The 136,100-nt window shown below is 38.5% G+C and overlaps 2 protein-coding genes across 2 annotated transcripts; one reads left to right on the top strand and one right to left on the bottom strand.

Moving 5' to 3' along the window:
* Window positions 1-60,607: 60,607 nt before the first annotated feature.
* LOC148185018 (uncharacterized) lies at window positions 60,608-63,302 on the bottom strand. Its single transcript, XM_088063338.1, has 2 exons — window positions 63,228-63,302; window positions 60,608-61,927 (listed from the first exon to the last, which is right to left on the bottom strand). Exons 1-2 carry the CDS (start codon window positions 63,260-63,262, stop codon window positions 61,261-61,263), a joined length of 702 nt encoding a protein of 233 aa, XP_087919464.1. The 5' UTR covers window positions 63,263-63,302; the 3' UTR covers window positions 60,608-61,260.
* Window positions 62,715-99,502, top strand: EMC2 (ER membrane protein complex subunit 2). The gene is made up of 11 exons (XM_005516961.3): window positions 62,715-62,867; window positions 69,195-69,308; window positions 69,960-70,024; window positions 74,366-74,451; window positions 77,255-77,312; window positions 88,151-88,236; window positions 88,401-88,460; window positions 90,909-90,990; window positions 92,139-92,249; window positions 93,130-93,234; window positions 99,035-99,502. The coding sequence occupies exons 1-11, from the start codon at window positions 62,780-62,782 to the stop codon at window positions 99,119-99,121; spliced, it is 942 nt and encodes a 313-aa protein (XP_005517018.2). The 5' UTR covers window positions 62,715-62,779; the 3' UTR covers window positions 99,122-99,502.
* Window positions 99,503-136,100: the final 36,598 nt, after the last annotated feature.

Here is a 136,100-nt window from a genome sequence, read left to right as displayed (position 1 = left end):
TCCACAGCTGCAGTAGCCTACATTCATTGTGATAATTGTGGGACAATACGTAGAATGGATGATTGATACATGAGATAAAGTTGTGTAAGAATATTACTAGACGATCATATGGAGATAATAAATTACACAAAGACTACTCAAAGAAATATGCTAAGGACAATTTTAGTGGGGTACAATGTGGGAGATGGCACAGGAGATCCATATAGGGATAAAAATGAATAAGAGAAATAGCAACTAAAATATTTGCTGGAACAAGTCATATATCAAGACATGAGTTAAAGTATTAAAGATAGGTGAGTAGCTCATGGGCAGAAAAGAAAACAAATTCTCTGTGCTCATGAAGAGCTCTGTACTGCGTATGCATCTTGTCATCTTTTTTCCACATCAGAAGGATGTGTGAGTGTACTTCTTTCTTTTGGTAGGAAATCCAGGTTTATTTATGGGGTCTGGATATTTAGGAGGTTGGGACCAAGAATCACCACAAAGCTTGTAGACCAGTCTGGACATATTCAAAGGGTCAAGAAGGTGCCATAGTAAAGATATTGCTCTCTTACAAAATGTGAGATGAACTCAGTGCTTTTGAAGCAGAGCACATATTGGTGTTCCAATCAGAAGGGTATAAGATACAGAAAGCAAAGACCAGGCAAAGTTTGGTTTGGATTTTATCTTACTGTATTTCAATTCTTTTTTGAGGCACCCTTTGTGAATTTGTTGCCAGCTCCATGTCAAGGTTGAGAGACAGGCTTTCTTACATTTTCCAGCTTTTCTATTCTCACTATCAATTGTACTGTATGACCTTGACAGTTTGAACTCTCAGTGAAATTTAGTTTTAAGAATACCTTGAAAAATTTTATAATGAAAGAGTAGATTAAAAAGGGAAGATGCAATTCTTACTACTAAAGGAGTATCTGAAATAAAGATACTAACTTAAAATTAACATCCCTCTACTAAGTCCACCACTTAAGTTTTTTAGCAGATATGTGATAAACATGGCTGCTTCAGGAAAATGCAGTGGAAGGAGAAATTGTTTAGGGACTTCTGTCAACTGATCACCCTGTGGTTGTGGGCTTCTCTTCCATCTGACAATAGCTACTCCCTAGTGCTGTGATCACCTCTGTGAACTTGCTCAGAATCCCCGCTCTGAATGCAGCCTCAGCCAGGATGGTGAAGGGGAAGCTGACTTTCTCACTGTTGAACTTCTAATACAAAAGTTGATCTCTACAACATGTATTACTGCTTTCAGTCATCAGACTATGATGTCTTAGATAATAATTGCTCCCTTCTTGCCTAAAAGGACTGGTATTTCTAAATGTCTGGTATATCCCATAGACAGGTTGTCTGTGGCATGATATAAGTTATAGGAGTTTATAAGGAGTTGCATCCAAACTTGTTGAAGGCAATGGGATTTGTCTGTTGACTTCAGTGGTTTTAAAGGATCTGAAACAGATACAAGGTTTGGACCAGAACATAAGTGTAACAGCTAATACTGCCATCAGCAGCAGAGCATTTTCACCACTATGTTAAATCACCTTAAGACATTTAAAGAGGTCAAATTTTTCTTCCCCTCCCAAAGTACTGAAAACATTTCCATTTTCTATGTTAATCTTTTGCAATATTCTTATTTCTGAAGTATCATGAGCATCATGAGCTACATACAGGCACAGGATATTGTGAAACTTATATGTTTTAAATTTTGAAGCAAGGTTCATTCATGACGTCATGTGTTAAGTTTCATCCCCCAGGGGTAGTTTGTGTGTGGTTTTGTTTCGCTTTTTTTGGTTGGTTATATTTTTCAAACTGAGTTATTAGGCCCTGAAAAATGGAAGTGCTGATATAATCTGAAACAGTATTTCCTGAAAGGCCCTGTTAGAGCAATATTCTAAAAGTCTAATAAGTCCCATTGTGAGAGTCATTTGTCATTTTATCCCTACAGGCAAATTTTTAAAGGTTAGTGAGGGCTATTTGTCAAAGTTAAATGCTGCTTTAAATTTTGTTTCCAAAAGCCAGGCATTTTGTAAATATTCCTAGTTCTCCTCTTCAGATTATCTCAGTAAAAAAAAAGTTTGGAATAGGATAAATAGGGAAGAAAGTGTCTAAAGCAAATTGTTTGTACACTTACTTAATTCTGAAGAACAAATTTTCTGTATAAAAAGTTTCAACTGAGCTTGCACAGTTTAGGTCCCTGTGTAAAAATTTCCTATGCCAATAGCCAATACTTGGAAAAATGCACGTATATGACATAGGATTGGTTTAAAAGGGGAAACTACTGCATTAGTAGCTAAAAGTGTAGGAATCTTGCTGTTTGTTCTTCTCTAAATGTGAATGATATCTTGAAAATCCAAAATGTTGTCAGGATAGTTTCAAGTGTTTATACTTGATGGAAATTAAGCTTCCAGTCTAGTGAATTTCTGCTACTTAATTCTGATAGGATTTAACAAAGATTTGACATACAAGGTATTTACAATAGTAGGAAAATGGATACAAGAACACTACCTTTACAGTAGCAAAATAATTAGTGGTTATTGCTGTTTAATGTGTTCTTTAAAGCATAATGTTATGAAAATGCTTACAAATGAAAATTCTTTTCCACTTAACTATGACATTGGCATTTTACAGGGAGTTGGGTATGGTTCGTCTTTTAATTAGAACAGTCTAGTGGGGATTTTGTATTTTTCATCAAGTTACTAGTTATTTTTTCTGACAGTGCAAAACTGGAGAGTAACTGAATTCATAGTAAACATGTTGTAGACTTATAGGATCTGATTTAAAGTAGCCTGTAGAGAAGTGATAGCTGTGCAGCTTGGTAACCAGACACCCCAACTGATAAAACAAATACTGAAACAAAAAAAGGGAGTATTATTTTCCTTATTATTTTAATCAGCAAACTCTTCCCTAAAGATGGCTCAAATCCTCTTATTTAATTTATTCAGCATAAGTGAATTAAATTGAAACCTGATTAGCTCACAGTTGGGAGAATCTCTCTGCAATGACTTGAAATATTTGCCAGGGATTAATCCCAAATCCCAATTCTTCTTCACTGCATGTTATAGTAGCATCTTGTTCATGGTAGAATACTTTAGAGTCTTTTTTTTGGAGGTTACTGAAATACTTACAGGCCTTTAACCTGTCATCATATAAGCATTTTTAAATGCTTATAGGTTATGATTAGACTCAATTCATTAGCAAGAATTTTCTGAGAATCAGTCTGTGATTCAATATTTATGAAGTTGAGTGTATTAATTGCAGTGAAGTATTATTATTTAAGTCTAAGCACTAGAAGAATTGCTGTGATTGTAAAGTAGTAATTCCATTAACTTGCTGTCAAAGCTATGGATGCGTCTTTTCTGCCAAAGACAAAAGCCCTTGTGAAAGTGCTTGCTCATTATCCTGAAATAATAGGGTAATACTATGCAGTTCAGTATGAAAAGTTTTATTCTTACATCAACAGTATGTTAATGATAAGCATAACATTAGCCTGTTGACAGACTGATTTCTTCAGAACAATTATTATGTCTACTGTTTTTAGAAATTTTACAAAGAAGTTGCATTTTTAAGGCCAGATCATAGCCAAAAGGTGGCAGTATTCTATTCAATATTCATTTACAAAACTGTATAAAAATGCATGTATTTATTGACACTTTGCTTCTAATATCATATCAAACTGGATGATTGTATCCTAAAAATAGTGTCGGTTTATGAAAAGGACGTTTTAGAATGGAAGTAGAAATTAAATTTCTTGATTACACTTTAAAGTTTGCAAAAAAGAATCTAGTACATAAATGTTAATTATTGGATGTTTAGAGTTTCATGTGATACCTACATTGTCACTAAAAGAGAACTTTGTGGCCTGGGGGTTTTTATGGAGTGCTTAAGAGCATTAGAACTTTTTCTGTAAGTGTTGGCAGTGTTAACTCATTTTACCTTCAAAAAAAGAAAAAAAGAAATTAATCTCAACATGCTTTTAATATGAGCCAAAACTGCTGCATTAAAACAAATTTCTTTTATACACCCTAGAGATTGGTAATATTTTTCATAAAGTAAGTATGGATTTTTTTGTGCTGAGACAACAATAACTTGAAGAATTGTTGAAATATTGCTTTTCCTGCCTGCCAAGTTGTTTAGCAGTACATCAGTGGTTTGTCAGGATAGATTGAGATTAAAGTTTGGCTATTAGTGGGAGAGAATGCTTGCAAGTGCAATTATGTTCAAGCAAATATTTCCATGTAAATTTTGATCCATAGTTACATCAGATGTAAATATAAATTTACTGTAGTTACAGAATAAGTTTAAATCAAATGAGGTAAATAAATATTCTATTTTAATGTATGAAATACTTTTAAAAGTCACTTATTGTGACAGTCTTTTAGAAATACTTAAGAATGAAGACTCTATTCTCCAAATATTTGCCACTCCAGTTTCCTGTTAATATTTTTCATCCTTTTTTTTAGTGTCAAAAAGTTTTGATTAGTGGTATACGTGAAATGGAAGAAAACTTGATTCAGTGGGTAGGACATGGGAAATCCAATTGAAATGGTACTGCTTTTTAATATGCTTTGGTATTCACCTCCAGGAGAGTATAATTCACACCTATCAATCTTTTGCAATGTCAAGCAAAGCACGCCACAGTTCCCATGGGAAGAGGAATTAATAAGTCTTTTGATAGATCACTGATTTCTCTGTTTTGCCACTTAATTTTCTCCAATAGCCCACTCACTGCATCCCTGAGGGCACTTTCTTTTTCCAGAAAAAAAGGATGTGACACAATTTTATTCAAGAATCATTTTGGTGTTCTCACGTGGACAGGAAGGTGATGTGAAATTAATTCTCTATATAATCAAATAAGTCAGAGCATTGTATTGGTAGCACAAACTCTGGAAACATCATGAAGGTAAGAATGAAGGTGTTGGGCAAACATAGTTGGATACCACAGATATGCCTAAGAGACTGCTCAGAAGGCCAAAATGGATGATGTCATTATTTTACCAATAAGTCATTAATTTTAAACAAAAAGTCCTAAGGAAGAACAAGTGTGCAAATGCTGACTTTGCTAATAATTTGTTTCCTGCTGGCCTCCAGTGTTCATGACCTATCTGCTTCTAGAGTTTATTCCCAAAGAGTATTTTAGAAAAGTTTACTTGTACAGAAAGGCCTAGAAATTTCTTGAAATTATTCTGGGAACAAATCCAGATAGTGAAAACTGTGGGATATATTCTTGCATATGGATATTGAGAAGAACCATTGCTTATGGCAGTGTGTTCCCAAGATACTGAATATATATCCCTAGAGGAGTGGAGGGAAATCTTGTCAGTGATGCGTCACAATTTAAGCAAATTTGGTCAGGAAGCAAAGCACAACTACAGCAATAATATTTTTTTACATTACCCTTCACATGATATGAGCACATCTCCATTTAAAAGCAACAGCATATGCTTTCAGTAAAGTGTAATTGTCCTAGCAGTCCTCATGTAGAAGAATATGCTTTATGCATGTGTAGTTACATAGGAGAGCAAATTATGCTCACTGTTTCCTTTTGGCAATTACACTGGCGGGGGGGGGGGGGGGGGGTGTGGTATGCATTAAGGTATTAGTCCTAATGGTAAACTTGTGACTGTATGTAAATAGAGCTCTAGGTTTATGTTTTGTCTGCTAAGAGATGGATGAGCTTCCTGAACAAAACAGAACCAGTAGGGAAAGGGAAAATTTGGACAGTTTTTGTGTTCCTCCATGGGAAGAGGTTTTGCATCCGCTGAATGCAGGTGTGCTCTATACCATCATATTTGCTGCTGTGGATGTACCTTGTTTCTAGGGGCTGCTCGTTCTGCTCTCTAGAGAGGCTATAATTTCCTGTTGAACTTCTACCTTTGCCAACACCCTGTTTTGCATTGATGCCAAATGCAGCAGTAGGTATAATTGGAGAGACTGTGCACATGGATGGTCGTTTCTGAAGTACGTGTGTTGCATTGCGTACTGCTCATTGGGTAAGGCTTATACCTAAGGCCTGCTGATATTTGAGTAAAAATACAACTGACTTGAAAATTTTTGTCCTCTGTGTTCCTCCAAGAAAAACTTGTGAGGTGCAGTAAATTACCAGTTATTACAAAACTCTGTTGGTGTTTCTGTACTAGACTTTTTAGGAGCTAGATTCCCAGCAGTGTTTCCAAGCTTCAGTTCTGATCAAACAGACGTGTTTTACTTTAATAGATAAAATTTAATTGGTGGGAAAAACTTGCCAAAAACTAGTTTATTACAGTTGTATGCCTCTACACAGGATTGCTTTTGGGGAATGAAGGCAAGACAGGACATAGGTTCTAGGAAATTTTGTGCTTCTTAGAAGTTTTGATATTATTTAACTTGGGCAATAAAATGCAAATCAGTCTATAAGGGAAATATAATTCATGTGAAACAGTGCCCAGCTCTCTTGGAAGTTATAGGGAGACTTCTCAGGGTCTGAAATGGATTTGGATACGCTGCACCTCCTCTGAAGATACTGTTAACAATATCATTGACAAAGAGCATACAGACTATGCCACTCACTGATCCTGTGCTGTTTGTGTGCTCTCAAGTTGCTGTGAGATAGTAAAAACTCCAGTTTTTCCTAACATTTTGCTCAGGTCACACATTTTGGAGAAATAAATTTGGTGAATGTCATCATGCACCTAATATATATTTTTCTCTAGAATATTTGGGGCTTTGTTTTAAGGGCTGCTTTTAAGGGCTGCTGTGTGCTTAATTACAGTGTTTTAAATTTTCATTTTTCTACCTAAAATTTAGAATGTTTTCAGGAAACTTTTCTAATTTTGGAGAAATTCCCAGTTTTCCAATTTCATTTGCACTTTACAAAGGATAAACATCTTGTTTGTTTAATTCATTGCATTTTTCCTTCAGGTATGTATAGGAGAGGCTTGAAAGAAGATTATTTATTACTAGAGCTTTAAACTGGCAGCCCATTGTGGAACCTTTTGAGGTGGGCTTTACTGGTTTTAGGGAATTTAAAATAGTGGAAATAGGAAGATACTAAGATAGGATTGTTAAATCTTAGAGCTACCTCTTTTGCCTCCTGTGAGCATGATCTGGTAAAACCTTAGTGAAAATGCCCAGATGGACAGCTTTTCTTGCATGCAGCAGCCTTTATATCATACACAGCAATTTCTGAGATCATGTGTGAGTCAGTTTTTAACCTGGCTCACTAAAGCATCAAGGCTTCTGCTGTCATGCCACAGGAGTCACTGTTCATCCCTTTGTAATCTGCAGGTCAAATCAGTTTAAAAGTGGGGTAGAGATACCAGAAGGGAAAATCTTCTACAGTAATTTCAGGGACTAAAGACAACCCCTGAACTTATTTGTACATCTGGCAGAAAATGAGAGTCTTGATTTTCAGCAGAATTTCCTGTCAGCCAAGTAGAGCTACACTTATATCAGATCATCAGGCATCTAACTAGTGGCAAAATCAAGAGTCTCTTGTCCAACAGAAAACAAAGGCAAGTAGATAGGGAAGACTGGCAGATATGATTACAAAATGTGTTTGTGTTAAAGGGCAGGAGAAGATGTTGATGTTCAGCCTTGAGACACAAAGACAAAATCAGCTTTTCCTTTTCAAGAAATGCTTGATTGCAGCTAATCAAGTGCAACAAACCTTAAACACTTATTAATAATTGCTATCTAATGTATCTACAGTTGACAATGTGCCCCTCTACTCAGCCCTAGTGAGGCTGCATCTGGAGTGTTGTGTCCAGTTCTGGGCTCCTCATTACAGGAGAGACATGGAGGTCCTGGAGCTGGTCCAGCTGAGGGCTTCAAAGGCAGTTAAGATCTGGAGCTCTTGTGAGGAAAGGCTTAAATACAGGGGCCTATAAATGTCTACAAGTATCTGAAGGGAGAGTGTCCAAGGATAGATCCATGCTCTTCTCAGTGGAGCCAAGCAATAGGACAAGAGGCAATGGGCAGAAATTTCCCATGTGCAGGAAGTTCCACCTAAACATGAGGAAGAACTTTACTGTGCAGGTGACTACATACTGAAACACATTGCCCTCTCCCCAACAGACATTGTGGAGTCTCCCTCAAAGCCATCTGGACATAATCCTGTGCCATGTGCTCTTAGATGACCCTGCTTGAGCAGGGAGGTTGTACCAGATGACCCACTGGGTTTCCTTCCAACTTTACCCATTCTATAAATATATAGCCACACAAGGTAAAGAAATTTGACATCCAAGAACACAGCACTGTTGGAAAATTGCTGTCAATTTTGTGGACTTCTGTGATAAGTCTTAGTCATCCTAAATTTATCTGAAATTATTAAAAAATCTGAATAGTAGAACTTTAAAATATTGAAAATCCTCAGGGAAAAATATATCCTCTAAAGAGACAAGGCACATCCATATGGTTGATGAAGCTTAAAATACCTTACTTGATCTTTCTGGCAACCAGCCTATAATCAGTCTGCAACAAGACCTTTTTATGTATCAGACTTTAAGAACTGCTGAACTCATGAGAAATATGAAAGTAGAAGTGAACTTGTTCATATTTCTTTTCCCATAGTGGTGAAGTAATGATCTAATACATGACTGAGGGAAAAGGTACGGGCAGTGCTGCTTGAAATCATGACCCCAAGGGCCTTGCTCTTTTGGGTTTAGGTCAAGGCTGTAGCAAAGATGGTGTTTTCTATTCCCTTAAAAGGATGTCTGTGTTGCTAACGCAGGCCCTTGGAGGCATGATTAGTTACTCAGAGGAAAATGTCCTCCAACTGGCAAAATATGTGTAGAAATCACAGCTGTTAGTACAAATAAAATGAAAATGCACTCAATAGCTGTAAACTCTGTGCTTGGACAAAACTTGTCTGGCTTTAGCTATTGCTGTTCTGGAAATGAACATTTCTTTTAATCTATGTGTTGCTTTGTCCTGCCTAAGGATAAAAGGGCATAGATTTTAAAATGCTGGACTGTTTATGTAATTGCAATATTTAATTATATCCCTTAATGAAATGTTTAAGCAGATTGACATAAATGTTGACATAAGTGGAAGCAATATCTGATTTTCATAGAAAAGTCAGTAGACTGGCTGCCTGCTTGAGAACAGAAACTCACGTGAAACCGCCCAAAACAGAACATTTTGCAGATAGTGGGGTTCCAGAGTTTAGAATACACCATAGTTGGCAGACTATAAAACACTGATACGATGTCTTACAAGGTGTCTTCATGTTTGCATGTGTGTTACTAGCTATTCTGTCCCTCCATAAATCAGTTTACTTCTAAGGCTTATGAACAGAACTGTTCAGGCAGCTCCTAAAACTGCAGGCTTGAAAATAAGGGATGATTCAACAGGCTGCCTTATAAACAAGTCTTCTCAGTTCACTAAAATAAAATTCACTTTTCAAGGTTTTAATCATCAAAGTAGCTTGGAATGCAATTCATTTGTATTTCGGTTTCACTGCTTGTACCACATATATCATCCTATTTACATTAGGTATGCTGAAATTAAAAGAATTGTAGGATCTGGATCAAGATATTATCTGCCTCACTAATTGTAATGGAGCTACTCACTGAACTGGTGTGAACAAGACAGATTGATGCACATTTAAATCCATGGGCTCAAGTGTAATAGTTTTCATTGACAAAATTATACAAAGGAAAGTTCTGTTGCAAGCAAGGAATTGCTAACTTCAGGATATGTTAATTAAGGATTAAAATGATCTTGATGTATTTCAAGTCATGTAGAAAAAGGAATTGTCTCTCAAATTGAGAGAAGGGAGTGCAAAAGGAAATTAATACTGGAAATACCTTTTTGCACTGATCATGCTAGAAGTGTAATACTGTGACCATACCTTTTTCATCATTTAAATGATTGATCAACTTTTCCTTTAATGTTCCTTAGATTTCATTTTACCGCTGAAAGGAAACATATTAAATAGAAATGCAGTGTGACAAATACAGATAGATTGTAACAATCCAAACTGTTGATTTCAAAATTCACAGTTCTCCTTGTAGAACAACAGAAATATTGTGCATAGAAGCACTTGCCAGTATTGCAGAAAGCCTTTCAGAGCTCAGTAGATCTAAATTGTAGAAGCATCAGGGAGATCAGAATCTTGTCTTATAGAGAATTCCAGCTCCTTAGCACAAGGCTTAGAGCAAGTATCTTGTAGAACCATCCTGAAGCATAATAGTAGAAAGAAGCATCTTTTAGATTTATTTTTCCTCTAGTTTTAAAAGCCCTTTTTCTTTACTTGTCCCACATGTTCAGAGGTGGCATATTTCTTCTTTTCAGGCCAGTATATATCCTGGTATAGGCTAATCTTTTCCAAAGCTAAATTCAAACCTTCCCTCTCCTCAGTGATCGTAGGGATGTGTCTGAACTTAGGGAAAATTGCAAAATATCTCTTGTGTGCTTCAAGTACAGCGTAGGTATAAGTTTCCACGACTTACCTGTGGAAATATGGAAGAGCAGTTGGATCAGGTTTCATCCATTCCTTCTGAGTTTTAAGTGTTCTAATCACCTAGGCCATTAATAAGGTTGTTGGCATGATCATCATGGTGGGTTTTAGCAACAAATGAACACCTAATGACTGAATTTCAATGAAACCTCATGACATAAGCTTGGGAAGTAGTGGCCATCTCTGAAACCCTGTTTAATGTGTCACAGATTCTGAATTTGACACCACAAGTCTAACTTCTCTCTAAGGAAAGAGATTTTTAGACATGTCTTTTCTGATAATACCATTGAGCAAGGAGGAGAAAAATTTCACTGCAGATGTAGTAATGTTAAAGCTGTAACTTTAGGAATTTTTTCAGGAGAACAAAAAGTCAAGTTACTGATTAGCTGCCCTTATTGACTAGTCTGTCAGATCTTCTGGCATGCCAATCAGAATTTTGCCTTTAAACTGGAGAAAGTAGTTCTTAGCAGCTTAGTTTTAGAATTATTCATGTCACAGAATGGTAACCAAATAATTTGTAGGTTGAGTAATTTTCATTCACTGATGTGCAGCAAATGAATGTAAAATTTGTTTTAATCATAACAGGGTTACTAAAGACATGTGGAATATGTGGCTGGAGTGTCAGTTTAAAATACTGTTTGCAAGTCAAATAATCTCATTTTCTCCATTGTTTTCATCTAGATTTCATGTTACATTGTATTGTTCAAAAGGAGGCATCAGTAATCATTCCAGTTTTTCTGCTATCATCATTGCATCCCCTGTGGCTTGATACTGCAAATCTTTATTATTGAATGTTCCTCATGTCAGTTCATCCATGCAGGACTGTAATTGGAAAGAGGAGAATCTGTGATGCTGCTGGGAGCTGTTCCTAAAGGAAGAGTAGCAAAACCTAGGAGTTCTCTGGGGTCTTAGACTGCAAGTCCCATAATACAGTCTGCCAAATGTGCATAGCAAAATTGCAAACTTAGGTGAATTTTCATCATCTGCACTGAAAAAAGAAATCTTTTTAGTCCTGTGGGCAGTATGGATGGGAAGATTAATTACAATGTACTGTAACTAAGTCCCCATATTCCCTAAACTTTTCTTTAAGTGGGTAGTTAAACATTGTTGTCAGAAGTCTGGCACAGTTCATGAGCAGGATTTCTTCTGTCATCCATTGATCAGTTGATAGCTTTTATGAGGGACTGCCAGGAGAGAAGGAAATCACTTGCTGTCTGTACAAAAGCACGTTGGCCCTGGTGCCTGGCCCATGCAGGCAGACATGGGAGAAGTGTGCCTGTACAGAGGGCTCAGGTGGAGCCTTTCTGTCATCTTCTCAGTGATAGTTTCTGTGTTTGGACACAGCTTTCTGTCAAGCCTTAAAATCAAACCAACTTTTTGGAATTCAGAGCTTGCTCAATCCAGAAAGATATGGTTCCAGTAACTCATGCAGCCTCTTTTAAACTTCTGGTGAAACCTTGACCATGTTTCCATCAATGGGAAGGTTTGAAGGCTGGAGGTTACCACTGCCTTGACCAGAATTAGATTTTTGCCTTGTGGATCTGTGCTTGGCTTATAATTAAATTTCCAGTTCTTTTTAAGGATGCTGAAAATGTGTGGTGCCCATTGACTTTCTGTAGGACCTCAATAGGATGTTCACATTTCAAAAGACAAATTTTTTATCTGCTAACTTCTGATAAGAATTTAAGAGCAATTTTAGACTTTTAATTTTGATCTTTTAGCTACTCCATTAATTTAAGGAAAGCAGTAGTACTTGTCCTACCTGTAGCAACTACTAAGCTACATAATAATATACATATACATATACATACTACTGAGCACATAGGAATCCCACATCCTTGCACTGCAGTCTAGCAATTTGCTGAAAGTGCAAATGTTCTCACTTACTGGTGAGCTGTTGGTTGTATTTCCTTAAATTTGCTGTATTATTCCCTGCTTTCTCTTTTTGATCTTGCTGTTAATAAAAAGCTCAATATAAAAATAAAATGGTGAAAATCAGAACTGATGTGTGAGTATGACTTTCAAGATGTTATTTTGCCTTTCTTTTTAAAGAGAGGTAATATTTGCTGAGTGTAAGCAGTATGTATGGCTCTGTGGGTGTGCATACCAGTGCATTTTTCTGAGTCATTTTGCAATAAACTACATGATCATACTTTATCTTTTTTGATCCCAGAATCTTAACACCACCTTCCAGCCAGTGACCCTGTAATGAATGTTGCATTTACATTACCAAATCTCATCACCATATGTCTGTGAGTGCTGTGGGGCTCAGATCAGTTGAAGACTGCTGTAGTTAGGTCTGTGAAATAAAATACAAATCCTATTCATAGGTGAGGTATTTCTACAAAGATTATCTTTAACACTATGGATGCTAAGGAGAAACTAATTTGAACTGGGTTTTTCATAAGGAAAATAGTTTGTTAAATACTGACAGAGAGACTAAGTAAACTGCCTGAGCTTTATTTTGTAAATGTACATACAACAAACACAGGATGATAGCTGTACAAGTTAAGAGATTGTTACTAACTGCCAGGGTGCGTTTTTTTCAGTAAAGTTATCCATGTGCTTTGAGGAGATAGTTAAGATTGTTTTTCCTCAGAATGATTAATGACAAAGGGCATAGAACCAGACACCCAGGCTGAATTTGAGGATAAGTCATTCAGACACAAATACCAAGTAAATCCAATTATTTTCATTGTTCTCTGAAATGATGGTTTAGTATATAGCCCAGCTGTGACAGATTTTTGGACTACCATACATAGTGTCATTTTTAATGCCTTATGGATTTCCTTTCTGATTTAGTGATAATTTTTCATATCTTAAGAAGACTTAGTGAAGAAGATTTAAATCTAGAAACAACTTCATACCTTTATAAATTTCTGTATGTTACATATGGGTATATATTTGCTCACCTGAAGAGAGGTATGACAAAGAACCATTTTTGTATATAGTTTATCAATTTTACTGAAAACAATTATTCACTGTAAAAAAAGCTTTTACTACGGGGTGATTTATTATTTATTCACCAAAATTTTGACACATGAAGTTTGAAAGATTTCAGAGGATGACATTTCCACCATCATCTTTGGAAGACTCCTGATAATCAAAGAGGAACATTAATATGAGCTTTTTCCTTGATTCACAGCCTACTGTCAATGTGCCCCTTTTATTTTAAACTCTGTAAGGAAAGAAATTATTTGAATCTACTGATCTTTTGTTCCTCTATCCATTCATGTGCTTGTCTAACAGTCCTCTAATAATTTCTGAACTGGCAGCCAATTTTAACCATATTTGACTGAGGATTAGAGGTCTCAAAACTATTAAGGTCTTATGCACTTCATGAAAATTGATACTAAAGGAGAGAGACTCAAGTCAGTGCCCCAGTGAGCAAAGCTCACTCACAGCTTGCCACAAGGAATCTGCTTAACCGAGTGCAAGTTCATTCTGCTAAAGTTAAACAAATGAACATATACTAGCTACATCAAGCCTTAATTTTGTAGTGAAAAGCGGCATTGGGTTTTAAAGATTCTATAACAAAAGTTTTTCTTGTGCTTTTTGCTTTTGGCCCTGCCTTGACTTTTCATCTTGGCAACTGAATTTTGCTTCTTCAGCAGGAAGCTGTGAACAGCTTTTTAAAAGTGCACTTGAAACAATATCTACTGAATTTCAGATGCTTTCAAAGTAGCAGCTTGTATGTCAAGCTCACAGTTCACGTGTTACTATCAGTTAATATTCTGTGAATCGTTATGAGGAATCCTGAGATGCTATGGTTTGGTTCACTTCCATTTTAGATTGATCATTAAAACTTTTTTTGGATGACTGATACGATTTTTTCAGAGAGATTAATGAAATCCCTTCTGGTAATGTGATAGAGTAATTAAGGTTTGTTACTATGATAAAATGTATTGCTTTAGATATTTTCAACATAGTTTAATTTCTTTTCTTGCCAGAAAAACCTCTTATTTTCACAGCATCTGCCACTTTTAATCCATAAAAGTGCATGGCAGTATAGCTTGGAGTACATCCTTACTCAGGCTGAAGTTCCACTCATTTAGGATTAAAACTTTATTCTTAATTATAATGGTTTTAAACTAGATTAGTCCTCAGTGGGAATACAGACATAAATATTTTATTTAATCTCTTTACTAGATCATGTAGTCTGTCAAAGCTGAAATATCTAAGAGATCTCACTCACGATGGGTGCAAGCCTCCTACGTGCCGTGGGAATGCAGTATTTCTCACCCTGTATTCAAAGGCTTCCAGGCTGGTACCCTGGTACCACAGGTGAAAATTTATAGCCACCTGGCACCAGAATCACTGTCCTGCTATCTTGCTTGGCTTCCTAGACTTTGACACATCACCTCTCCATTGGAGACCTATATAGGAGTTCCTCTTTTTAGTCTTCCAGGTCAAGGGGCTACAGAAATAGTCCATTGACAATTCTTTCTCTTGCTTCTCTGAGAAGCTGTGCTACCATTTCTGCAAGTGACTCCTCTGTCTGTTTTTTGCATTGGTGCACTTGGTGATATAACCACAAACACTTTTCATTTCTTTCCACTGACATCCCAGATCCAAGAAGGGCATAGTCTATCAAGCTCTCCTCAGTTAACTTCTCAGGTATCCAGGAGTTTCCTGTAAAGAAACTGAAATTCACCCAGTACATTCATGCTGGATTCATACATCACACCGAGGACTGTGATGCCTGGCCCACTGACCATCTTACCCTTACCATCTGGTGCAGGATGGTAACATCCATGTTTTACTGTCCTCTGAAACAGACTGCTCACATTCATAGTGTATGAGTTTTCTGAGCTTCACAGGGTGGCCTTACAAGTTGAAATTTTTTATGTGTTTTTCCAATCAAAGTTGGATGAAACACATAGGTTGTGTTTCAGTCTTCTAGAGTGGACATTTCATTATATGATTCTTAAGGTATATGCTGCTGACTGTGGGATATGACAGAAAGGAATGTGGGTTTAGTTGCAATGGTTTTGGAGTACCACACTGAGCAGGACCCAGAGAGTGTAGGCTGGTCTGTATTATCCTTTGGGAAAAGTTGCTAGTGAGCTATCCACAGAGTTGCCCTCATGCTTTGATGTGAACTGAGCTAGCTCATTTCCTTCAAAGGAAAACTGTAGAGTAAGGTAGCCAGGTAACCTCTGCCTGGGAGGTTGTCAAGGAGCTAAGCACAATGTGGATGTGTCCACTGAGGTCCTGGTGGGGTGGAGTTCAACTGCTGAAAGATATGATGTGATACTAGGGTATTGCAGGATCCAAACCAGAATACCCAGCTCCTAGAGCAGTTTTCTGGAGTTGCTAGTGCTTCCAATGTAAATCACCAGGTTTCACCAGGTCTGGAAATTATGACCTTTGCTGTTTTCATGGCCTTGATCATGAGCCTACCCACAAGGAAAATAAGACTTAGGGCAGCACAAGAAACTTAAAGAACATTTTCCTTAGCTTGATATAACTTTTTAAAAATATTACTTTGCTTTATAATCATCCCTTTGGGTCATTTCACACTTCCAGTTTTGCAGTTTGTAATATTGTACTGAGCTGCCTTCACTATTGATTTAAAACAAAATTCAGTTCATGTTTCTCATCATTGTTGAATTAAACTATTGTTTTGGGTGGTAGAAATAGGCTTTCATTTGGTATTTGGATGCTTCTGGATAGTAAAATGTTTTCAGTCATCTCCAAGCACAGGACTCATGACTAAGCATCATACCAGGGTCTGAGTCATAAAGGGCTATAAGTAACATCTGAATTCATACGTAGTACCTTGGAAACATTTCCAAAGTTTTGTCTTGAAGCTTTCTCAGCTGTAGGTGCATTAATATGTTCTCACCGTGGGACTAGTGAAAACTGGGTGCTTTTTCTAGGGCTTTCTTCTTTGAGAAGAATATAGAAGGCATAGTTTATGAGTTTGTTATCTTTCCTTGCCTTCACAGTGTGTGCCAATGTTGATATTTCAGTGCAAATAAGGATTGCACTTGAAAACAACATTCCCAATTGTCCCTACTGACTGTTCTTTGCTTCTCGTTGTGGGATGGTTTTGGCACATATGTGCTTGATGCCTGTGGGTGAAACTAAATTGGAGTATAGACTCCCAGAGCTCATCTAATGGACTCCACCACAATAAGGCATTTAGTCTATGGGGCCAATTTAGAGTTAGTCTAGAAGTCTCTAAAACAACCCCCAAGATAAAAGCAAGAAAAAAATCCTTTAAATGTGAGTACTGTATGTTTCAAGTATTCCACAGAGAGTGGTCTGCTCTACCAATGTTGTTCTCTTAGTCTTCTGTGGATGTGGTGGAAATCATGGCACACAATACAGATGTTATGTGCTTTTGAAGAAGGTAGTGTCTTGGAGTTATGAGAAGAGCTTTCTGATTCTTGCAGAACAAGAATTTATGGGCACTATACTATCTTGTGTTTAGTATCTGTATAACCACTACAGCACTGAACCTTTTCTAGATATATAGTTGCATGTTGCCCTTCATAACTAATTAAGTCCTTCTAATTGTAAGCCTCTTTGTGTAGGGGGAGGATGGGAAAAGCAGAGCAGTTTTCAGATGTATATTAGTTTGTTTTTGCATTTATTTTGCCTTTGTTTCAGAGGAGTTATTTTAGAGTTGCACTGTTTTAACAATGTAAAAATTAAGGGCTGTGACTTGCCATCCCTATTATATTTATAATATAATAATATAATATAAAATACCTTGGAGGTTATTCAAATAAATGCACTCAAGTCCATTTACTTGACTGTCTGATGGCTTAATCATGCAAATAAATGTGAGGATGATATTTATTTGACTGTCTATCAGGGTGTTTCTTTGTACAGTAAAGCATACTTTCTTTTTCCCCAAAGAAAAAAATTAAATTAAATGCGTAAAAACCCACCCCATGTTGTAATGCAACAGTTCAGATTTTAAACACACATAAGTCAGGACATTCAGAGTTATGACTCCCTAGAGCTTGTAGCTCAGCCATGTTGTACATGTGGTGTAGATTAAAACAGTGATTTCCTCTCCTTTCTGTACTCCTTTCTTTTCTGTATCTTTTCCTCTTTTTCTTTTGGCTCTTTTATGGTGTCTTTGCTGGAGTTTCTCCATGGGATGGGTGATCCAGCAAAGGCCCTGGATAACAGGCATGGGAGCAAGTTCCATTTATGCAAGACTGCTTGCAACAGTAGTGGAGCACAGCAAGGAAAAGAGGGAGCCCAAGGACCACTTCTGGGGAGGCTCTTCATCCCCTTCATGGGCATGGTCCTGCCTCCACTTCATATTCATCTCACACATACTATTCTGTGCTGTCCATATGGCAGCATTTTCCAAATATTTTTCTCTTCTCCCAGGCAACTAGCAACAAGACAAGAGGAAACAGCCTCAAGCAGTGCCAGGGAAGATTCAGACTGGACATAGGAAGTATTTTTTTCACAGAAAAGGCTGACAAGCATTGGAATGGGCTGCACAAGCATGTAATGGAGTCACCATCCCTGGAGGTGTTCAAGAAACAACTGGTCATGGCACTGAGTGCTATGATCTAGTTGACAAAGTGGTTGGTCAAAGATTGGAATCATAGAATCACAGAATAAGCTGAGTTGGGAGGGAGCCACAAGGATCATCAAGTCCAACTTCCTGCACAGCACCATCCCCAAGAGTCACACCATATGCCCAAGAGCATTGTCCAAACTTTCCTTGAACTTTGACAGGCTTGGTGCTGTAAACACTTTCCTGGGGGTGAGTTGTGCCAGTGCCCAACCACCCTCTAGGTGAAGAACATTTTTCTAATATCCAACCTAAACCTGCCCTGACACAGCTTCAGGCCATTCTCTCGGGTCCTGTCTTGGATCACCACAGAGAGGAGATCAGTGTCTGCCCCTCCTCCTCACAAGGAAGTTGTAACTGCAATGAGGTGTCACCTCCAGGCTGAACAGACCAAGTGACCTCAGCCTCTCCTCATAGAGCTTCCCCTCAAGTCCCTTCACCATCTTTCTTACCCTTCTTTGGACACTCTCTAACAGTTTTCTATCTGTCTTTTCTTGTGGCACCCAAATCTGCCCCCAGCACTTGAGGTGAGGCTGCCCCAGAGCAGAGCAGAGCAGAGCAGAGCAGAGCAGAGCAGAGCAGAACAATCCCCACCCTTGCCCAGCTGGCCATGCTGGGCCTGATGCCCCACAGTACATGCTTGGCCTTCCTGGCTGCCAGGGCACTGCTGGCTCGTGTTCAACCTTCCATCAACCAGAACTTCTGTCCCTTTCCATGGCACTGCTTTTCTGTCTCATTCCTCATTCTGTACATACAGTCTTGAAGGTCTTTTTCAGCCTAAACGATTCTATGAAAAAACACTTTTTTTCCTTTTCTTTTTTTCCCCAACAAATGTGCACTTGTCTTGAATCTTTTCCTTAATGTGCTTTATTCATGCTGGTCTGTGTTACAGGGGGATGGCAGAGAGGGGGAGGTAGTAACTTAAGAACCTGTAGGTCCTCATTCTGTGAATGTCACAGATACTCTGTGAATAAGAGAACCAGACAATGTGATAACATTTTTCCAGAGCCATATGTAGTCTATTGTGACAGACAATGAAGGATGGATGCTTCTCAGCATTCATATTGATAAAAATTATCTGAAAAGAGAATGTGAGTTCCCACAATACTTATTTTCTGGATCTTACTCTTTTTCTGTGTTACTTTTTATATTCTGTATTTCTACATAACCTGAATAAAATATTATAAACTCTTTTATGTGGTTACTGTTTCTTTGCTGGTCTCATAAATAACTTGCAGTGTTTTCTGACTTGGCGTAGTAAAACTCCCAAATTTCCTCAACAATATAAATTTCTGGAGACCAATAGGTGTAAATTGCCCTGAAGAGAATGCTGGTTTGTTTGCACTCCTTTAGGCCAAATCCTGTAATGGAAGAGCTCATTTGTCCAACTGCTTTCTTTTTCACAAATGCATATCATTATACCAGTCTCTGGATTTTCCAAAGAAAAAATACAAGTATCTGAAACTGTCATTATTAGTAGTTCCTGCTTTTTCAATTCTATAAACATTGAGATAATTAAAATATTATTCTAAATCCTTTTGAAATAATAGTTTTGGTTTAGTTATTGTGTGTTAAGCACTTACTGCAGTAAAAATAAACACATTTCTATTTCAACTTATACAAGCAGGATATTATTTCCAAGGTCCTCAGGGCAGGGATTGTACTTTTCCTTGTATCTGCAAATTATTTATTGGAAGAGGGGCCCTATCCTCCTTACGGCTTCAGCATTAATACTAAGTGATGATCTTCATATGGAAAATATTGAATCTGAATACACAGAATTTTGTAAATATCAGCAACCTATTGTACAATCATGACAGCACTTTTCTTTTCCAGCTGCTCGTATTTCTCTCCTTGGTTTTTCTACATCTCTTTGTTTAACTGACTGGAGGAGAACAAAGCAGAAAAGCAAGAGCCTAAAGTTAATATCTGAAATGCAGTTGCTTGGAAAGATCTTTTTCTGGTTTTCTATGAGGTGGCTAAAGGATTTATGTCCTGATATGTTGAGCGTGATGAGTACATGCACTGCTGACTTAAGGAGGAATTCTGTCCCAAGTCTAAATCTTCTCTCTGCTTCATGGACCAGTCTCCACAGCATGCTTGCTGTGATCACCCATCTTCCCTTGGGAAGAATGTTCCAGAGCTGTGGGACTGCTGTGCTTGTGCCAGAGCTGTAATTCAGCTGCCTGTGTTCAGCTGAACAGGCTGCATGTACAGGGGCCAGACATGGTTAGCTCTGGAGCTGGTACACCTCCTTCTCATGGCTTCAGCTTATTGGGTTCAGTTTTACCTCCTTTCCAAAGCTGGCTCTTTACTCAGGCATAAGAGAAGCTCATCCAGACACAAAGTCCATAACATGCTGCTCCTCACTGTGATCGTGTGACAGTATCAGAAATAGACTGGCTATTCATTAGGAATACCAGTCAAACAATAACTGTGGAGGTAAACTGTGATTCGTGTGCTGTAGCTGTCTGTACACAGGGACTTCATGTTGGTGCTGTGCTAGGAACTTTTCTGATGAGCTCTGCCTGTTCCTGCAGGTTGAGAGCTTCATTCTTTGCAAAATTCTTGCTTACTTGGTACATAGAGCTGAAATCTGAGGAAGGTTGAAGAAGTCCAAAAAATAAAAGCAGATGCAAAGGAATTGGTTTGGATATGTGGTTTTAGTCAGTGTTGCCAGTTCAGTTTCTATTTTATAACAAGCTTTAACATAGGATAAATGCTGTATTTTTAGAAAAAGAAAATACGTGCAAGTACAAAAGAAAGTATTCCAAGATTCAGTAGGAATTATACTACCTTTTCTTCTTTGGTCTGAAGAAAGAAATAAACTAAACTGATCCAGGCCTGGTTTTGATAATATAAGAGAAGAAATTCAGGGCAATCAAAAAATGGGAGAAAGTAACAGACATTGTGAAAAAATATTGGATGGAACAGCAGTCATTGCCAGCACCATACTATAATTGAGTGCACTAGGTTATTTGGTTTGTTTTTAATGAAATGCTGTAAAAAAACAGTACCTTTTGTCCCTGGTTAAATATTTAAAGATTATATTTGGAAGCTGCTACCAGAGTTAAATTAAAAGATCCTACTATTTTGTATCTCATATGTTTGCATAAACCATATCAGTTCACATTTAATAAGATTTGCTATCAAGAGAACCACAAACTGTTTAAATTCTTAACATCTGCAGCTTTGTCAGGTTTTCAGGGGCTACATGTCTGAGGAGACTTGTTTAACTCAAATAAGGAATTATGGAAACAATTAAATTTCTTCCATATTTTAATTTCAGTGACAGGCTTCCATTTCAGCTTTACAACATGGTATTTCTTTGCATACAGCCAAAACAAGACATTCCACGGGAACAGAAAATTTGCCTTTTTTCTTATCACCACAGGCATATGATATCTGCCATCATCAGTTGGGAAAGTTTCCATTAAAATAAATATCAGAGAAATAAATATTTCAAAACACTTTTTTAAACTAAGTCCCAGTAGGTGTATATTGCATGAGCACACACCAGTGTAACTTAGGATTTTATTGATTTTCATTTTTTTCATTCACTGTGGTAAGCCTGCCTTAGATTGTTTGTTTAAATATGTTCACATATTTACACAAAACCGCTCCACTTATGCGCAACATGCCTGCCATTAAAAGTTACATGTTGGATTCGTACTGGCTTATGAAAGATAAAATAAAAGCAACACTTTTCAACCTGCAAATTGTTGTCAGTGGTTCATTTTTTAAAGGGCTCCCATGCACTGTTTCTTTATTGAAAGAAAATTATATTTTCTGAACTATTATAAAATGTGAGACTGTTGTAAATGTGAGGCTGCTGTCCCACAGCAAAGATCTAGCTGGCAAAATAGGCTGTTTTCAAAAGCAGTAAAAGACATGCATGATAAGAAAAATTAATAGTTCACCATGTTCTTCCAGCTTCTAATGAAAAATTGTCCAATACAGTGTATTTTTCATTACTTTGCTCTGTCCACTTTTTAATAACCCATGGGATGTGGTCCTCTATGGTTTCCCGATGGTTTCTACTCTTATGAACATCTAGTTACTACAGTCTTTTCTAAGTCTGTAAATCCTCTTAAGAGAATCCCTCTTTCCTCTGTTATGTGCTCTTGTAATGCCCTTCACAACTTTTCCTAGTGGTAGAGATTCTGAGAGCTTGCCACTGTCATGACATAAGAAGAATTTACACTACTCTAATTTGCCTAAGAGGAACTAGGCCTTTGTAGCCTGTGTAGGATCCAGCTGGAACTAGTTAAACTTTTTTTGAGATTCATTTTTACACCCAGATCAGATCAGCTAGGGAAAGGGGAACATTTGTCCTCTTTTTTATCTCATTAGCGCAGAGCATATGTGTTACATTTGAAATGTAGCATATTTGAAATGTATCAGACAAAGCAATAATTTTTTAATTCTTTTGTCTATTATAGCTTTATTCTAATCATCGTCTTTCTAGCTGTCAGCCTCTATGGAAAAAAAATGCACTATCCATTGTCTTGATCCTCTTGAGAGAACTACACTGCCTCAGCAGTGAAAAGAGAAAACTGGAAAAGAAAACTAGATTTGATTTGAGGCAAGTTGTCAACGTTTTTAATACTGGCATATTCTTACTGTGTGTTGTAAAAATGCACATTTCCAGTCATTCAGCTCTTGGATATGGGATTTCAGCAATGTGTGGAATGGCAGAAATCTATTTCTGTGCACACCTGTCTTGCACATTGAACAGCTGACTTGGACGTCCATTATAAAATTAATTCCTTCCAGAACATTTCTCCAGCTGTCCTTGTCCTACAGATCTAGTCTAAAAGACAGAATATAGGACTACTGGTTATGAAGTAGCATCTATGACTAATCTGTAAGATAATGTAATTCAGAGGTTGTAAGTGATTTCCAGACTACCACACGAGCCACCATGCCTGGTCAGACTATAAACCTCTCCAATCTACTTTAACTTCAACACCATTGTCTTAGAGTTAATTTGAATGTCCATCTCAGCCTTTACAGAATCATGGAATCACCTGGGATGGAAGGGATCTTAAAGACCATCTAGTTCCACCCCTGTGTGTGGGCATGGACATCTCTCACTAGACCAGGTTTCTCAGAGCTCCATCCAGCCTGGTCTTGAATGATTCCAGGGATGGGTCATTCACAGCTGCTCTAAGCAAACTTCCAGTGCCTCATCATCACAGTGGAGACTTTTTTCCTCATATCTAATCTAAACATACTCTCAATTTGAAGCCATTCCCCTTGTTCGTCACTACATGCTCTTATAAAAACTCTCTCCAACCTTCTTGTAGGCTCCCTTCATGTACTGGAAGGCTGCAAGTAGGTCACCCAAGGCCTTCTCTTTTCCAGACTGAACAAGCCCAATGCTCTCAGCCTTTCCTCATAGGAGAGATGCTCCATCCCTCTAATTAACTTGGTGGCCTCTTCTGGATTTGCTCTGACTGGTCCATGTCTTTCTTATGTTGAAGGACCAGAACTGCAGTTCTACAGGTGGGTTATCCATGTGGGAGGACAGAGTAGAGGAGCAGAATCCTCCCTTGCCCTGCTGGCCAATCTACTTTTAATGCAGTCCAACAGCAGAGGCTATGTTTGGCTTTTTGGGCTGCAAGTGCATATGGCTGGGTCACGACCAGCCTCTCACCCACCAGCACCCCCAGGTCCTTCTCAGCAGAGCTGCTCTGTTTGTTCATCCCTCACCCTGGGTTGACACCAGGTGTTGCCCCAACCCAGGTGAAGCACCAGCACCTGGTCTTGTTAAACCTCATGTGATGCCCATGGGCCACTTCTCGAACTTATCCAGGTCCCTCTGGATGGATCCCATCCTTCAAGTGTGTTACCTACACCACTCAGCTTGGTGTCTTCTGCAAATTTGGTGAGGGTGCACTCAATCCTTTATGTCATTAATGAAGATACATAATAATACTAGTTCTAATACTGAACCCTGAAGGACACCATTTGTCATTGAGTCCATTGGGACTCCAACACATTGCCCTCTGCCCTCCTCATATGACTGTCCAACAACTTACTCATCTAAGAGTTCACTCATCAAATCCATCTCTCTCCAATTTAGAGAGAATGTCGAGGGGGTCTGTATCAAAGGCTTTACAGAAGTCAAGATAAATGCCTTGTGGATGGCATGAAAATTTAAGAACCATCAAAATAACAAGGGCAGCTATCTATCCAGTTTTTCACTGGTTTGAAAACTACTGATAATCCTAAAATAAGTTAATGTCTCAGTAACCTCAGACAGTAGGAGGTTATTATTCTGTATGCTTGAGAACATGCCAGTTTGAGCATTTTTTCAAAGGTGGAGAAACTCAAAAGGTCTCATCCCTTTGTCCCTGCTGTTGAACCTGACACGCATTATCCAGCGCTAGGAAACAGATGGAGGACTGTAGGGTTGGGTCGCTCCTCTGCTTTGGCCTGAAAACATGCAGAGGCACATCCTCCTTCAAGCTGTCAAGTGACAGTTTTGCTCCAGAGGGAAACACTTCTGAATTAAAACATACTTGTTCCCACCTGTACAAAATAATTATTTTTTCTTTTTTCTTTCCAAGTGGAGCTTATTCTACCCCCCTTGGTAATTCTCTCTTTGTGTCTCTCCTTCTTTGTGCCAAGTGGAGGGCAGAGAAGAAACAGAGTCTGCCAGCAGCAGAGTCTGCATAGCTGGAACAAGGAACGATCTCAGCTCTGGAGACAGTGGTTCAAAACTGATATAATAACAATGACTGTCACATATCCTTGATGTGAAGGACTTTGCCATCATCAAGAAAGGCTGCAGAGGAGCTGCTGCAGCCAATTGGAGGGACCCTCTGGGCAACCTCTGCAGCAGAAGGGCAACACTCTGTCAGGTCATTAGGTCTTCTCCCAGTCCTCAGCAGCAAGTGAGCACTGGTCAAAAGAGCTTTATATCCCAGTTTTAGCCTAAAATAGTTTTCTGCTTGTTTTTCTCAGAGTTTCTACTGAGATCCAGCAATTTTGGGTGTCCCCACGGTGCCTCCTGCCAGCCACAAAGCTGCCTTGTGAGTTTAGCTGCACCTCAGGCTCCTTTGCTTCAGCAATTGAGAGCTGTTTGCTTCAGTGTGATGGAGTGGGGTTTTGTAATGAAACCAGCCCTGGTGGGTCAGAGGAACATTTGGCACATACTCCCTATTTCTAAGTTTTCCACTCTTTTTGTCCACAATTAAGTGGTGATCAAAATCAAAGCTAATTTAGTAATGTTTAAGAAAAGTTACTCCAAACCCAATTACAATTAAGGATAGTTTTCTATTGATTTAGTTAATTTATATTGTTCTTGAGGAGTACTTTGCCAAATCTCAGATCAAAGTGGCAGATAGGAGACTATAAATCTGATATTTTTTCTGAAGTCTTAGTGAAGGAGGAGACCAGTATGTCTGTGCAGAGTATTTGAGCCTCTCACAGCACACAGTCCCTCTCTGTCCCTTCAAATAAAATTTGCTTCCTGGAAGTCTTGCCTTAGGTTTCCAGGTTTAGGTGGGCTTGGGACTCAAATCAACAGCAGAGGGGCCAAACCTTAACATGATTGCTATTTTCTCCGCTAACAGAAAGCAGACTTTTTAACCTTTTTTAAAAACCCTTTATCAGGCCAAAATTCAGACGAGCATTTATCAACATGAATAATGATTAATTAGGAGGAATAGAGTTCAACTGTGGTCCTTAATCAGATTATGTCTTATAGCAATACATTTCCCAGACTAATTACCAGATGTGGGAAGGAGTCATTCTCTTTCTACATGCAAATTTAACTTACAAAACCTTAATGGAGCTGAGAAGAAAGGTGCAGAAAAGCAGTTTCCATCATTCTGCAGTAACACTAAGAGTCAGAGAAATTTGTAGCAGTCTTTAAACTATTTAACTTCAGGAAGAATTAAATTTCCAGGAAGCTGGGTTTGGGGCCAGGGTGGGGGTGGTGGAGTAGAAGTTTTAAATGAGGAAAATTTCATAAGTAGTTTATTATATATCAAAAATTACTTTTATTATATAATAATGAGTAATAGGTTGGATTTTTTAGAAGATGTATACATATTTTATATATATATACATATATACCTATTATAGGTATATACTTGTAAGGCAAATTTCCTTTTTTCAACTGAAAAAGCTGCCTTCACTTGGTTGTGTTTCAAATGTTTCTTCTCCTTCATTATGTTCCTGTCTGGAACATAGATGCCTTTTGCCTATAGAATTTCCAATTCTGTTCAGAGTTCTGCAATTATTGGGAGTTTATATCAGAAACAAATTATTATTGCATTGTCATTATTTATGTGGTTTTTTTCTAAAGAAATTAGAAAGAGCTCCTAATAAAATTGTTAAGGCTTTGTTGTTGTTGTTGTTATTTGTTTCTCCAACAAATATAACCCAAAGAAACAGAAATGATGTATTTCTGTAAATTAAGATTTTGTATATGATAGACATTGAAACGAAGTAAGGCTTTCAGCTTGCCAAACTGCTTTGAGTTATTCCTGTCAATCCACCTACCTAATCCATTACAATCTTTTCCTTGAATTTAAAACACTGGAAATTGAATTTAAGTTGCTGTGGCCAGACGCTTCTCATTACAAAAGAAATGGTCTTGAAGCAAAACCTTACCTCTGTATATGACTCTCTAGGATCCAGATCAGGACACCATGGTTCATCTCAGCTCAGGAGGGATTCAGAACTGTCTTTTTGATTTTTCTTCTTATCAGTGAAGTGGGGACTAGAGTCAGAGGTGAGCCTTTATTGCAGCTCTGTAAGGCAGCACATACACATTATGGTCTTGTTTTGTTTTGATGGTTTGTTCTCAAGGCTTAATTGAGAGATGGCACCACAGAACATGTATTGCTCTGAAGAAAGCTTTAATTGTACTACTATCAGGAACTGGGTGTTCTTTGAAATAACTCTCAACCCTGAAAAAATTAAGTTTTTATTTCTTTCTTTGCCTTTTTTTTTTTTTTTAAGGTGTTTCTCACCCCCCCAGCCCCCCACCCCACCAATATCTGAAGAAAAAGTGATGATTATAATAAGAGAAATTTAAGAGGTTTTCCCTATCTAGTGTCAGTGGTGACATCCCCATACATCATAGGTAACACTAACAGGGTCTTAAAGGGGCTTAGTTGTCATACATAGGTACAACTATTCCCATCATATTTATCTTTCACTCCACAGCTTATAGAAACCAAATATCTGTCATCAGCAATTATTAATCATCTATTTTCCCTACTGAGATATCTAATAAAGTATCAAACACAGAGTTTGAACACTAGAGAGGCGAGAAAATGTAATCCAAATTTTCTAAAGTAAAGGGAAGGAAAATCTCATGTAACATCTGTGCACCACATGTTCATAAATTACAGTGGGCCTGTGAACACTTCTTCTCTCATCTATATGTCATACAGATTTAATAGTTCATCATTTCATGAAAACAACATTATTATGCTCCATGCTTAAAAGAATGTGTGATCCGCTCTCCAGCAGCTCTGCTGCAAGCTGCACTCCATTGAGTTTGAGCTTCTGTGCTTCAGCATCTCATGGTGCTCAGCCTTTGCATGCAAAGACCCTTCTTTCTGGCAAAACTGAGGGGGAGCACCTGAACTGCACCTCAGGAGGCTGGGCCCAAGTGTAACAACCTGTGACTCTCCAAGGAAATTAATCTTTTGTGCTTAGACCCCAAAAAAATGCTGTTGGAATATGGGAGCTTGCTCAGAAGCATGTCTCACCCAGAACACACCTTTCCACCAGCAGTGCATTATAGAAGAGGGCTTTTTTAGCTTGAATGAAAAAAAAAATTAGAGAATGTTACATATTCTACAAGTTTTTTTACCCAATACTATCTATAGGTGTTAATGTAAATATGTGTGTTCCCATCTACTGAACTGAGACAAGCCAGTGGTGTACAAAGGAATACACAGATAACCAGATTTGCTTCTGCCTTTTATTTCTGGTGAAATGTATCCATCTCTGCATTAAATCTGTGTGCATCATTAAATCTCAGCTCTTGGGCTGACTCTCCACATCCACAAGAAAAAGCCAAGTATTGTGTCTTGTAAAAATTTATTCCAAGATGTGGAGGTTTAGATGCAGGGCTAGAAACATGAGAGAGAGAGAAACAAGTCTGATGAAAGGAAATTGTGCTTTTATATTATCTCCCATTCTTAAAATAACCTTCTTCCCTACCAAAAACTTTGACATCTTAAAGAAGTGGTAGAACTTAAAATCTGTGTGTTTTCCCCACACAGATGTGTGTTGCCCCACCAGATATGGTTAAGCAGCAATAAGGAATTTGGAGACTACAAGCATTCCAGGAGGAGTGTGCTAAGCACACTGGTAAGTTTGACTCCTTACAGCCTAAAATACCTAAACCTAATTTAGTTGTAATATACAACTTTAAAATCATGTTCAAGAAAATTCCAGTTTTGAAACACTTTTCAGGTTGAGAAATTTCCAGTTTCTCTTTTTCTGCAGATTATTGTTGTGATTTAGGAAACGATGGAAAATATGTAATAGGCTGCAAACCCAATTTAAAGCATTTCTGAGTGTTATCCCAATGAGAGTACAAAGCCTTCCTCTCCTTAGGTCTTCATTTAACAAAGTGCTTAAGCAAAAGCTTATAGAAGGATCTAAGTACAAGTTGTGTCAAATTTGGTAGGCATTTTTGTTGAAGTTATCAAATCCTAGCAGAGGATTGATTTCTATGTAATCAAATTACTTCATTAAATCACAGCCTCATATTTCTCTTCTGAGCTCTTGAGACAGCTGCTGAATTTAACAAAAGGCCATTAACTGCAGCCCAGGGCAGGCAGTGCCTTGCTGGTACAAAGATGACTTTCCTGGCTGACTTCTCCAAAGGTTCTGAACCTGCCAGGGAATTTATCTGGATATTGCATGTGATGAACTGTCAAAGCAAGCAAAACCTGTGATCTGCACAGGGGCCACCAGCCAATTGACTGACTGCCTCAAACCAGGTTGAGACAGGAGGCAGATGTTGGAACCAGCTTGTTGGAAATTTGGTTTATCTGTAGCTGCACAGTGGAATACTTGCAGTTGCTCCAAATGCACATGCAGAAAGCTTTTTTTTTCATAGGAATTTTAAAGGAAACTGTGAGGCCAGAAATCATTAAGAGGCCAAATTTCAGGTTTAAAGGTCACTGTAATTGTCAGAAAAAATAATAATATTTTTTATTTGTCTTTTTGTTTTTCAAAGATGGAAAAGACAGTGGTCATGTTTCCATAACAGGTGAAGTGAGATTGCAGCATTTCTGTTTTCCCAGCAGGAGCCCTTTTCCTGTCTCTTTCCACAGTACTATTGACAGGTGAGCTGAGATACTGCTGTCTCCTCACCCTCCAAATGCTCAGTTCTGGGAGATGTCCTGCAAGTCTGCAAGAATAAACCAGTTGAGTTTTTAACCTGGGAAAATTCAGAGTAGAAGTCAGCTCTATGGTGAGCATGAAGAACTTCTGACTCATGCTTAATTTGAATTTATCAAAAGCTTACTGAATTTAGGAGAAACCTAGGCATATGCATATGCCAGGAGATCTATAGGACAGGAACTGTGTGTTCAGGAAACTGATTTCAAATAGGAAACAGAAGCTCGTTGATACAACTGCACTGGAGATAAAACAGGTGGGAAAATATACACGTTCCTGGATGTGGCTTCGTTCCCAGTTTAACTCCAGGTGCACGAAGGAGTTTTGTAGTTGGCAACTGACTGCAGCCCAGACAATTCCTGCTGTTTCTGGGCAGCCAAGTCCTCTTGTCAGGATCATGAGAAGGATGTGGAAGAATGAATTTACCCTAAAGGAGATGAGTATGAGTAAAACCCACAGCAATTCAGCTGTTCTGATTTTGTTGGAGGACTGTGACAATGCATTTTGCTTGGATAAGGTACTTTACATGGAAAATCCTGAGCAGAGCTTGTGTGGACTTGTACCATGGACTCACTGAAATGGTGAGAGCTGCCTGTAAAAAGGAGCTCTGGATGTCCTTTCAAGTATTGCCCACAGTGTAACTCCAGAGAAGTTCATACCTCTTACTGCTGATGTGTCACAAGGTGGCATTGACTCAACACCAGTTTGAAGTGCTTCACATCCTGCAGCTGCAAGTGCAGCCAGGAGAACATTCTGGCTCCTGGGATGTGCTGTGCTGGAAGGCTTAGTGTGAGACTGAGAGATTGCAATCACAAGGGGTCAGATCAAAAAACAGGGTGAGAGAAGCATTTAGTCCACTCCTGATGCCTTGAGAAGGCTGACCTAGAACAGAGGCTGGACAGAGTTAAGAATAAAGTAGGTATTTATTAAAACCCTTAAAGGATACACCTTGGGCAGTACAAGAACCAGGCCAGGGCTACACCCAAGATGGATCCAAAATAGTCACAGAATTGTCATAAGGTCTCATATTTTTATAAGTTTTGGTCCATCTGCATATCAGGGTTAACTGCCCAATTACAGCTTCAGGTCATGAAGTCCCATCCTTGTTTTCTCTCTTCAGTCCACTGCTGTTTATGCTTTTGGAACTGAAACTTGTAATGACTGTCCTTGGTATCAAACTAGAAAAAGAATTGTTTCGTCTACCTACTCTGTGAGAAGCTCAAAACTACACACCTAGACAGCACAGAATCTGAAAAATATAAAAGTTAAAATTTAAGGCATCACTCCTTAAAAAGATAAAATGTTTCTCTGCAGCTATGGAAAAGAAAAAAGGATCAGACTAGTACCTGAACACTTGTATACTAAGCTAAAATTCAGAAAAAACAATCAATGTTTCATCACGCCTCTGTAAGATGACACATGGAGATGAGTAAAAGGCACTGAGGTCTCTGTAGCTCATTGGAGTGGAATCCAAATTTTCATCAAAGGAAAGAGCTTTAATTTTCCATCAGTGCAAAATTTTCCAGCATTTTGGAATCTCAGAATGGAATTTTGAACTGTCATTGTACTCTAAACAGGTTAAAAGATTTTCCCGAGGAAAAAAATATTTTAAAAAAAATCATCTGTGTTTCTGTATTTCTCACAAGCCCCAGAAATTCTAGATTTTATCATTTAGGGAAAAGTTGCATGAAGTTGAAATATCTCCTTCTGTTTTATGATACAATACTTTTTATTTTTATGTATTTTATAATTTTTTACAATTTTGCAGGAAGTAAAAGTGAATAATGTCAGTCTACAATAATTCATGCTTTCAGACAAATGATAAAGGAGAAGTAGATGTTTCTGTCTCCTAACTCTGGGACTAATAGCTAAGCTTATTTCATGGTACTACCCACGCAAGCAAGTAGAAATTTTTCAGAAAAATATTTTTTATTAAAATGTTGCTTTGGATTATGCCAAAATACTTCCTTTAAATTTCATTGTGATAAAAGGGATATTGAAGGTGTTGTAAAATTTAATCTAAATTATGAACATATTTCTTGTACTGGATTATATTCATTTTAATTTTTCTAAAATTTTTACTTTTGCTTTATTCACATATAGTAATTATAATATACATTATGCAAATGCAATATATATGTGTCCAGCTGTTTCATAATCAAACACAAGGTCTTTTGGCTTAAGAAACAAGTAAAAGATGTTCCAGTGAAAATGTTGTGAACTTGATGATGATATCTTTAAATATTCTGAAAATGTAAAGTAGCTCTTCTGCTTTTAATAATGCTTAATAAAATAATGCAAAAAAAAATACCAAATAAATCACCAAATCCTATACTGAGACCTTCTAAATGACAGATTTCTAGCATGAAAGCAACTGATTTGTAAAATTCTGTGTTCTGGGGAGACACATTTCTCCCAGCACCACAGCCCCTTTAAATGATTCTCCTAAACCCCAAATTGTCACTCAACAGACAGTAATGTCAAATTTCGTAGTGGTCCATCCAAAAAGGTTTTGTGGATTTTTGACCAGCTGAGTTTTCCCAGATATGCTGGTGTCAGCAAAACAGCATTTACTTTTGTGTGAATGTTAATAGTTTAATTTTTGAAATTCTAAATAGAGGTTGGAAAAAAAAGTGCTTTTTCCTCAGTCTTGTTAGGTGCTTTAGAAAAGGTTAACTTGCTTCTGTCTCTTGTGAATTAATGTCTTGATCTTCCCATCAAAGGAACTGCACCATTACCAAATTTGACATTACTGTCTGTTGAGCGACGATTTGGGGTTATTAGAATCATTTAAAGGGGCTGTGGTGCTGGGAGAAATGTGTTTCCCCAGAACACAAAATTTTACTTGAGAAAGCTAAAATACCTGAAAAAAAAAAATAAAACTCAAGAATTTGAAGATATCTGGGATTCCATGTGAATTTACTGTTCATCCTGCATTTCTGTTTTTTACTTTTTGTAGATATCCATCGGCACACACATCAGAGGAGTGAAAGGAATACCATGGAGAAGACAAGATGGCAAGAGGTTCTCTTGAGCCCCCAGATGTCAGAAAAATTCCCAAACAGGCCAGGATTTCTCCAGGACAATATTTTATTCCGTTAATTTTTGCAGAAAATAAGGGAGTTGAAGAACGTGGAAATACTTGGTAGAAGACACATGGCGATAGTGCCAGGTACAGAAAGCAACATGTAACTTTGTTATGACTTTGTCCTTATTTTTTAGGCTTGTCCAGAGAATTAGTTAGAAAGGAACAGAAAATAGGTGTGAGAGAAAGAAAAGCAGTAAGAGGCCACACAAAACATCACAGAGTAAGACTTTTGTCTTACTGATATTTCAAGCTGGATCCTCAAATCCTTGTTTCAGACATTGATTTTGTAGCAAATAACCACATCAGGGAAGAAAGATATATGTCACTATAATATGCAGGCAAAACTGTGCAGAGCTGAGGCATAAAAGGATATTTTGAGGTCTACCAAATCAGTTGAGTTTTATTGCAATATGGTTTTTGGTTTATTTGTTCAAGAGGAGAATATATATTAAATATGAAGATTAGATAGATAGATAGATAGATAGATAGATAGATAGATAGATAGGAAAATAAAGGTGTTTTCTTAGTTAAGAAAGCAAGAATAATATGTAATACCCTAGTATTCCTTTAATCTGCTTATCCAGTGCTAGTGTAATACATCTTCCAGGTTTCTAAATGGATGAAAGTCCCAGTAAATTAGTAAGGCCCTTCCACTCACTTTATAAAGATTATGTCATGCAACAAAGATTAAAAATAATATGTAGTTCAGGGGGACAATGAAATTCTAAGTTTAAAGGAATTAAATTACTAGCCTCACTCATGTAAATTGTACCCTAAATTTACTTATTACTCCTAAGACAAAAATTAACTCAGAAGAATTTTATAGCACTTTCTCTGTAGAAAATTGCTGTCAGGGAAAAAGGCTGAATTAATTGAATAAATACAATACCCATAAGCCTTAAAATAAAATACACTAATTAAAGATACCTTCAAATTGATCTGCTGCCAGTAATGCTGACTTACTTATTTTTGTCTAAAGTATAGGTTTTAAAGCCATCAGCTGACATTATTTTTTTTTATTGTAGGGTTGGGTTGGACTGTACTCACTATCTATATGTGAACATTAAATACTGAGTTTGAATAAACTGAAAAAAGCTGTAAATGCCTTCCAAATTACCCAGCTTTCAAAAATTCCCTTTTCTCTTATGGATGTAGTGAAGCACCGTTTTAATTAATAGCCCTGAGTAATTTTTTTAGCATCTCATGATTTTAATGGACAAATGAATTTGTAGAACTTTGAATAAACCTTTCAGTAATTTAATTTTTTACATTTCATGTTTAATACAAATTTGATGTTGAACAACAGTTCTGTCCCACACTGCCTCTGTGCCTGCTTCCCATTTCTGCAGCATGGCTACCAGCCACCAAACTGTGGAGCTACCAGATTCTGTCTAACCTGTTCAGGAGAGGTGAGCTGATTCCTGTGAGTTCACAAGTCCCTCACAAAGGTATTTGAAAAGGCTTTCCATGCCTGGCACAAACAGAGGCAGGTGTCACGGCGTCTTTCTCATGGCTCCAGAAATGATCCAGAGATTCTCCCTTGCAGGAATTCTTGGCAGGAGCAGAGATTTGAGAGCTGTGTGGGAAGAAGTTTCCAGCCTGGCTCCTGAGCTTGGGTGCACTGCAAGCGGCAGGTGAGGCACAGATTGTTCCTTCCAGCAGCGCTGTGGTTGGCAGCACATCCTTGTGCCTGGGTGTGGAGGAAGAGTGGGAGGAAACACCTGCTCACCCCTCTGAGCCCTGCTTCATGCCAAGCCACATGGAGCTGTCAGTGGCTTTGCAATGCATTTGGTTGATGCTGTGTTCTCACAAATATTGCTGCTGTCTGGGCTGGATTTAATTTTGGGGGGATTGAAAGGAAGTACCTTGGGAAGGATTGTATGAGGAGAAGACACATAAACCTTTCTTCCTGACTCAACTTTGTTATTTTCACAAATGTGGAACACATTTGGTCTGGCACTCCATTGATTTGTTTACTGCTTTTGTGTCCCACATTTGCTGAGGCTTTCCAAACATAGATATTTCTCTCTTCTGGCCTGGCTCTGACTACTGCACTGAGAACCCAGCATAGGAGGTGGATTACATGTCCAGGGCATTTGGGTGGGCATGAAAATGAACACAGTGAACTTTTGAAATAACCTGGGCTGCACTTTCAGGCTTGCCCATGGCTCGGGTGTAGAAGTCCATTAGGTTTGTTTGGGAAATGATGTTAGAGTATCAGATATAAGCCCTTACCTTGGGTGCACAGAGCTCTCTGTTTATGTGATCTGCCCCTGCATGTGGAATGTTACAGCACTGTTACAAATTATTCCATCTTTGTGCTTTGGAAACTATGCAGCATGGCTTGCTTTCAAACATTACTTTTGGTATAAAAATCAGTGGCTCCTACAGTGACCTGAAACTAGTCAGGTAGGATTTAAAGGAGCAAAGAATTTCACAGATGGCTGACTTGTTACTTCATTGTGGTATATGTATATTATTCTGTGTTTCAAAAAATATTTCCCCCTTTTGTTTTAGATAAGAATATTAGTAGTTTTTCATACAACTGTGGTTCCTAGTTTATGTAGGACGTATTTCAGTCAAATAAAACTGAAAGAAGGAAGAAAGCCATCTTCTCATATCAGCCATTTTGCAGAGAGAGCCCCCTCCCCTGACTCTTCCTTCTAACCACCATCTCAGCTGTACTAAAGAGGGCAAGACATCCTCTTCAGACATGCTGAGGAGTTAAGCATGTATTAGCTCCACTGCCCTGACAGCTGACATAATCTGCCAGAATGGCTGGGAGATCTAAAAAGGGTATTTTTTTTTAATTTGTATACTTTGAGGCCCAGGGTGTAGACCCTGTTATACTGCAGTCTTTCAGAAATGCATTGACTTCTTTGAAGTGCCTCTGCAATGGCCCAGAAGAAGACACTTTTCCCAGAAGCAGTTGCCTAGCATGTATCATTCTTGGCAGTATCTGCAAATAAACTTCTTGTAATTGATTTAATAATTTTCAAATAAAAAAATTATGATAGCTGTGGACAGCTATAAATAACAGAAATGAAACACATTATTTGCACTGCGCCTTCACATGCACTTGTTTAGCTCTTTTTGCTGTTAAGTTAAAACATCTGTTTCTATGGAAGTGGAGCATTCCATGCAACAAACACAGCACTGGAAGTGACCCACATATTAAATGACAACATTTGACAAATTCTAGCAGTTGATTACTGGGGAGGAGTAGACTGTGGTTATAATCAGAGTAAACCAAAAAAATGTGTACCTTTATAAACCTAGAGTTTAAATGAAACATCTGTACTAAATCATGTTTGTAGAGCTGCACTGTAGCCAACTACCAGAACGTATGATAATGGGGTGTTTTTAACAAGCCCTATTTCCATCACCGTCCTCCAAATCAGATCCAGACTGTGCCCACTGGCATGAATTCTCCTGGAAACCAACTGGGATAGTCTCAGGCTACAGTGAATGCATTAAGTTTAGATACAGATACCCATAAAATGTACTGATTCCAATGCCTTATGGAGATTATAAGCACAGGTAGACACTCAGGTGAATATTAGCTGTAGCTTGGTAGGCTACAGACTTTTCCAGTCATATGTTAACCCCTGGAAAAGAGGGATATGTTGAAATGACTGCAGAATCTTATTCATAAGGAAATATGAGTGTAGAGCAAGAAAGTGGGTATCAGAATTGCAGCAGCAGGTCAGCTGGTGATAAACTGGGGGTGCTCAGGCTGGCACCAAACAAGGTTTGGCAGCTCACTTAAACATAATTCTGTGGGTCTGTGAAACTGGTATACAACAGTCAAGTAAATACAATTGTCTTTGACTCTTTCCTGTTGCTGTTAAGAGGAGACAAAGCAAAAGAATCTCTTTATGTTGATACTTAAACTAGTATTCACTAGTAGCATCTGAACATACACATTTTCTTATTACTGCAGAATATTCCCTGAATTAATTAAAAAACACAAATGCTCAAACTTTTTATTATCTCTACATAGTCACCACAATCTTTCAAAAATAGAAAAAAGGTGTACCCAGCCTGCAACTACATTGTTAGTTTTAGGTGACCTAGAATAAAAAGGTTTCTGTTTTTCAGGAAGACCTATTCATAATTCCTTGACCCATGTGAGTAATGCTCAGTAGAAATTGAAATACTGAAAGAGTGAAGTATTACTGAAATGATGGCAACAAATAGTTAACTGGGACATGTAAGATCCTCATTTGGATCTTAACACCTAAATGAGTAATATTTAGCAGGAATAAAAGTACAGGCTACATTAACATGTAACAAATAATATAATGAGTTGTAGCATCTAAATTTCCTATTAGTAGGACACACCTAAAATACTGCAATAATCAAATTATCTCATTGCTTAGAGATAATCTGGCAGGGCATTATATCCATCAGGAGTTAATTAGGATTTTATTTCATAGAATCATAGAATTGTAGGATGGTTTGGGTTGGAAGGGATATTAGAGATCATCTAGTTCCATCTTCTTTCCATAGGCAGAGACAACTTTAACTTCCTTGCTTGGAGCCTCATCCAGCCTGACCTTGAGTGATTTCAGGGACAAGACGACCAAAACTTCTCTGGGCAACCTGTTCTGCCAGTAAGGAATTTCTTCTTACTACATAACCTAAATCTACTGTCTTTCAGCTTAAAGCCATTCCCTCTTGTCTTGTCACTACATGTCCCTGTAGAAGGTCCCTCTCTAGCTGTCTTGTACGCTCCCTTTGGGTACTGGAAAGTGCTATAAGGACATGGGACAAGTCTTTAAAATAACATGCACGTTCTATAATGAGGGGGTAGAGAAAAATCTATGCAGTATTCATTTGAAATATAAACTTGAGGACTTGGAATGTCTGACACTTTATTTTAAACATTCCATTCAATTTTTCAAAGAGTGTATGAGAAGCTTAAATACTTAGACCACTGCCATAGTAGACAACCAGTGTGTGCTTAAATATACAAGAAGATCTGAAATAAAAGCTTTGATTGCTTTGAGATAAACACAAAAGGGGGGAAAGGGGGGAAGGGGGAGGGGGAGGCAGGGATGTTAAAGCTTGAAGACTAAGAAATACCACACCAACTTTGGGTTTATATTTTATTTTAAATTTTTCTAAGATACATAAATGTTATTGTCACACTGGAATATCAGATCATCTTGCCTGACTTGACCTTATGTAAAAGTAATGTCTAGAGAGTCCTCTGAGTCTGAGAGTAAAGTAATGTCTGAGAGTCCTCTTCTTCATTTAATACTCTCTAACTAATAACATACAATGCCTTTACACAAAGTTAAATGCTGTGCCATATAGATAATCAATTAAAAAATTCTCACAATTTATTTCTTGCATACCCATTTTTATGATGATGATTATTTCAAAATCCAATACAGAAGTATTTACCTGAATTTTAGTTCAATGGGCTTGCTTCTGGTGACACAGCACTCAGCAAATAAAACTGCTTGAACAAGATCATCTAAATTTTCCTTATTCTTTGGCCTCTTTCAGTGTCAGGCCTTCAGTATGTATTTCAGTGTATTACTTTCTCAGTCATTTATAACAGCACAAATGAACTGTTGTACGAAGTTGAAAACCTATCTTTGAACCTGCCAACACCAGTGTCTTGTTTCTTAAGCCTAACCTTCTGGTTTGGAAGATGTTAACAATGGTTGTATGTCTGACTAATGAAAGTTGCCAGCTTGATCTACCTTGTCAAATACTACTAACTAAAATCTACTTATACTGAGGAAGAGTGCTAGTAATTGATGAAATCATTCCAAATTCTACATAAATAAAGGCAGTTTCAGAGGGTTCTACACCACAATGCGGAGGTTGTTACAAGTTACACATTGTATTTCATCACTCCTGAACAGAAGAGCTTTATATGCACAGTAAGTAACAGCTAAATTAAATGAAGGGGTATTTTGTCCAGATAAATTTTGTGACACCTTTCTTAAAAATACTTTTAGCAAGTAGAGTTACTCCTCTTCTCTCAACAAACGCAACTACATCTTGACCTCATGATTTTTAGAACTGTCTGGTATTAAATTCACTCCAGAAGAGACATTTTGAATTTTGCAAAGCCAGTGAGCATGACCACTACCATTTTCTAACTTGCGTTTTTCTTCTCATATTATGTAACATTATTTAATTCTATTTTGCCATTTGTATGTCGTGTGGGATCCTGACTGTATGGCATGACATTTGAAAGTCTGGCACACATTTGACAGCTGTTTTGAAGTGAAGGCTGTGATGCATGCTACATCTGGAGGTGCTGAGGTTTGACTGCAGACAGTGAAAAAGTCCAATTTCTCTTTAGGGATGACTGGGATAGATTTACAATATCTAAGATCTCTTTCAGGAAGGGGACTCCATAAGGATCTACTCAGGCAGCTGCTGTTGCAAAATCAAAGCCAAAGACTCTATGGCATATTTTGTGATCCTACAAAATAAGTTAAATAAAAACAAATTAAATATTGAGTTGGGGAACTCATGGCATTGCCTATACTATCCTGAAATGGCAGCCAAAAGGTATAGGTTTTCTGTCTCATTTTCTTCTAGAAATGCTTTAGTTTACTTTTACTTGTAAAGCTGAATCTAGACTTCATAGGAAGCTTTGTGGATGACTGGAGAATTGCTAAAATGGTAATACTATCAATCTCAAGAAATTCAAGTCCAGTTAAGATGCAGTGTATCTTAAAGAAGTGGAGTGGGAAGTAAGGGGCTTGGCAAATTATTTTTCTAAACTTGATCTGTTGCCATTTTTGTTCTGGGAAAAGGATGATCCTTTATGAAAGATTTCATGTCCTGTCACGTCAAATCCTCTTAATTCACACATTTGTGTCAGTTAAAACCAGTATATTCTCATGGTTACAGGAAATCTTCAATTTTTAATGCCATTATAAAACCATAATCAATATTGCTTAATTCCAGAGCAAAGTAGAAATTCACTTTGCACACTTGCATATTTAAAATCTAAAGGGGTCCAAGTTCTTCTGCACCTGTAGCATTCATTTTGGTAAATGCAGGCCTTCCACCTGCAACACTTAATCCTGGGAGCAGAATTTTCCAAATATTTCTGTCTTCTATTTATTAATCCAGAATGTTCCTCCTAAAATTATTCAGGGTATTTTATAATGCATAAGGAGGTGACAAGATTGGCTGGGAAGGTGACCACTCTGGTTATTGGCATTTCCTTGTTTTTTCCAAAATTTTTCATCCTTCTGGCTTTTGGAGACACAGTGCTTCAAATTAACTGAGTGCCAGCCTTGAATACCGATATGTCTTTCCAGCAGAAGTGGAGTCAGTGTGGAGCTGGGGACCATTCCTGCCCACACCTTCTGCACAGCTCTATTGTGCCACACAACAGTTTGACCTCACTGCACCACATTACTCAGGCCCAGATGGAGTGTTCCCCAACTCTGCCCAGTTCCACAAACCCTCTTTTCAGCAGAGGAGCTGGCAAGGCATCAAGCTGGCCCTTTCTTCTTCAGTATTGGGGCATCAGTGCCCAGGAGAGTGAAGCTCCACTGGATCTGGAAGGAAGAAGAGATCAATTGATAAAGGCAGTTAGGGATGCGCTAGGGATGTGCTTAGAACCTTTGCTGGTGGTTTTTACAGAAAATCCAGACTCATCTTCATGACTGTAGTTAAAGTGGTGATTCCTGTTGAACATTTCATTCAGTGGCTACACCAGAGCATATTCTTGTTCAAGCATAGCATCATGCTCATGCTTCACTTCCAGTTTCAAGGCTGTATTTTCATTTGAAGCCAGTGGGATTGTCTCATAGAAAGGCAGGAATTCTTGCCAGAATTAGCCAACTAAGTACAAGTGGTCATCAAAATAAGCTTCCACTCATGTCATATTTTAAAAAATTCTGTAGAACCTAGGACAGCCTGAGAGCACTACAACTCATGCCAAAGGTCCTGTAGCACACAGCAGCACAAAATGTAAGGGTTCAGGTTATGGGGGTGAAATCCTACCCAAAATCAATGCAGTACACTAAAATGTGCCACCTTGATAGAAACACTTTCTTCCTCTGGAATAAAATATTAGTGTTGCTCTTAATAATGCTCATTTTCCCCAAGCAAGCTGCATCATGAGCTGGTCTTAATTGAGCTCTACACTCAGTCTAATCAATCTTTATTAAGGAAATAACAAAACAACTTGACTGTAGTTTTGGGAAAATTACATAGTCAAAGGATTTGAAAATAAAAAAGTGATTTTACAAAAAGTGAAAGCTACTGATAGGGAAAGAAAATTGAGAAAATATCTATTTAGTCAACTCCACTTATCTTGAAAGAAGACACTTGGTAGCATCTAAAACATTAGACTGATACCAGCAAATCCCTTGATTATTCATTGCAGCTTCCAGGAGGCCAGCTGCTACTTTTGCCACTGAATCATAGGTATGAGACTTCATTACTCTTGAGTACACATGATGCCTTGCTTGGCAGTCATAGCCATGTCATGAAAATTAATAAAAAAATATTTTTAGATCATTTATGGATTCACTGATATAACTTGCTCATTTAAGCATCTCTCATCTTTCATGTTCTGTGTCAATATTCCTAGTTAGAAAGAACAAACCAGCTTTGCAGAAATATTCAAATGAATCTTTGGTTCTGATTATAAAAGACTATCTCAGTGGGTAGGTCATTAAAGAGTTGCTCTACTGAATAAAGGAATTAGATATTGTAAACCCTTCCCAGCAGCTCTAAAAGAAGAATTGTGCTTTTCCATGGTATTTTTCCACTCCAACCTCACCAGATGTAGCATACATCATATTTGTAGTTTCAAAACAGCTGTGAACACTGTGTGCCAAAATCTCAGCTGCCCTGGCATTCAAATGATATTTCACAAGACATACAAGTGGCAATACCAAATCAAAGGAACAAACAGTACTGCAGAAACATCTAATGGCTTGGTGGAAGAGTAAACCAGATCAGTGGCACTCCTTTCTGTTTACCAGTTCAACTAAAGTACTTACATCAAGGACTCTCCTTCCCAAAAATATCTACCTCCTTTTTTATAATTTTGGCATTGCTGAATACTTCTTTTCTCTTGGTTCTGGTATCAGATAATGTTTATTTCTTCAAATCCTGTTTCAAAAATATCATCCTAGGTAGAATTATTTCTTCAGTCGTCTACTAAAATCAGCTTCTTCCTGCCTTCCCAGAAACTTACCACATTGACCAAAACATGAACATTGTGATAGCCTAGCTTGTTTGTTATGTATCTGAAGGAAGACATTTATCATTAACCACGTGAAGTTCAGCTTCTCAGTCTCTCAGCAGAAGTGGAAGCAGACAAGGGCATCTACTGTAATGTAGCTTTTGCTACTGAGCAGGAGTTACTTCCAAGACAAAGAGTCAGGAGTTTTTGGAAGGGTATTTGTTACTTTTCTGTGCTATTCCTACATGTATAGGAGCAAGATCAATCTCCATGGAAGAGTTTATTTCTTTTTGGCATCTGGGTATGGCCTAGCTCCTCCAGTGCAGAGCTGATTAGCCAAATTTACCAGCAAGAGATTGTTGAAGAGCTGCATTTATGTAATCTTTAGACAGACACTGTAGGATGAGTCTTGCTGCAAATCTTGCATTATGTAAATCAAAAATTGCTTGTTAGCTTGAGATCATGGAAACATGAACCAAAAATCTGATGGTGATCATATCAGTATTTAAAGTCCTCCAGAGAGCAGGCAGTCACACAGCTCTCTCTCTTGTCCTCCTGCTTCATCTTTTGTGTTGTGTGTAGCCTGCATTCAGTCTGTTGCCCCTCTCCCCCTCATTGCTCTTTGGTGTCAACCACAGGCCAGCTGGCTGGTCCACCCTTCTTGAACTCAAAGTCACTCTGGTGAGTACCAGAATAACACAGAACTCCCTCCAAGAGGCCCAATGGCTGCCTTTCTCCAGTCAGGCACATAGGACCTGCCAATGAATCCAAATCATCTTGTTTTACAACCACAGAATGGTATACAAATGCCAGAGTTGATCTGTTGATAGTTTTTGTCTACAAAGTCTGTGAGACAAGTCACAGCCACCTCCCCTTTTCCTTCCCCGTTGTCTGTTGTGTGCACGCCATGCAGCAGGAAGATTCTGCAATACATCTTAATGTACTTGAGCTCATCCAAATGCTCCATAAGGCAGAAACTGAGGATGGGAATGGAGATTTGGCAAAGCAAGCTCTGGAATCACCCTTTGCAGAGCCAAACCCTAAGATGGAGGTGCACGAGCTGCCCATGAAGCTGAGCAGCTCACGATGGCTCTAGTGGGCAGCAGTGGGTTGAGTGAAGGTTTCCTAGTGAAACTCATAGGTGCAAGGAAAATGCTACTCTCAATGGAAAGATACAACCATTGACTTACCAGCAGTTCATATCAAGTCTAAGAGCAGATGAAAAAGCATATTCATAGTGGAGGAATGAAAATGTCTTATATCATGGGTTCCAGTTCTTCTGCTAGATGTCCTTTTCTCCAGAATATTCTAGTGACTGCCACAGCAATAGGTTCAGAATAACTCACTGACCAGTTTCCAGTATGGCTCGATATGAACTTCAGAGTGGGCAGGCTGGTTTATGGCTCAGTACAGCCTAATGTGGCCACAGTGCCCAGGAAGGTCTGGTCCTTTCCCCTAAATACTTGGTTCCAGGATCCAATGTTCAGTTATAGGTGCAAATGGGAGTTGTTACTTTATGATTGCTGGTTGTACTTAATTCAAAAAAAAAGTTTTTTAAGAAGATAAGTGTCTAAGATAGTTGTGCTGCAGCTAATGTTCTTATGATGTGGTTTGTGAGAAGAAAGAGTGAAGGCTGTTCTCAGCCGGGATCCATGGCCAGAAAAATCCTTATCGCAAAAATTCAGGACAGGGATGAACAACAAGCAGCAAATGAAATCAGCATACACTCAGAAAAGTGCTTTAAAACATCTTCTTGCAATGAATTGTTTTCTCAGTTAGGCCTACTATGAAAAATGTAGACTTCTTTCACCCTTTTCCCCCCTAACAAAAGCTTTACATGGGTTTTAAGCAGTGATAAGTACTATAGTTGCTATAATCCCTTAGTCTTGACTGATTTCTATGTGTATTGTATGGGGTACATTATATGCTGGCTTTCTGACGCTGGTTTCCTGTCATTAGTCAAACATCATTTCATCTGGAGGAATGGCTGAACTTCCAGATGAAAGGTAGGACTGATAAAAAGGACAGGGCAATCATGTTCTCACCCTGGTGAAAATCAGGAGGAAATTCAATTCAATATAATTGATCGACATTTCCACCAGTGCCACTTAAAGCAGAATGTAAAGCTAAATGCAAATGCATTGTTTTACAGTGGTAATTTTGCACACTAATAAGAAAAAGTGAAATAATAAAAAAGTCCTGTGTTACACGGGGATTACTTTGTAATCAGTATTTCTGTTTTTCTTTCAGATAGTTTTTCAAATTCTTAGAAAATGAATTCTCTTTCATCTTCTACATGGTTTAGCAGAGAAAATGGCAAAAGATGACACCTGGGACCTCTCCTACTTTCTTGGTGCTAAGAATTTGGAAAAACCTTTGGACAGGAGGTCATGAAAGATGCTGTCAGAAAAGTTTAGAATTATGGAAAAAAATGCATGGTAGAATATTTGTCTGAACACATTCATAAATCTAATACCTTTAGCCCTTTAATATAATGGTAAGAGTCAAGGGTCTAGTTAGAAATATTTACTTAAATACATTTTTTCTTGCTGGATACAGTGATTGTCAAATACACAGAAATGTGAGTGCTTTCTGGGAGGACACTGGGGTGGTCTGAAAGACACTTTTTACTTTCCCATCTGGCACAGGGCTTAAGAAGGTTAAATGCATAGCCCTGCCGAGCCCAGATCTGTGACTGTCCAAGACAGTAACAGCTTTGGTCCGATCAGACTGTCAGTGGTGTCACAGTCACATTCCAACACTGTCATTCTGCACTGAAGAGCAAACTGTTGTCAAAAGTCATAGGAGAAAAGGCGTATGAGAGGATTACATCTGATTTGACTGCAGGGACTTTTTATTTTGTTGATTTTTATACCACTTCAAAACTTTGTGTGTTAGAGAAAAGATGTTGAAAGGCAAATGAGTAAATCAGATTCTGTGTATGAACTACTTAGTGGAGAGACTGAAATGACTCCTACTGGGGTTACAGCAGATACTGGCATTGATACTGCAATAAACCCTTCAAGGATTTCCCTAGCACGGGCTTCCCAGGGAGCATGGCAGTATCTGTGCTTAGGAAGGGTTAATAGAGCCTGGCACAGCTAGGGTGGAGGGTAACTGAAAAAGAAGACATTGCAGGCTATGGCTCCTGGTGAGAAACATCTTTCCTGGAGTGTGCTGGAAGTCATGAGGCCAAAGGCCAAATGACTTCATTCTTCTCAGAAGAGTCCATGACACACATCCTGGAATGGTGCATGGAAATTTCAAAAACATCTTACATGGGCAGAGGCCTCCTACAAACACCAGGGTGAGCTCCAGAACATTTTTCACTTAGGTTTGTCAATTTAATAACCTGACACAGCTCTCTGAACAATCAGGGGTTAGATATTCAGCTAATACTTGTAGGTTGCCCCAATACAACCACATAGTTTCATGCCTCTTTCTACACTCCCTATAGATCATCCAAACAAGCTTTTTTACCCATTTAGTGAATTCTAAATGTCAACCTGTAGAATTTCAAGTCTGCTTCTTGATAACCTTGATAAACATGCACATCTCTTACACAAAGGAGGATCCCTCCTTAGAACTGATGTTTTAAGGATTAAGTTACAAAGAAACTGCACTCCATATGGGCAACACAAAATAAAACCAAATACAACCCAAAGTGCAATAATGTCAGAAGAGAAATAATTCGAATGAGGTGACTTGTTACAAACTGCAGACTATTTGGAACAGAAGTCCAATCCAACTTCTTTCCCCCAAGTCCTGGAAGGTTTAAAGGCTCAATTAGTTATGCTCTGTACAATGCTGTGAGATCCTCATGTAGTGGTCTGTAAAACAGCAACTCTTCCATCTTCTACCACAAAATCATGTATTTATGCTTGTACGGAGAACAGAAATGAGGAGCCACTGGAAAAGGTGAGAGGGACATCTAGGATCTTGGGTATTGGTTAAGGTCAATAAGTAATGAGTATATTATACAATTATTTCTTTCATAACATACCTCTACTTTTAATGAAAACAGGGTAGTGTAGCAAATCACTTCCTTCAGTGGAGTTATGCCATTTTGTACTAATAGAAGTTGATGGACATTCCACTTTCTTAACAAAAAGGCATACTTTTTTGGGAATTCATAATCTGATAATTTCTAGGAAGAATAAATGGATTTGTTTTTTCAAAGTCTGTCAATATGACTACTGCAGTAAACCAAAACAATTACCTAAACATTATGGTCTTAGAATGTAATTCATATACATCTACATAAGCATTTAAAAAATAAAGAAAAAAAGAAAGTACAAGACTCCATCACATCCATGAAGAACTTCAGTATAATAACTGATAGGCTTTGGAAAGCATAGAAGTCCATGCAAAGGAAAAAGTCTCTGTTGGGTAAACTCCTGGAGTTTTTTTACAAAACTTTACAACACAATACAATCTAATTTTTTCTCTGTTTAACAGTCATCTAATGACTAGTCCATATAAATGCATTTTCTGTTCTGTCAGTGCTAAGTGTGCTCATTTGGTGGTGAGAGCCCTGAAGCTGTAGTCCACAGTGTTTGAGGAGGCTCTCTTTTTGGAAGACAGACAGGTGGGAGACAGCTCTGTAAGGTTCACTGCAAATTCCAAAGCCCCTCCGAGTATTTTATGTGGGAAGAGTTTTATCTGGAAACTTGAAAAACAACAGCAGAGAGCCTGGCACCAGCCCTGGGGGACTGGGGACTCATTTCTCCAGCTCAAAGGCACAAGAAAGTCAAGCTCTTACTGGGAAAGTATTTCTTAGCTCTCAAAACCCTGGAGTTGTGGTTTTGGTTTGTTTTTTGGGTTTTTTTGTGTTTTGCTGGTTTTTTTTGTTTTGTTTTTGTTTTAAATTTATCTGTATATTATGGTACATTTTTCAGAAATGCAATCACATCTAAGCAGAATGAGCACAGTGTCTTCTTGTGTTATACAGATTTTGAAACTGTGTGAGGTTTGTAATAAGGTCAGGAAACAGTGTGAGAAAATTACTGCAAGTACTTGCTCACCTAGAAAAAAAGTACTGTCAAGTTTGGCATAAAGCAATGTTGCAATGTTCCCAGAAATACAAAAAGCATTTGTTTTGCCTTGCTAGTGGAGCAGGAGCCTAGGAGTGAGAAACTAAGAGGAACCTCCAGCTACTGGCAGCTGTTACACTTCGATGACTTCAGTAACAATTTAAGGCAGCTGAGGGTTTCCCACATGGGTCCTTGCTCCCTGCTCTGCTACTGACTTGCAGTATTGACAGTCTCAATTTACTAATTTGTGAAGAAATGGCTGCAGTAGTGTTTTTTCATGATTAATCAGCAGTTCCCAAAATATTTGAATATCATAGTGGAATAAAGCACTAATAGTTTAGATCAGTTTTTGATGTGGTATGAGGATGTTAATACTTCTGCTTCAGATCACTCTTACAGTTAAAACCAAAAGAATGTGCACTGCCATCCTTCCTCTTGAGATAGACAAATGTATTCACCTCTACTTAGAAAAAAAAACCCTTGAAATAACCATAAATTGCTTCAGCAAATTACAGTCTAGACTTGCTGATTTGTTTTAACAACACAAGATATCAAACCCATATGCAAGCATTATTGTAAACTGCTGTTCCTAAATGCCTGTAAACGCATTGTCCTGTGGACTAAGTATCACTGCAGCCAAATAATTGCTTAGATTTAATGTGGAATTTGTAACAGGAAAGGAGTATTCACTGTGTCATTTGTAGTAGTCTGGTTTTCCTCTCCCCCTGACATCTTTAGACAATGTGGCTGGGTCATCACTGTCGTTTGACAGCAATGCAGCTTGCAGAAGATGAGAAGGCAATTTGTGGTTACATAACACTGACACAGACAGTGAGCTGTGTACCTTCAAAAGGGAAAACGAAACAGGAGTCAGGCTGCCTTTCATCATTAATGCTTTTTTGTGGTTGCCCAAGTTTATCTTTATAATTCGTAGTACCCACAAAATATACTCATTTCCTGCAGAACAACCACTGTGGAACACATGGAGGATTTACCTTTGTGGTTTCCCAGTGACTGAGCTTTGCCTCTACCTGGAAGATGGTGAATGTTGCTCTGACTACAGTGGTCTTTTTTCCATTGACAGGCTGCTGTGTTTAGCCAAGCACATGTACATCAAGCACAGGGCAGTCACAAGTTCATAGTAATTTTCAATGAAAATAACATAAAATAACAGTGAAAATAACAGATGGAACCTTTGCTTTTCATGGGCCAAAGGTTTTTACAAACTCTTAATTATAAAACAGATTGGTAAAACTCTTCAAGATTTTCAAAGCTCTGGATAAAGTCTTCCAATTGTATTGTACCTGTGACAGTGTCTTCTTTGGCTGGGACCTACCATTTGTGTCACTGGGTAATTAATTTTGGGAACTGGAACTATTAAATGCACAGAGAAATTGTGATACTGGATTTTTGTAGTAGATTAGTGTCCTGTAGAGTTCAAAATGAAATGAAAAAATGTCACACACACAAAATCAAGTAAAATTGTTCCCTGCAGGTGAAATGTTGCAAAAGTGCATTGCAAATGGAGCAACTTCACCTGCAAACAAGGTCTGCCCATTCCCTGCCCTCTGCAGTGTAGATTTTGTGGGATGTGTTTGTCTCGTGTCCCCTGTACACTGCTTTCCCAGAGTGCACAGGCAGAATGAGGCCAAGGCAATATTCTAACCAGACTGCTTCTTCTGCATACTGACCTTTTAAATGCACTGAGCAGTGTAACATCTGACTACCTGCACTTAGCTCATACAGGAGTTTCCCCTCACCCCCTCGGGATAAGGCAACAGTTTTGGGGAGAACTTTGTTCTGAACATAGCAAAAAGGCACTTGCAGTCTTCTTTATATAATCACTTTTTCAAACTCACTTGGCTTTATCAAACTCAGCAGATAAATAATGTATGTCCTTCCCATTTCCTATGTGAGATCATGAGTGAGGAGCTGCCTCTTGACAGATGTCCAGTGAGTATTTTCAGAAGCGTTTTTTCAGTCAAATGTAACCATTATAGCCGTCTAGTCAATTTAGCAGTGGCATCTCAGTTTTCAAACTTCAGCCAAGTTTTCCCTTAGTTGTGACTAAAGAGGTTCAGTTAGAACTTCCTAACAGAACAAAAAGAGCTCTTTTCCTCTGCTTAAAATTACTTTAAAACAATATTTTTTTCACCTACAGAAAAGTAAAATATGATGCCTTTCAAGCAGGGAAGGAAAAAAATGAGGACATTTTGATAGTCTGAAGGGAGGAAAGTAAAATGAAAATATGTATGGCACAAATCCTAAGAACTTTGCTTAGAATTATTACAGACACTGAGGTACAACTTCTTTTGGCTTCCATGGGACATCAGGATTTGGGGCACATCCTTTCCTGCAGAAACAAAAGGCATTTGTGTCATTGAACAAAGATGGAAAATGAGAACAGTAAGAAGGCACTTGTAATATATCTATGCATATTGGGTTTGACCTAGATTATAAATTTCAGTTATGTTTACTAAGAACTTACATCACTAACTATATGTAAAACTACATGTAGGAAATCCACACAAATTAAAAATGAAGAGTTACAAACCACCTCTAGTACCCTAAGCTGTAATTTCTAAGGAACTCAGACATTCCTTCATTTTTACAATTATGAAAATGTTAATTGTCTTGCCTAGTAGCAGGGAGAATCGGGACATCAAAACACACAATCTATCTAAACATTGCCCACTTCAATATAGGTTTGACCATTTTACTTGAACTTCCTGGAAATGCCTAATTATAAGATCCCATCATTTTATTAGTACATGAACTGTGCTCTATGCATAACAATCTCAGGAGAACACAGAGTGACCCATAGGATCACCTAGGAAACTATTTGTGTTGGAAATAGACCATGTTCTCTCCTTATAACAAAAGTATGAGGCAAATTAAGACACAAAATTTGCACACTGTATAGACCCACAGGATATAACACTTGGGCAGTATTAGCATATTGGATATTGCTTCTGATTTATGGGAAAAATATACTGCAATGTGTTGCAAACTCTTGCAATTTATAGGAATACAAATTAAATTTGTATTTAATTTAATTAAGTAGGATCAAGTCCAGTAATTGCAGGACCAAATAAATTCCATACATTACCTTTGGATCTCTTCAATACACTGAACATGAGCTACTTTGTGAGATCTTACTTGCCAGTTTGTCAGAAGACCACAAAACATCTTACCTAAACTGTAAGTAAATGTAAACCTAGTAAAATGAAAGATGATACTGAATCTAATGATAAAATTCCCTTTAATTAGGACTTTCTATCTCACTCTGATTTTCAGAAGCAAAATATATTTTGAGCAATGGAACTACTTGTCTCAGAAGTGATCCAGTGACAACACTTAATATATGGTGAGATTCACAGTTGCTATTTTTTTGTTAAAATTTGAGTATTTTCAGCTCAGAAATAGCTTGTAGTTCATGTAGGGGAATAAATTCTTGTTCCTTTCTGTCTTTCCACTTAATGTCCCTGGGGTTTCAAGTAGTGATACCTTTGAGAAGAATGTTGGGACTGAAACTTTCTTTTGCTCTACTAAGGTATCTCTGGTACTCACTGCAGAACTACTGTGCAGTTGAGGGGAAGACAGTAACAGCTATTATTTTTAGCAGCCATCTATTTGACAAGAAAAGTGCTGATGACTAAATAATTTGTTACACATGCACTACTCCAGATTCTGCTTGTCTTTTGCAATCAAAGCTCTCCTTGATGTGTCTAGGAAAACTGAGAGTGCAAGCACAGCCAGTTCACTCCCCTAAATATTTAAGGACACATTTTTCTACTTTTCTTCCCATTCAGCAGGAGCATACCCTGGAAATAATACTTATCAGATTAGTCATGTAGTGAAAAAACATTTAATGAAAGTGAAAATTTTTCCTTTAGATTTATAATAGGCTTGTGCAGGCAGAATAAAATAATGAAAACTCAAAAAAAACAATGCAATGAAAATCCACATTATAATTTAAAAGCAAGGATGCCATAAATCCTCTGCCATTCACAGGTCAGTATCTGAGTTCCATTCCTTTGATCTCTGCCAAATCCCTCAATTCACATTTGTTGGTAGTCTTATTCACTCTTCTAAGGGATATTCAGTGACTACATCTAAGTTAGTAAATAGAACATTTCCCAGGAAATTAAGTGCCTCCACTGTTAAATTTCCAGGAGAGTCCCTGTGATGGCTGTGCCGAGGGGAGGGCAGGGGAGGGGGGGTGTAGCTGCTAGAGAAGTAGAAGAGATCTAGAAAATTGCAGAGAAAAAGGATTATCTGCATAATACAGTTGTGGGTTGAAGGTAACCACTGAGCATTCAACAGAAGTTTGTGCTATATCCAGTCACCTGCTAGGCATCGAGGAAGAGAATATCCAGAAATATGTCTGGAGTCCATAATGAAGTCAATAGAGGCATGCAGTGGAAGAGGAGAGGAAAAATCAGGTTTGCAGATATGATCTGATGAGAAGACCCAAAAGACTGGTCTGTGACTGGTAACAATAAGCCACTACATGACCAAGTGAAACAGAAGGTGGAAGAAAAAGGAGCTCCTGTATCAAGAAGGAGAGAAGAAATATACTGGGCATAGTCAGTGGTCACATCTTGAGTAGAAATCATCAGGATATTTAGGAGATCATCAGAAAGAATAAAAGGCACAGTGATACTCAGAAAGCTGGGAGAAGAGGAAAAAGTGGACCTTCAGATCCAGGCTAGGAGAAGGGCAGGTCTGCCCTACAGATGAGTCCTTGCTATAGATGAATATATGTGCAATGGCAGATGACAGAAAGATAGAACTGAAAGAGGAGCACTGTGTGAGTTTCAAGCCTCAGAAGAGTAGGCCAGCAGGCAAAAGGATCCCTGTAGTATCACAAAATGTCCCCAGCCCGTTCATCACTTTAGGAGCGCCATGACAATGTTCCTGTTACAATAGCTGTGAAATGACTGTATAAACTTAAAATATTCACAGAAATGCTGTAAAGAAAATAAATAAAAAAAAAAAAAAACCAAAACCAACCAACCAAAAAAAACTAATCATGTGGCATGAAGCAACCACCACAGATCCGTCAGAATAATTTCTTAGAATGTGGACCAAATGTTTGCTAGGCAGACAGATGATCAGAGAGCTGGATGACTTTGGTGAATTTTCCAAGATGTTCAGGCCAGATGATCTGCAGCAGAGTGACAAAATGGGAGACATTTGGAAAATCCATTGTCCAAAATGATCTCCTATCCCTTAGTCAACATGAAAAGTCCACCCATCACTCTGATATTGAAGCACACAAATTAGAGGGTTTGTGCCAATAAAAGATCATGACCTAAAAGTCAATCAAGACTATCATGTGTTCTTGAAAACCTCTTGCATATTTTAGTACAGATTTGTGATGCTTGTTTAAAAGTTTTCAACCTCTGTGTAGTAAGTACTAGAGTCTGGCTTTCAGAGACTGGCAGTAAGGCAATACATGGCATAAATGTACTCATTATTTGTCCTTTCACCGAAGAAGGCAGTGTGCAAGTGAGCCACAAGAGGTTCCTTAAGAGCCCTGAGAACTACGGAGAAAGCTTATGAGTATCAGCCTGGGAGGCATTGGCAAGACATGCAACATCTGTATTTGGAGCAGATAAGACACACAGACCTTTGGACAAGCTGAGATCTTTATTCTCTCCCACTAATAACATTCTCAATAGGGTGCAGGTGCCTCCTGTTATTTTGAGGAATTCCATTTAGCTTCTACTGCCAGGACTTAAGAAGCCAAATATGTGCAGAGCACATCCACCCAGTGCACACTATTACATCTTGTAACAGTTGCAGAATGGTGGTGGATAATTCACTTGGAAAGCTGGAGGCAAGAAGGCATGGTTTCCAGAGTCACTCAAATGCCAATACTATAAATACTATACATATGATGATGATGATGATCTGCTTTACCTATATACAACATATGAGAAACTGAAGGTAATTTTGTTTATTATCAGAATAATATCTGAATACTGATGAACTTATTAGCTGATGTGAAAATCTGGAAAGGACTCCCAAAGGCAGTTGAGGTCCCAGTTCAAGAGACTAGGGAAATTAGGAAAGTCACACTGGAACTTTAGTGTAAAATAATTACAATTTTTTTGGCCACTTTATGATCAATAGCATTTTTATAGCACCTTTTGTTATTGAAATTCTTCACATTTTTTTCCTGCTTACTTTTTCTCCCTTCACTGAAAAGCATGAGGAGGACAAAAAGTGTTTTACAAAAAGCAACACCACCTGTTTTATTATATGAAATGTAACACATATACTTCTTTCTCCTCTGCATAAATACACCAAATAAATATAGCCCATATGGCACTCTGAGTATGTATGTGCTCACATTCATGCCACACATAGTTATCCTTTCAAGAAGTCACCTGCTAACTTGTGCTATTCTGCAAACTGGAAGTGCTCCTATTGCTGCAATACTGCACTGAAGAAGATGCTGGTCTGTAGGACAGATGTTATCCCTGAAAAAATTCGAAATCTGGTAGTGTATAAAACATTGATTTTTCTGCTAAATTAAGTATTGATTTAATTGGAGCTTTTTCTGCCTCTAATTTTGAGATCATGGAACACTATTTCTAAGGCTTGTACATATTGCTTGGTGATTTGCAATATTTCAGTAATGCCTTGAGGCATTCTGTTTCATTGCAATTGCATTTACAGCAATAAACTGTTCAACAAACACTGAGTTTTATTAAACTGGCAAAATATGTGATAAAGAAATCTAAACAAGTCAGCTGTGCCAAAAATAAACAAAAGCTTTCTTTTAAATGCTAAAATAATGTACAAACGAGGTACAACAAAACTAAAATGCAGAAAAATTCCAAAACTGCAGTGTGTATAAAATTAAAGTTCAAGAGAATAGTCACACTATCCAGCTGCAGTTCCACTACAGCAGGGATTCATCATTCCATGCGTAAGGAAATCCTTAGCCATTTTCTCCTATCCATGGCCACAGTGTATTGCTCCTTCAACTTAACTGAGAGACTGCAGCACCATTCCTGAGCAGGAGCAAATGATCCTCCTTTTTTAAAACTCTTTTAGGGTTAATTTTCACCAGTCTGTATTGACTGGTTGAATAGCAGAGAACAGTTGTACCAGCACAACTGAGGATACACTGTGTTCTCAGGATGACAGCTGGACAAGATAGGCAACTCTTCACACCAGTCTTGCTGCCTGATCTTCCATGTGGCATAAGTATGGTCTCCCTAGAAATTACACCCTCTGCAATCCTTCCCCTTTGCTTTCTACTTTCCCTTCCCATCTTTTCTCCCATGAACAAGTGTGTAAGAAGAAGAGGAAGCAATAGCCTTGCAGGTGCTGAGCTTCTTCAGCACCCATGGAATGACCCTCAGGGTTCAGCGTCCAGCCATCTGCAGCAGCACTTCCATATTTGTACTGAGCAGCAGGCAACTCACCCCACAAGCCTCCATGTGGAAATAAAGTGTGAAATAAAATAGTTCATTCACTGTTTTGTTTTCAGTTGACTACATATAGTTTCTCCTCATTTCCTCTTGTATCCTGTCTTGAGTATTATAAAGCTACAGTTTTCATTTTATGGTTTTATCAAGACTACAGATGCCCAACATGGGTAATGCAGAGGTGAACACTGAAAGGCAAAGCAACTGTTGTCATACTAGAAGGTACGTTATTGTCTTTTCAATCAGGTATTATAGGCACTCATAGAAACGTGAGATCCATCCACTGATGTAATCACCCCTATTTTGTCTGTTCTTAATACCCTTCACTTACAAAGGCTCCATAATTTTCCCAAGCAGTCACTTACAACACTTAATTACCTTCACCGTCTTCTTTTAACTTGGTGGGTTGCAATTTTTCTGCAAATGGAACATAGTTATGACTGATACAAAAGATCTCTTTCACTAGTCAGGGCTCCAAGCTTTCTTTTATGCTGATCATCTTGTTCAGGACCTAAATATTTCACAGGTTCCTGACAGGAAAAGCATGGTGGCAGTGAAAAACTTTCTTCAAGGACACTCTTTTACAAGTCTGGTGACTGCAGAAGATACACATAAACTAAGGGGCATGGTCATTTCTTTAATCCCCCAATTCATGGAAACTGGCAAATGTCACTTCTTTATAATAGCTTGAGGAAAGAAGAACATCACCAGGGTGAAGAAAGAAGATGCTTAGGAGCTTTGTGTTGAGAACTTTAATAGACTATTCCCTAAGAGAGAGAGATTTCCTAAAAGCGGTTTCTTCTGTCTCATTTTTTGTGGCTGTAGCAAGGCTTAAGAAAGGACAGGACATACCCCTCTAGAGATAGTTCATCTAACTAAACACAGACATTGTCAATTAAGACATCTGCAGATGAGTTACTCTTCTCAATTCCCTTTACAGTTAATGGAAAAAAAGAGCTGTGTTTGGTTGTGGTTCAGCTTATGCCTTGGACACCTTCTATTGGATGAGACGTACCCCATAAATGCCTAGTTTGTTTCACTGAGTACAAACCAAACCTGAGACAAATAGCTTGTATATAGACATGTAGACCATATGCATTTAAAGCAAAGTGAGAGGAACCCTTCTGCTGCTGACTTTTAACAGGAACAGTTTCCATGGACAGAGTAATTTTATTTGCAGGCAAAATCACAGCCTTGTTTTGATTAACTTTTTTTCTGGAGCTGCAGTCCATTAACACTCACTCATGCAGATTGTAATGATGCATTTAAATCTTATATAACAGCTCTAGTGTGTAACAATGTAATGGTAATTAGAATCACGGTCTGGACTGTTATGAGGCATTTTCTGCTGGGCTGTGCTTCTAAAATGTAGTTTCTGTCATTTGGCAGCTACACTGCCAAGAACAAGCAGCAAGGTGGGGGAGATATGTAAACAATTTACCAAAGTTTCTATCCCAAATCAAAATAAGTGACACCCAGAAGAGTCAAAATCCTCCATTTTCATCATCAATCCATGAGAAAACTTTCTCCCCTCCGAAATTTTTCTTCCAAGATCAAACAAAGAAGGCAAATTTGAGACTTCCTGGTAGCAGAGGGTGCAACTTAGGCTGCACTACAAAAAGTATCTGTGAAGAAGCTCCCCAGGCCATCTCATGGAGCAGGCTCGGAGCACAGAGGTTTGCACTTGGTGAGGGGTACCTGCTATTGCAGTGCACATGTTCTACTGCTGCTCTTCTAGTCTGTTTCTGCCTCCACAAAGAAGCCCCAAGCTGAAGAACAGAATGAAGCAAAAAGCAGATTAGCATTGAAAGAGTCAGCGAGTGTCTAAATTCAGAATTTTGTAGCAGGGTAAATACTGAAGACATTCTTGGCCCTTTAATGAATTTCATTTGATTCCCAGCTGAGCTGTTTCATATGTGTGTTGTGCTTGTGGCTTTGATAAAATAAAAACACAGCTGAGGCGGCTGCTATTAATACTGATGTGCTTTACTACTGCAATGATTGTGTTCACTGGAGCTCCTCCAGACATGCCCCACTCTTGGACACAGACTCTACTTTTCTAACTTGTGACTTGAGTACGAGAGCAACTGGTTGGACTGGTAAAATAGCAGCTAGCTGGCAGTGTGGAAGCTCAAAAAGGTTGGCCAAACAGCCTCAAACAGTTTGTAAGGAAAATGAGGCATTAAATGACAAATAATGAGGTATACATTGCCACTAAGTTTCTAAAAAGCCAAGACTTGGAGAAGGACTGGAATACCTAGAAAAATCAGTGTTGAAAGTGCATGATGTGAGCAGCACATAAGAGAAATGTGTGTGAATACTAAATATCAATATGGTTGAAACCAGGAGTAAGGACTTTCCATTTGGACAGTTAGATTATGCATGAATGGGGAGTAAGTACTGTGTTTTGCTTTAGGAGTCTAGGTAAGTTACATGAGCTCCCCATATTTTAATTTTCGCATCTGTAATACTGAGATGAGAAACATATACAGAATCTGGTTATTTTCCTCTGTATGGGGTGATGCCTTACTCAAGAAACGGTGTGGAAGTAATTTCTGCCTCTGCTGAAGCAAGAATGTATTATCCAACAATGACAAACTGTCACCATCATTTTGCCTTGGCAGGCAGAATAACTGATTTCTTTTTCAGGATAAAAACACAAATCACTTTATCCATGGATAAAACATGCTGCCCTACAAAGAGATCATTTCCTCTCCAAATCCAGTGGTTGCCCAGACAAAATCATCTCAGAAACACCACAAAAATAATGAGATGTAGCTGAATACAAGGAGAGAACTCGAGAAAAGGAACAAAGTTAATAAATGAGGATAGGGGAAAGCACAGGAGAATACTTCGTGAGACAGATATGTGGTTCAGAAATGAGAAGATTTTCAAATGGTCAGGATGTCAAGAGGGCGTTTAAGAAACATTCTGAAAGCAGACTTCAGCCCAGAGAGAATACTGTAATTCTCTTAACTTCAGTACAATTTATTTCAAGTCAGTCAAAAAAGATCCCAAATGTATATGACACACTACTGCAGCTATGAGGAGATGATTGACTGGGCTGGGAGATGAAGAGGTGAATGCGGGACGGAACATCTGACCCTCCATGATAGCTGCCTGCTGTGTCCCCACCGTCCCTGAAGGAAATCCATAGGACGTGCTGAGCTGCAGACCCCCAGATCCGAGCGTCTCCTCTGTCTCTTCCCGGCTGGCGGCTCGGGAGCTGGCACGTCTGCTGAGCCGGGAGCGGGCCCTTCTCAGGTCCCACCGCCGCTCGTCCCCTTTTCTTATGCAGGAGAGAAACACTCGTCCCCGCCGCTGCACAGGCACGACATTTCCGTCTTCTGCTCTGCCCTCTCTCAGAGGGGCATTGCCGCCTGCAAGCACGGACTGCCGAGCCCTTCTGAGGAGCGAGGGCTCGGCGGCTGCAGCGTGCCCGGGCCGCTCCGTGCGCCCGCCTCGGCTGCGGGGAGCGCTCCGTGCCGGGGCCGCGCTCCGGACACCTCTGGCCCCATTCCTGGCACACACCGGCAGCGAAGGGGGCTGCCCTGCCTGATGTTCCCTCCTCAGCTCCCGCCTGACCCCGCAAAGATTTCTCCTAAGTAGCTCACTTTAGCTATAAGAAAAAACAGCTTCCAAATTTAAGCCTCGGCAACATAGTGACCACAGGCACAGTTAAGACTCCGCAAAAATTCTGTTAAGTACGCAGAGAAGTGTCTTTAGGAGAGGATTTTCAAGATTCCGTACACTCCGCTAGTAAACACGAAATTACACTACCTTACTCTCTGGAATCCGAAACTTGGATCTGCTGTGTTTGTTCACCTCACTGCCATTTTAGAATCAGTCTCAGAAGGCTCTCAGGGCACGGTTTAGAGTATCAAGCCATAGAGGAAGTGTTGTTTGACTTGCTTAAGTATCACTAACACTGTCAATTCATCAAGTTGATTTATATTTCTTTTCCCCAGCTTTCCAAAATTGTCTCCCCTTTGCCTTTTCTCATGGCACACCGAATGATGTGATTCTGACATGTTCTCCATTTGTGATCGTCAATAGCCAGGAAGATTTATAGCCTAAGGTTAAAAAAATTCCTCTGGCTACGCTCTCCTCTTGTTCTTTAGCTTAGGAGTCACAAACAGGGAATTAATCTTAAACTGTCTGTAAATACTAGCTGGATTAAAAATTCAAAATGATACCACTTTGTTATGTATTTTTCAATATATAATAATTTGTGTTTGTTAAAATAATATGAAAAAACCTCAGATTTTTCTGGATGACTGAAAAATTTTACTTGCCAGTTCTTACTGTGCCTGTGGTAAAACCTAAAAGTATGTTTAAATGTTCTGTATATATTACTCATCACAGTAATTCTCTTAAAGCAAATGTATTAATTTATTTTTTTACCTAATTTTTTTCACTTTGGTGAGTTTTAAGTTGGATGTAAGAAAATATTTGAAGCTCTAACATTAATTAATGAATGCTGACTAGGATAGACTCAATCACCTACATTAAAGCACAAAGTCCTTAAATTACATTATTCAAATTTTTTGAATTCCCTATGTTTCTCATCCGCTTATTTAAGTGGGATAGTCCCACTTCTGGGACTGATCTTTAGCATCACTAAACAAGACAGAAATATCTTTAAATGCTTCTCACATAAAATGAAGTTTGTCCATAACTTGCACCTTAACAAGCAAATGAATCATTGATTGACACAGAGGATAAATTCTCCCTTTATTCATTCACAACACACACAGCTCCTACATGTATACATTCTTCCTTGCATCATGGCTGTCCTGGAGTTATTTTCTCCTATGTCCTACTTGAAGGATGCCACCATTGTTACATTACTACACAAATGCCCCAACATTACTGAACTAAAATGGGTTCTAGATGCCATTTATTAGGTGATGAGCCCAAATGTCTCTATATGTCCCTTATTTCATGCACAGGACACAGACTACCATACTCTGCTATATTGGTAAGCTTCAAATTAAACTATTATGTTTTTCTTCCTTAGCAAGTATCACTTGTCTGAACAGTAATTCTGACTGGATTATTATTGAACTGACAGATTGGTTTTACAATAAAGAGAAATGTTTTCAATAGTTAACACAGAAAAAAAAATTACTTTTCTTTCATTTTCATTTGGTTAAATGTAGAACTAGCTGTGGTACCTAAAAAAGTAGGTGGTGAGTTGTCTGCACTTTAAAATAATGCTCTCAAACAACCTGTGCATTTACAACTTATTATGGGAAATTGGGATCCCTACCTTCCTACTTGGTTCCTGCAGAAGTGTCAGAAAATAACAAAAGAGCAGAGAATGACAGATCCAGAAAAGAGATTTCACATGACTATTCCCTTTTTAGAGCATTTTAAGCTTTCTTAACAAAACACTTTAAACTTTGAATTAAGTGATGAAGCTCCTTGGCATTAGAAAACAGCTTTGAAAGCCACTATTTTAGTATCCAAGAAGAAAAAGCTTAATACCAAAAACATTTCTGCTTCCAACTATAACAGTATCTGGTATAATGTGATATTGTAACAGAAATTCCCCTCTCTTGGTGAGTGTGGATGGCTTTCTGCCCCACAGTAAGAGCAGAGGTATGCAGTGTAAGGGTCAGCTTTGAGCTTGGCAGAACACAGCATATGTGATCTTAGGCAAGTCATTCGAGACCACGTCCAAGAAAGGCAGCAGGCCACACTTACAGCGCATAACTTCAGGGCCTGGTCTCCTCTTACAGTTCAGGTGAAAGACAGCATAACTGGGGAATTGTGTAAATCTGGCTAGGAGAGAGATCACTGAGAACAGTAACTGGACTGAGTGCCTGTGGTGTACCATCACCTGCCTCTTGCCAAGAGTTGTGGGCAGGTGCACAAGTGTAGAGCTAGATGTGCAGGGAGCCAAAGTCCAAACCCCGTCCAAAAGCTTCAAACACACATTTCTGAACTTTCAGCTCCTTCAGCTGATAGTTAAAAGGATCTAAATTTTGGATTTATGTGCCTAAAAGTTCTGTCTGTCCCACATTAGGCACTCCAGCAGCACTGAACTCTCCAAGTTAATTTTTTTTTTTACCTCAGCTATTTCAGTGTTACCCATAATGTGCAGAGCAGGTGTGTGCTAAATTCTTTTTGCACCTGGATCATAATCATTCTGTATTTATCACTTTACACATAGAACAAGAATATCAGTTCCCTACTCAGAGAAATGAGCAGAAATGTATAAATATTTTTGTAAAGTGCTCAGATAATACAGACACAGGCATTCTAAAATTAGATGGAAGTACAGCTATGCTACACAAGGTCTAAACAATATAGTCACTTAGAAGATCAAAAACCACTTTAGAGGGACAAAAAATCAGGCACCCCCATCTTTCTAGACCACCATTTGAATTCCAGTTGAGGCCTTTTAGATGTCAAAGTTGTGATATATAATTACACTGTAGACAGTATTAAGAATTAGTAGTTTATTCTAGTCAGAGGAGGAACATAAATACAGAAAGCATTCTTTGATACTAAGGTTCATTTGTTGATGGAGCCAAGGGATTACTTTTGAGTATAGAGTCTGAATAGAAGATCTTGTCGGAATTAAATGTCAGACAATTAAGTTTGTGGTGCTATTTTCTAAAAGCCAGTTTCTTTACTATACACTAAAAATCCATCAGCTTTTTTTTTTTTTTTCCAATATCTTCAGCAGAGCTATATCTATTTCTTACCAACTATACAGTATTGAAATTGGGAGCCTTATTTACTAAGAAACATCTCATTTCTGCAGCAGAAGCTGTGATACCAGAAGGCAAATAGTGGAGAGGACAGAGAGGTGGGCACGGCTGGCTCCACTCCTGTCTGTAGAACCTGTCAGGGCTTCTCTGACCCATGGTCAGAAATTCAACCCTGTGGTAGTTCATGGCCCGTGGGGTGTCTGGGGCACACGAAGAGTGTACTGGTTTTGCACAGCCTGGTTTTTGGTAGCGGGGGGACCACAGAGGTGGCTCCCGTGGGAAGGTGCTGGAAGCTTCCCCCATGTCCAATGGAGCCAATCCCGGATGGCTCTGGAGATGGACATGCTGCCGCCCAAAACCAGGCCAATGAAAGAGGTTGGTAACGGCTCTGTGATGATATATTTGAGAAGGAAATCAGAACAAAGTCAGGTTTTTCTCCTAATCAGAGAAGAAGAGGAGGTGTGAACACGTGAGGGAAACAATACGGCGACACCAAGGTCAGTGGAGAAGGAGGGGGAGGAGGAGTTCCAGGAGCCGGAGCCGACATTCCTCTCAGCCCGTGGTGAGACCGTGGTGAAGCAGCTGCGGCCCAGGGATCCATGAGGGATGCAGGGATCCATGAGGGGTGCAGGGATCCATGAGGGGTGCAGGGATCCATGAGGGATGCAGGGATCCATGAGGGATGCAGGGATCCATGAGGGATGCAGGGATCCATGAGGGATGCAGGGATCCACCCGCAGCCCGTGCGGGAACTGCCCACTGGCTGTGATCCAGTGGGAGACCTGGTGGAGAGAGAGGCCCCCGGCTTCCAGGCTGGAGCAGCCTGTCCTTGGAGGACTGCATCCCGTGAAAAAGTGACCCATGCTGCAGCGGTTTTGGGAGGACTGTGTGCCCGTCGGCTGGACTGATGTTGCAGCAGGTGAGGTAGGGCTACTGCTCGTGGGAGTGGAGCCACGCCGGAGAAGTTCACGGAAAACTGTCTCCCGTGGGAGGGACCCCGCAGTCTCACAGGGGAAGGACTCCTCTACCGGAGCAGTGGAAGAAAATCTCGGTGATGAACTGACCAAAACCCCCACGCCCTGCCTCCCTGCACTGTCGGTGGGAGGATTTCCCCGACAAGGAAAAGGGAAAGGAGGTGTTTTAAGAGCTTATTTTACTTCTCATTATTCTCCTCTGATTCTGTTAGTAATAAACTAACTTTGCAACCTTAAGCTGAGCCTGTTTTGCCCTTGAAGGGTTCTCCCGGTCCTCATCTCACCCATGAAGCGTTCGTTAATTGTTTTTCCCCTCTCCGCTGCCCAGCTGTGGCACGGTAGGGTGAGCGAGCGACTCCCGTGGGTACCTGGCGATAGGCCAGAGTCAAACCACGACACACAGAAACCGATGGTTCACCCTCGAAGGTTCATGCCCCTCTCCAGGATGCCAGGGTCAGGAAAAACACTGGCAGTTCTCATGCTGAACCCGCACAGGGCACCTCAGCGCCCGGCGTGTGTTCAAGGCGTACAACCTCATACCATACGAACTGGTCCTGGACAGTTTATGCGGGCTGTAACACAGGAAATTTACCGGGAGCCCTTAGTGCCACCTGCAGTTTGGGCTCTGAGGTTTCCACCCTCCGGCACGAGGCCGGTATTGGAAAGGAGCGCCGGGGGCTGGGCATCACGCGTGTCCCCGTCATGCGCTCCCAACGCGAGCAAGGGCTAACAGAGCCCAAAGGCCCGGCGGGACCGGTGCCCGCTGCCTGAGGCGCTGGCCCTTCGGAGGCTCTCCTCCAGCGGGGTGAGGCTCTCTCTGGCCGCCGCGACAGGGACGGAGGGGACAGAGGGGACGGAAGGAGCCCCGCGCTGGCCCGGCCGGGCTGCGGGGCGGCTGCGGGCGTCAGGCAGCCCCGCACCGTCCCCGGGCCCGGCCCCGGCGGGCCGGGCCCCCTCCCGCCTCCCGCCAATGACGGCCGGGGCCGTCACCGCGCTGCGTCACGGGGCGGCCGCCAAGATGGCGAAGGTGTCGGAGATGTACGACGTGACTTGGGAAGGTAACGCCGCGCAGCCGGCGGTCCCCGCCCGGGGCAGGGACCGTGCCCGGCCCGGCCGGCCCCCGGCCATGGGGAGGGGGAGGCGCCCCCGGAGTCCCGGAGCGCGGCGCGCTTGGGCCAGCGCCGGGCGGCCGGACAGGCCCGAAAAACAGCAGCGAGGGGCGGCGGTTCTGCCGGCCGCCCGGCTCCTCGGGCTGTGGGCGGCCGGACCGCAGAAGTGATGACCTGCCCTCGGCCCCATGGTGCCCGCAGGTTCCCCCGCCGGTGACGCGCACCTGGTCCGGAACGCCCCGCGCTGCCCCGGTGCGCGGAGGGCCATCCTCCCCTCACCACCCCTCACCTCCCCTCACCTCCCCTCACCTCCCCTCGCTGCTCCGCGGGGACAGACCCCGCATCCCCAGGGCACAGCGGCAGCCGCTGCGTCGCTTCCCGGCCTTCTCCCTCTGGGACCAGCAAAAATGGGCTCTTGGCAGGGTCAGCAGTTTGTGTCATAGCTCATCCTTTGGTCAGCTGAAAATTACCTAATAGTCTAGTAAAACTCGATCATAAACGTTTGTGGGGAAACTCCAAGAAGGTCTGAAGTGACAAAAGTTTTGGAGAATCCCACCTTCTGGGTCTTTATAGCTTTCACGTCTGCTCGATCACAGTGGTGATTTATTTTTCATATAGCAATACTGTCTGAGCTTTACTTGACGTTCTCAGTGGTTCTTTTTTTATAACTGGTATTCACATGTGAGCTCAAGACAGAACTCAAGCTCTTCTCAGTCTCCTATGAAGAAAAAATTAATGGTTTATAATAATAATTTTGTCTATAAAGGGGGAACCTTTAGCGATGTATCATGAGTTGCAAACATTGTAGTGTAGAGAAGATAATGCAGAGAGAAGCTGTGTGATCTTGGGTTTTCATTTCTTTACTGCCAATCTCTGAAGAAATAATTGAGCAGTAGAATAATTACCCAGTCATGAATTAGTGCTTACTTTGGTTTTGTAGCTCATAGGAGGAACATTGCATGGGATGTATTTTAGCAGATGCTAGTAATTTGCCCATTGAAACAGTGCCCATGGTGTCTTACCGGCACCTTTTTCTCTAGGATTGAAGCAAAACAAAATGGAATTTCAAACATTGAGACTTTGGTTCAAATTCCATATATCTCAGAAAAAAAATTCACCTGGTATTGAAGAAAATAGTGCTGTAACTGAATTAAAAAGGATGAAGACGTGAGCTTGCTTGTCAGTGTGTCTGGAGATCACTGTATAATTAATTTTATTTTGATATTTGGTTGTATCACCATGATGTCATTAGACTAAATGGGAAAATCTTGATTGACAATTCTTTTATATCTCTTGAATGAAGGTATGGTGCTTGTGAAGCTCAGCTTGGATGGAGATCATATGTATCATTACTGGTGTTATTGTTAGATTTTCACAGAAGTTGCCATAAACCACCTTGTGTGGAAAAATTTTCCAGTTTGGTTTGTTTGTTTTTTTTTTTTTCTTGAGCAGATGTTACAAAATGCAGGGATTTAGGTTTTTGGGGTTTTTTTCCCGTTGTTCTTGGGTATTGATGATGGAAAAGAGAAATGAGCTTTTTCACAGGATGGGTAACATGCACTGTGAACTTGTCTCTGTACATTTAGCCCTAGATTGTTTTGGCCTGGAGTGTATTGTTTTTTAGAGTGTATGTTTATGCTTTAATTTAGAGGCCAGGTAGGATATTCAAGCTTACTGCTTTTGGACTTGGCTAATTCTTACTGAGGTGAGCTTCCTACTCTTAGAAATAACTTCCACATTTTGTTTAGAAGAGTTCTGATTGAAAGTTGTGGCATTGTGCTAGGTGTAGACTTTTGCATATGAGTGGGATTGAGTGAAAAATTTTGGAGGACCAGCTGATGAGTTTTGTCATATCAGCTTCTCAGTCTCTTCAAGTGTACATCCAAATGAAAGGCTGGTGTGTGTTGGTACAAGGGACTGTTTCCACTTTGGAAGCACGCATTTGAAAAATTCTGTATTTTTTTTTCTCTGTTGCAAGGGATGAAAAGTAAAGTGAAAAATGTGTGCTGCAACAAGGATTCTTCTTAAAAAAGATAACTTTTTTTGTCTGTGTGAGCTTTAACATTAAAGCTCACATTAACTTTAAGATCCTGGTGCAGCAAAGCTTTTCATGGGTGAAGTGATTCCAGCAGTGTTGTGACCTAGTTCCTAGCAAAGAATTTGAACACAGTTCTAGGAACTTTATGTAGCTCATTTTCTCTAAATCTCTCTAAAGTGCCTAATTTATGTGAAACCAGGTCTATGGTTGATATGTCCTTTATATATCCAGGCCTTTCTAAACAGGACATTTTATTGCTTAAAGATGTGATTTAAAGTTAGGAAAGAAGAGTAACATGCAGCAAATTAAATAGTTCGTATCTTGTTCTGCTTTTCACTCAGGTTCTTTGAGACAGATGTAGGAGTTTAACCATGGTTAAATTTTTTTCGGTACATGCATGGTACAGGTGGTTAGGAAAGATAACTGAAAATAACTGTGTTTTCCAGTGTGGGAGTGTTGTTTTTATGTTTTCTTTCTTTACTTTGTTGCTGTATCTCAAGCTTTAAAGTGTATTTGGAAATCTGTGTAGCAGCAAAACATCTTGTTTAACTTCATGGCCTTGTTCAATGGGCTTAGATGATCCAATACCATATTTTACAGTAAAACTTTTTACTTGAGACAAAGTTGATATGTTGCTGCTTTTAATTTTATTTTTGGGGGGGGGGAGTTGTTGTTTTTCTAATACTGGTACTAATTATCCTAGAGAAAATGGCATATTTCCTGCTTCCTTCATAAATAAAAAAAATTAGAAACTATGTGGAGTGACAGGAAGCCAGAAACTGCAAGTGTAGCCAGGGAGTGTGATGTAGTAGGCTTGCACATCACTTGGTACCTGGTGATGTGCAGCCTCTTACTGGGACTTTCTTAAGCTATGTAGAATAATGTAGAAACTTCGCAGAATAAACGTTTAGCATATTTTCAGTGATACATTGTAGATGAATTTTCCTGTGAGTGGAAATATTAAAAAAAGCAAACATCTGTGCAATTTAATTTTAGGAGCCAGTTTTGGAGTACACAAGTGTAAAATTAGTATGATCTGCAAACAGGCAGCAGTTCAAGAGCTATTAAAATAACAATCAACTTTCATGGAAAATGCATCTGACATATTGTCAGAATTGGACAGAATAAGCCAGGTTTTCTTCTCTTAACCTTGCACAGCAGCATAATGGTGTTAAACACATCACACCCTACCAAAGGGAAGCAGTGATTTCTGAGCTTTTTGAGGATCTTTGAGTGCAGTCACGGCAACTCTTGTTTCAGTCAATAATTCTCCTCAGTGGATATCAAAATGAAAAAGAGAAAGGAATGGCATATTCTTTAAACTACCTTTCTTTTGATATAAATTGAAAAAGCGCAAGAAGTATTTTTTAAGATTTTTATTAGCTCTGAATACCTCTTGCTTAAGTTCTCTGTAACATTAAATTAGTATTGCTATTTTCCATATTAAAAATTGCACTGCTTCAATCGTGGCACTTAAAAAGTTTTCATTACCATGTGAGACTTTTTTCAAGGAACCCTTTGTCATTTTTGAAAATATCATAAAATGCTTTATAAGATGAAGTTTAACAGCGTGAATATTTCTTGCAAATGTGTATATCTGGGAACATATTATATACGAGAAGAGAAAATTTCAAATGAATTTAGAAACTGAGCACTTCTATCTTTAATGTCTCCAGTCAGAGTCCACTTTAGGTGACATACTCCCTTTCTGTGGCTTAGAAACTCAATTCATATTTAGTTTGTATAGAAAATCTCTAGGAAGTAGGAAACAGCCTAACATTTTATGTCTGTAATAATCTATGGGCAAATTAACTGTTTTTGAAGTGCTTTTGCTGTGTTCTTTGCTGTCTTTATGTTCTTTTAGGTATTCCTAATTTTCAGTTGTAATCAAAGAGTCAGATCAGTTTACTCTGGGTTTTCTATATGGATTTATGGGATTACAGCAGGCAAAGGTGAGATGCTGGGGTTTTTTTTTTAGATTGAGGCCCTTTTGACAGAAGAGTTGCCAGGGCTACAGGCAGCATTTGCAGCGCCCAGCTGTGACACCTGTGCCTCTGCCTGCACCTGCCAGATGAGAGTGCACAGATGTGGACTGTGAGCGCAGATTTGGCATCTGTAACAGAGAATCAATATACACATAAGCTCTGGAAATGTATGGCTGCTGGGTCCCTGAGTGACTGCCGTGGTAGCAGCTATATGCCAAGGTGATATTTTGGAGTTTGCAATTTCTGTCTACCCCAAAGTGGTAATTTCCTTCATTTCATCAGGTGCTTTTAGATATCAAGGACTTGAAAACTATATGCAATGCAAAGTGAAAGTGTAGGTAATTATAGGAGGATTATTTCATATCTGGTTGCTCAGGCCAAATGAACTGACACCTTTCTGGACAGAAAAGTGAAACACAGGTTGTGTCTCTTGGGTTGTGGTAGACTTCTTGCATGGTTTTAGGCAAGAGCAAACATTGTCCCAAGTGCCTCTGTTCATTAGAACTTATGACTTTGATTTACACATCACATGCAGGCCAATTTAGAAAAACCCAAGTCTAAAACAAATGTATAAATTGCTCAGCACCAGCGTATAGGTAACAGGAGAACTTGTAATTAAACTCAGACATTTCTTTACCTTACTTTTTTTTTTCTTCTTAAATACCTAATTGCTTCTGCCCAGCCTTGTATTGTGTCCAAGACTTAAGGTGTTATCTTCTGACTCTTTTGATAGATTTCTTAGTAAAAAAATCATTGTTTGACAACATTGTGAAAAGCCTTGTGTAATTTTACTGCAGTTCTTAGTGTTTTCTTTCTTCTTTCTTTTACATAAAATTCAGTATTTCTAAAATTAATAAATCTTTAATTCATCAGCTGATGTTCTATTCTCTGTTCTATGGATTTTTTTCCATTGCTGTAAATGTACTTGTGTGATGAATGGTAGATGTACCTTCTGTTAATATATAATTCAGACATTATTCCATTTAGAATTACACTGGAATGGAGGCATTGATAATTTCCAAGTAAATGAGTGGGTGGAAATCAGACAGCTTATTTATTTTTAGGCGTTTAGCTTGTCAGCTTTTGTGAATGTTTGCGTTCACTCACATTCTTGCCGTCTGACGTTGAATTTCCAGGGACCATCATATGTCTAGAACCATTTAACTTTGCCCATGCATATGAAATGTAACCCTGTGGTGGTTTTGGTTGAATTTCAAAACACAAAATGTAGCACAATAACAGTCTTATGAGCGATCCGAGATCACTTCAGGTAGATGGAACAGCTCTCAGTGCTTCATTTTTAACTGTCATTTATGTTAACTCTGTGTTTTGAAGTGCAAGAAAAACTGACAGTGTTTAGATCTGTTGCTGTATTTATTTTTCCAGCTGCTGTAAAGTTTTAAAAAAATATTAGCCACAGTTATCCTGGTACCTTCTTATTAGTAAAGCCACTATCTAGTAATGAAAACTATTTTCCTTAAGTTTTCTCAAAATTTGTTCTTGTGTATAGAACAGCTATACATATATAAATGTATGTGTATATAAAATCACATTCTTAGCAATTTCCTGATCTAGAGGATAAGTAAAGCTCAGGCAAGGTAGCATTCTCTAGCTGACTTGATGAATATGCCTGCTCTCTTGGAGATCTTAAATGTACTCTTGAAACAAAATCCTATATAATAGAATAAACTATTGTTTCCCTCTTGTCTAGGTAAATAGTGATACTTTTTATACTTACCTGATGTAGAAAGCCTTCACAGACACAAAGTCTGTCTTTATTGAAGCTCCTTTCTACAGGAGTGTGTTGATTCCTTTCAGTGTAGAAGTTCTAATGGTTTTTCTAAAATTTCAAGTGAAAATTTATCAACCTGTAGCAGAAATGCAATTTTAGTGTTGTTTGTAAATGTGTGAAACTACTCAGGAGAAATCTCTTGTATGTTATTTTACCTAACAATGCATAAATTTTATTTTTTATTGGATAGCTAGGTATACATTTTTTTACTGCATACGTTGTTGTCCTGAGAGACTGCAAACTTAGAAGTTGAAGTGATTACTTTAGAGCATGAACACAGTTTGGGTAATAGGGTTTCAGAAGTCTGTTCTCTACTAGTTTTTTAATATTACTATAAGTCACTTTCTTAGCTCTGTTGCTCTTTAATCCCGTTCTTCATATGTGTATATCTTATCTCTCATATGAACATTCAAGTTCCATTACTATCTGAAAATCTCATTTTTTCTTCCCTTTGCCCACAGATATGCGTGATAAAATGAGGAAATGGAGAGAAGAAAACTACCGAAACAGTGAACAGATAGTGGATGTTGGAGAAGAGTTAATTAACGAATATGCGTCCAAACTTGGAGATGACAGTAAGTAAACAATCATTATTTTAAAAGTTTCCTTTTCTGATTTGGTTTTCTTTTTTCAGTCTTCCATTTTATTTAACAAGCTTTATATTATCTTTCACTACATGCTGTTGTTGATTAAATATATATTACTTTCGTAGTCTAATAGGCTTCCAGAGTTCCAAGAGTTTATTTCTTTCCCAAATGTGGGCTGCAGTGAGAACACCCATAAAAATTACCTGATAGAACTGTTAGCTTGCTGTATTAGTATTTAGACTGCAATGTGAAAATTTAATTTGAAACTGTTACTTAGATGTTATTCTGCCCGATTTTGATTGTTCTTCAACACTGTGACAGAAATTGAAGCAAGTCCTCACAGGGATCTGTCTAGGATATGGCAGTTATGATTTTGGGAAAAACGGAGAATTAGAGCATTTTTGCCTTTCAAGATGTCAGAAAGTATTTTGGCACTAAAAGCACTAAATAGCTTGAATAAGTTTTTGATTAATTCCAGCAGTTTCTTAATTTGTTTGTGTTTCAGCCGTGATTCATGGAAGTAGAAGGGGAAAAATGTACAGACAGAATTAATTAATCCTGTTTACATGATAGGTGCTTCCTATTATCTTAAACAAACCCTAAACCAGTTATCTGCATTTATTGTCTCTTTGTTTCCAGTTTGGATAATTTATGAACAGGTGATGATTGCTGCCCTGGACTGCAGTCGAGATGATTTGGCATTGGTAAGTTTTCAAGTTGACTTTTCTTTCACAGTGTATGTTTTTGTCCTGGATATCTCTTCCAGATAGTTTTTTGGACAGTTACAGGATATTCTGAACTCCATAGTCTGGACTGGTAGAAAGAATATCTACCAGGAAATACGCAGCTATGAAGAAACTGCCGCCACCCACCTCCTCTAAGGCATAACTTATGTTTAGACAGATCACTTCTCTTCCAATAGCCATGAAAATATTTACAGCTACTCTGGTGTGGGCTAAAGGTCAAGAATAATATTGAAGTTGCCATATTGTACAGAGAGTGTTTGTTTATTGAAAACCTCTCAAATTATATTTGTTTTCTGAATGTTTTGAGGTAAAATGACCCATCTTACATGTCGTATTATATGTCATGCTGGCTGCCATCAAAGAAATCACTGACATATTGGAGCAGGTCTTCAGGACGAACAAGGAGCTGGATAGCATAATGTGTAAGGAAAGGCTGGGAGATTGGTGTTAAGTCTTAGGAAAGTCAAGAAGGATTTTTGAATGTATACTGATGGGAGGGAAGGTATAAAGAAGGTGGGCACATATTGTCATAGGTGTGCAACAGAAGACAAATGTGGGACATAAGCTGCAACAAAGGAAATTCCACTTACATATTAGGAAGAACTTTTTGAATGCTTTATGACAAGCGACACATTGAAGCTGTGGAATCTCCTTTGGAAATACTTTAAAATTAGATTGGGATATGGCTCTGCACTCCCTTGGAAACTGGCTCCCTTTTGAGTGAGGATTTGGAGTAGCTGACCTCCAAAAGTCTTGCAATCCAAGTTATTTGGGGATTGTTGATAAAAGTATTGTTAATAGATATTTGAGTTTTGTCAATTTATATGCGTTCAATTTATATGAGTTTTGTAAATTTATATTTAAATTTATTTGAATGATATAAATAACAATTGAGATAGAATTAGCTTAGTTTGAACTGTAACCTGTTTGTTAGATTAAAAACAAAAAAAAAAGCCACTGAAACAAATGAACAAAACCCAGTCAGTTTAGCTAATCCTTTAAAGGCAAAAACAGGAAAAGGCAAAAGTTTGTCTTACAGGAAAATTTTAATCATCTTTTCACCCCTCCTTCACAAAACAGTCAGAAGAAAACAGAGACTTACCTTGTGTCCTGAAAGCCATCAAGCTTGAGCTTATTCTAAGTAAAAAGCCATTTTCAGGGCTTCAGGTCTTTTATGGCAGTTACTCCTCCAATGCCTTGTTCTCTGTCAGATGACAAAATATGTCATAAAATCTTTGAGGTTCATGTGATGTCATTTGGGTAAAACTTAATGCAAGGGGTCAGATTAGAGGATGAAATTGGGAGAAGGGATGGTTGAAAGTAGGCAGAACTAGACAGGGTTATCTGGTGTCCCGTATATATGTATATATATATACATATATATATATATATATGGTGAAATTGAATATGCTGGAAAATACATTACAAGACTTTGAACTAGTGAACCCACTGAACTTCCCTCTCTTTTGTCCCTCAGAAGAAAATAGTGTTGTAGTATAGCTGTTTGTTTAAAGAAAAACAAATAGACTTACTGTTTAAATAAATACACTTCTGTGTCCTGAGTTATATGTAAAACAGATATGGTCTTTATTTTCAGGGTCTTTTAAAGAAGACTTTCACAAAATTGTTGACTGAGCCAGTGTTGAAAAATCAGTTGTGAAACAGTCTTTGTTTTTACTAACCCTGGCAGGGAGTTTAAATTTCAGTGTCTGTGCCCTTCAAGGAATATTGCTTGAGATGAGGGAATGCAACATTTTATATGCATCTCAGAAATGAGATTAAAAACATAGGTGAAAACATAGAGGTTTTTTTATTTTTTAATTTAATTGATTTATAATAAAGAGGTAGTTAATTCAAACAAGTCAACATCATCTATGGCATTTTACTACAGCTGTAGCTCCAAAGCAGACAAACAGTTTTGTCACTTCTGGTTTTTTAGCAGTGAGCTTTTGACAGCTGGGATGCATTTTGCTGAGGGAGATAGATGTCATCTGCTCCAAATGAGAAGCTGAGGTAGCTTTCAGAGTAATTTCTCTGACTTTTGTTTTTTTTATTTTTCTTTCCTCTATTTATTATTTTCTGTCCTTTCTGTCCTTCTCAAAAAGCCCATGTGTAATGCATGCCCCTGCTGCAGCCAGCCACTTGGTTCACACAGGTGGTTTAGTGCTATCACCTATTGTTGGCAGCACTTGCATTACTATTGTTTTATCTGCTGAAGTCCAGCTTTATGTTTCTCTGCCTTTGTATGATACTTAAAAAGTCAGAAAGTAAATTAAGTACATGTTGAAGTTTCACATGCAAATTATGTTTGCCACTGTAACAAAGAATTCTGAGAGAATCTCGCAAGTAGATTATTGACATGGGGCAAAACCAGTCCTCAACAAAATAAATTACTATGAGGGTTACTGGTCCCATTTAAAAAGAGGACATTGAGTGCTGCTGAGTCCAGAACATTTTGAAGATATAGTTGATGTAGTTTATTTATGTGCTTTTGGTTTTATCAGTGTTACAGTGAGTTGTTAATGCTTTATTACAGTTTTTCCTGTCACTTCATTGTGTCTGATCTACATGATCTCTACTAATCTACTAATCTCCTAATCTCCTAATCTACAGGAGTAGACTGCTGTGTTTGGTTGAGTAATGGTTGTGTAGTGAAATCTAACGTGAACAATTCTGGTCTTGCATTTCTCCTGCACTTTAGAACTACTTTCATATTGTCAATGAGGATTTTTTAGATGTAAAAGTCCACCTACAGATTGTGGACTTTAATATTGTAAATGTTACTATTTTTGTTACTTGGTTTGTTTGGGCTTTTTGGAGAAAAATAGTACGTGTGTTCATAAAAATCACTATCCTTCAGGTTTCACTGATCACTGGACCACAGGATGGATTTATTGCAAAAGTTCTTTTTGAAGTCTACAAGGTTGTCTGGGTTTTAAAAGCTGGAGCAAATCTACTTTTCTGGTGTGTTTTGTAAATTTTCCTGTTTCTTAAGAATGGTCAGAGATTATTTCAGACATCTTGTAACAAGCTGCTAAATACATGTGATTTTTTTATGACTAGAGCAACAGCAGTTCACCTAGATATCACTCAAAGTACCATGAAACAATTTCTATGCTAAACCTGAGCCTTTCTATGTGACATTTTGTTGTAAAGATCTTGGTTCATTGCAAATTAAGTTGATTGGGATAAAAATAGTTGTTCTTGCTTGAAGCTAAGCATCAGAGTTTTGGTCACTGTTGCTTTTCTCACTTCTATTTCTTAGCATCTGGGAGAGATGATAGTATTCCTCTTGGATGTGCTTTAGCAACCTGTTTATCTACAGAAACAAAGAGGGATCCTACTAATTGTTACTGATCTATAAAAGAAAAATCCACTTTTTCCTTTGACCAGTGGATTTGATGATATGGAGCAGATCATGTAGATGGGCATCTGCTAGACCTTTAGGTCTGAAGAGGAAGATTCTAAGTTGAGTTGCATAAATAGATGCCTGGAAGAGGACGATTCAGTGTGAAGCTTTTAACATGATGCACACCATCGGTCTGTTCTTAGAGCCTATGGTCTGTCCTGCCTCCCAGTGTCATGACTCAGAGATGAACTTTACAGTGCTATTTAGCTGCATTCGTGATTGGGTTACGAGTTTGTTGTGGGGAAGTTGTGACTCAGCCCCTCTACCAAACATCTTCTGCCAATCCAGAAAAATCTGCCTGTGATGAATTCTTTTTATCCAGCCCAGGTGTCTCACTGATTTAAAGAGTTAAAATTATGCCTCTTCTGCCAGCAGGCTGTACCCAAGCCAGTGGGAAACATTTTCTTTGGATTTCAAAGTTTTGTTTTAAAAATAAACACAGAACATTGTATTAGCATAGTTTGTTTCATTGTGAATTATCCATTTATTAAACAAGTATCACTTAAGCTCTTACTGTCTTTGTTTTTTTTACTGTCTTGTGTCATTGTGGGGCAACTAAACAGAATTCAAATTTTAATGATATCAGAGCTGTTTTAGTAGGTGAGTGTAATTTTCTGGACAAATAACTATTTCCAAGAGGGCCTGACAATCTAATGCCCTGTATGGAAGATACTTTTTAAAATTAGTCATCTAACAGAATTTCAGTTTCCAACCTCTTTATTAATGCTTTTATTTTGAAATATTGCTTATTTCAAAAATTAGTATTTACTTTCACTCAGAACTGGTGTGGCAGGTAGTTGAATTACGATCTAAGGCCTTTTTTTTTCCTATTCTTCTAGCTTCTGGGAAGATAATTATATTCACAATAGTATTTTTGGTTCTTTGTATAGTTTTGTCTTCAGGAGCTGAGGCGGCAGTTTCCTGGGAGCCACAGAGTTAAACGATTAACTGGAATGCGATTTGAAGCTATGGAAAGGTAAAGCTTGAATTTTAAAAAATGTACTTGCTGTTAGAAAACAATGTTTGCTCTTTCTTAAAAAAGCATTCAGCCATTACAAAACGGCAAAATAATGCTGGGCAGTTTCTGTATAGCAAGTAACAGTGTGCATGATCATTTTAAAATTCTTAGCCATTGGTATTGCATTTTTGCAGGTACTGTGCAGTGTTTCATTTTTGCAATCTTCCCATCAGAGATCATAGATCAGAAGGATATCTTACTTTACAGCCTAAGTCATTATGCAGTAGAACACTGCACTGTTTTTTGGCAAATTTTGTGTGGTGTAGGTTTCATCTGAGAGAGCTAGGGCAGCATATGAAAATCAGTGCCAGTGGTTTTTTTGCCTTAATTCTTCTTCAATATTCCTGATTACTGCAGGGTGCAGCTCTTTACTCTTGTTTCCTCAGTGTGGGTAAATTAACTTAAAAAGGATTGAATCTATAGAGTTTGTTAAAGAAATCAAAAAACGTATGGAATTGAATGGCAGAACATAAAAATCAGACTGACTTTCTGAAATATCCTGTAGAAGGGCTATAACATACTACGTTTAACAGAAATTACTAAAAATAGTGAACAGATTAAAACTTGACAACTTTCCAAATGTGTGATCTGAGGATTTGAGGATGACCTTTATTGTACACATTTCTCCTTGGATACATCTTTGTTGTCAGCATTCTGTTCAATAGCGCTTTTCTTGGATGTTAAGAATGGCTTCCAGTGCCTGTGAATGATAGGAAGTCTGTTCCATGCCACATTTTGCATACAGACTTGGTGAGTTTGGAGCCTTTGGAACATCATGATAAAAAGGAATTAGAAGTACACCCTAAATACTTTTTTAAAAGACACTTAGCATATGTTCTTAATCCAATACATTCTTGCAAAATTAGCTTTGAAAATGGCATTTGATACAAAACACTGATAAATGTCCATTGCGTGAATCAACAAGAATGAATAAATCGACTCTACTCAGCAGAACTGTCTCAGGGCAGCCAGATGCTCTATGTTTCACACTCACTTTATATAAAATGCATCTTTTTGAAGAACTTCCATTAAACTTAACTCTCTTGCCTTTATTTTATATTGGGTAGAAAGACAGAGAATGACAGAAGTTTTTCCTAACTGTTCAGAAGTACAATAGATCATAATTCAGTTCAGGCTTATGTGACTGCATTAAAGATGTTATTGCATGGGAACTGATCTTTGTGGGAGATGACTGCTGCACTAACATCATGTGTGGTTTCAGCAATGAAGCATTATTGAGCTAGAGCTTTCTGAAAGTGTTCATCACCGTTCTTAAAATGTCTCTGTCAGATCAGATCCTTGAGATTAGAGTATCAGGGAGCAGAGAAATTAACAAAAACTGAAGTTTCATGTCCATAGTTCATGTTCTGTTTTCTCCAGAAGTCAGAGCAGAAAGAGGCTTCAGCTTGGGGTTGTTTTGAACAGGAAGCCATCTGCAGGTACCCTAAGCATTGCCCTGGAGGAAGCCTGTCTGTCTCCCCTGACTATAAAAGAAGGCTAGAAAGATTCAGGCTGCAGGCATCATGTTCACTTCAATTGAAGTGAACTTCTTATTAAATTCCAAGTGACTTGTAGGGTCTAGGGAGGATCTCCTTTCCCCAACAGGAAGAGGAAATAGTGAAGAACATCTCAGTAGACTGACACATCCTTATAGACACTTGCTAATAAAAATAATAATGTTCTGGAACTTCACTGTGTAAAGCTGGGATTATGGCCATCAGATTCAGTCTTCTAAAATGCATTTGACAAAGCAGCAACTAACAGAGAACACAAATACAGCATTTTACAGCGCATCTGCTCAAGTCTGTAGCAGTCACCTTCTACTCATTTCTGGTTTTGTGCTTCCTTTCACACTAGTTCCTATACCTTATGGTAGCTGGAGTGGACAGCTGAGCTATGGTAATGTCAGCACTGCTTGGAGAACTGTGCGAGTGTGTAAATGAGTGTCTAAGGTGATGTCTAAGGAATGTGGAGCATCAGAAATCAATCAGCAGTATCTCTGACAAACTACCTGTCAAACTACACATGAAAACACAGTGTATGCCCTAGTTCTGTGGTGATAGCACAACAGCTGTGTAGTGAAATGTGGTTTGAATTGAATGATTTCATTTGTTGAGGCTGTGTACACAGCTGACTGAACACACAGAACTGTTTCCCAGGAAGTTTGAAGTGCTCATAGACCCTGAAGTAACCTGTTTCAAGTACACTTCAGATAGCAGAATAAATTGATAAACAAGTAAAAAAAGTGGGAAATGGTGGAAGACATTTTTATTATAGTCTTTGGTAGACTCCTATCTTTCGAGTTTGCTGTATGCAGCTGTTTATACACAGCTTTTAAAGTCACAACAGATGGAACTTTACATGGAGTTTTTAAGTTACAACAATGAAGTGGAATGTCATTATTTTGGAGTTTCTGTTTCTTGGGAGATATGAAAGGGTGAGTAGGGATGTGATGGTTGAATGATGGTTGAATCTATTGGGTAGAGATAAAGAGAGAACAGGAGAGTGAGAGTCTGGATGTAAAATATCTGTGTTGCTGCTGAAGTGGTATTTCATGAAGCAACTGGTGACAAAAAAAAAATACTGCTTTTGACACTTAGCACTCTCTCAAAAGAATTTTGTATAAATATAGTTGGCTTAGTATATGTATATTATATTTCAGTATAAAAAATGCAGGAGGGTTATTAACTATTGCAAAGAGAGTCAAAAAGTCAAAAGTTCTGTCTTAGCAGAAATGAATGTGAATTATTTCTTTGTACAGGTATGATGATGCTATCCAGTTATATGACAGAATTTTACAAGAAGATTCAACTAATACAGTAAGTTTAAAAGATAATTCTAAACTGCAGTAATGTGTTGTTTGAAACTGTGACTATTTTCTGTTTCAGTGTGGAAAAATGTGTCTGTATTACTGTATTTGTTTCCTTTAGTCTCTGTTACAATAACCAATGTTACCTTCATTTCATGATGGGAAGGTGTGATGGAATACCTGCTTAAACACTGATTTAAGAGAGAGATTATAACTAGTGATATTTCCAGAAATCTTAGTAGTGTTGAGAATTGGGCCTTTCAACTCTTTCATTTCCTAGAATATTCAGTATTCAAAAGACTAATATAGTCTGCCATGTGTATTCTGTGTTCCTAATGCATAATCTTATTTAAGATTATACATTGAATCTATATACTTAACATTATACATTGAATAGCAGTTATTTTGATTTATGTCTGTGACACTTTACTAGCTCTTCAGTCAAAATGCATGAAGCATGCCAGTTGTATAAAACAAAGTCTGAGACAGACTGTACTGTTCTTCTAAGCATTTTTTGAATGCTGTTTGTAAAAGCCACTGTGAGCTATTAGCTGCCAAAATAAAAGTCTAGAGAAACTTGTAGTAATGTATTTTCATTGGTATTTTTTTCCCACAAGGATAAAACTTGAAATATGAAGAAACTATGGAGTTTCAGATTTTTGTATGACATAGATGTTTATTGGAAAGTCAAAAAATTATTATTAATCATTGAGGTTATAAGTGTTACTTGGTTTTGAGGAACTGTCTACAGGGTAAACTTCTGTGTAAATGTAATACTTTGGCTATTGCAGATATTTTGGAAATCTTGCATAAATCTTATTAGGTGTGTGTTGAACCTCTACCTTTCCTTGGTCAGTTTATTTGATGAGATTTGCTATTCAGGAGGGGAAAACCCACAGAAGCACAGATAACTGGGATTAACTAGGGTATGCCAAAGCTGGATATAGATCATGTGCCATCCCTTAAACTAAGTAAATCATTAAAAAAACCTCACCAAACAAATTGAAAAGCGAGCAACAACAGTAAAAAAACACCCCAAACCACCAGAAAGTTATTTTTGAGGCAGCACATCTGGAAACAATACCAAATCCAGCACTCAGAAAACAGTGGTAGGTTAAAGTCTGTCTTTTAGCAGTGGTAGAACTCACAGATTTGTGAAAGGATAAAAGGAACTATTTCAGTTCTTCGCTCTTCACTCTCCCTGAAATAGTAGGAGCTTGAGCTCAAGAGGTTTTGAGCACAAGATGCATAGGTGTCCACAGTAAATGGTGGGTTTTATCACTGCATATCCCAAAGGGTTTAACACTAAATCTTAAGTCATGTTGGACCAATATGGAACCCATTTGCAGTGATATCACAGAATGGGTCACCTTGGTGCATGTTTTATGAGCTTTTGCTGACACCAGTGGAAAATGGTGCACCATAATACAGTGACTTTTATGGACCACAGATCTTTGAAGTATGCATTTTTGGCAGTTACTCTTCACTATCTCAACATAGCTAACATTGAGTGTTTTGTTGGATGGCATTACAAAACAAAATTATATATTTAAATAAGTAAAATGCGTGATTGCGTGATTATTTCTTTATTTGAATTTTCTCCATAACCAAATAATAAAGATCCATAAACTTGTAATATTAGAAGCATAAGTTGTGAATATTAGAACAGTTGTTGGATTTCTTAATTCTGATAATAGAATTGGAGAATGTTAAATGCAAAGGAAGGTTCCTTGCTGTATAACTAGAATTTGTTGGGTAAGGCTTGAATGTCGTGAGTGAAAGTTAAGTAAAAAGTTTTGATAAATTGTCATGTGTAGATTTCTTTGTGTTATCTACCTGCTAATTATTTCCATGCACACATGTGGCTGCTGTAGGAAAATAAATATTGCAAGATTTTAGGAAAGCAGCCGTTGCTGAGCTTGTCTTGGCATTTACATAACTTTATAGAAATTTCTTCTGATCTGCTGACACATGGAGTTACTTACATACATTAAATGTTTTGGCAAGTGCTTTATGTGAAACATAGACATTTGTTCACACAAATCGTGTAAAAATCATGCCTTGCATTGACTAATCAAAAAGTAGCATGGAAAAAGATTTTACCAAAAAATTACTTCTTTTAGACACATAGCAGAATTTTCCATTATAAAAAATAAAGTTTGAACTCAAATTATGTAATGGACATTTGCACTTTGGTAAAAGTGAGGTTTTGTTGCTGAAATTAAGATAACAATAGTTACTTAATTTCTTAGGATAGAATTCAAAATAGTCTTTTTTTTTTAAATATGGTCATCACTAAGTTTTGTCTCACTCTGTGCTTACTTGCTGAAAAAGATGACTCATTTGACAATGGAACAGTGTTAATGTCACCTCAGAGATTTTGTTTCAATTTTCAAAGCATGTAGATGTTGAGTAATAGTCTCTTTTCTAAAGACTTTAATGAGTGAAATGTGACTCTTGTGAATTGCATAACTTGCATACATTTCAATAGGGTGAGAATTGGAATCTCTTCCATTCTTACTTATTTTGTTTGAGATGATGACATGTCAGAAGTCAAGCTGACAGATTACTCTTATTAAGGCTGCATCGTATTTTCTATCACAGGGCACTTTTTATTAATTAAAATTTCATGTAGTGTCCAATTGAAAATGTTTCTAGTGATGCTGCACAGTGACTGATACATTTTTAGATCTTCAGATAAAATGCTTATTCTGTTTCTCAGAACAAAATAAGAGAGTTACTGGTTTTCTAGTAGTGTTGGTAGAAAGGGCTTTTTTGTTTGTTTTTGCTCTTTATGTCTTTCATTGAGAAATAATTACTGTGTTTTGCTTTGGAGGAAAGCCTTTTAGTTAGAAAGCTAAAAATTTTTTGCCAGTTGGGCTCTTCTTGAGGTGGTCTGTCCAGTAGTGCAGAGAAGCCTGTTGATGAGAAAGGAAGTTGGGTTCACGTATTCAAGACTTAGACTGGTGCCCACCACTCCGCTGTTATCCTAGTGCACCTGCAGTTTCTTCTGATTATTCAGCTCAGCCATCAAGAGGATTGCAGAGCACTTACTCAACACCTGGGGAAAGTGAGATAAGGCACATAGCTGTGCCTTAATTCTATTCCACAGAAAATATGGAGTCTTTTTTAGGATAATTCTTCAGCTGTTTTTCTTAACACTTTTTCAATCACGCTTTTTATGCAAGACACTCTGTAAGCTTCCTTACCTTAGGACATGTAGATAGTCTCATTACCATCATGGGTTTAGAAATATAGTTGTTTAAATGAAGAGTTTAAAATTTTAATAGTAAGACAGTGTTCTCATCAACTCTATTATTTATAGGAGTGAACAGGAACAAGTGTATGCATATGGTCACATGAAGTTGTCCTTTCTCTTACTTTTTTGGGATTATTTTTGTAGATGAGCTGGACATATTTCAGAGAGGCACAGAAAGTGGTTGAAGACCTCTGGGAATCAGGAATACTAGAAGGATTCAGATCAAAATCTTACTATTGTGTAAATAGGCAGTAGTTACATACCACGAATGTCTGAGTTCATCACTTTCTGTGACTTTGTGTTGTTACCTTGACTGTATAGGTGACGTTTCTTTCCCTACCTCCTTGTCTCCAGTAAATAAGATGAGAATAATGAGCCCTGAATTTGAGCACTGGATATCTGTTTATCATCTGAACTGTGATAATTCCTTAAAACTGCTGCAGTAGCTGTGAATTCATTTTTAACAGAGACCTCCTGTGAGGAATTTGCAGCTTTGTACATTTATCTACAGGATGCTCTGAGTTGCAGAAGGGAAAACTGCTCACCAAGTGAAGCATCTACTAATGGGGAGAATTTTCTGAGGTGACATATATATTTCCTTAAATATATTTGCTGTACTGCCAGGAAAGACAGAACTAGACCTAAACAAAATTGTGTACAGAGGTAGTTTTAAAGGGGATAAAAACAGATAGCTTGGCACTGTCTGACAGGATGGAGTTGGTGAGAGTTGTGAAGATCAGAAGCTGCTACTTCAGTTAGTTCCCAATGAGAACTGATGGGTAAGCTAGAAATGCACTATGTGGTCCTAAAAAATGGTTTTTTTGCCTTTGACAGAGCATCATATACCATTACAGGGTTGTTTTTTTTTGTTTCTTGTTCAGTCATGATCAGTGAAGTAAGAAAGCAGAGTGTATTCCACCATTTTTTCCCATGTTTTGTGTGTGTAGCACTTTTAAATGTTGATGGAGATTTTGTATCTTGAAATTAAGTATTTGAGAACAGAAGAGCAACCGTACTGCAGTTGTGGCAGAAGTCTGTTTAACTTGTTCTGTGTCTGGCTTTGACTTACTGCAGATACCAGAAGTGTAAGAGCAGGGCAGTGACAGTATGCTGAGGTTTGTTCTGCCAGTTTCTGTTCATCTTCATGTTGCAGTTTTCCTGTACCAGAAGTGATAACTCTTTTTTTAATGGCTCTTCATGAAATTTCTACACAGATTTATTTTTAAAATTGCTTAAGTTTGCCATGCCTACATCTACAACATAATTGAGAAATTAAATGTTGTAATTTTTTATTGGATTGTGCAAATCTCCTGTTTGTGGTTTTTTTTTTTTTTTCCTTTCCCACACCTTCAATCTAACAGTTTTATTTAATACCTCTGAATTTGTCTGTTACTGCCAGCAGTTATTTTCACTTTATTAATACTCATGACTTCAGGGATCTTCTCCACTTTTTCTTCCCTCTAAGCTAAGGGGTCCTAATGTGCTGCTGTTCTTGTTGCCATTCTGTGCCGTAAAACTCTGCTGCTGTTCTCTGTGTCACTTCTATGTTTTTTCCTGTATTTGGATGAGAAATGAGAGGACTGAACAGCAGTCAGTATTAAAAATGCAAGAGCATTATGGACTTAAAAAGTGATGCCATGGCTGTGTCTCTTGTGTATTGTTTTCTGATAACTCAGTATCACAGTATTTTCAGTTTGGGGTTTTGGGGCAGGGTTTTTGGATTTTTTAAGATGGTTTCTGAACATTGAATTGATGTTTTATAGAACTTTTTATTGCAAATACAGTATCTCCCTCTTAACAGGACAAATTCAGACAGTTTTTTTGTGTACATTCAATTAGTATTGTTTGACCCTATATGCAGCCATTTATGTAGATTAAATTTAATGGGTTGTTTTATTGTGCTGATAAAAGTATTCATTATGATTCTTTATTGTGAATGCTATTCTTTGCTGTTGTCTTGTTCTTTCTTCTTAAATAAGTCCTTATCAACATTTAACTTTACATCTCTATTTATGTCACTTATTAATTCACTTGTTCAATCTCTTACCAAGAGTGCTGAACTTTCAATACAGGTGATTCTGGGAGTCTTAGTGCAGAGAATTCTTTTTCTCTATTTTATATTTTTTGACTTATCCACATTCCCCTATTAGGTAGTGGTAACTAGTTTCCTTCAGAGCTTTTAGCTTCAGGTTGAGACATCTTGTTGAAATTATTTCTTAAGTCAAAGATGAGTCTTACATGGATCTTTATTCACCTACACTTTGAGACTCCTTGAAGAGCTCCACTAGATAAGGGAAAGACTTACTTTCCTCTGTGTAAACTGTTCTTACTTTTTGCTGGTGTGTAATATCTTTCATGTTACCCAAAGCCAGCCTAGGCTTTAGCTTTTTAGCTCCTGTCAAATTGCTCTGTGCTGGTGTTAGACTTTATAGGTTGTTTATTGAATACAAAAGGTTACATTTTTGTTCTGTTATGTTATCCCAAAAAAGGCAGCTTCAACCCAGTAGCTCCGTGCCTGCCTAGGTTTGCAAGCTTTAACTGTCTCGCATGACTAACTTTGAAAAAAGTCTGAATTCTAGTAAGAATAAATTCATTATTGTGGTTGTTTGTGATTATGTGCTATTTTTGACGTCTGTGTCATTTTCTCCCTCTATCTTAGTTGTAGTTGTTTACATTTCTGTTTTGATTTGCGTACTGTAATCTGAAGGAAAATGTTTCAATGTATCAAACTCTTAGACCAAATACACATTTTCTAAAATATTAAAAAGAAAGAAAAAATTATTTTTAAGATTAAAAGTATCATGTGTTTAATGCTTTAGTAGTTACATAAATAAGAAATTCTTCTTCTTCTGCCGGTCTCAATCCCTAAAAATTCTCTCTTGATATGTTTTACTATTGAAATGAAGAAGCTGATAAATGTTCAAGTCCTCACTTCATTTTGAGTCTATTTAATGCTAATTAAAAAGAATCATAACAAATGGAGTTCTTATGCCAGATTGGGAATTATTAGTCTTTAAAAGAAATACCTTACAGGGGTTCACTCCTTAAAAAATTTGTACGTACTAAAGTACCTTAGTCCATATGTTACTGATTCTTTAAGTATTTCTTAAAGATGCATTTATCTTTCCATTACGAATTATGGATTTACAGAATCAGCCAATATCCATTCTAGTGGTTTGCTTTAAACTCTGGAAAATTGAGGGGGAAATCTGTGTCATAGTATCTGCATGGTCAAATTCTGCGGATCTTGTTACAGCGCTGGCAGTTTTGCATTTTCCTTTTTACTTAAGGTGGAAGAAGGAAGAAGATTGAATTAATTTTTGTATGAGGCTTGTTCTAGAAAGTCTTACTGTTGTGATGTGAAGAACTGAAATGTACCCCTTGAATGCCATTTTTAAAATCTTTATCAACATAATTGTGACTATTTTAGTAGGCTTCTTAGACTTCAAAATAATTTCAAGTCTCTGTATTTAAAAAATAATTTCTCAAGAATGTTCTTGAAGAACAACAATTGAAATTATTGTTGAAATTAAATTACTAATTTAATTATTAATTTAGATTAATAATTAAACTTCAAATTAATAATTGAACAGACTTGTACTCTGTATTTTGCAGTTTTTCAGTATCTTGCAATAGATGCCCTAAAAATTAGTTTGTATTTTGAGATGTGAGGTTTTTGGTAAAGAGGGCCTTTAACATAATAAAACATGAAATTGCCTGGTTTTCTTTTATCGGCTGGTTGTAAGGCAGGTAATAAATTGGAAATATGATATAAATGCTAGGTAAAGCTTCTGGAGTATTGGTGCGAGTCTGTCTTTACTCAACAAATCGCAATTTTTGTATGCTAAAGTGGTTATTAGTGTTGGCAGTGGTTCTGTGCAGTAAAGCATTTTGTTTAATTTGTATGTAAATAAAGAAAAATTGATGCTATGAGTGTAAATTGTTGTTAGTTATGCTTCTGAAAATGTGTGAGCCCCAGCTCCCAGAGCAGCACTTGAGCTGACTCACACAGTGAGCTCAGGGGCAATATAAAGGAGAACAAGAATTAGAAGTTTACAGCTCACAAACTGTCCCATGTTTTGGTTGTAATGCCAGCCTTTTTGTATATATTTTTCTTAACATATTGACTTCTGGAATTATTGAATTTTTTTTTTTTTAAAACTGATAGACTTTATGATTCAAAGAAAATCTGGAAATAGGAAGTCAGATAGCCGAGTAGTCTACGAATACCATTAAGAGCAATAGTAGTTTGTTTTCAGGTCTTTATTTTTTCACCTGTCACATCACTCCTCTGAATCACAGATCTACTGAACACCTCTGTGCATATCTCTTGGCTTTATGATTTTATTCATGTGATGGAAAAAGTTAGAAACTGCTTTAAAAACAACTCTGCATCCTCACTGAATTCTTTCCAGTGCTTTTAAAATGACTTTCAGAAATTCTGTGCTACTAGACGTTTTGTTCTTCCTCAGTATGTCAGCACTGTTTTGAGTGGCTGAGCCTCTCTTTTGTAAACTTGGAGTTCTCTGTAAATAAACTTATCTCCCAGCATTTTTGAGGGTGAAGAGTGCAGATTCCAAGCCCAGATGCTGCGATATATTTGGTGATGAGGAAGGTAGATTAAAAAAGGAAGTTTAAAAAGTTGTAAAAGTGCAACTGAAGAAATTTCTTGGGATTTGGTGCAGCAGGGAGATTCTGTCAAATGTATATTTAATTCATTTAATTCTTGAGTGCTACCACCAGAATATGTTAATTATGTCTATTGCTTTTGTCCTTGTTATTTGATTGCATTAGATTACATGCTTGCTATAGGTAAACATCGCTTCTATTTGTGACTAGAAGTAGTTGTAGCTTTTCATTAATTAATGTCCAATTATTTATTAATTAATGTCCAAATCACCAATGATTTATGTTACTTTGGAATGCTATGGTTAAGAAGTAAAGCAGCCCTGGAAAAAATCTGTTTCCAGATTCTTGGAGAACTGACTTGGATGTAATTGAAGGACTTGCATTAGAAACAGAGAGGAGAGTCAGTTAATGTAGACTGTTCCTGTCTGCCATTGCAAAATGAGTTGTCATATGCATTGATTGATTTTATATATTTAATAGGTTATTTTAGTTCTCAAGGGTTTACTTTAATTAGGCTCTTGATGTCTTTAAATTTTGAAAATAACCCAGTTGTTAATCCAAGAGTTACATTTAAAAAGCTACATTTATAAAGTCGATAATCTGTTACCTGCAAAAAACCCTTCTGTCTTCCTAGGCTGTAATTTCTTGCTGCATTCCTTTGGCTGTACACACTGTTATCCCCACTTTCCCTCTTTTCATGTTTCAGGCTCAGTGGGCAGGTCACTGGGCTGTGTATAATGTCAGCTTTGGGTAGTGCGTTAACACTGCCCTGGTGTTCCCACCATAGAAGGGGGTGACCTGCTTTACAAGCGCTTTGAGAACTCCATAAAATGTGACAGCAAACAGTGGTTTTGGTTGGGGTTTTTTTGGTTGTTATTTTGTGGTTTTGTTTATTTTAGCAACATGATAAGCATGTGGGATTATTCTTTTTGAATTTAAAGAAAATAATTATGCTGTTATCTTTATTTTTATAAAAGCAAAAATAAAACGGAGAGTGTGTTATTGTTACAGTGATAAAAGTGTCAGCAGTTAAAATTTCCAGTTACGGCTTTTAGCCAGATGTCTCCCAGTAAAAGTAGAATGATGTATGTAACTTCACAGGTTGCAGTTTGACAGAGAAGCAGTGGAAACCACGCTGCTTGTGTTCTAATTTGGCCCCTGATGAGTCTTCTCTCTGCCTGTGTCTCACATTTAATCAGAAGGGTGAATTTTTTTTTTTCCTCACTTGAGTTGTTTTCACTGAATTTCCATTGAATATGTGATTGTAAGGGAGATAAAGGGGATGAATTAAAAGGAAAGAATGAATTTAGTGTCAGAAGCATTTTTAGTTTTTATGTTTTGGTGCTTGAACTAATTTACCATTCTCTTGTTTTGGAAGCATTTGATTTGTTCAAATGGATTAAAGGATTAAAAAAATATTTAGGAGAGTAGTTATGTTTAAAACACTGTAAATATACAAGAACTCTTGCAGGATATATGTGACTGTGAACTTAGGGTACATCATGAGGATGTTGATTTCAGATCTATCTGAAATTCAAAGATTAAAATTGTTTAAGATTTTATTGAAGAGTTGTCCTGTCAAGGCTTATGAAAGGTGATACCTAACTGTATAAATTCTTTATAAAAATATGAAATAGAATGAGAGCTATGAAGGGGATAAACAGTGAGACTTAATTACTAGAGAAATGTGTTTTATATTTTTTTCATTAATAATATCTCATGGAGAAATGAGTATGTACACACACAAGAGTGTGTGTGTACATGTAGATGTCACGGACACCAGATCATCTGTTGTCTCATATCTGACCACAGTGGTTGTGGTCACCCAAGAGCACAGGGATTAGAGGCATGGAAGGAGGCTGATGGCATTCCTTTTTTGAGTTACGTTAAGCTGGAGTTGTTTTTTCCTTCCGTTCTGTCAGATTTCTGCTCTGATGACTTTTGGGCTGGCTGAGAAGTGCTGTTTGCTCCCAGCTGGGAAGATCCCTTTGCTTTGAATCACACCTCAAGTGTGTGTTGATACTCAGTTGGTTTGAGCATGGTGCTGATAACACCAGGTCACAGGTCTGATCTCTGTAAAGACCATTCTTGTAAGAGTTGGACTCAATGAGATCCTTGTGGGTCCCTTCCAGCTCAGAATAATCTCTAAGACTGGCAACACCTACAGGCCTGAAGACTGTAACCAACATCATTCAGAAGCTAGAATAATGGATTAAAGTACGTAATAGTCAGCTATTACAGTACTCTATATCTTTCCCCCTTCTGGTGCCTGACAACTTTCACGGACTTCAAAATATAAATCCATTATAATTCTTACGACTGATTTTTATGTAGTTTAAGTTGAAATACATTTTCTACCCACATATCAAAGTACTGCTCAGTTTTTGCCATTGAAATGGCTATTTTGTATTCCTGTTACATTGCAGAGCCTACTTTGTGCTCCAAGAATGATGAGAGATGATTCCTTTTAGGAAATTGGTGTGTATTTAGCATGAGTTAAAGGTGCCATTCAGCAGTCCAAGAAGAATGTTTCATAATAGCTGAAAGCCCTACTTACACAGAGACAACCAGGATACATCTGTGGGATTCTCTAGGACTCAGTCACCATTTCTCCTCTACAGTCGTGGATCTTGTGAATGACAAGGTGGGGGTTGTTGGAATGGCTAAAGATTAGCATCCCCTGCTGTTTTGTAATTATCAGAATCTGGATAGTCATTTATTTGAATGAAATAATGCATACAGTTTGTGCCTCCAAAGAAAAGCATACATAATGTGATTGTAAGAAAGGTTTTCAGTCTCTCAGTGGGATGTCATAGGGTATGTTTATAAACTTCAACTAGCAGTGTCTCTGCAGTGGAATTCCACTGGTATTGAGATAATAATTTGCACAGTCAAATTGCTTTCCTTACAAAAACCCAGGGAATTATGAGGCCTAATCCTTTATTAATGTCAACCCATAGGCAGCAAGAAAGCGTAAGATTGCCATTCGAAAAGCCCAGGGGAAAAATCTCGAGGCCATCCGAGAGCTGAATGAGTATCTGGAACAGTGAGTGTCTTACAAGAATACAGATTGTGTTTTGCTATTCTGTTAAATCTTTTTAATTAAAGTGGAATTTGCATTTAATTTACGCTTTTGCTTCAGTGCTAGTCATTTACAGAATCCTTTGCACATTCTTTTTTTCCTTTTTCCGTCTTGTGTTCTCTATATAGATTTGTTGGTGACCAAGAAGCTTGGCATGAACTTGCAGAACTTTACATCAATGAACATGAGTAAGTTGTTTGCTAAGTCCACATAAAAACTGTTAATTTGAAACTCACTCTGTGTAAGTCAAAAACCTCAGTGATTTTTTTTTCAAGGACTCGTGTTACAAAGTATGCTGTCTCATTTCCAATATACTAGGCCTCAACTGGAAATAATTACCAAGCTTATTTAGCTACCAAATACTTTTAGGAAGGCATTTGTTTTTCAAACAAAAAGAGTTTACTTATTTACCTGTATATCTCAGTAATTTTTAAAAATCTGCTGTTCAAAAGAAGTGGTTTGAGTGCAGCAGAGAACAGCACTTACAATTTTTTATTAAAGTTATGTATTTTACTTGTTAGAGATGTTAAATTCTTTACTTCTAAAATCAGTTGAATACAAGAACCAATATTCCAATTTTCTTTTAGCATACCTTTCCCAGAATTTTTAGTAACCTTTAAAAAAAAGCCCACAAAGCAAAACATGGATCCAGAGTTGGAGGCATCTGGTCGCCTGGGTACAAAACCCGATGCGATCAAGAATGCTGAATGTTGTAGTAACTTGCTTATTGGATATTTAATGTTTTTGTTAGCTTTTTTTATTGCTGTAGTGACAGGAGGAAATCCCAGTGTGAGAGGATTAGCTCAAAGCCTTAGTGCTAGTTTTCTAATATCACAGCATTAATTCAAACCTCCACCCAAACGCCTATCTTTTTTTTCTCCTCTTTCTTTCGTTCTTCAGCCCAGACTGAATTATATCACATTGTTTCCTTCTTTCCTTTTCAGAGGGTGGTAAAAGAATCAAATTGTCAAGGAAGAAATAGCCATTCTCACTGTGAGGAAAAAAATTGTTCTCCAGTCACCTCGCACCCCATTCTCAAAGAAAATAGTTACTAAACTCTTTTAAATTATGACTTCAGGAATAAGCTAGAATTCTGATACCCAGACTTCCATTTGTTTGGGGAAATCCACCAGCCACTTTTCCAAGAAAATAGGTACTAAAAAAAAAAAAATTGGCTAGAAAGATATTTAAGCTTGTCAAATCTGTCAGTATGAAAGTGAGTGATAGAGTGGTGCAAACATAGGTACTCCATTATTGGGTTGGGCTTTTTTTGCTATAATCTTTATTATGAAATTGTGCAATAAAACTCGAGAAAAAAATTGCTTTTGCTTGTATTTGTTTTGGTCTGTAATTCCAATAAAAAGCAATATGTAGAATTTTAGTTCATGGAAAGAATTCACTGTCCTCACTATACTTCCATGAGCATCATTGTTATTATTTTGATAATAGGGAAAAATTGGCTTCTTGGCTAAAAGCAACTAAAAGTTAAGTTCTAAAAAAGAAAGCAATATATCAGTTTATATGTTTTATCAGGGTCACAAGTCACAGGGCTTGTGAAATCACCATGCTCTTATTGTTGTTCATAAACACACATAGATGTACAAGGTTTGGACAGTCCTCAGTTCTACCCTGCTCTGCAATGAGGACTCTGGTTTCTGCTTTTGGAGAATGAGGTGGCTTCCATTTAATCTCCAGATCAGTAAATTATGCAGATACATGACTATCATAACATCCACTGGAGAAAACCTCCATGTATTTATTTTAGGATATGAGATTTTACAGATAATATGGTTTAATATGGTCTCATAATTTCTAAATTGCTTTTACTGTGATATTAAATATCTACCCACACTGTCATTATAAACCTTGTATCTCTGAATTCTAGAATCTCATCACATAAAGTGTGCAGTAGTGCTATCACGTATCTCTAGACGATGCAAATTCTGCAGACAGTTCTATTATTTGAAAGATTATGAAGCTAAGATTCTTCTCAATAAACCTGCATTTTGAGCTTTACTTCTTAATTCTTTCTGAAAGCTTTTGGTAAAAAAACTCAAGGACTAGTCTTTTTAAATGATACGGATTTGCCCATTTGGAGAGGTCTGATGCTATTTTCATACATAGATTTGTATTGTTTGAATTTTAGAACTTCTTAGTATGTTTTGGTTTTTTTTATCTCTGTTCCATGGTTGACTATTGGTAGGTAAAGCTAATTGACAGTGTAAATGCTGTGATCAGGAGCTGCATTTAGAATCCTCAGGTAGCTGAATTTTCTTAGGTAACAAAATAATTATTTTGTAGTCTCAGTTCAGTCTTACAGTACCTAATACTTGTTTCTACTCATGACTCTTGCTGATAAGAAATAGCACTTACTAGTAAGAGACTAGTGTATTAAATGCTTTTCATGAGCTGTTCCATTTATGCCTAGACCATTAGATTTTGTGTATTTTTCCCCTATGATGTAAAAATAGTAACTTGATTCTGAACATCATTTTAAAATGAAACATTTTTATTAATTGTGGATCATGTGATTTTATGGGGGGGGGAAGTAGGACTTTCATTGTGCTGTAAAAAAACCGGAGCACAGAGCTGTGTACTTGTGTTTCATTTTATGACTGTTTTTTTGTACTCCTCAGCTATGCAAAGGCAGCCTTCTGCTTAGAGGAGCTTATGATGACTAATCCACACAACCACTTATATTGTCAACAATATGCTGAAGTAGGTATTTCAGAAAAATCAATTATGTTTGATTACATTTTCTGTTTTTATGTTACAGAAGTGGTGAAAATGGTTTCTTTAATTTTTCCCTAGGAGATTTGAAAGAGTTCACAGAGAATGCTAACATCTCATAGAACTGAGTATGTTTTGAAATCTGTGTTTTCTTAATCAGTGACTCAGTCACAGTGTGACTAAGCTAAATATAAGAGGGCAGGAATTATTGGAGATAAAGCTAATTTTAAATTAACTCTTCTTGTTGAAGTTTTTATGCACTTTTCAAATTGAGTGCATGAGATGTTAAACCTTTCTACAGCAATGCTGCCTAGGAGGTTATGATACATTGGCTGTTACTATGGACTCAGATCTTGGAATCCATATACCAAATTCTGCCTGAAGGAGCACTGGTGGAAGAAAGATTAAAAAAAAACTAGAGGTAAAAGTTAGAAGTTTTAACTCAAGGTTTTAGCCATTTGAATTAATTTTTTTTTTTCCAGATTGTATTTTTTCCCCTAAATTACATTGTTGACTGCTTAGAATGGGTTTAATTTGTTTAGTTAACATGGATAAAATTGGGTTGACATTAAGACTTAGCCTAAGTAGCTTTCTCACAGAAAAACTTCTAAGCATATCTCCTAGCATTTATCCCTGTTTTTGTTGATTTAATATCTGGGAAAATGAATAGAAAAACAATGGAGTAATCCTCTAAACTTTGTGTGCTATTTTGAATACATAATGAAAGGCATTGTGTTGTTTTGGGAACTCTTTTCATGCATGCTGTGGGAATATAATGTCAGTATGGATTTCTAGTAGTCAGAATTTAGATTTAAAGTTTGTGTTACTTTTCATAAGAGGCAATCCCAAGGTTTCAAGTATTTATAGGTGAAAAATATTTACATTTTAATCTTGTAGCTATGTATTAATTAAATTAATGCTGGGTTTTTTTCCTCATATCATTAAATATTTTTAAATATATGTATTGTGAAGAACTTTGATTTCTCCCAGGCCAGCATTTGGCCTTTGATAGGACTCGTCTGATTTGAAATGTCATGTGAAACAAACTTGGATGAATTTTTGTAATATCATTGCTTCAGAGAAAATGTCTGGAGTATGAATGACATGCAAGTTTCAGGCACTTACCATTTTTACAGGTTAAATACACTCAGGGGGGACTAGAAAACCTTGAGCTGTCAAGAAAGTATTTTGCACAAGCACTGAAACTTAACAACAGAAATATGAGAGCTCTGTTTGGACTTTACATGGTAAGTATGATTATATATTTTCCATGTTATCATTCTGAATATGTTTATGCATGTATATTACCCTTTGCCATTTGCTGTTTTTTTCCCTCTGATTTTTATCTTAATAGCTCAGATTATTAACACTGCTTTAAAATATGGAGTATTATATATACATTTGGAGTATGGATAATTTTGTGCTAGTAACTATGCCTTAATGAAGTGCTCTTAACCTTTAAGTCTTGCCTGTATTTTCAAAAGAATTATAGTTATTGGCACAGGAAAGTAACTACTTGAAAAAGGATTTAAAGACATGCTCCTCTCTAGAGTATGATGAACTGCTGAAAAACTAGCACAGTAGCAATGATTCCTTGCATAGTGGATTTATTTATATAAGTAAAAAACTCTCTTTGGTTATTAAGTAATATTTTTTATTCTTTCAGGTGAGGGTGGAAATATTTTATGTAGAGTCTTATCTGCTTTTAAAATGTGTTTTCTGATGCTACAGGGAAACATTTCAAGTTTTTAATGGCAGTTTGGACATACAAGTGATATATTGTATATTGTCTGTGGTAACAAATTGAGTGTAGAAAATTAATTCATAACTCTGACTTTAGGAATAGTGAATTGGATTAGCTGATCATGTCCAGGTTTGGTTCTTAACTCAGTACAGAACCAAACTGAAGTCTAAGGTAGCTTTAAGGAGAACAAACAATAGTTAAAACGTTTAGCTAATTCTTACTGAACACTGTTTGCCAGTAAATTTTAAAATTCTTTTTGTCTCTTTCCACTGTCACTGTGCATGGGGCTTAGATTGTAAGGATGGTGATTGTTCTCAGCTTATTTCATGCACATAAATTTTATAATTATGCTGGGCTTTGTTTCTATTTTATTGTATTCCTAGTCTGCCAGTCATATTGCTTCCAATCCAAAGGCAAGTGCAAAAATGAAAAAAGATAATATGAAATATGCCAGCTGGGCAGCAAACCAAATAAACAGAGCATACCAGGTTAGTACTTCTTTGCTTTATGATAGTCTTTAACATGCTCTATAGTTCTTTTCTGGACTTTTATCAGCTGCTGTTCAAGGGGTTAAATATGACATGCAAATCAGCATAATCTGCTTGGATTTTTAACATTTTCCTGGAAACCTTAATTAATATAAGGTTGATATTTTACAGTTATTAATTACTATCATTTACTTAATAGCCATAAACAGGTTTTTCCTATTAACTTTAACTGAATGTACATTACTGTAATACTGACCTTCAAGACTTGGTTCTACAGCTATTTTGGTAAAACTTGGTATGTCTTAATTCTTAGAGCAACTTCATTATCCACTTCTGTTTTACTAGAAAACAAATGAAAATTCTAGAATTCTTATTTTCTTGAGTTTACTCTAACCTTTCAAAATCATATTTAATTGCCTTAGTATTTGTGACTGAAGTTGGTTTTGTGTAGTTTTGTAGAAAAATGCTCATTGAGTTGTGAAAACGTAGACTTTTTAGGCCATAATCAAAGCTTGCTGAAGTCATTGGGAGTATTTTCAACTTTCTGAAAAATTATGTGTGAACTTTCATATTTCCTATTGTATTATAAGCCTCTTGTTTCTTTCTGTAACAATGAATGAGAACATGGTTTAGCTCACAGGCTCTGCTGTCTGTGTATCCCAAATACGTTATATCAATTTGATTCCCATTTGATTCTCTTACAGCCATTCATAATGATCTGCCAAGCAAAGTTTATTTATAAGTAATCCTGGACATCAACACCATACTGTCTAATTCTCCCCACAATTTTTTTGAGCAAAAGTATTGATATTAAATGCAAAGACTTTGTATACATGTAACACTTCTTTCTCTCTGCAGTATTTCAGTACTGGAACCCAATATTTAATTTTTTTTTGTTGCTACTGATTCACAGTTAATACTGCCAAATGGCCTTTTTATAAGCACCATCTAGTAAGGAATTAAATTAGATTTTCCTTTTACAGCCAGTGCAGTTTTCTTAATACATACTGCATTTCAGTTCCTTGCCAAGCGTGCAGCTTCTTGTGGCTGATGTGTTTTTGATATGTCGAAACTTAGAGATATTTTCCATTTCTCCTAATTAGCCCTGTAGCTTCTGACTGTACAGTGAAGAACATTGTATCCCTGGGGACATAGTTTAGCATTTTAAACTTAAAGTTTATTTCTCTTCTGCTCTTTAAATCACTCTGCTTTTCATTAATAAACCATTTACCTGCTCATGATGGTAAGGTGTGTATGAATTAACTGCTTTGTCTGATGTTTCATAAATAACCAGGACTTCTTTTGACTTGAAGTATGCCTGACATTCCTGTGAGCACAGTGCAGATGGAAAACTCAAGTATTGCAGGATTAAAACCAAACCAAACAAAACAAACCCAAAAAAACCCACAGCAACAACAAAACCCCAAAGAAACAAAAGAAAACCTCTAACATGAATCCAGCCAAAACAACCAAACACCACAAATTCATAATTGACAGAACAAAACAGGTTTTAAAAGATGTGTGAATTTTTAGTGAAAACCAGTATTCCATGTTTCACATCTTAGTAAAATGAACTGCTTAGATTAGAGTGGATTTGCACATATTTTAAGTAAATATTGTGACTGGAGTTCAAAGTACTGGTAGAGACTTGTTAGCACTTCTGGGAAACAGCCCCTTTCAGGGTACATTGGGGTAGAAATTTAAATCCAGTGTTGGCTGTGGATTGGCCTAGAAGACCTGGAAATAGGCATCTTCTGGTTCTAAATATAGTGGATGTTTAATTATGACAGTTTCTAGTTAACTGATTCACATCTAGATAAGCACACCTGGTTTTTGGTTTTTTTTTTTATTTTCCTTCTTTTCTCTCCACATTGCTTTCTCTTGTCATCATAATGTCTCTAATAAAACATTAATTTTATTGGGAGTGGTGTGGTGCTGGGGGCATTTTTAAGTGCAATGGGGTTGGGAGGGGGATTAGTTTGGTTTTTTTCTTTTATTTTGAAATTTTTATTACTGTTTCTGTGGAGTTCTTTTGGATCCTACATTAAGCATTTTTGGTTGATACTTACCAGAACAGGACATGTTAACACAACTAACATAAATACATATATATATATATAGCCTACTTTAGCTGCTCTTGTTAGCTGTTTGGGATATAAAGTGAAGAACACTGTGTGTGATTAGAATCTTAGGGGAAATTCAGCTCTTGGGAAAATGAAAGTGCACAAGCTCAAGCCAGGATCTGGCAAGTAAATGGGGTGAATACCCCCATTCCTCTTCCCAGAAGGAGTTCTAGTGAGCACAGCTGGACAGGACATCCCTATCCCAACCCTCCTGACCTTGTTACAGGGCTGCAGAAACATTTAGCTACTCCAGTCTCTGTGTCAGAGACTGAGAACATCCAGCAGCTACAGCCAGTGGTGTTCCGTGGTGCAGTGGGTGGCAGCTCCCCCTATGAGTCAGTGTTGATTTGTTGTGCTCCTTCCGTGAGCTGAGCAGTTGGAAATTGTCACCATTTGGACCTGAGGATGAAACCTTGGTCAGTTGTGCCAGGAGAAGCCCTTACAGTGTTCCAGTCTTAGTGGGAGGGTATGTCTAGACAGGTTTTAAGCTGGATATTTATATGATCTCTGTAAATCCTTCCCACTTTCCTTTCATTATCCACCTGTAAGTGCAGTAAGAGCCTTAAAAGCTTGTTGGGTTTGACATTGACTTGTTTATTTGGTTGGACATTTTCATACTGCTAAATGAAATTTTTCTGGTGGTCATGTTCTAGAAAGCAAGATGAATTTATAATCCTGATTTGGATGTCTATACAAATTGTATGAATTTGTGACATTAAATTCCAAGTAATTAATGCAGAAAGTTACTTTTGAGCAATTGTCTCGCAGTGAGATCTTTCCCTATTTCCAGTTTGGATTTGAACTTGAATTGCCAGCAGCTTGCTCAGTGACTTTGGAAAACTGCCTTTATTTTTTAAAATGACTGGCTATAGTTGTTTTTTAATTATTTTTAAAATTTATTTTATATACAATTTACTTGAAATATTTTTACTGGTCCCCTTATTTCAATTTATTCTGTCATTTATGCAGTGTGCTTTGGCACTTGATTTTTCCTTTTCCTCTGCATTCCTCTATGAAATCAGAGAACTTCTTAGTTTATTGTCATTTAAAGAAAGCAGTGTTTGAGTAAAGAAAGAAAACCTTACTTCACCAATGTTAGTTAGACTCTGCAGCTCTGTCTTTACAGGAAAACATGGTGATAAAGAATAGTTAAAAAATTCTGAAATGCACAGATACTTTTGACACTCCATCTAGTTAATATACTTATTCTGATGTAAATATGTAACCATGCATGCTGATTAGTACTTCTCATTTGTGTCTAATCTAGGAGAAATGTAAACTTCTTCAGGAAGACAGAAAGGTTTTTTAGCTAGGGCTGCTGTACAGAGCTGGAATTCCTGGCTGCTAACACATCCTCTGGAAAAAAAAAAAAGTCATTATGCTCCAGGCTTCTTAAATTTAATAGACTGGGTAGAAAAAAGACCCAAATAAAATTTAATTTTAATGTTTTATTTCAGAAGTTAGTGAAGTACTCCTTATTCAAAGAATTAGTTTTAAGTTTATTAGTATTATAAGCTTACTTTTGCCTTATGGCTGGGAAACTGGATCATTCCATCTGTGCAGACCCTGAGAAGGGCTTCTGTCTGTTTTAACTGAGGACATGAGTCACAGTTACTTTAACACCAAAACAAAATAAGGCTACCTGGTGCTCTTCAATTAGGTAATTGGTTTAGCATGTTCTCTGGTAGAAGCATTTCAGCAGAGGCAGGCGAGTTTGATTAATGCTCACAGAAATCTTTAATGTGATCCTACTCATAGTAATTTTCCAGATACATACTTCTTGGGTATATTGCTAAACTCTTCTGTGTTAGCAATCTACATGTTATTTATGGCTCAAGAGAGGTGATTTTGTTACTAACCATTTGGGAAACAGAAAATTAAGTCATGATTTAAGAAATGGATTCCAGCTCAATCAGTCAAATTGCTGTGTAATGGCTGAATAGACAAAATAATTGTTCATCAGGGCAAATTTGAAGTGATTACATTTCCAAGTGTGCTTCTGGTTGTTATGACGCAGAGTTTGATTTTATTTGTTCAGCTTAAACTGCATGTCAGTATCATGAAGGCAGCCGCTCTTGAAATTAGCAAGTTGCATTTTTTTAAACTAATGTCATATGTCAATTTTGCTTCCAGTGTTCATGACGAGAATAAGTAAAATTTTTCTTATTTTGAAGCTTTGCATACTTTCTGTGTGTCTTACCAAGTGTGATTTTGACCACAGTATATTTAGGCTTTTGTGCTTTTTATTGACATTTCTGAATGCTTTGACTTTGAAATAATATTTTCCTTGAAACTTTTGACTTGTGTTTTTTAAACTCGCTTGTTTTTGTGAAAAGATTTGGAATTTCCGAGTGTCTATTTAGTGTTAACAAAGAGAGGATATTTTATTCAATCACATATAAGCAAAAGTTTCTGCTTTCACCTTGGAGTGGGTTAAGAAAACTTGGATTTTCCTCTGAAGTTGACTATTACATATCATTGTGGAAACTGCACAACCTGAAGAATGGGTTCATACATGTTACTAGAATGAAAACCTGGTACACTAGTTCATCTCCTGGAAATATAAAACATCAAAATACAGTGTTTTCAGTACATCTTTAAGCAGTAAAGTGTTGTCACAGTAACAAAATTTCTCCTAACTGTTTGATTTGAAATAGCTTATCATTTACTGTGCCAAAACTATTTTTTTTAAAAAAACTCAGTGCTGATTGGGAATCACAATGCTACATTGTAGCCTGGGGGTCAAAAGCAGGTTAACAGGTCCTGCAGCTTGTTGCTGGTGTGATATTACCTGAGTTTGATGACTTAATCTTTCTTAACAGGTCATGAAGAGTTTGCTAAATTAAGTTAATTACAAGAGAGTAGGGACACATTATAAATCAAGAACTAACTATGCAAGACACCAGTAGTATTTGAAATAAAAATCTTCAAGTTGAAAATTTATTGAGTGTTTAGATGTTAACATTTAAATAGAGAATAGGTTGTTTTAGTAGAAGCAAGTTTTAGTTACTATTTCTGTAATTTCTTTACCACCTCTCCCAACCTGAAATGCAAAACTTTTTAGTGCAGGTGTATAAAAAATGGTTAGGAGTTTCATTTGACTGAAGACCAACCTGGTCGATAAATCCCCTCTGTTACATATGGCTGATGAGTGATGGGAATTGTCAGCATCATTAGAAAAACCCTTTTGAGTTCAACATGGGGTGGTCAACATTTCTTATCCTTCTACCCCTTCCTTTCTAAAGCCATTAGTAGTATTCATTATCTTTCAGTATCTTTCTTTCTTATCGAGACAGACTTTATTTCAAATGTTTTCTGAAATTGCTGTTTTAATAGTAGGCTGCAATCAAGTACATCATCCATCATAGTTGCTTTGAACCATAAAATATAATTATATGTTGTCTGGATTATTTTATAGTAAATTTTCATAAGTAGAATTTTTTATGTCTTGCTTTAACAGAAAGTATTCTTTCTTTGCTTCATAGAAGATGGTGTGTGTATATATATATATATAGCTTATATTCTGGTTAAAATTCTGAGGTTTAATTTTGTGCTTTTAAGTTTGTGGTAAATAGAGTTAATTATTGGTATTTGGTGTATAGAACTGTTATTTTCATAGGATTTAGACATAGAATTTCAGATATATGACAAATAACAATCCTTTCTTTCCTGTTTAGTTTGCAGGTCGCAGTAAGAAAGAAACTAAATACTCTTTGAAGGCAGTGGAAGACATGTTGGAGACCCTTCAAATCACTCAGTCTTAGCTTGGCACAGAGATCTAATATGAAATTTTCCAATACCACACTCAACCTGTAATGACCTGTGGGTTATGTTACTCTAGTGCTGTTAAAAGTTAATTTTGTATTGATTACGTGCTATATAAAATAACATTTTATGAAAAGTAAAATGCCTATTTATTGCTGCTATAAGAAATGTGATGAATACCCACTGAAATTAATAACTTATCCACATAAATAACATAAAGAAATGAAGTGCTGCACATCAGTCTCCTCAGATTTTTGTATGTACAGTACCTGCTTCTAAGCCATAATTTGTAGAAATAAACTTGTTAAATGATTAAAAAAATACAGTGACTTATTGAACTTGCAAATGGAAATTAGAAATTTATATATGTAGATTAATAACATGCTAAATATTTTTCTTATTTGCATATTTAAGAATAAAAACATGCTACAGAGGTACACTTTCTGGGAAATACATCAAGTAATGATTATGAGTACACTTTATTGGAGAAGAAGGTTTGTTAAGGGTTTCTTAATAAGTTGGTATCTACTACTGTAGAAATGGAGAAAACTTACTCGTGGAGTTTGCTTCAGAGGTGCTGTTGTACTGGCTTAAGGCCAAAGACATTATTCTCTGTGGCTTTGTGGGCAAATGCTTCCATGTCCACACAATTTTCTGATCAGTGTATGCATATTCCCTTTTTCCTTCTTTCCTTCTTTTTCCTTCTTTCCTTCTCTGTGTCCTTTCTTATACATGTATTTCACATGATGAATTTCAGCTGGGGCTCTGCGGGTCTCTACTGTTCTGTGTCCCTGGTATGGGCACCCTTTTGCTGTGGCACTTTGGCTTTTCCACATGGAGCAAGGGTGCATGCACTGAGAGGGTGACGTGAGCTTGTTCAGCTGCCTTGCACTTACTGGGGATAGTGTTTGTTACACCATCAGCATGAAGCATCTACCACACTGTAAAACTGTTCTCTTTGTCTTTAGGCACTTGTTCATTTACTCAGATAGTTAGTCGAACACCCTAATTCAAGTATTTTGCACTTTTGGTCATTCTGGATGTTGTTCAGATGTGTTCTGTGGCTGTTCAGTTGCACAGCTTTACTACAGCTTCAGTAAGATTGCATAAGAGCAGCAACCTACCCTTGGCAAATTCTAATACCAGTATTGCAGTGTTGTTTTCATGGCTGTTACAACCATCCAAGATGATTAGATTTTCAGATTTTTTATTGCCTAATCTATATAGATGGATAGGCTAAAGTCTGTGTATTAAAATGTCTTTATTATGATCCTGGACTTGATGTAATAAAACACAGCTGAGTTCCTTCTTAAAAACAAACCAGCAACAAAAACTTCCTTCAGAGCTTGAAAATTTGTATAACTGAGCTGTTTTTTGCATGACACTGGGCCTTCAAGAAACATGTAGGATCTGACTCTTTTTCATGAAGTAGGTTGGAGTGTGAGAGAATGGATGCCACGCCATGAGAATTAATTGTATGTGGAATCATAAAATAGCTTAATTCACTGCTGTTGAAATACAAAACTGCAAATACTGCGTAGTGTTATATTAAATCATCCAATTCTAACCTGGGGAAATAGTGCACATCCTTCTATAATAATAATTCACAAACTGGCCTCAGAACAGTACGTGTGGTAGATTATATGTGCTTTGAGTGGAAAACATATCATGGTTGCTCCTGTGTATTTCTGTTGTAGTCTTTGATTGTATGAGTGTGCCATCTAGAGTTTTAAGCCCTCATTAGTGTTTTTTTCTGTTGTGCCTACATTTCGTATAACTTGGTTGCATTTTAAAATTAAAAATGGTGGGAAGTTGTACTGAAGGTTAAAATTACTTGGTGCATAACATTTTACCTCCAAAGTATTAAAAACCAGCAGTGCAGAATTTTTGTGTAGCAGGCATCTCCAGCTGAAATGTGTTTGTATATAGAGCTTTATTCAGAGGCAGCTTTTATATAGATGTCAGACTTGGGTATTTAGTATATCAGTTTCTCTGTGAGGAAATTTTTTCTGTTTCTTGTTTTCAGTTATTTGATGACAATTTTCATGTCATTTGGCTGCTTAGCACCTTCTCATTTTCATTACTGCTTAGCATCTCTTTGAAATTAGTATTTACCACTCTGATTTGTGTTCATATTTTGGCAAAATTTCCACATAGTAGAGCTTACAAGTTAACCTTGAAAATATTTTTGACAAATTTTTGTTTACTTCAAAGGTTAAATAAATTACTCCTATGAAAATACATGGGCAGTCTCTGACAGAACTATTGAACTGCAGCAATGGAAATTGAGAGTATTTTCCATATTTAGATTTAAAAATAAAGTTTAAAAATCCTCTGCAGGGGAAGTAACTGCATGCAATGCCCTGCACTCTCAGCAAGAAAGGACTTACTGACAAAACAAGCTGTCATATAATATGATCTTTGTAAAAGTAATTTTCCAGTTCTAGTAAATGGTTTTGTAATGTTACGGATTCTGTGTTGCATTAAAGAATAGGTTTTCAGAGAATGGCTTACTTAATTAACAAATGAATTTCATTATGTTCTGTATTGTGCTCTGACAGTGACAAATGCTACACAAAAATATTATCAAGCATTCAGTCTCCTCTTTCCAAAATAAAAGGCCACGTTTTCATATTGTTTCAGTTGACAGCAAAAGCTTGGGACCTCTGCAGTGCTAGGCTGTGTAGCAATGACAGTGTCTGTTTTCTCAACTGTACTTTGGTAATAGGCTTGACAGGGAGAGCTCAGTGTTACCTGATGAGGTAAAAGCCATTGAAGAGCCACCAAAACCTCCAGTTCTACTTTTGTGGTACAAGTTATTGGTGACTTCTTCCAAACCTTTTGGCCAAATGTTACACAATTCATATTATGTAGCTGCAAAAAGCACATCTTGTTTAGAATATATCCCTAAATCTCTTCAGTTCAGTGCCCAGAATATCTTGCAGTTGCTATTGGAAACTCTGTTATTAGTCAACCGAGGACTTCCTCTTGGCAGTGCTGTATTTGTAATGGCATCCATGTTTGCTAGTCACTGCATTTACAGTGGAACTTGTATTTCAGCCAGCTTTAGAAGGGAGGGGAAAAGGAAAGCAAATTAAACTTGACTTACTGGCATGAATTTGTTAGCTTCTTGTTACTTGCACTCGCATCTTCCAAGAACACCAACTGTAGCTGCAGTCAGGTTTGCAATAATAATTCTTGTAATTTAAGAGCTTCTATATATTCAGCTCTAAACTCAGAACTCCGTTATAATCTAAACCATAGAGATTCCAGTGGAACAGTGCTGTGTGATGTGCACATACCCCCATATGTAGGAAAGGACTACACCCACCCTCCTTCAAGCTGGTGTCAGAGGAGAGCAGTGAGGAGCATTAGTACAGTTTTTGGCTGTGGTTTTGTCTAGAAAATTCATGCAGCTTAGTATTTCTCAGAATATTGCTTAGTACTTGTTCTGTGTATGAGTAGAATGTTAGGACTATTGCTTATCTACAGCAAGTAGTCTGATGTACTACTTGCTATCCACAGTAGTACAACAGACTACTTGAGTCTACCCAGAGGCTAGTTACCAGGAATAAATGGGTCATTAATATTCCTCTTAAGAATAAACTGAAAAAAAAACAACCCACACAAGAAAACCCAGCCCCTCCCCACAAAAAACACCAAAAAAATTCCCACCGAAACAACAACAAAAATCCAACCAATTAAAAAACAAAACAAAAACCCCAACAACAACAAAAAACCCCACACCAAAAAAATCCTGAAAAACCACAAAAAAACCCTGGGAAAAAAAAAATAAAAACAAAGGAAAAAAAGGATCCAACCCCACCAACATCACCTGGTAAAGTTGTTTTTCAGCTGCTGGATGTGACATGAAAATCCTTTATCAATGCACTTCATAGGTGAGTTTATTTATTTTGTGCCTGTGATGACGAAATCCCCTGTGCAAAGCAGTGCAATCCTCTCAGTGCTTGTCAGGAAGGAAAAAAGGCTGGAGAGGTACACAAGCCTGTTCAACCCGGTGCCACAGTAGGGTTTCCACTGGCACGTTGCAAAGAACATTCCATTCACCTGCAGCTGGGATCCCAGAGCTGGGCAGTCATGGTGAAAAGGACTAAATAAGCCAGGCCTGGCACAGCCCAGGGCCTGCAGAGTTGGTGCTGAGGGCCGCGTGCTTGGAGAGCCAGCACAACACCCGAGCTCTGCCCGCTGCCGCTACGGCTGCGCTTTGCCATGAGTCTGCCCACAGGACCTTGCTCCTGCTGAGGACTGTCCTGTCCTCTGCTTTACTTTTCTCCCCTTGGCATCTCCACAGCTAGAGAATACTGCAGATCTGTTTTTGCTTTGGAACTGTGTGGAGGTGATGGTGCAGATGGATCAGTTTGCTGGAGTCATCCTGGCTCTGTGAACATTTTGCATATTATTGGCATCAGTGCGCTGAATGACCAGCGCACACCTAAAGGTTGGTGTGTAAGCCTTTGCCTTGGACTGAGTCTGCTCATATCCTTTGTGGGTGCTTTACAAAGAGTGTCTGAGTTGGATCCATGCTGAATGACCTGGAAGTGGAAAGATCTGTTATGCAGTTTGGGTCTCACAGTCACTGGGCCTTTTTGTTTGTGTGTGTGTGAAACAGCACAGGGTGAATCACTTCAGGAAAACAGCTCCAGTGAGCTCTTTGTCCAAGTCAAGGGATGGTTGGAGGGAGGATGAGGCACCCTTTCAACTTGAATGAGTCAGCAGAGATCCACTAGTTTCCTGTCCTGTAGAAGGTGACAAAATCTGCTACACTTATGCATTGCCAAAAATAATGATAGGTGTTAGGTTGTGTTTAAAAAGAAAGAATATTGTACAAAAATGTTTCTCTCCATCCCTGTGTATTTTAACTGCTTTCAATGTGTACTTGATGTTGTGGTTCCTCATGATATTGGATGGTATATAGGCATCTGCCTCAAGGCAGTGGAGAAAGACCCATTTACAGTGACTGCTCACATGGGAAGTTTCTGGTGTGCTTCCATCATGGCAGGCCACAACCTGTTTGTACTGCTTGTCTCACGGTTGGGGCTTGCTTAAATAACATTCGTCTTAGGATCCAGGCTGATTTTCACCTGGAAAGAAGAAGAAAGGATCTTTTCCCAAATTTATACATTTTTTTCTGTAGCAAGCTTTTAGGTTTTGGACGTGATGTTTGGAAGTGAAACTTTAAACCATGCAGATGTAATCCTCCCAGGAAGAGACTGCAAAAATCAACAGTGAAGCAGTTTCAAAGAAGTGAAGTGAGTGAGCAGCAAGTAAAATTAGCCATTGCCTCTGTTTATTTAGATAATTGAGCTTGACACCCTGGTGTGTCTGACAAGTTAGTTTGTGTTTTTTATTCCGTTAAGTACAGATATGACACTCATAGCTGTCACTGCCCATCTGAGAATGTTTGTTTCAGTTTAGACATTGAAAACCATCTATATGTGGATAGATCACAAGGTGGGCAGCAGTATAAGAAAACTACCCAGTAGAACTGTATCTCTTTCCCTGGATAGCTATTGCAGTTTATTCTGTTTAAATCACAGTCAAGAATGAAAACCATAACAAATTACTAATTGATCTGTTAAAAGTCAATAGCTGCTATCTGTTAATTCTGAAATCAGTGTTTTTATTCTTTTTTAAAATTAAATTATTATTCTGTGGGCTGCTTGACCATTATTAGCAGGCTTTATTGTAAGCTGGAATTATGTTTGAAAGATTCAAAGAGAGGATGAAAACTCTAAGAAGTCTATAAATACCCTGGTATTTATGCAATTGAGATCAATTGTATATAAAATAAACACAGAATTTCTGTTTTAAACATATCAATACCACTTAGTGCCTTTTAACAATATTGTAATTGTAGTCATGCCAAGCTTTTTGATCAAAACTTCCCAGAAATGTGATGTCTCTATGGAGCCAAAAGCTCTAATAAGCTTTTAAGTAAAATTTGATTTAGTTAAGTGTAGGCACCACCTAGACTTAGAAAAGAGCCTTTGCTAATACAGATAATTTGTTCCTCTTGGGAAGCTCCTATATTCAGGTAGCCATATGAAAGAAACAGCTACAACTATTAGAGCAGTTTCAAAGAACATCAAGGCTTTTCCACATACAAACCATCTTCTTAGTAGAGATGTAGATATGGTCATTTGAGAGCATCTTTGAGAGCAAATCAATACATGATCCCATCATTGGAACGATGGAGAAGCCTGACAAGAGACTTGCATCTGATTTTCTTTAGACCTTTTTTTTTAATGTGAAGTTTGCTGAAGAAAAATGAAGTTTGCTGTTTCAGCTAACTACATAAGAGTGAATTTTGGGGGTATGAGCCTGACAGGCTGGTGGGCAGCTGGGGTCAGTGCAAGGAGCAGTGTCTTACACTGGTTCTGGGTTGATAACACCTGGGCCTTCTGTGCCAAGGCAGTAGGGCCTGGTACCCCACTCTAACATCTGTGTTGAGGATGAGAAGAGACTTTCTTGTGTCTTTTTCAATTTCCAACTGTCATATTCAATCTTGTGAATGCCTGTATAACAGTGCTTTTTAAAAAAACTCCAGTGATTTCCCAGTTTAGAGGAGATCAGTGATCCAATTTATTCCTTCCAGCTCTAGGCAGCATACATACAAATATTTTGTTCAAAATGAGATCCTGGGCCCTATTCCTGGATTCCTATTTAGACAACAAAATTAGGGCTGGAATTCTCCAAGTCATCAACTCCCAGTTGGCCTTGCTGGCACTTTCTTGATTCCAAATTTTTTTTTTTTTAATCAGACCACATATTTAAGTGCTTAAGTGCTTAGACACGGATTTTATTCTTAAATTTAGGCACCATTTTTTTAAAAAATTTTGTGTCCTTCATTTGCCAGACTCCTAAGTGGAAGCAGAACAGATAGTTGTCTGAATTACCCTGGCTCTGTGTTTGTAAGCAGCTGAAGAGTAACTTTTCATAGATGGCCATCTGCACCTAAGGTAGAGAAAGAAAGCAGTGGAAGTGATTGCTGACTAAAGCAGTAATATCAACATTTGAAACAAAATTAATGCAAAAAAGACTACAGGTACAGGAAATTGTAGGAGTTAGTGAGATTAGAGGTCTGCTTGAAATATGGAAGGTGTAACGAAGTCTGTGCACTGCTGGGTTCTGGAGAAGCCCTGTAGTCCTTTGTCTTCATGTCTCCATGTCCATTCGCATGGTCTCTTGCCTGTCCCACCAGTTCCATCTTTTGTGGTTGTTCTTTGGGGCAGGTCCCTGTCCATGTGCTGTGGCCAACTGTGACACATATGAGGATGGAGAGATGACGTCTGGGTGGTGGTTTGTCTGTTGTTTTGTCCTGTTTCCATTTCAGTGGTGGGTGAGACCTGAGAGTATGTTCTTTGGCAGTGAGCAAGAAATACCAGAAGACTGCCATATATTGGCTGTGTTCACTTACCTCTGCTCATTTCAGGTATATGAGCCAGAGAAATCAAAAGTGCCAGAAGGATATCTGTCTGCTGTTGCAACCCCAGTGATCAGAAGAGATCTGTGGGACCAGCGTTTCAGTGCTACCATGGGAGTAGGAGCACAAACACCCTGAATGAAGAAGACTAAACAGATGGGAAGTTGTTCTACTGAGGACTGGCTAGCATGCAAGAGTTTCATTTTACAATAAAATTGAGGTTTGACTACTGCTTTTGTTCCATAACAGAAAATAAGAAAAAGCCAACAGAAACCTTTTCACCACTGAAAAAGCCATACCCACAAGGTTTACTCCACACTGGATTACCAGTAACCTACTGACTGAGTCATTTCCCTGTGTGGTAGGAGGTGAGGGTTTATGTTGTCTACCTGATTACGAGAGACTTTGAACTTGTTTTTCTTGTATTCCCAGCAAGTGACCTATCCATCATGTGTGGATTCAAGTCTCTGGCCCTGAGATGGTTGGAAAAAAGGGAGAGCTCAGTAATAAGACAACTTCTCTTGGCAGCTTGAAAATACAAACTTTGCCTTCCTTTCATGGTGAACTTGATGTATCAGCAAACTACTGAAGTGTTAACTGAGCTTGAATAAAGTAAATTGTCTTTCAAACATACAGATGCATCTTCAAATCTTTAACTTGGCACATTGCTTGGCACAGATCTCAAGTGACATAACTGGTGCTGGCAAGCAAGGTACATGCCATTGCTAAGGCAGATCTTAAAACATAACTTCATTTTTCTTACCTGTGTAAGTATGATGGGTTTTTATTTTTTGTATGATTTTAGCAGGGTTAAGTAGATAAAGTTCCTTATTAGGCTGATCTTTCTATAAAAGACATTTGTAAATGCTGTTCTTTGTCACATTAATAATGTCTCACCACTCGAGTCATTGAGTCTGTGGGGTTATTCCTTTTTACCCTCCCTAGGTAGTTTAAAATATCTCTGAGAAATCTGTATGCAGAAAATAGTAACTTCACTGGAAATTATCTTTGATTAGTTATTTTTCCCTTGTGCAGTGGGAATTACTCTATATTTTTTAATGACAAAGATCTTGTGGGTAATGGTATAGTTCTGTAACCAGCATGAGGCAACCTCCCACTTCCTGAGTTTTGTTACTCACTTGGCTCTGCAACATGGCTCAATTCAGTAATTTATGGTTTTTCTCCTTCAGATTTCTCAAATGTAAAATGCAATCAATGAAATCTTTTGCTCCCCAAAAAAAATCATTGCTCATAGGTGTTGCTATGAAATTAATACAGTGTTTATCAGTTTTATCCTGCTTAACTTCATAAATATTGTATTACTAGTTGGCTGATCAACAAGCTACATCTGTCTGGGGAAAGAAGTAATTTCTCACAGGTAACAAGAAATTTATGTCATGTGGGTCATTCCAGTCAGTGCTTCGAGTGACAGGAGAGTGTAGGGTAAATTTGGCAGAATTCATGTACATTTTATACTGGCTCCAGATGTTTTAAGCATTCTATGCATTCATTTTTTAAAACAGTCTTTTAATATTTGAGGTGGTTATTAGTTTTTCTGCTCAAACTGAACTTCAATATGAGTACTTGAGGGATACAAATTAGCATGTCTTGCTAACCTAAAAATTTTATTATTTATCCATGGTTTATTTTCAATAGTTGTCAAGAGCTTTTGATCCTGTAGTATTCATTGACTATATAAAAGATAATCTGCCATTTAGATTAACAAAAGAAGTATATTTGAAATATGTTGTATGCAGATTTTTTATAGGATCAAGTGAAAAATGATAGATCACACAGTAAATGGATGTGGAATAAAGAAAAGGTCTTGAAAAAAAATGAGAAGTGGTTCTGAATGTTCGTGGGGTCACAGCTCTGTATACTGAGAGTTTGATCATCTGTGATTTAACTCAGCAGGAGCTTTTATTTTGATCTGAATGTGAACTTGATGTTGTGAGTTTTAAGTCAAATATTGTATTCCATTCAAATACTAATTTGTACTTTTATAAATAATTTTTAGACCATTTTAATTTACAATCATAAGTTTCTTTATATTGAAGGTGCTGCATTGCCAAATACCTTGTAATGAATGGGACACATGACAATTCAAGTGTTTAAAGTACATGATAAAATAAGGAACTGATCTAAACTTTTCTCTTATTTTTAAACTATTTTTCCATCACAAGTCTGAAAAGTAAGTGACTGATTTTTTTTTTTATTCTTTTTTTTTTATTTTTGATTGTCATTAGGCAACTCTGGTATAATTTATGTTAAGAGGTTTTGGCCTGTTTATGTGTGCTGAAATTTGCCAAAATTGGTAATGTGATATTCCATCTTCAGCAAGCCTATAGAGCAATAAATAATGACACATGACTGTATGTGAGTGTTGTTAGTTAATTTTTTTTGTGGTGTTCATGAAATGCAACAATCTTCCAACCCAAATTCTGCAGCATTAGGCAGCAAGTTGTACTCTGAACTAAACCAGATGCTGATCAGCTCTGTTCCTATTATCGACTTGGGGCAGAGATGGTAACCAGACCTTATTTGCAATGTTAACATTTGGAACAGATTAACAGCAGTTAGGCTGAAATGAGAAACCTCCACTTCACTGAAAAGGTTCAAAACATGTAATGCTGTAAAAATCAGGACGTCTGTAGTATGTTAGATAGGAATAAATAAGTTAACTGTAAGCTGCACTTTCTCCTTCGCAGGATGTGTTGTTTCCAGTTTATGAGTGACTTTTTGAAAGGACATGTTTATGAGGTATAGTCAGGCTTAAGTCCTGACAAACCATCTACCTGATGAGGTAAAGTATATCCAAACTTGCTGTGCCTGCATTGTGAGAGAGCCCTCCCCAGAGCCAGGTGGTACAGAAGACTTTTGTCTGGGGGACAAATCCCACATGTATTTGAGAAGTGCAGAGACTCGGGATACTTTTGACTGCCAGCCTTCTGCCACATTCAAACCCAATGCGAAATGTCCTCCAGAGGTCCTGTCAGAGTACATGGGACACGTGGTGGCCTGGACAGGGCATGCTGGGCTAGGGATGTTTCTCTGTGCCTGCTTGTGGTATCTCAGAGGTTTCATTGGGAACTGGAGGGGTTCAACAGGACTGTGGCCTAATGCTTTTCAAGCTGAAATTGGGCTAAGCTCCACCACCTCTTTGTGAATATTGTGTAGATATTGCTACAAACATAAGCTTCTACAATGCATTATTTCTGGTGTTGTATTACCTTCCTCCTCTTTTCCAGTGCTTTTTTATTGGGATTATTGCTTTAGCAGGAATTGAATAGCAAGCTTCAATTCTAAGGAGAGTATTTCTGAAAAAGTCAGTCAGAGATGTTGCTGGGTTCTCATTGTGTCATCTGCTGCAAGGTTTTTCCATGTGCCTCGTTTGAAAACATAATACTCAGGTTTTCAGAGAGTAAAAGCTTTTTGAACACTCACATGCAAGACTTCAGTTTATATGTAGTTATTCAGCACTGTCAGTACAGGTGTTGAGAGAGCTACCCTGGTAATCTGGTCAGATTGTTCATATAGCAGCCATGTCAACTAAGAAAAGCTCCAACCACAGCTGCACACAGAGAGCTGTGCTGGGAAAAGAATCAGCAGCAAAGTGCTTTGTTCATGAGTGGAGGGGCCTGTATTGGTGGTGCTGAGCACTTGCCAGTAAGCTAAATGGGAAATCAAATCTGATCTGCTCTAATTCCATTGAGTAAACTATTGCATGGGTTTCAGTTCAGTTCATGTTGACTTGGAATGGGTTTTGGTTAAGCACACGGTGTGGCTGGAGGTCTGCACTGGAACGGTAGCTGTGCTTGGCTGTGACTTCTGTAACTTTCTTCAGGTAGTCAAAATCCGTCTTGTAGGAAGTAGCAACAGCCATCCCTTGTCTTTTGGGAAGGAGTAAATTTATAATGACAGGTACTCTGCCCTGTACTGCTCTGGCCAGGTGACCAGCAAGGAGGGACATGTTTGGCCTTCTCCTTTGTGAGACAGGGAGATTTGGTCAGGTGGAATAACAGTAGCACTGGGACAAGAACTGCAAGGAGAGACCTGGAAAAACACCAAGACACAGAACAATTTACTCCATGCAAGCTGGTTAGAGATATGATCTAAAACATGTCTTACCACGGGCAGCAAATGAAGGGATCCTCAAAGCATGGGACAAGTGCCTGCCTGATGCTGTTTCCATGTGTGGTGGGTACATGCTGGTATATGCTTAGACCCACACTACCCCGGGTTTTGCTCCTGGCATCCAGTCACAAAACCAAAAGTTGCCTCTTAGCTTGTGTCTGCCCAGCATGGACATGAGGTAGATTCAGGTGGATGAGTGGGTTCAGACAGCCTTGGACCTGTGCTGCAGAGGTCTGCTGGTTTTCCCTCCAGTAGTCCACAGCTGCATCGCATAGTTCCTGAGTGAATCCAGTTATAGGTCACACTGGAATGTGGGTGTAGGTAAACTTCCAAAATTTATTATAAAAAACATATTTGCCTTTTCCTTGACCTTCTAGGTATTTGAGCCTTATGAAAATTGATCAAACTGTTACTGAATTACAGGTCAGTGTGAAGCCATCCCTGGCCATGGTGTTACTTAGAAGCTTGTCTGAATTTCAGCTTGCAGCTGGACCTCTTCTGTGCTCCCTGTATTTTAAATCAGAAGGAATATTTTCAGATGCAGAAGAAAACCTGAGAGTAATTTGCAAGTTACAGTATTTTCCATGTGAAGGTGGAAAAGTAGTGAAATACTGAGCTGTTAGTATTTTAAAGCGTGACTTCTTTTAGATGGTGTATATCTGGGGAGCACAGAGGAGGGATTCACTTTCCCCCTCAGGTTAGCAGCAATTTCCAAGGAAGCTTGAACGGAACTATTTTATGGCACTGGCACTGCACCAACAGGCAGGTGGGTAACTTTGAAGCATGGTGGATTTTGCTGTTTCTGCTTAAAGACTGATCTGAGGCTGAATTAAGAGTCTCAAGCATAAGCACACAGTGCAAGGTGGTGAAGCAGGAGTAAAATGCCAGCAAATAACTGCAGCTCAGCATGTCAGTTCACACAGCTACGTGGCTGTGGTGTGAACATCTCCCACACTGAAAGGGCTGCAAAACAGTTTATAACAGTTTATACATGGCTTCAAGCAAGGCAGAGTTTTCAGAAGAAAACTTGAAGTGACACTGTTACACAAAAAGTTTTGTGTGCCCAGTCTTTCATATTTTCAGTCCTTCAAGTCTCTGCATTTCTTCATCTCTTGGACAGAGATGAAGAAAAAACCCCTTGTGGTTCTAAGGGGGCTCTGCTCAGATGTCATTTCAGCATCCACAGGACCAGTAACCAGGTCTCATTTCTGATAGTAAAATTTTGCTCATCCTTTACCTTGTTCACTTGAAACATTTTGCTAGGCAGTGGCATATTTGCATAGGCAGCCTTCTGCTCTGAAGACAAAATCATGCTATTTCTTGCTTGATGATATAACTCTTGCACTCTAACTTCTCTCTGCTTTACCTTTGCAATGAACATTCATACTGTAAAGAGTTCCTTAGCCATTTAAGCCATTTTAATATAAACCCTTGCTTTTAAAGGTCCATTTTACCTGTTGCAAGAAATCCAGCATATTGGAACTAGTGACAGAATTTAAATATGGAGGTGATATGCTGTAAAATCTCAGTTGCAGTTTGCATTAGATTAAGATTTAAAATGAGCAAAAATGCAATTGAGGGATAAAAATTGGCAATACTCATAGCCTAGGAATTATATTTCAGACTTTGGAAGGAAAATGGTTTGGCTTATTTTTTTTTCACTTTCAGAAACACTCTTTTTTCTTACTTAATGGTTTCAGATGCTGTTAAATGAAAAATATATTTCTGGAGTAAGTGAATTTTGCAGGTGCTTTGTCCTTGCTGTGGTGTCTCTTGGAGTTTTACAGTATGACTCTTTGTGAAAGCAACAGGTCACAAACCTTCATAAAGTGGCTTCCAGCCAGCCAGGAGTGACAGCTGAACCTGCTGGTGTTGCAGACACCCAGATGGAGTGTGGCCAACCTGCCCAGCCCACCATGCTGGGGGATGGCTGCAGCAGGGGACAGCACTCAGACATCCCTTGGGAAAAAATGTGTTGTATTGCATACAAAGAAGAAGAAAAATAATTTAGATCTTATAGGCACAAGGACAAATAATGGCTTGGCATGTTGAATGTATGTGGCCCAAACTAATTTAAGTATTGACTGGACTTAGTTACCACAACTGGAGCTTTGCTGGACACCCAGACTAGTAGGGGAGGTTTTCTTTCAGCAGGAGCTCCCCATGGGCATCACCATCTCACATATTTATTATTTATCTATATATAACAATATATTCTTACTGTCTCAGGCATGCATTTGGGTTAGCTATGAGCTTAATTATAAAAGAAGCATATTTTTTGTGGTGATCCTTAGAGGAAATTCTTGTCTTTTCCTTTCCCTACAACTGAAGAAGTAGAGCCCTGTGTGTGTACCACACTGCCCTACCTCTCCCTCCTCAAGAGCTCAATCCCATGCTGTGCTCACACCTCCAGTCACAGCAGCAAAGTGGCTGATACACTAGAATCTGGTGGAGTGAGAGCTCATCCATCAAAGTCCAGCATCACTCTTGCAGTCACTCCAAAGCAGCCAGGATCCCCATCCTGGCACAGACAAGGTAAATTTGATCAACAGGCATTTCAGCTGCTTCTACTACAAAACAAACACAACCAACCATGTGGTTGTGAGGTCTGAGGCTTCAGCACATTGAACTGGGATGTGGAAGTTATCTTGGAAAGTTGAGGTTCAGGCTATCCCTTACAACCTCATATGTCTTAACAGCCACTCCCAAGAACAAACAGCTCTCTTTGGTAAAAATTATCTCAATATGCAATTTGTTTTAAAGACAGCCTAAGATTTTAGATGTATGATTGCTTTCCTGCTTTTTGCTTGTTTCACTGAAGAACAATTACATTTTTTCTGCCCAAATCTTTTTTTTTTTCCCAACAAAAATTTGCATGTCAAATGATAGAAAAATGCTTTTGGTGTTTTTGTTAAGATCGCGAACTGCCATTTAGTTTATCTTAAAAAAAATGTAAAAAATATTCTGGCTTGTACTCAAACACATGAATTCTTTAATTTCTTCGATATATCTCTTCAGTTCCCTCCATCTCTTTTTAAATGGAGAAGCCTTTTTAGGCTTATGCCAGGTGAGATGCTCTTTCCTGCTTACACAGTGTCACTGCAGTAACAGCCAAGGCACTGGATGGCTGAGGTGCTTTCTGGAGCACTTTACACCACAGAAACAGTTTCTGAAGTCACCTGCATGTTGTCTATGTTGGTAATGTCCTGAGGCTGGACCAGGCTATTAGAAGTGTTTTGATTTTGTTCTATTTTCAACTTGTTAAACATGAAAGAGAGGTAGGAGAAATGTTAGTCAAAGATGAAGGTTTTAAAAGTATTTCTCATACACTTGATGTAAAATAAGTTCTATACAGCATAACTGGAATGTCTTTGCACATGTTCCAGGATGGTTGTACCCAGCTCTGAGGAGAGAACAGTGCCTTTCCAAGTAACACAGAGTTAGCTCTGCCAGCTTTACATGTAGCCTTTAGTCAGAGACGTATGTAATTTCTATTTTACAGCTGTCCAGACACACTTTTGAAAAACCTAAGCCATATACACCAGATGTTACTTAGTCCAGTGTGGTCTACCTTGGACCCATTCCAAACCTGCCTGCATATAATTTTCAAGTCCCAACAGCTCTCCAGTGCTAGAAGATAAAAACTGACCATAACTGTACCCTTTCATATTACTTAGAACTCAGTTTAATTACCTGAAACACTACCAGATATATAGTTCAATCAGGAGAATTCCACCTTAACATTAACTACTACCATATAATTTATTTTTTTTTTCTAATTTGAGACAGGTTTTGGGTTACTAGCTCTGAATTATGCAAAGTTCAAATCAGTGATTAATATAATTACCTAAAAAGGTTTTTTTTTCTTAAATTGTAAATAATGGAGTGTGTTTATATGACCTTATTGAGAAAGGCAGTCCATGGATTTATATTATTTTATTTTATGTACACATGGGTGGGGTATGAATGTATGATTTAGACTTGATGCTTTAAAAATATGACTTACAGACCTGCTAATCAATTGGCAGTGCTGATGAAATCTTCTCAAGAAAGAAAGTTTCTCAAATTTTTTGAGTCAGCCCTGTTTAATCATTTGCTTATAATCAAATGAATGCTGAAGTGCTTCCTTGAAGATGTCAGTAACCCAAAGATGGTTTTAAATGAGGGCCTTCAGTGCCTGTAAAGTTTCTTTCAAAGCCCTTGTTCTGACTGTATCCTGACTCCGAAGAGCTATTTAGGTTTCTAGCCCTCTGTTGTGGGATGTATGTGCTTTGTAAACCTCAGCCCTTCCCCTGGAAGTATAAGGATAAGAAATATGAAGTTGTGTGGAGAGCCTCACTTTCTTTAGACTGTATTTTCAATGTATTGATTATTATCTCATATTACAACCATATTTTAATATGAAAAAAAATAGGAAGTTTAATAGTTTGGTTATTTTGTAGTCATTGCTGATTTTCTTAGTATTTCCCTTTATTGGTATGAATTTTCTGCATATATTGACTGTGATAAATTTATCTCATTTGTCTTTGCTGAATATTTTTATTTGTCTTACACAACTGTTCCTTTAGTTTTGGATCAAGAAAGAGTTCAGAGAAACAACAAACCAAGGAAAATATTAGTGAGAATTTGTAAAAAGCGATGACTGATGCTCAAAATGTGTAATCAATGGAAACAGCAGCCACTTGGTTATGAATTAATTTTATCAGCACACATGCAAGACCCATGTGACAAATTAGAATAAACAAACACATTTGATTTTCATATTAAGTATTAAGCATGTTCCTTTTATAAAGTAATCTATGTCTTGGCTGTTATTTCCCTGAATGATCTATTACATTTCAAGCAGTGGTACTGCCTGGTAAAGCTAAATCAAATAAATGTGGTTAATGAAGGAAGTAGGTATTTCTGTCTCACTCTGTGAATAGCTTCTTTCCTTTAAGATTTTTAAATAGAAATAACAGTTATAAGAAATATTTCCAGCTAATACATTATCTTTTAGATTTCTTATAACCTACATTAATTAGACCCCTTGCTTCACATGTTCCTCCTTCTTGATTCATACTACCTTATGTTTTAACTTTCTTTTCAACTTTAAATTTTGTGATCTCCTTCATTAGTCAGAATTACAGAGTATTGAAGATTTTTACCTCTTTTTGTCTTGCACTTTAAGAATACATTAACTTCCCAAACTGCCTTCACATTTGTGGCTACAGCTCCCTGCTCCACTTTCTCAGTGCTCCATTTGAGCTCCTGCTAAAACTGAAAGCTTTGGGAAAAATAAATCTAAGATGTCAGTGACTTAAAGCCCAGTGCTGTAAGTTTAAGATGTTTGCCTAATATCACATCACCGAAATGGAACAGATAAAGATGAAGTGTAAAGTATATGAAACGTGGCTTGCAGTTAAGTGCAGTAATTGGAGAATGCAGGCAGCAGATCTGGGAAGGTGATAAGGTAAGCAAAAGCTTCTTGGGAAAGGTAAACTGTCTGAAGAGCTGACAGTGATATGCACTGACTGGAAGGAACCCAAAATTGTTTTAGCCTTTAAGCATCCAACAGACATTGAAGTAATTGAGTAATCATACACTCTGGGTCCAGTATTCCTGTCATTGATACCCCATGCATCTCAGTTATTGGTGTAATTTAAATCTGATAGCCACATAATGGACCAAATTCTCTCCTCTACTTTTTATAAGTTGTCCTATTGGATTCAATATGAAGAATGTTTGCTTAAGTGCAGTGAGCAGGATTTGTGTCATGAGGCTTATTTTTCTTCTCAAAAGTGGTATTCCCTGCTGTAAGTATTGTAAAGAACCATAGAAGACAAAATACTAATTCTAGGGGAAAATACCCTGAAGCACCATAGATTAATTTAAATTCTCAAAAAGGTGTGAGCTTTCCTATTTCTTCCAGTATTTAGGCACTTTTTCTTAATGTTTATGCCAAAAATTGTCCCAAAGTCTCCCTTCTGGTGCCAGCGTTTTGAAAGCGTGTCAGATTCTGCACCATAAAAGATGACGCCTGCCCGTATGTATTTCTTGGAATGACAGCTTCTACCTTTCAAAGGTCATTTGGGTCAGAAATTTTCATTAAAAAATATTTGAGTACATGCCACATACCTTGTCTGCTTATTCAATCTTAATATTCAACAAAACATTTCAATATTGCTAAGCAGCCAGATCAGAATAAGCTCATTGGAGCATGGGAACATCTTTTAGTGCTGGTTTTGTATATAGCACCTCATATGCTGAGGCTCGGGGTGCACAGGCTGAACTGTGGTGCAGATAATAAATATTAATCGTCAGGAGAGCTTTAAGATGGGACCCATGCAATGAGCTTTGCAAAGCAAGCCGGCCCTAATTTGTCTGGTAAAATGGGTGATGGGCTTGCATGTGTCTCCCTAGTACTGAGGTGGTTGATTAATGTGCACAAAGTGTTATAGGTGAAAGGATCTGGTCAACCCCCCAGCCTGCAGTTGGTGCAAATCCAGGCCCACAGCTTAATGCAGAAACTTGGCTCTTAGAGAGTTTTCTCAACTAGGAGCGCATTTGCCATGGGGGAACCTTTTCCTGATATTATGCTAGTTAATCTTGGGATTTGTTCAGCAGGTTTCTTTTCCAAGGTCCCTGCTCTACACGTTTCCTTCCACCCCCTCTGCTCTCCCCAGCAACAGGGCTGCTTTCAGGTTGGCTCTAGCACAATAGCACTAGTCTGGAAAACTAAATTAGTCTGAACAGCTCCTAGTAAACTAAACAAGACACAGCACAACTGTGCAGTCATGCAGCGTAACTGGTAGCACACTTTCTAGCCAGACCTGGGCTATGATAACCATCGTTTCTCCACGGAAGCATGTCCATGGAAAGAACATCCCCGACAGTCTGGGGAACAGGGCAGCCAAGGAACTGTTCCAAAAGCCAGAAGGGATGAGAGGAGGAAGGAAGGAGAGAGGGGCAGGGTACAGCTGCACTGACATGGGCTGGGCTGTGCAAAGTCAGAAAGCACTCTGGTACATTGTATGCAATAAAATAAGCAACAGATATGTGTGCATTTAGGGACAAAAAATTGTCCTCTGGTTGTAACCTGATTCTGTTCATTGAGACTGTATTTAGCTGAGATATCTTGTGCCCTTTATACTACGAAGCAGCCTGCCAGGCTGAGATTCCACTCTGTCATTACTTCTGCAGACAGCAGCACCTTATGGCTGTCACCCATATAACCAACACATCACCTCCCCACATCTTTCGAAGTTTTCACTCCTAGAAAAAGGACTGAGTTTTCAGAGAGAAAGAAGGATTGAAGATGCCTAGCCTCTCTAAGATATGACTGGTCCTATTTAACTGCATGGCTAAAGCTCACCCTGTATCTTTCACCACCTCATGTCTTGATATCTGCACGCTTGTTGTAGGTATGATGAATGCAGCCTTGCTCTTTGCTTCCATCGAGCATATTGCTGCATGGGTCATCCTTCAGCCTTGTTGCTTTGACTGTAACACTTGTCTCTGTAACCCTTCCCTGGCCCCTCTTTATCATTTAAAAAATAAGCTCCTTTCTCTCAATTTGTAAAACCTTTCCAAACTTAATCGTTATCCTGCCCATTGTTCAGTAAAAAGGATTACCCCTGTGAAAGGTGTCTAGCCAGACACAGTCAAGCTCTCTCCCTTGCTGTACTGCAGCAGGGGCAGGGCTCTATCCACATCCCCATTCCTTACAGCCATATGCACATCTTCATTTTACCTGCTGCCTATGGAAAACTAGATGAATGTGAAATAGCACTGACTATCCGTAGCTCATAGTTATACTGCCTTGCCAATCTATATCAAGCCATTGCCTTTGGCTTTAAATTAATGGTTGAAAAAATGAGGTTTGCAAATACATTTAACTTTGTCAGAACTATAAATTTTAATAGGACATATGAAGATCAATTTTTTTTTCCTCAATTTGGGTTTAAATTCTTCTAGAGGAGGGTTGGTATATTATTTAAATCAGACAGGTCTAGGAATAAATTCTAAGGTGTTACTGTAGCACAGATTATTTTTAAAAAATAATAGTACTTGGAAAATACCTGACCCTACTTCATTCTGCAAGAAATTGACCTATATTCTGCTGTCTCACAGTGTTTGTCTGTTTTTTGTATGTGCTGTTATGTTTTTGTTGGTCTGGAATAGAAGGACTTGACTACTATTTCTGATTTCAAAGTAGGTGTTGATTCCAGCAATTTCCCAATAAGTCTTTTCTGAATTTAAAATCAAAACAGAATCTGGTTCAAAACTGAGAGGAAATGGTACATATTTTCTCTTTTTTACATCTGAATGCAGATAGAAAAATTTCTTTTAGAAAAAGTTACTTAAAGAAAAGGTGATTTTTGTGGCAAATAGATTTCTTGCTGCTTGCTTCCTTCTTTTGCAATTACAATTAATTTTTTCAATGCAAATAATGAATCAAAAATCATACAATATGTATGATATTTTGCTAAAAATGGAACCAGTTGCCTTAGAGATTTGTAAATGTTGGAATAATATATGAGATCGTCTTTCCCAGTGCCCTGTAAGCTTAGACTTTTTCATTGAGAGATGTCAGCTAAGGTGATTATGCTGTGAGCAGACTAAGCCTTAGGATTTCACAGCAGATCTCAAACATATTTAGTAGGACTAATTAGCTCATTTTAAACTGGACTTTGGTATTTTTTTAAAAGAAGAGCACATTTATATTTTTTATAGTGTTTCTATAGGACCAGTTCAAGGTAATTAAATGGAAAAATAATGTAATAAATTCTTGGAAACAATCCCTATAAATATTGGTTTATCATTTGGCGTTCTCCTCACATTTCCACCGGATACCACTGGGATTTGTATATCCGCTTCCTTTATGTTTCTAATTAAGAAACCACGTCAGATTTGTGGAAAACCTACACAATCTGTCACTTTGACTGCTGAGGAATGGTCATGCTTCCCTGACCCCTATCCCCATCAATCTGAATAGATCCAATTTCTTTGATTTATATCAAATAGAATTTCATTGGTGGCTACTGCATAAATCTACAAAGACTTTCACATTTTGTTTCACCTAAACAATGATTGGGTGGAATGTGTCTGTTTAAAAGTGACCTTGCTCCAATATTTGAACTTTGGCTTACAACAGGGGAGAAAAGGGTTTTAGTTGTTTTTACTCCCAAAGACTAAAAAAATTCATCACTGAGTTTTCCAAGGTATTTGGTTCATTTAAAGTTTTTCACCCAAAATCCAACATTCTGTCAATGCTTAAAATGCAATTTATTCAGAAAATGGCCTTAATAAATGTAAGAAGACTAATTCAGATAGGGTTATTGCTATTTTATAAAGCCACGTTTCTTTGTAAAAACATGCCTTGTGCCAGCACTACGCAACTGACAAAGCTAAGCTGAAGTGCTTTAAACATTTGAAGACATTCAGTTAGCTTCCTTATAAATGTTGAGATGAACATTTTCTCTTCTCTGGGCTGGATTTGCAAGATGCTCAGGGCCCAGAGGCAGGAGGATTGCAGGGCTGTAACAGTGCCTTGCACTCCATCCCCACAACACATTCATAAACCAAAGCCCAAGGGCAGACACCAGTTTCAGGCTGTGCCCAGGCAGACTCTTTTCATGCCTCACACTCCTGCCTGCTGGGACAAGTCCTTGGCCCTGCAGTGTGACCCAATGTTGCCTGGGCAAGTGCTGCATGGGGATGGGAGCAGCCTAACAGCTGAACAGCATGGACAGCTGCCTGCTGGAGCTTGAGCCTGACTCCTGGCCCGACTTAATTTCCCCAGGTAGAGAGTGTTTGCTTTGGGTCCCACAGAGACGGGGCTTAGGACTGAGGAAGGAACAGAAGGGGTGATGCATCTCCTCTCCGCTGCTCCTTGGCTGGCCCCATGTCTTCTGACACTCGCATTTTGAAGTGATACTTTACATCACTTAATCATATTGTACTTGTTGGCTTAGACAAAGCATGTGGACACCCAGATTGTGGTGTGAATCTTGATGTGATGCTACCTTAAATCCTGCCTTTGTTTGCCCTGATCTCCGGTATGTCTGTGAGAGAACTGACTGGTGAGCAAGGATGGCTTGGCTGCCCAGCACTGAGTGCCTGTGTGCACACCACTGTCACCTGCAAAGAGGAACCACACTGTGTTTCTGGAGCAGCACAGTGTCTACAGATATCTCTATGCAAGTGAAGTAGGCTGCAGCCAGGGTTCCCCCTGCCTCAGAAACCCTGCCTCAGAAAATTTTGGAGGGCCCCTTCAGCTGATGCAGGAGATGTCACAGGCTGGATATCACTCCCAGTGCACAGCCCAGAATTCGATGGTGCTGGTGGAATTGCCTCATTGCCGGAGAGCACACCCAGGCACATTTGCATCATTAGCCATCACATTATATACAGTATTCACTGATAGTCACAGACAGCAAAGCATCTGAAAGATTCAGTGTTTCTACCTTAGAGTTTTAGCCACTGCTTACCTCACCCCAGGGACCACATTTATCATCCACAGCAATAATTAGGGTTCTTCTTCCACTTTTGGGACCAAAACCCATGCTCGTTTATTCTTGCCCACCCTCCAATTGCAGAAGGAGTTGGGGTATCTGCAGAGACAACCTGCTGAACCCCAAAACAAGCCAAATCAAACTACGGCTCAGTTTAGCTTAATTACAATTTAGTCTCCTCTGGACTGATTTGAATCACACAGTAAAACCCAGCTTGCCATGAGGCATTTTTTGTGAAGCCTTTTGAAGCACTTCTTTTTGCTTCTAAAAAAGAATATTTAGGTAAATCTTTGGTATTAAGATTCCTTTTCTCCTTGGTGTTTTATTCAAATACAGTGGTTTTGCATACTCAAATGCCTTCCTTTCGGTCACTCTAGGGCTAACTCCCATTCCAAAGCACTGACAAATATAATTTTTGCTAGAACAGGCTTTGCTGCAAGAAGAATTTTTGTAATGCAAGATTTCATTACAAGAATCTGGAAAAGTTAAAGCCTATCTATTGTTTTTAAAGTGTGTAGAAGATGGATCACCACTGGCTTCCTCAGGTTCCACGAACAAGCTTCCCTGCCAGAGGTTACTTATCTGATATTTAGCATCCTATCACTCTCATTAATTATGGGTACTGCAAAATTCCTCATCTAAATTAACACATTACATGCAATTACTTACCTTCTGGAGTTCTGTATCATAAACTGCACACTTTAAGATGTTTGAGATGATACATAAAATTTTTTATTCCAGTGTTGTAAGTAACATCTCCAGCCACTAAACTGGGACGTAATTTTAACCCTTATGTTTCTCTGACTCTGTTAATTCCCTTAGTGTATTCCTATGTTGGTCATATGTCTTCTGTGTCTGATGCTGCTTTGCAAGCATATACATTATTGAATTTTGACCAGCAACAGATCACAGGTTTTATCAAATGGCTGCATGAACATGCCTTGATATTTTAAATACAATTTCTATATTGCAGTCTTTGCATTCTTTAGTCTTTGGCATCAGACAAAAAAGAGCACAGAAGCAGTAAAGATTAGATGTAGATGTTTCTTTGAATATGCTTCATCTCCAAACACCCGTGGAGAGACCCTGAGCAGCCCACCTAGGGCGATACAGCAACAGCCAGGAATGGCACAGAAGCTCTTGCAGATGCTTGGGAACGGTGTTTGAAGTTGTTCAGGAATGTGCCATGTGTGCAATCTGCCTGACAGATGCTCAGCCACCAACTGTGCCTGATGAGACACTAAAAGGGTAAGGCAGAGAGAGGAGCAGAAATACAAACATGAGGTAGACCCTGTGTACCACTGTTCATGTACCCTTGCCCTGGCATCTCCTGCCACTGCTTGGTCTGGGAGCCACTGGATGAACCAGTGGTGCAACTTCCTGACAGTTTAGAGTTTTTTAGGTGCTGTTTAGGTTTTTTTTTAGGGTGCTGCACTGCCCAACCCTCCTGCATAAGCGGTGTGTCACCAGCCTGGGGGCAGACATGACAGGATGGAATACATCCTCCTCCAAGGGACAGGTGTCCCTGATACCTGCTCCTTAGTCCCAGCCACAGGGACAATGTTTCAAGTGGAAGTTTGCAAATGGCTGGAGAGAATCCATTGAAATCTTGGTAAATGCTTTGCCATTTTAGGTACAGACAGAGCTTTTGTTAATGCCTTGGGGCTGGGTGATGGAAGCTGAGAAGATTTACTCTTTCTTTGCTGACAGAACTCTGAAATATTTGGATGAGCATGGAGATTACTTCTATCAAGCTGAAAAGTCCAGGGTTGTGTAATATGTGTGGACTCTTGAGACTGAGGAATTATCTGACACTTTAGAGGGGAAGAAATCATATATTCAGGACAGTGCAAATGTTATGCTGAAGACTTGAATTTAAGTGCATGCAACAGTGATAAAATAGCAGAGTCTGTATCAAGATGACAAAATTTCTATGTTTGTAATCTCTGTGTAAAAATGAAAAGGGGTTTCCAGTTTACCTGTGGCCAGAGAGAGAGTTTCACCTGAAAACCATTGTGCCCCTGTTTGCCCACAACAGAGAACAGTGACACTTGACCTTGGAACCACTATGTTCCCAACTTCTATGTTTATCAAACATATGCTGGCAGGCCACAACCAGAAAATGTAAAGTTTGACCATGAAAACTGTGCCTCCAAACCAACCAGGTGCAAACTAGTACCTTTGATTTCTGTGTTTGCTAGAAAGTAACCCAAAGCAGGGGAGCGAACATTGCCGCTAGGGCTCACGCCTCAGCGCCTGTGCTGCTGGAAGCGCTCACAGTCAGCTCCAGGCGGCTGTGCTGGAGCAGGGCCTGACTCAGGGCCTGACTTCCCCCCACAGCTGCTCTGCAAAGGGGTGCCCGTGTTCTGGAGGACAGCGAGCTCACTGCGGGGTGCACAGTGCCCAGGCAGCTCTGCCCCTTCTCCTGAGGCACAGACCAGGCCGCGGCTGGGGCTCTGGCTACCGGCCAGGATCGTGGGGGATCTCGGGTGGGTGACAGAGCAGGTCTGATCAGGCTGTTGGGAATCACTGTAGCACAAATAACACCTCACTACTTCTGCAGTTCCCTATGCCCGCAAATTACAGATAGCAACGGCACAAGAAAAAAACAGTATTGCATTCTTTACTGGGTAGCTCTGTGGGACACGGCAGCAGTGCATGGAAGCTCATTCCCCATGTGGTGTAGACTGGGTGCTGTGTGTTCTCACCAAGGTGGAGAAATTGGGCAGTTTGTGGATCAGACCAGGTTTCTGTGGTGGCCACCACAGCAGCTGTGGTTAATTTTCTCTTCCTATTTTATTCTTCCTAAGTTTACTTGTTCCCACTCTTCATCTCAGGAGGAAATCATCTTCCTTATTGAAGGTTTAGTGGAAGGCTTCAATGCACCTCTGGGCATTAACATAAATACTTCACAAAGATTTTTGTGGAGAATAATACATATTTTTGTTCAAAAGTGTTTTGTCTACATATTTTTCAATACAGAATCATTGAGACATTTTAAGTTTTAATCACAAAAGTTGGACTTCCACCAAATAATTTGTTATTAATTACCTCTAAGCCTGAGGGATTCAAGTAAAGCATCGGAATAATGTCACCTGTGAGAGAACAGATCATGCAGCTGGGAGAATGAGAATTAGGTCATTAAAGCATGCAAAATACATCAACAGAGAATCATAGAGTTATTAAGGTTGGGGAAGACCTACAAAATCATTGAGTCCAACCATTAACCTAACGCAGACAGGTCCACCACTAAAACCATGTCCCTAAGCACCACATCTCCATGCTTTTTGAACACTTTCAGTGATGATGATTCCACTACTTCCTTGGGCAGCCTGTTCCAGATCTTGACCACTCTTTCAGTGAAGAAATGATTCCTAATATCCAATGTAAACCTCCTCTGGTGCAACTTGAGGTTGTTTCCTCTTTTCCTGTCAATTATAATGTGGGAGAAGAGACTCACTTTCAACTCATGTTCCCCAATATATAATCCCTCCTCTGAGCAAGAATTTGGACAAGGTGACTGTCATAGGTCCTTCCAAACTTTCAAACATCTTCCCATCCATGTTCCCACTCATAAGAATAAAGGCCATGTGAATGTTATGAGTATCTACAGTACCGTGTAGTGTTTGGGAGAGGAAGGCTGAAAATGACCTGTTCGTTAGGAAAGCTGCTGCTTGTGATTCACACAGGAGTTGCAGGGTCCACGGCCTTAAGAAGGCTTAGGAAAAAATGGTGTTCAAGAGGACTTCATCATCTGCACAGCTAAACATTAGTGTTGCAGCTGTTTTATCTCAAAAAGTGGAATTGCAAAGGATTCAGGGAGTCCCAGATGTTCCTCAGCCTCACCTTGTCAATACTTTGGGAAATTGAGCAGGCTCAGTGCTTGGTATGTCCTCATGGCCAAAGAAGCAGGGCAGAAGCACAGCATGTTGCTCCTCTCCAGTAGCAATCCACAACCAGCTGACCTTGGTGTCAGGTCAGAGCCACTAGGCAGGATCTGCTACTCCCGAAGCGACCATTTGCCCTGCAGCCTATCCCAGCCTGCAGTGAAGAGACTGGGTTTCTGAGGAGCAATAGACCATGGGATAGGTGCATGAGTAAGTCCAGGCATGGAATCTGGCAGCAGGTCAGTCCCTTGTCAGGGTAAGACCCAAGTATGTACCTGTGCCTCTCCTGCACCAGCTCTGCTAGAAGGAAAGGCTGTGGCCTGGAAAGAAGATATGGTATATTTAGATCCTAGTTGCAGTGCGACCCCAAAGTGGGCTGTGTGGTGTTCAGCCCCCAGTAAAAAGCATGTTGTTTGAGCTGCCCTGTAGCTTGGAACTGTTTAGGTCTCCAAGCCTGCAAAGCAGAGGTAATGGAGATGGTCATTTATGGCACTGCAAGGTCAGAAGACCGTTCCTCTGCTCAGGTGCAATAGTGCAATCCAGGAGTGATGAAAGGCTTTAGCTAGTGGTTCATTCCACAGACCTGACAAGTGGAGTGTTAGTGGGAGGGTCAGTGTGCAGTGTGAGTTAGACTGATCTGGGTATCAGCACAGAGGGGACACCATGCCTCTGCCAGGTGGAGCAGAAGGGCACATGACACTTCACTGCAGGGCAGCTTTGCAAGAAATCCAAAGAACTTTAGAAGTCTGTGAGTCTTTGGATGAGACCCTGGCCATACTGCGTGATCATGACAGAGACTAGATTGACATTGTTGAAAAAAATCTCAGCAACCTATGGCATGTTAGTGAAGTTCACAAAGTAAAAATTACCTCTGCCTTTTTCTCAATGGAAAAAGGAGCTTCAGCTCTGTGTCTTCCTGCACACAGTATTGCAGGAGAGCCTGTCATTACTGTATCCCACATCCTTCAGCACAAATGCTACCATTTCTTTCTGTATGTCACTTGGCAACTGAAAGTGCTACTAAAAACAAAACCCACACACTGTTCAATAATTTAAAATAATAGTGGTTAGACTCGAGTACTTATATAAAATAGGAACGTAATGTTTACTTGAAAATATTACACCTCCTTCTAATTTTATTTGCAAACTAAAGGTACCAAACTTCTGATATCAGCCCTTGCTGTTGATTACTGTTCACTCTTTACTCCTGATGCACACTTGTAACTTTTCAAAAGCAATTTTCCTTAATAATGTTTTTCTTAAAAATTTCTCTTAAGAAATATTGTGCACAGCAATATTGTACACCAGTCCAAGAACTTAATCTGATGCAAATTTTTGCAGGTCCATTGACTTCAGCAGATGATTGACACCAGATGGCCCACCATGTTTGATATTATTACATTAAGGTATTAGCATATGTATAATTTTATTTGTACTTTTCTTTATCAGTAGTATTTTCTTTCTGCTTCAGTTGACTTTTTCAACCTTTATTCAGGGGGATGAAATACATTCCATGTGAGTAAACATGTTCCATGATGGATAAATATCAAACTGCTATCTACAAATAGATAAAACTTGTTCAGTGCAGGATTTTTTAGTCTTAAGCTGTATTTTGAAAATATTTATTATAGGAGGAAGTTGTGATTCTCATTGTGGAGTATTCTTTGTATAAGAATATTTTGATTTTTCTCTTTTATAAAAAATGTGTCTAATTTAAAATGGACAGCTCTATAGTAAATGCAGGCTATGTAAAATTGTACATTTCTCCTACTTTTCTCTTAGGCATGAGCCCTTTCTTCATTAATATAGTACCATAGTTAGATCATTTTAGACTATAGGTAAGGAATTCTGTCTCTTATAGTAAAGACAAATACAGTTAAAATACCTTCATAAATAGCCTACAGCTTTCCAAAGATGGGTTTTGGGTTTGGCATATTGACTTTGCATTTATGAGGCAAATGCAAGGGAACATCTGGTTTGCTTTATCATTAATTCTGGGAATGTCCATTAATAATGCATTTTTGGGAATTGTTTTTGTTATTCCTGGAGAGCACTGTAATGAACAATCCTATGCTTGTTCTGCCGAGAGACACATTGCAGTTTAGAGGTTGTTTTGCAGTCTTAATTATATTAGTTGCTATCTCCCTTTTTACTGCCAGAAAGCGTGTACTATTAAAATTAATTGCTGAGAAAAATGCCAGTGAACATTATGGAAAACTAAACTTCATGGTAGTTTATAAAAAAGGCATTTTGCCCTTTAATTTTTTTTTTTCTTTTTTCAAAATTAAGTTAAAATATTTTTTCTGTAATTCTGGCCTAAATTCATACAACCTTAGGAAAAACACAGTATTAGTAACACACACCTTTTTTTATTTTTTTACAGTTATCAGCCTAGCTATGAAACAATTATGAGTGGATAAATTGTTCTTGGTGTTGGCAGGAAAATGAGACATCAAACACCTCAATGTTCTTCTAGAATTCCTAGTTCTAGTGTAGCCGGATCACATAACTCCATAAATTGAAGCAAGATTTTCCCAGGTCGGTTAGGCAAGCAGTGCTATATGTTGGGTTGTGATTGAAGGCCCCACCTATGGCAGCTTGGCATGGTTAAGGAAAATCTGGAGCTCCCATCAAGTCCCTAGGTGAAGGAGCTATGAGACTCAGCACTGGAAAAACAGGATTGTCTGGTGGTTCAGAGTACAGTCAGGAAACATAGATTCTATTCCCCATTGGTCTGACATCTGATCATGCAAAGTGTCTCTGTTTATAGCATTGCAATTATGGATCTAGTGTGGAGCTAATTAAAATAATGTGAGAGTCTTTCCCTTAACTTCCTGGGTGTCAGATCCAAGCCCCACACATACTCTGGAGAATTCTAACTTGCGTCTGTTGCGGGGTACACATCAAGCCTTCATCCTCTTTTCTTAATGTTTTCATTCTGTTTATTTACCTGAGAAAGAACCTTTTCCATGGGTATCAGCAGAGCAGCACGGGGCAGGAGTGCAGTGGTGGCCTTTGTAGCACAGATCTGTGTGCACTTGTGGGAAACAACATAAAAACACATCTGAACTCCAGTGGTCACGCCTGGGCTCAGAAACAGTGTGAAAGCCAGATCCAGACAATTCAAACATAATTTTTTTAAAGAAACAGGGATTATTTTTTTACACTGTCTGTTTAAACCCAGACTCAAATCAACAGCCATCTCTTCACTGCATTTTTCCTAGAAAAAGGGGAAAGTTTCTCCAACTGTTTATGCATTCTACCAATCCAGCAATGTATATGGCATCACTTACTCTACTGATTTTCTAATTTTCCAGGACCAAGTACAGCAGCCTCTGAAGAGATCAGCAGCTGGGGAGCATTTTGGATATCCAAATTCCTAATGACCCCAGAGTAGTATTCCCAAACCTCTTGGCAGTTCCAAATTTCATGCCAAAAGTTGCAGGCATCTGTCTTACATTTTGAACATTTGTCATCAATATTCTTACTTAATTTAAACATCCGCTTAGGGGGGTCATGTATTCTCAATGAATAAAATTAGCTGCATGTAACCAATCTGTGAATTTGAGTTTAATCATAGAGCTCCGGTCTGGTTACAGATGTCTTTGTCCAAGGACTGTAGTTTACTACTGAATGCCTTCCCCATTAGCTTGGGGATTATCAAGCAGGGATTTATACCGTGTAGAAACCTTTTTCCTTTCTAAATACAAAACTGAATGCTCTCACTGGGGGGATTAAATTCAGACTCTCTGGAAGACCTACAGCTGGTTATCTCCTTTAGCACTGATTTTGCAATCCATACTAAGGTGAGGGACAGGGCATGGTCTCACTGCCTTGGGAACATAGCAAAGATCAAATTGCCAATGTAAGTCACAATTCAGTTCCTGCTCCCTCTTGCTCCTGGGGGAGAAACAAGGTTGCCACCACCTATTTTTCTGGGTCAGTTTCTGCCTGGTCCCACCCTCTCAGTTGTGCTGGCTGTAGCTTTGAAGTTGCGCAGTCAAAGCTCTGCCACCTCTCACTCCTTTGCTTCAGCCTTTGCTGCTCACTTTGCTTGTGGTACCCACTCACTGCCCAGTGCAGGTGTAGAAAGGGGGTGAACAGCTGAGCCTATGGAAAAGGACATGGTTGCCCCTCTCTGAAATCATCATTATGATGTGGCAATTCATCACAAATGTCTCAAATCCTTCTTTGTATCATAAATGTTCTGCACAGATGTGATTGCCAGTTTCTCACATAGCACAATTTAATTAATTCATCCATTTTAGCAGAACTGTAGCTTTGATCTGACAGCAATGGAAGTATACTAGCAGTGAATAAACTACAAACATTTTAATTATTGTTCTTATTTGAATCATATCAACATAACCAAGGACAAAGCAGAAACAAGATCTGAGATTCAGCCTCTGCTCCTGGTCCAAACAGTGTCTTTTTCCATGATATTAACTTGCAGCACATGTAAGTCACTGTGAATGATGACCTATTCAGCAGATGAAGCTGCAGTCCATAAGCTAGACTCTCCCACTTAAATCATTACATCTAGAACCAACCCTCCCTAAGGAAGAAATAATTCATACGACTCTTGGAGCTGAAGGGTTTGATTGTGGTCCTCACATCCTCACATCTCCAGAATCCAGGAATAAGTCCATTGAACTAGATGTAAAACCATCTGATTTTAATGTTGAATTAGTAAGAGGTAAGGATAAAATGAGTGCAGGCTTTCTTTCCCCAAAATATACTGTATTCCTTGGTCGATACTGTGAAGCAGCACAGCCTCATTTCTCTTCAAGTGTTTAGGAAGCATGATGGCCTCAGATAGCTCTGAGCTGCACTGTGAAGGCCAAGTGTACCAAAATGAATCCGAATGACACAGAGAATACTTGCTGTATATTTTTCCTGAACTCTTTCTATATAAAAAGAATACAAAGCTTTCAAAGATTTTTGAAATACTGAAAAGGATGCAAATATGACAATTCCTGTTTTAGGGGTTGCTCTGGATAATTCCTGGTATTAATTATTCTCTTGTGATAATAAATCCTTACAAAAAGTAGAAATCAAGGGTCATGAAGAATACTTTGCTAAGAGATCCATAAGAAGCTAAATAATTGATGTGTGTGAGCTGTGTAAAGAACTAATCCTTCTTCAGGTAATCCTGAGATGCCTTCCAAGACACATACTCTTCAGCCATTCATTAAGATCACCAGACCAAATTCTTGAAGTTTTTTTACTCATTATGGTGGATTTAATGTAGTTCTGGCTTTTGCACTGTCTGTATTTAAAAAAACCCAAACTCTCAGGAGCTGAACAAAGGTTGCTTGAAGCAGCACACAGGCTCTTGGAGGCCAGAGGAATAGACACTGTATTTCCTTTTACCAGTCATCTCTGTCTGGCAGAAGAGTACAGAGACGTAATATCGGATATGGGATGGAAGCCTCCCCTAGAACTCAGCTGGGCCACTGTGGGTGGTTTTAGCTTGTGCATCTTTTCACAGAAACTTTTCTAAGATGAACTGAAACTGTAACTGGGGATGGTACTTTTCTGCACCCTCACAGCCAGAGTGTGGTTTGCAGTGGCTGCTTCAAACCTGAAGCCCAAAATACACTTACTTAAAATTCCACCTGGGAGTCGTTTGAACTTGCCCTGCCAGCAGTGCCCGGCAGATATCTTAAGTTTTGCACCCAGGATGTGCTGTGTCAGGCTGTGTGACACCTCTCATGCCCCAAACTAGACATTTCCTTTCCTCTCCACGATTCCCTATTGCCTGATCATGTCCTGCTGAAAGCACTTAATGGTCTTCCACCCATGAAATTTTTCCCTCTTGTCCCAGCCACAGCTGGGACATTCCGTCTTCTGAGACATGGGGCTCCGGTTTGCACATCTGTGTCTGCTCAACTGGACATAGCCCAAAGTTTCCTACCTCAGAACTGCTTTCTCTATGTTTCCACTGTTCCACTTTCTATCAGTTTTCTAAACAGTCATTAGCATTAAGCTTGGACATTTTTATTCCACTAACATTTTCTCTGACAAGATTAAAGCCAGTCCTACTTTTTGACTTCTTTGCCTCCTCCAGCTTCTTCACACTATGACTAATACAAATAACTTAGAATATGGATTTGGTGTTCTCCTTGATTTCAGGGCGAGAACACCAGCATCTCTAGTACTGCATATAAAACACACAGGTCTCCTCTCACTCCTCACTATTTTCCTGGGGAAAGAAAGGAAACATCTCAAGAAGTACTTTTATTCATTCTGTGGCTCCACAGAAGAGATGGATGCCACCCAGTAATTTTTTCTGAGGGATGGAAATTACTTCACACCCTTCTCTTCTTTTTCTGTTATATTAAGCGTATTGGAGCTGGGATTTGAAGGTTAATGCCAAGACACCTGAAGTGTCTCCATTTGCTGCTGAAGGCAGCATGGATGACAGCTCAGAGAGGGGACACCAGCACCAGGTAGGAGCCACCAACAACACATTCATGCCTGTTGGCTTGGCTCTCTGCCTGCTGTGACAAGGGACACAAGTCACCAGGAGCAAAAGTGACAGTGACCAGGGGCTGCAGTTATCAGGAGTACTGGGGACCATGTTCTGCCCCATCAGAACTACATATGTGCAAAGTCATCTGGTTGCCAGAGGGTCAGTAACAGAATCAGCAAGGGCTTGTGTTCTCTTTCCCCCCTCCCAACCTGTTTTACAGGTAAGCATTCTGCTCAGACAAGAAGCAGAAATTGGTGAAAGAGCAAGCTAAATCCTCTTCCACATCAGCCTGTTCTGGTCCAGCAGTGTTGAATCAGAGAGAAGCTAAGTGAGAGTTCTCCTAACGTGAGAGAGAGAACTCCGTGAGCCACGATTTTGCCGGGCCACCAGGGCCAGGGGTAAGGATTCTGGCTGCCTACTGTCCCAGGCAGTGCTGCAAGGGGGGGAACAGGATGCCTGTGGCTGGGGCCTAGAGGTTCAGCGAGGATCACTGAGGCCTTTTTCTGCAGCAAAGTAAGTTCCCAGAGGCTTCTGAAGGAAAGGAGCTGTGAACATCAGTGGCGATGACATAAGCTAGCATGGCTCAGGAAACCTCTGGAGCACAGGGCCGGAGAACCTATCCTATCCTTCAAGGACACCAAAGAGCTTTGCTTTAAAGCCTTTTACTTGAGCAGTCTCATCCAGACATTCTGAGTTTTCTCCTATTTACTTATTTTAATGTTTGGCTTGTTATTTTGTTCTGTAATAAAAGAAAAAAATGCTTTAGGGATTGGAGGTCTTCTGGTATGCTGGCTTCACAGAAAGTCTGGAGCAGCTTCAATTCAAACCTCTTGCCAGTTCAAGTCCCATCACAGCATTCAATGGGGAATTGAAGAGCTGGATATGTTTCTCCTGTCTCCAAGCTTAACTCACTGTCTGGATTTATGTCAGTTCAGAGAAGCTGGGATAATTTAAAAATCTGGAAATTTAAAAAGCTGGAAAATAATGTCAGCTGTTTTAAAAGAGCCCAGTGGACCTGGGGATGAGTGCATGTGGGGTTTGTGGTCTGGACAGGGTCTGTATCTGCTCTCTTTAATGTCATTCTCATGGTTGCTAGGACAGTGCCGAACTTGCAGAGACTTTTCAGACAATCTCAGTAGTCTTCCCAGTCCTGCCAAAACCTAGTCTCTGAATTAATATATTTTGCCTCTCAACTGTCAGCTTTCCTTTTAAAGCTCCTAGACCAAAAATATATCTATTTTTGTTAGCTCTAAATAGTGACTTGGACAAGCAAGTGCAGTTTGGGTGCCCCTGGCTAAAAAATGTATTTGGCTTTGTATGGATTCTGCAATCTTTTAAATCTAATTATTTTTGCACTAATCTGCACTAAAGACTCCATAGCTACAGGACTGTAATAGCGTCTCCAAATCATCCTAACACACCCAAATCAAATCCCTAGGTTGTCCTCCAAAGCATGGAATGAGGACAGGCATCCCCAAAGTGGAAAGCATTGCCCTGGGCAGACCCCTCTCCCTGTGAGTGGAATATGCTCAGGGCAAGGATATGTCCCAGATCACTCACTTCACCCTGTAGTATGAAAACTACTCTCCCTCCTGCAGAGGACTTCCAGCTCTCCTCTGAAAATCAATGCCAGCAAGTCATCTGGAAGTCAGCCTGTGGTCATTCCCTTCTTTCAAAATACGGCTGCTCCTTTGCCTGGCTCTAGTTGATATTTAAAAGAAGTTGGACTCTACTCTCCTACATCCTGGCAGAGGGATGGCCTTCTCCTGCTGCTGTGATGAGACAATGAAATTATGCTACAGGCAGTCCTGCTCTGCAGGTCCTGGTGCACTGTGGACTGAGCAAGTGACCTCACTGCTCCTCAGAAGGACCATGCAGCCACCCTCATCATACCTTTTTAGCCATGTGAGAACTGCAGCACATATAAAATGTCAGTGCCTCCTGGGACACGTAGTAGCTGAATTTTAGCTTTGCCTTGGGTATTTAGTCTTGGTTTGAAGCAGAATTTGTCCCTCTCTCTGTGTGGTGCTGTTCTCTAAGATTAATTTTAACCTCTCAGGTTGCCTTTTTTTTTGTTTTTTTCTTGTCTGAAACCAGTAGCCATAACTAATCCTTCAGTTTCCGATCTGCAGGAGCTTCATACTCCATGTAAGGTGAATGTGACATATGCCTGCAGTAATAGAAATGCTTTTCACAAAGGCTGCCCTTTTTGATTAACAGTTGTAAATGGTAAGGTGCAAAAGTCTGACATACTATAAAATGATGCAATTTTTGCACTGGGATCTCTTGTACAAAACAAGTTGAGTTTCCATGACACAGATGAAATTGTTAGTAGATAAACTAATGCATTAAGTAAGTGGAAACAGCTAATTGTGTGAGAGGACTGAGGGAAAGGTTGCAGCCAAGGGTTGTGTGATTCGTCTTGTCACTCCTCATGTATTTAGTCAGCTACAAGCACTTTAGTTGCCTGTTTGAAACTGTTTGAGAATAAGCTTTAAGGAGAATCTCCAGAGATGAGTTATGAACAAGGGGAGATGACAGTCAGACAGACAGTGCTCCCTCACTTGAGAGCGGGTGGCAGGGGAGAAAAATGCCTTAGAAGGCATCATAGATATGATGCCTTCAGATTCTGATGATATCAGAGATATCATCTCTGCATAATGATAGAGCCCAAATGGCCATGTGGAACAGGCCAACATTATGAGAAAAGGATCATGTTTAGTTAAGGGACAGTGTCAGTTAAGTTGAAGATGATGAAGAGCATGAGGTCAGAGGTCTCACCAAGGCAGGTTGTCACAGACAGTTGTTAATGTGGCATCAGGGGCAGCCAGGGCAGATGGTGCACTTGGAGCAGCTACCACAAAATTTGAAAAAATATCCAGATGCTGGCTGCAAATAGAGATGCCAGTGCACCTTGGGAGGAATTGTGATGATAAATGCAGAATGAAGTGAAATCAATGAGCTGTTCTTTAAAAGCAGAGAGATTAACTCCCACTTTATTTTGAGGGTAGAGAAGTGAAAATGACAAAGAAAAATAAGTAATTTTTTTTTCTATTTTAAGGGGACACTACAGAACTATATTAAAATCTCTCCCTCAGCTGCTATTTTGCCTTCATGGTCCAGCTTGCTGTTTTGGGCTGATTTAAACCTGCCAAAGCCAAAGCAGCTCCTGGTTATGCTCGGCTTTCTCAGGGTGACTCACTGGAAACCCTGCTGCAGCTACTTCTGGTGTGTTTTCCTTTATAGTGTAAGAGCTCCTTGCAAATTAAAAGGCTTTCTGGTGAAGACATAAACTCATTACATCTCAGTCTCCACTGAATTAAATCAATTTCTTTCTATATTAATATTGTATACATTATATTTTTTTTGAAGGATGGTGTTGGCTGATCTAGGAAGGTGCTTGTTAGGCCATCCATTCAGATTCTTGCTTGCAAAGAAAGAGATATCTCTTATTATCCATTAAAGTACTCAGGTGATTTTATTTAGTCACATCAATCAATGATTATTTCAACACTTTTCTCCAGATGACTAGATATAGTTTAAAGCAGACATACTATTATTGGGTTTTCATTAGGAGAGCAAGCCTGTAAAAACCAGAATTTTTAATGGATAATTGGTGGAGGTTTAAGAAAGCATTCCAAGTGGATTTTATGATCAGGTGCTTCTTTATAGCCTTTATACTCACTGAGGGTAACAGATTCAATCTGAAGGGGGATGTGAAGGTCAAGGCAGTACTGAATCACTGGAATGAAGGATTGACATAATGTTCAGCTGTAAAATGGTACCTCCAACTTACTTTAATTCCTTTGGGCAGCATGGTTTACTAAGACCTGTGAACAGAGTATATCCATGGCTTTACATGGCTAAAAGCTGTATCCCAGGGAGGGGTTATGAAAGGTAACTATGATTTTTATTTTGATATTTTCTACTCCTACTTTAGAAACCTTTGAGGTAATCATAATTACCTGACCTAATGGAAGCTGAATAGTGTGCAGTCTTTGATATCTGAAGTTTGCTTTGCACATCACATAGTTCATTAAAGATTGCCTGACAGGTCTCCTGGAACTGTCTCCTCAGCTGGTGGAAATCGGGATAGCTCCACAGGCTTCAAAGGATCTATCTTTCCTTTCTCCTCGTATGTGTAAACAGCCTCTTAAACTAATGAACCGAGATCTCAGGTTCATGACACAGTGAGAAAGGGAAAGCAGATAAGATGAACTCGTGCAATGTTCACATCTTGAGTTTTGGTTGTTTTATTATTTAGTAATCTGAAACAGAACTTTAGCACTTAGTATGGGCTAAGGGTAGGTTTGGCTGGGACAGGCAGTTGATTTCACACACACACATAGGAACATCATATCTAGCAATTTGTACTATGTACCCTGCAGCTAAATCTGTGCATCTGAAGAGGCATCTACATTATTGGGGGCTGGAGAGTAAAATGGGAAATGCCTGAATCAATTAGGAGGTGTTTCAAAATTTCTGAGGTATGGAATGATCCAGAGCCCAAAGTGTTCCTACAGCAGGTTACACACCCTCCAC

Source organism: Pseudopodoces humilis, chromosome 1 (assembly GCF_049639895.1).
Source record: "Pseudopodoces humilis isolate 2021_Gansu_Grassland_sample_001 chromosome 1, ASM4963989v1, whole genome shotgun sequence".
In the NCBI taxonomy this organism is placed as follows: Eukaryota; Metazoa; Chordata; class Aves; order Passeriformes; family Paridae; genus Pseudopodoces; species Pseudopodoces humilis.
This window is presented reverse-complemented; position numbering and strand designations above follow the sequence as displayed.

What these genes read in the sequence shown, in the direction of transcription:
- EMC2 (XM_005516961.3), top strand. Translation starts at nt 62,780, where the DNA reads ATGACGGCCGGGGCCGTCACCGCGCTGCGTCACGGGGCGGCCGCCAAG. An exon ending in AAGAAGATTCAACTAATACA is followed by an intron (nt 77,313 to 88,150) that starts GTAAGTTTAAAA and finishes GTCAACCCATAG; the next exon opens with GCAGCAAGAAAGCGTAAGAT. An exon ending in CTCTGTTTGGACTTTACATG is followed by an intron (nt 92,250 to 93,129) that starts GTAAGTATGATT and finishes TTGTATTCCTAG; the next exon opens with TCTGCCAGTCATATTGCTTC.
- LOC148185018 (XM_088063338.1), bottom strand. Translation starts at nt 63,262, where the DNA reads ATGCGGGGTCTGTCCCCGCGGAGCAGCGAGGGGAG. An exon ending in CCGCGGAGCAGCGAGGGGAG is followed by an intron (nt 61,928 to 63,227) that starts GTGAGGGGAGGT and finishes TCCCACCGACAG; the next exon opens with TGCAGGGAGGCAGGGCGTGG.